A 144,179-nucleotide genomic window follows, 5' to 3' on the forward strand; every position below is an offset into this window, starting at 1 on the left:
GGCCGGCCTGGGGGAGGGGTCTAAGGGGAGGGGGTGATTTTTTTGCATTTCCAGGTGGCCTCAGATGCAATTTGGTGCAATATAGCACACTTTAACATCCCACTCCATTTTGTAAATAATTTTGCATTTTCACCTGGCTTTAGATGAAATGAGATTTTTTTCTCATTTGGAAATGAAAAAGGGGTTTTCTGACTTGCGGAGCGGGGGCGGAATGATACTTCCGCCCCCCATATTTTCAATGGGGGCTGGCGCCCCCCAGCCCCCCGGTTCCTACGCCCTTGTATATATATATATACTCATAACATTTTCAGTGGAGTGGAATTGTTAGCGCCAATATGTGCCTGATGAGTGCCTGATGAAAAGGAAGAAAATGTCTGTAAAACAAGAATAATCCGGTGAAAAAAAACAAGTTTTTTGGGGGGTTATATTATATTCCCAAACATAAACATGAAATCAGAGTGTACAAGCAGCTTTTCACTTACCTGCAGCTTACAACATTCATGTAGGCCTACAATAGCGCAGACAATATTCATGTATAGGCCTACAATAGCGCGGAAAACATTCATGTATACTCCTACAATATCGCGGAATACATTCATGTATTAGGCCTACAATAGCGCAGAAACAAAAAGTTACAGAATTTTCATGACACGTTCAACTTGTATTACCGGAATAGTACTTCAAAAATTATCATTTAATTTACACCATATATTGCGTATAAAGAGAAATAACGAATTAGACATACATTCATTGGAATTCATTAAAATATTAGATACATTGGAAACATTACTAATCACTCCCCGCGGGGGACACATTCTTAACAGTACCAAAGGTACAAAAATTAATTTCCGCAATCTACAATTTCGCCGAATTATTATGAATGAAACTGTAAAACTATATCTTTTTGTGATGTAATATATAATTATATATGGTCTGGACCTAGGCTAGAAGCTGCTCTTTACGGTAGCCTAGTTTGGCCACTGGAGTATTTGTGATATGTTGCAATCGGCACAGGACGGAGAGGAGGGTGGCGTGGGCACTGGGAGATGTAAAAGAGAATATAACAATTCTCAACCCTATAGTCACCCTATATGGTTTATAGAAGTAACGAAGCCAGTGGCGGAGCGTCCATACAGTCAGGGGGCGGATGCCCCCCTGACGGACTCAAATGGACTACTGGCGCCCTTTTCAGCTGTTTACCACTTTTTACTTATTCGCGATTATTGACTTTTTTATAGCGCTCTCATCTACATGTTGGCATTTGTCACAGTTTGTTGGCTGTGACACCTATTTATTCTTCGTTTATCTGCAAATTAGCAAGGCCTGGAAAGGGTACCAATTTCCGGCGATCTAGGGATTATCTTTACTCAAAAAAAAAATTCTGCGGCTCCGCGCCAACCTGTGGTGGCGCTCTGCTTAGATAGTGTCGAAAGCGCCCCTACAGACCATTCTCGACCCCCCCCCCCCCGACCAATACCGCTCCGCCACTGAACGAAGCTGCAAATGTAATGCATGTGTACGTACATGGGTTGTGTATACTGGATTCCCCGAGGAGTATGCAAAAGCTACTTAAAGGTATAAATAGACACCCCCGCCTCCACCCTTCCCCAAGGCCCAGTAATAGCCTATTTAACCAAGTTACTTGTAAACGGTCCAGTCTACTGAAAATTCGATGATCCGTAAGCCCGTCTATCATGTAATGACAAATTCTTCATATGCTGATGGCATAGCCTTCTCCACACTTAGTTGTTTACTTTTATACTCTGACCTTGTATTTATAGACTTTTTATATTCTTTGGTCTGCCGGTCGTCCGCATATTGACCGTTATAATCCCTGTATAATATCAGCGGTCTAGCTAATTCAAGATCAAGGTTGAAATTAATTGTAAAAGAAAGTAGCAATCTTTGTCATGGCTTCCGTTTCAAATTATTGCAGAATTATAATTAATATTTGACCTTTATGACGAAAATAACCCCAAGTTATTGTGTCTGTGTATTTACTTATTGTTTTACATAAAAGTATACATACAACACCTATTAGAGATCACTTTACAATGTATAGGTTGATAATTCAATAACTTTTGAAATTAATTTGAAAAGAGAATTCATTGTCGAGGCCTTCTTTTCTCACATTGACACTGCAAAGCCTATCATTGGTGATTTAAATTGATTTGTAAGAAATTGTTGATCACTTTCCCAAATCTCAACTCCTTGGTTTATGTTACCGAAGGCCTCTATTAATGTTTACGTCTTTCTAATTAATAAATTCAGGCGCGTATCCAGGGGGCGTTGGGGCGCGCGCCCCCCGAGTAAGAAAAAGAGGAGGGGGTTAAAGAGAGAAGAAAAAGGGAAAAAAGGGGGGAGAGGGGAGGAAGGAAGGGAAAAGAAAAAGAAGGAAGAGAGAAAAAGGAGAAAGGAGGGAGTAGAAGAAAAACGCCAAGACACCGGGAAAAAAGGAACAGTCATAAAGACAGCGCTGAGCCCTATTACATACACAGGGTAGCCAGTGACGGATCAAGGATTTCGGAGAGGCGTGCGCCTCACCCTACCCAGGGGCGTCGGAAGCTATTTGGGATTGGTACGGCAGATCAGAGTGTGGGCTTCTATCATAATTATCGGGGGGCAGTGGCGTAGCTACGGGGGGCCTGGGGGCCGGGGCCCCCTATGAAATCGGCTGGCCCCCCCACTGGCCCCCCACTGGGAATGGGGTAAAAAAAATTGTAAAAAAAAAAATTGTAAAAAAAAAAAAAAACTCATCAGTGGGATTCACTAATATTTTTTGTTCAATAATTTGGGAAATAGAGTTACACAATTTTCTCGTCTGCATCTGGCAGAATAAGAATAATACAATATCTGCAGTAATCATGAGAATGGTCATACAGCATGGCATGACAATGGTCGATGCGACGGTTGCGACCATACACCACGAACCTTGTGCATGTGCTGCGCGATATCGATATCTACCAATACATGTTATCGGTCATCGATTGGCAAAAAAACCCAGATTCTGATGACAGCTGCCTCAAGAAACCCAATAAATGGCCTAATTAGCACCGAGCCACCAATGTGGACCATTACCGAAACATCGATGCGTGTTAGTCTTCCATCCCCTTCCTCTAATGCTATTTAAGTCCACATGTGGGCATTTCCTGCAAACCTACCGGTAGCCCACAGGGGTTTGAGTTGGGAGAAAGGCCTTGACACCTTGAAACAACAAATGATGCCAACCATAGGCGTACGAGGCGGGGGTGCAGGGGGCAGACTGCCCCCTAAATTTCCAGAGGACAAGAAATTCGGGCAAAAGTCCTGAAAAATTCGGGCAGCCTAAGAGGAGAAAAAAAAAATATATATATATATATATATATATATATATATATATATATATATATGCAGTAGCTTGCCCGAATCTTTTTCAAATTTTCGCCCGACAATTCCATGATTTTCTTTATTTAGCATCATGATGCCCGAATATTTCCGTGTAACACCACCGTAAGCGCAGTTCATCTGGGCTACCACGCTTTTTGCACGATCATTTTTTTCTTCTAACTAGTCAATTGTATACCTGGACCAAGGGCGGCGGAACCGGGGGACACAGGGGGCACGTGCCCCTCCCCCACTTTTCCTCAGGTTAGAAATGTGCCTTTTTTCTACATAAAACTTGAGGTGCCTCAAGTTAGCAAGAGGCCAGGGAACCAGAATGAACACTCGGGAAGGGCCGTTTCCGGCCATCTGAGGGGTTTGTAAAACCAAAAATTTTCTAAAGCACGCTCCGCGCCAACCGATGGTGGCGCTCCACTCTGATAGCCGTGCATACAACTTTGCAAATCCTGGCTAAGCCCGTGACTTTTAACGAATTTCTGTGAGTCAAACTCAAAGCATTATCGAATGGAAAAATTTGTTAAGATATTAACAACAAAAAAACTCTAATTCGGAAGATTCCTAAATTAGCAACTAGCATGATTTCACCTCATTTTGTCTCAAAAGAAAACTTGTTCCTTGTTTCCCAATTTGCGCATTGGATTTTGCAGTGCTAGTATGCATATTTTGCTTGAGGGGGGGGGGGGGGGCGTTGATGGAGTGATGTGTATACACAAATAAGATAATACAATAAGAGTAATAAAGGGTACTGAATATAACGCTGCATCATTCCAATCGAATTTCTGCAAAGTGCCCTTTGATGTCGGTGCCCCCCCCCCCCCCAGATTAAAAGTGCTCCCGCCGCCCTTGACCTGGATATCCCCGACATGAGTGTATAAAAGAAACATTTTCTTTTTCATGGATGGTGGGTGGGGGGGGGGAGTGTCTATAAGCCTAGAAGTACAGGTTTATCATATTCTTTGTTATATTTTATACTTTTTGGTGAGACAAATTGCAGTCTCACCCGACACAGCGACATTATCCCGCCTACGTGTCGTTGAACAATGTTTTTCTGGAGGTAGCTGAGTACTGTGTTAAAATAATAAATAAGGTAACTAAATATAGCAGCTTAAAAAATATACTGTCCCATTTTTCCCCTTCAAAGTGATGTTACAATTTTTTCTTCTTCTAATTTACCAAATTTTTGGGGAACTGTAAATTTCTAAAACGTGAGATTATAAAATAAAGAATGTTTAGATGCAACTTGCAAGGCCTCAGAAGTGCCGTTTCCGGCAATCTGAGAGGCATTGTGTGCCAAAAATGTTCTTGTTCGCTACGCGCGGCTTAGATAGTGTCACGGGAACTTTCGGGCACAAAATGTTCTGCCCCCCAAACTGAAATGGTCCCGTACGCCTTTGATGTCAACTTCACTCAAGTTAAAAGTGCATGAAAGAGAAATTTTTTTTACATTTCTGTCACCAAAGTTGCACATCTTTTTGGATGCTATTTTGCCTCACAGGTGCCATCTCCTGCGATCTGGGGGGTGCTGAAATCTCAAATTTTCTCTGTACGCTCCGCGCCAACCAAGGTGGCGCTCCGCTCAGATAGTAACCTCCGGCCCCCCACAAGAAACAACAGCCCCCCATGGCCCCCCATTCAAAAAATCCTAGCTACGCCACTGGGGGGGGGGGGGGTTGGTAGGTGAAACTACGCTACGCGCCACCATGATTGGCGCCTAGCGTAATGAAGAAAATTTTGAAAAATGTCTCCCAGATTGCAGGAAATGGAACTTCCCGAGCTTGAAAACAAGACCCCTGCCACCCGACTAATCTTCTGAAACACATTTTGAAGTATGTTTCATTTTGGTTCTTTATTTTTTGCCATTTTTTTTTTAGTCCTACTTTTTTCTTCTTCTTTTTTTTGCGCCGTGAATATTGGTCCGGCGTTCGCCGGACCTGCCGTACCGACTCCGACGCCCTGCTACCCCTTAAACCGACGTCTCCATTTTTGAAGTTTTAATTTTCCCTCTCTCACTAATGTATATATATATATATATATATATATATATATATATATATATATATATATATATATATTTATATACTATATATGGTCTTACATAAGGCGTGTATGTGTATGGACGCCCTAGACAATTGTACAATTGTGCTATATATGAAACCAACTGTGGCTGGTCTCGAACTCGACCAAGTAGTCGGGGAACATAAAGCATTTCGGTATTAGACCAGGATCTATGCGAACTGCACTAGACCTATATCCTTCGATGCAACACTACCATCCAGAAATGAAATGTTATACACTCCGACCTGAGTGTTATACCCGGAAAAGGGGGCCCCGCTATACTGATGCACAGAAAAAGGGTACCGGTACCTCTTTGGATAGGGAGGGCCCGTTTTACTCATGCAAGACTGAACAAGACAATATACGTATTTTCACGTGATACGGAATACGGACATCATGATCATGGGCTCATAAGGTATTAATGTATGTATCGAGCTAGTTGTGTTATTTATTATTATAATGAAAACAAAGTATATAATTTAAAACCCAATTCTAGCCAAAGAGTACAACATCGGGACATATGATTTCTAAAACAATAACCCAACACCCAACAGAAAAAAAAACAGGGCTTTCATATAAATATAATAATAAAAGTAAGAATAAAGATGCCTTCGGTGTATCTGCATGGTAAGTAAAAAAGCACAGGAAACTAGGCTTAGATGGAGACAAAGTTTCAGCCGAAATTAGGCCTATGCTTAGGTTTGATTACTGTATTTGTACAGTAGTTTCAATTATACTCCATACAGTAGGGGGCACTTGCCCCCCCCCCCCCCACCCTGGAAAATTGAAAATTGAACAGAAAGGTTAAGCATTTGACATTTCAATGGTTTCACTCAACCAACAGTTATCTAGTTATGTTCATTGCATACGGACCCATAATGCATTACTGAAATTATTGAAAGTCAAAATCCTAAGACATGAGATCTCAAAATAACCGATGTGTAAATGCTACATGAACGGGAAGTGTCTTTCCCGACGATCTAGGAGTAGTTTTTGGCTCCGCGCCAACCGATCATGGCGCTCCGCTTAGATAGTATCACGTGTGTTACACCTATAATATGACCTACCGATCCCCCTCCCCCACCACCCCCTTGTAAACATTTCTGCGGACGCCCTTGCTTGGACCTCCTGATAAGAGGTTTTAATATTTGTACACCAATAAAATAACTGTGTTTGCATTTTCGAAAAATCCCTGACCAACTTATTCTTCATCATACCTCCCTCGTGAAATTTTGATCGGTCTGTTAGGGGTTGAAGGAGGTTTATCTATATTGGTTGTCCATTGATGAAATTGTGTGCAACATTGTGGGTATGTTTGAAGTGAATTTATTCACGGAAAATGTGAATTTCCAAATCCTTGAAAAGTGGGGCTCACGGGTATTGTGGGTCGCGACGTAGAATCACCTGAATCACCTACAAAAAGCAATGATCCATATGAGATGCGATGAGGTCGAACATGATGTGTGACTGGTGACAAAAAGGTTATGGATGAAAGAAAACTATTGGGAAATACTTGGTTTTCAGGCAAAAGTGTACATCTGGTTGGTCCGAGAAGTGCCATTTCCTGTGATCGGGGGGGGGGGGGTGGTATCATGTACGCTGCGTGCCAACCGATGGTGGGGCTCCGCTTAGCTAGTAATTCGCGCCCCCCGGGTTAGAAAATCCTGGATACGCGCCTGAAATTGTGTAGATTGTTCGTTTTTTCCCCTCTATCATTCCATTGATAATAGGCACACATTTTTCTTTCGATTCTGCCATGACATTTGAACTTCAAATGCGAGGAAGGGTTTCCGTTGCATTTCAATGAGACAAGAAAACTTTCATCGAATTTTGTGATTTTTATGTCAGAGCAGTTTACAGACTAAATTTTCTACAGAGCGCCATCTGTTTATGAACTGAAAGCGGAAGCAGTACTGTAGCTTGTCACCATGTGTTGAATGCTACAATCAAATATCTTCTGATTCGGCAAACTGGTAAATTAATTTCGGTATGTTTTTCATCATTGCAGCTTAAACTGCAAAGGGTATCTGCAACCAAATTCCAGAACCTTGGGAATAATAATATTATTCCATAGACTAAAGAATAACAAGATTGGCAAGCCAATATCTCAAGTAAACCTTGACTTCATGCTGCAATAACATTTGTCATTTGGGGACTCTGACCAAAATCCAAGCCGTCTTGGTGCAGGTATGTAACGCTACCTCCTAAACATTATTACGAAGGCATAGCGTCGGCAATGTGAACTGTTTGTTAATAATAGTATAAGACATTTTCCGTCACTTGTTAGGCCTTGCCATTCAATGACAAAAGGATAGGTTAGGCTGTGAGCTGGCATTAGTCAAAGGTAATGGCAATAACCTGTGCTAACGCTAGTCTTACATTTGTTTTGGAGACATCAACCTAGGCTATTTGTACTATAGTGTAGGCTACAGTAGACCTAAGTTAGGCCTATCCATACCAGTTTTAGGAATGTTAAAGAGATATCAGTTGGTTTCAGTTTGGTATCTCAGCCCAGTGAGCGTGAGAAAAGCAGTTCAACAGTTTTAGGCAAAGATCATTACCGTGAGAATCTAGAATACAGGGCCAGTCTTGGTAGACCCATCTTAGCATCCAGAATGACGAGATGCCTCTGTAACTAGTATTGCAATTTCAGCTGCATATTAATAAAAGAAAGATAAAAAAAACAAAATTGTAAATTTCAAAGTGTGTCATAATTGAACCCACCAAGCTAAAACCATGAAAATGATTGAATTCTTCTAATTTCTTCCCACCCCCAAAATAAAATGTAAACAACAAGGAAAGAATAAATTAAGAATAGGATGTCATTCCTTTAATATCTTTTCTTTATGTGAAGCATTCTTCTGGCTTGGATGCATGTAGTTTACATTTTCTCATCTCTTTCTGCAAACTGCACTCGGTGTATATACCCACTGTATAGACATCAACCATGTAGCTTTGGGGTTTGTTTGTAATAAACAGTCAAAGGTAAAACCTGCCAGTCCTAGCTAATTGACAAAACCACTGCCGATACTGCAGTACAGTACAGTATGTTGAAACTTGATTTCTACTCATATTGTAGAATTTTGCAAGTACGGGTACTGAAATTTTTTGTTTCGTTTGGTCAACTTAGAGATTCACAATCTTTTGAGATACTATTGTCCAAGTTTTGTACAGGTCCACTGTACTGTAGAGTAGAATCTCATCACTGTTTGTGCAGAAAAGATGCGTGTCAGACAGAGTGGTAACACCAACTCCCACCCCCCCCACCATCCCCACCCCCCCCGGTGAGTATTCCATTTTAGTTTCTGTTCATCTTTGCAGAGTTCCATTTTCTGCGAAATGACCTCGTTGCAACTAGATTTCCTTAAAGGGACAAATTTAAGCCCGTTTCGTAAAGCTAAGGATGGCAGCAAAGTCTGGCAGTACTTTGGATTCGAGAAGGACAAGGACAACCCGACCGAGGTGGCCGATAAAACGCGGGTAGTTTGCGCAATCTGCAGCAAGAAGCTGACGTTCCAGAAGTCGTCCACTTCCACAATGTGGAACCACTTGAGATACCTCCATTCGGAATATTTCATGCAGTTGAGCAAGGCAGGCGGCCCAAAGAAAGACCCTGCTGTATCACTGGTGAGTTGAAAAGACTTTAAAGAGCTCTGTGTCGTTTTGCATTTGGGACGTAAACTGCATCGTTCTTATATCCAAGACCACGTCATATTTATTCATCATCGTATACAGCTTGATCAAACCAACGTTTCAAGACTATTCTTTTTGTATAAATTCTGAAACGTAAGAACTACTGTAGTCTATAGGGATGGGCGGTGGGGTGAGGGGGGATGATGGTTACGTGTTAATCCCCCAGTAACTTTGCTGGCAATAATAATGATTCTTGAAAATTTAAAGCCAAAACGGCAGGAAATACTTGTAACTGTTGCAGCTTTGAAGCATCGGCACCCCTTACGTAGCCAGTGTAGTCCCAACACCCCTCCACTTCATCAGAAGTTTACCTTTCCATGCTGTTGATTGGGAGAGACATCACAAAAAGACAGGATAATTCTAGACCATTTGTTGTAATTTACAGTACTGTTCAAAATTTCATGTGGATGACCTACAGTACTACATGTAATTCTCAAAGCAAAATTGGGCATCATCTAGGACATCCTTCAAGCTATGTACTTCAAGCTATGTACTATGTAATTCTCAAAGCTATGTACTATGTAATTCTCAAAGCTATGTAATTCTCAAAGCAAACTTGGGAATTATCAAGGACATCCTTCAAGCTATGTACTTCAAGCTATGTACTATGTAATTCTCAAAGCTATGTACTATGTAATTCTCAAAGCTACAGTATGTACTATGTAATTCTCAAAGCAAACTTGGGAATTATCAAGGACATCCTTCAAGCTATGTACTTCAAGCTATGTACTATGTAATTCTCAAAGCTATGTACTATGTAATTCTCAAAGCTACAGTATGTACTATGTAATTCTCAAAGCAAACTTGGGAATGATCAAGGACATCCTTCAACTCAAAATTCATCAGCAAGTCATCAATCACTTTCAAATCGTTCCTTAGCATGTTGTCACCCAGCCATATTGCATATACTGTATGTATGCCCAAAAAAGTACATTGAAAAATTTCATAATTTATGGCTTCTAATGTTCTTCATAAATTTGACTGACCAAGAACCGACTGTAGTTAAATGACTTACAAGTACCATTGTTGTGGGAATGTTGATACTTTCACCAATATTTTACTCAAAAGCTGTTAAAGACTAATATAAGAAATGTTCCAGTACATTATATACTGTAGCCCTGGTACTTCCTGATCTTAGTGCGTTATACTGTAAGTGTACGACAGGAAGACAACCACATAAAACTTTTCATTTTTAAATTAGTTGCAATATCCCCGTGGTATGAGAGAGATTTAATCTCACAAACAAGGAAATTATTAGATTTCTAGGACAGATATTCAGTTCGGTATTAAAGGGAAAGACATCACACTTTGAAAAAATGCACGTAACCAGTTTGAACCATTTGAATGTCGTATGTGACTATTTTGTAAGTTGAATAATTTGCCTACATTATGTACAGTACCATGAACTTGGCCCAGGCTCTTTTCCTATTAAACATATGTACTGGTACGTTATATATTATTTTGTGCAATTTGTACAAAATCCAAAAAATTTAAGTAGAACTGGGATTTTGTAAACTTTATCCCGTCCTGAAACAAAAACCGAGAAAGGCCAAAAGAAAAAAAAAGGAAATGCAGGTACTGTAGAGATATTACATGTCTTGTTTTGTTAAGAATTTCCTGTTAATCAATCTTAGATGACTATGTATTTTTACCAAAACTTATCCAAGTTGAGGTTTTCTAAATAAAGTAGGAACAAATTAGTTATAGATCTGGGTACTAAAAAGAAAAACAGAGTCTTACGTTACATTTTAACTATATTTGGCAGGAATGTCAACTTTGCTTGAATTACTCGACAGTCTGAAAAAGGAATATTCGGGTTTTGTTGTACCAGCTACTGACTGTACCAGCATAATGACAAAGTTCTCAAACATCACCCTTGTGTAATTATAATGTGGACAGTAAGTCCTTTATCTGATTATCAGGGTTTTTAAATGAAAAGCTTAAAAACTTGAAAACTTTATGCTTCATAACTTTATGTACAGTACAGCACCCAAATGCCCAGGTGTAAGTGGTACATGCCAGTTGCTGTGCAGTAAAGTAATGTAGGTTTGACTTTAATACAGTTCATGGGCAGCATACTCTTTCAATGTACTTGTTGCTACTGTAGGTGAGGGTTTTTGTTTGGTGGGGGAGGGGGTTAGTGGAGGAGGTTTCCACTTTGGACTAGCAAAGGTAATGCAAGGTATTGTAACACAGTACCACCAACAAGATAGAATCCAAACAAGGATATAACTACTGTACAGTATGTAACCAAATTCTGAAACTATTATATATAATTAACCTGATGTAATGAGTACATTCGAGCTACATTACAATATGTGATTATCATGTGTGGCTTGTGATACATACAAATTGTACAATGAATTGAGGTGGTGGGTAGCTTTTACTTGACCCCTTTGACCATTTAGGAAGACTGAAGTACATGATTCTCTTTTGAGAATTTTGTAGTCCTGAGTAATAGTCATTTGTCCTCTTTATAACCCAAGAAAACTGAGTCTGAATGTGTATAGGAAATAACAACATTTTCCATCACTTCATACCATTTTGTCATGCACACAATTTGAAAGAAACCATGGGGATGAGAAATGTAATAACTTAATAATTATTTTGTAACAAAAGACAAGTTTGATTTGCTAATATTATTAAAGGTTGTTTTCATTTAATATAATTTTCGAGACTTAGTGTATAAGAGCTTTAAGTATCTTTTTTCTTTACTTTTGCCAGACAGTGAAACAAAACAAGGGCCCTTATCATGCAGGGCATCCAAGAGTGGACCAGCTTACGAAACACATCTCCCTCTATCTGGCCAAGAGCTTGCAGCCGGTATCAATATTGGAAGAACCCAGTTTCCGCAGGATGTTACAGGAGTTTGACGTAAAATACCAGATCCCGGCAACGGAGATGTTCTCCTTGATCCACCTCCCCGCCCTGTGCGAGGAGGTCAAGGTGCACCTCATCGGCGGTCCGCTCCTCAAGGCAGACTTCATCGCATTATCTACAGAGGTTTGGATGTCGAACACCGGTAAGCAATTTTTGAGCATCACCGCCCACATTCTAAGCGAAGATTGGAAGTTGCAGAAGTATCTCCTGGACAGTACTGACTGGCATCCTCCTTATGATGCCGACCATGTGAAAGCAGCGGTTCAGACCTGTCTCTCCGAGTCTGACATTCCAGTGAGTAAGCTTAGTGCTGTCACTATCGGCAGTGCGATGGACATCCTCAGAGCGGGCAACATCAGCGACCAGTGGTCGTCGATACCGTGTTTTAAATCCACCTTAAAGAGAGTGGTACAGGAAGGGCTGTCTGTGACAGAGATAGAGAACCTGGCCAAAAAGTGCTTCAGGCTCTCGGCGATTGTGAATCAGTCCACGAGTCTTCTCTCCCACCTTAGAGCTTGCGAAGAGGACAGAGACTCTGGTGGGTCGGAGTGGGAGACTGTAGCCACCATGTTTGCGCAGGTTCTAGCTCGTGAAGACTCAATTCTGGAAGTTCTCGCATCTTCTGGGGTCAAAGACTTGGAATTTTCCAAAGCCGACGTCCAAACTCTGGAGGGATTAGTCGAGATCCTCCAACCGATGATGGAACTCTCGGAGGAACTTGGCGAACAGGGTGCCACGTCTGCGGCCACCATCTGGCCATCGATAGCACTCATGAAGACTCTCCTGTGTCCGTACGAGATTGATGGATCCCCCATCAAAGAGGTCAAGAAGGTCATGTTTGCCAAAGTGAAGGAGTGCTTTAATGCACCATCACTTCAGACAGTGCTGTCTCAGATCTGCTTTCTGGATCCACGCTTCAAATCGTTGCCGTTCATGAACGACAACGAGAAGACGGAAGTGCGCAACACGATCGCCCAGGAAGCTTCGAGGCTTTTTCCACAGGGATGCAGCGCAGAGGCCGGACCTTCATCCAGTGAGCCGCAGAGGAAGAAACAGAAGCGATCTCTGGCCTCTTTATTCGAAGGGATCATCCCCCAGCAGCAATCCACTGAGACCACCAACGAGGACACCGCCATTCAGAGGGAACTCCAAAAGTATTGCACGGAGGAAGCGCTGCCTTTGACCTCCGACCCGTTGCAATGGTGGTCGGATAATTGCCATCGGTTCCCCATATTGCAGAAGCTCAGCAGGAAGTACCTCTGCATCCCAGCGAGCAGCGTGATCTACAGCGGCAATGCGACCCTGGATGCCAAGCGAGCCGCTCTCTCGACGTCCGATGTCAGACACGTGCTCTTCTTGCACGCAAACATGCCAGACGACTTCTTTGAAGATAAGCCACTAGATAACTCGGTGAAGATAGAACCAGAGAGTGTGGTTGATCAAGTAGGACCGTCAACCTGATTACAAACATTTGTGGGAACTTGAGGCTATAGATGTGAATCATGGGATCATTTTGAGCTCTAAAGTTGTGAGGTTTTTTTTTTTCCCTCTTTTCTTTCATAGTGAGAGAACTCGAGATGACGGTAGACGTGGTCGACTATTGAATTCAGTCATTTTGTTTTTTTTTCAGTGTGGGAGTGATTCAAAGAATTGAAATAGAGTGGAATTGATATTGGCAGATTCAATTCCACTCTATTTCAATTCTTTGAATCTTTGGCAGATTCCTCAATGCAACTGAAATTATTAAATAGAACAATGCCTTTGTGGGTAGTTTGAATGTAAAATGAGGAAGAATGCCAATGGGGTTTATATGATGGTCAACATTTTCTCACAAATTATCAGCATGTGAAATATATTGTGTGACTATATGTTTGCATGGATTCATCGATATGGTTGTTTTGAAAATGAAACATTGAATTGATAAAAATTGAGGACAAGGCTTTCAAAATATGTTAGCTTTGCAGCACAACAAGTAGACATACAGTACCTCTCCTGATTGAGTCCTGTTCATGTGCTTCTCCTTTCCATGGTGGGCTTTTAAACGAAATATGGTGTTTCTGACACTGTAAACAAATTATTGATGATATAAATGCAATTTTTATTGCTGCACAGTTCAACAATTCTGATTGTCTTAGTAGAAAGGACATTGGAATAGGATGTTTGTTAATTAAGAATCCTACTGAAGAAAAAGTGAAAAACCATCTTACCATCATGCTGGTACAAAATACCCATGTTTTTGCTTTTGTATTCAACAATTACTGAACTCTCGTAATTATTTAAATATATTATATTTAATCACTGTTAGGTCAAGGTTCAAAAGATTGAATATATTAAAGAGAAGGTGTTGTTTCCTCCTATGCAGGTATGCATGTAATTGCTTTTATTTAATTTTTTTATTTAAATATATTTGTTCAATATTTAAGTCTGTTTAGATTGTTTGTAGTTAATGTAATGAATCCGATTTCCCTCTCAGTAATACACCAAGTGCTGGTGAAATAATGTCAGATGGCTTGCCAAAACTTTGCCAAAAAAATGAACCTTACAGTAGGTATAACTGTATAAATTTGTTTGGTGCATTTTGTTTACGGCCTGCAAGTGAATGAGGCCACTGGTATTATAAATATATGTTGAATAAGTTTTCATCCAGAATCACATGGCAAAATGAACTAACTGCAAGATGGTCATATTGCTAGGTATAATTACCAAGATGGATAGCAATTGTTAAGCAAAAAGGAAGGTTTTTATAGACAAAATTCAGAGCCCATCAAAAGATCTACTGTACTACACAAAATGTGAACTCAGGGTTAAGTTATTCCCTGGTAATATATTCACTGATGTTGTACTTAGTCACCAGATCTGCATACAAGCCTGTATGGTACATACTGTATGTCTGGGAAACATATGTGCAACTTATCACAAAATGCTAGACAAAATGGTCAAGTTTGCTAAATTTCAAGTGTAAAGATGTTAATATGCGGTCTTCTATAGCACATTACTGTCGGTTCAATGACAGAAAAAAAATGAGAGCTTTTGAAAATGATATGCAAATGTGAACTCTTTTTATTATTCTTTGGTAGTACAGTCACAGGATCTGCATACAAGCCTGTACAGTAAATATATACTGTTCATCTGTGTGGCTGGTTTGTTTTAATACTAGTTAGTATCATGTCTGGTAACATTGTGCAGCCATGGCTGGCATGTGTCGGTACTGTATATAATACTAATTATAGTGTGTATGTTAATTCCCTGTCTGTGTTAAAATCTACACCAGCATATATGTATATACATATATCTATATTTATATATATATATATATATATCAGCTGCAGTTCAACAAAGTACTGTACATGTATAATGCTTGTGTTTGAAACTTTCTTAGTCTGATGTTCAGTGATTTTGTTACCTGTAGACTGCAGACCTGTTTAGACATGGATGGTGTTCATACAAGCAATGAAGACCTGTACATTCACTGCTGACATACTGTTAGCAATGCAGCAGTGCTGTTCTGTAAGTCGGCAAACATTGCATACATGTACAGTATGCTCACTGATGGTACAGTCTAAAGAAATTTGTTCAAATAGGTGGCAGACCAGTGTGTTCGTTCATTGTTGGAAAAGCTGACTGGGGCATTCACTTAGACTGGTAATAATTCAGCAATTCGACAGGCCTGCAAATGTTCAGTGCATTGATGTACACTGATGGTACAGTAATACAGTCTAAATAATGCAAATACAGTACTGTAGGTGGCCGATTAATGTGTTTTTTGTTGAAAATGCAGACTGGTACATTCACTGCTGGTCTTAATACAGCAATGCCAACAAGTCTGCCAACAGTGCATTTATGCTTAAGTGATGGTATTTTCGTCTTCGTATGGTGCATGTTCATTGGTGGATTTAATCTATCATCTGCATACCATAACTATAAGATAATGATAATGAAGTCTGTGTTGCGGTTGCAAATGAGATCTTTGTCTTCATTGTCAGACCACTGGCCAAGTTTAAACCATGAGCTTGAATTTTGTTTGTACTCTAAAAGTTTGCATTAATTAGTGTTCTTGTGCAGTATGTTTTTGTTTTATCACTCCTTAATATTATATGACTTGCTTGGAATTCATGAATAATATCAAAAGGGATTTGTCAATGACTTTTGTTTTGAGTTTAAAAGAAAAAAGAAATTAAGAAATGGGACAATTTTGGTATAAAGTTTTCAGTGTTAATATGTACAGAAGATCCAAAGGGACATAGAGCTGTCATTGTTTTCATTTAAAAAAATTCCATTAAAAATATAATAATTTCAACAAAAACATTCAACATTAGATTCATTGTTAAACTTAATTAACCCATACCTAAAGCTATAACTGTATTCATCCAGTTATTTTCTTATATTTGGTTTTGTTATTGTTGTCTGTGTTTAGCTTATTTAACTTGTAAATATGTTATGACAATAAACATTTGTTTGCATTATTTGAGGAAATTAGTTCTGTTTTGTGTTTTCATGTCGTCGACTGTACATATGGTATCTTTCCCCCCTTGTCACCATGGTGACACAGACCAGTGCTGTCTTACTGTAATGTAGGACTGTACTGCAGTGATACTGTTAGGATCGCTCACACATTTTTCGGTAGAAGACCAACAGTACAGTAGTGCATGGAGCTGTCTGCTGGGTATAGTAGACTTGAAAATTTCGCCATCAGCTGTTAAAGCAGTGTCGTACTCTTCAGAAATGAAGCCTTCAAAATCTTGTACTAGGTTGCCATGGGAACGGGTACAAAAGTCTGTCATAATGATTTTTCATCATGATACAAATTTAATGTAGTTTTAATAATTTCATAATTCTCCTGGACAGAAATCAATCCAGCTGTTACATACATGAAGAAAATTGATCGGCACTGTCAGTACTCTTTTTTGATCAATGCTTTCAAACAAATTCTGGGTTGTTTATTGACAGTGTTTGTTGTACAGTAAACATTATACGGGGGACGGAGATACAGTGATGTTAATTTCTCTTTAATTAAAGGCGGCTCTCAAAGCAGCAAGTAAAGTTGATTTGGATAATGCTCTTTTGTGCTATTTTGATACTGAAATCTAATTTAAACACTGTAGGTCATTCATCTGAAATTCTAATTTTTATTTCAAATGCTGAAACAACAACAGGTTAAACAAATGTTTTGAAAATGTTACAGTGTTGCATAAATTCAACTTTGTTATAAAGAATTAAGTCTGAGAAAATCTTGTAGGGTTATATAAAAAAAATTATAATAAAAAAACTGTTGAATAAAAATGATGTTAACTAGTCATTCCTGAAGCTACATTTGGTGGATTAATGTAGGAGAGTGTCAGGGAGTTTTGTCAACTGTAGTCTTATTTAAGTAAATTGGCCGACATCCAAAAGTTTTGAAAATAATCTGCCTTATTTTGTGCGTCACTGTATAAATAGGACAAAGATCTGACCATCATCTTTGGTTTATATGAAAGAGATCTTTGTGAAGAAAAACTCAGAAATATCTAGTTCCGTTTGGGAGATACTGTATCTTACTGTAGTTTAAAAGTTGCGTCTTGCAGCTTTCATATCGTTACTCTGTGCCATCATCGTGCTACTAGGATCGGAAAGCTTTTACTTTTTGTCGTGTCTGTTTCGCTTTTCATATTTTCAAGGTACAGTCAAATGTTAAACAGTGTTGACCCTGAAACCAATGCTGTCATTATAGTACATGTCACATTGAGAGGTTCAGTATTTGAAATTTCAGCATATTTTGTAAATCCCACCTCCATTACAGAAAATAAACATGGTAATATGCGAAGAAAAAAAAAACATAGAAACTGAAGCGCAAGAGGCTCGATGATGTCATATTTAGACTTGATCAAGTGGATTAACATTGTATGTGAAGGAACAGTACAGTAGATCTGTGATATTATCCAAATGGAATAAGATGTTACTTAGCTGTTTGTGGAAGTCTCATGACAGTGGAGGCTGGTTGGGGTGACGGGGGGGGGGGGGGGATTTAGTTGTTTAATACAGTTATCTCTATCTCATAGACCAAGGATGATGGTTGGGTTTGTACCTCATGGCAGTGGAGGGCTGGAGGCTGGTGGGATGAGAGGGGAGGGGGTAAAGTTGTTCATGACAGCTATCTCTATCTCATAGACCAATAATGGTGGTAGGGTACATGTGTCTCCTTTAATACACTAAGGTTAAGAATGGGACTGTAAAAAGTCAAACAAAAAGGGTACTGCAGGCTCCCAGCATTATGTTCCCTCTTTTGTCCTCATCTTTACAGGCTCTGAAATCTCAAGATGGCTCCCGGCAAAGGAAGGTCTCGGTGTTTCTTTGATGTCTCCATCAACGATGTGTCTGGTATGTATTTTATGATTTTGACAAAATTGAAATAGAAGTAAAGACAGAATGTGGATACTGTACATAAATTTGTAGACTTTATACACTACAGACTCTGGCAGCCGCACGCATGTAAGACAAGCTACTGTAGCTGGAGTACAACGTGTATGCAGTATGCAGTGCTATACTGTGCATGTGGGCATACCGCATGTTGTACATGCTGTATACCCAATGCTTACCCAGAGAATTCCCGCAACCCAACATGATTAATCATGAACAGTGTCATACACCACATAAAATGTCTATAATTCCACACTCATTATTGTTACCAGGATTTTAAAAGTTAAAAGGTCTTAACAATGTTTCTGTCTGCTCAGAAAGACTTGCGTCCCTTCAGTCCTCCATAGAAATGCACAATACTTAGTTATTATAGCAACAGAAGCCTATAGTGATACAGTATGTCTATAATGTGCACAAAATAGTCGAACGATGAAAACTGTAACTTGTATACAACAACAACATTATTGGCAAATTCTGAAGCGGGAAGTTTGCCGTAGACTAGTTACCATAGTTACAAGTAGTTGCATTTAAACAACATCGTTTGTGTTCATTGAGCACTACAGATGCAAAAATGTTTGTAGACAATGATAAGGTATATTAGTCAATCAATTCATAAGAAATTTGGAAACCACCATTGACTATTTTTAGCATGAAAATGTCTGTAATGGAAATGTTGTTAACTCTGTACTTGCGGTTGATTGTTAATGATATATATATTTGTTTTCAGACAAATTTAATCATCTGTACAAAGGATTTGAATTTTGGTTCATTTGAGAAGAAGTTGTGGTGGATTGAAAAGAAAGAAAGATATTCATTCAAAATATTGTTTCTCAACATAAAAAAGTTTGCGTCCGTGCTGGACACAAGCAATTCGAAGATTTTGCTCCTGGCCAAAACATTGCATCCCGGACGCAGAATCCTGCTGTATATATATTCTTTATATACTGTACATATATGCTTTTACTGTGTAAAAGCAGGAATCACAGTCCTTAAATGCAAGGCAGTGCAAAATGCGTGTACATACTGAACTTGTATTATGTCACAGAATTAACTAGAACCTTGGATATGTGAAACTGAAACCGTGAGGCACTTTTGCAAATTTAAAAAAGAAACAGTGTGTCCCCTTCCGCCTGCATTCTACTGTACTGTATGCTATGTTGAACATAAACATGGGATTTCCTGTGTTTTGTGATAGTTTACCAGTTTTGCTGTGCTAGTTTTGTAGGATACATAGAGTACTTTTGTTTAAATTGAATAGGTTTAATTTAAATACATGACCGCGAACTTTCCAGAATGGCCAACATATGGCCAGCTAGAATCAATGAAATATAATTATATTTAATGTGTGTAAAGTGTGCCATATTCCAAGAGGCGTGAGAATATAATAATACCTTGCCTGCAATCGAATGAAAATGTTGATGAATCAATTCTGGTGTTAACTGGTTATATTGATTCTGTATTTAAAATTAGGTCAATCCAGTGAGCTCTCATTTTTGGTGTCAAGAAATGTGGACAAAAGATAAAGTCTAGCGTTTCGGTAGTTCAGGCGTCACATTATGGATCTGTGTTGTTGAGTATTCAAGATAACCTTAACAAATAGAAATTGTGGTTTGTATCAATTGGCAAGAATCAAACTCTAGGAGAACTTCTGTACAGTAGGGTGGGTGATGGTAAAGGTTTACTAGCCATTTGTTGAGTTGAATGATTGTGATATTTGCGAAGCAGTAATTGAAATGGTAAAATTTATGCCTGACATCCCAGCTCATGAAGTTTCCTGTGAAAGTAGTGTATTTATGTGCATACCGTCTATATATATACTGGAAGAATGCCATGTTTTGGATACACTCCAATTAAATCATTTGAAACAAGTCTCTACCAATCACAAGCCCAACTTTTGCAGAATTTTGCTGTGCTCCCAATTATAATATAAACAGGACAGTAGTCACAATCAAAGCGGTGATTAATGTCTGTTTGTTGTTAATTACACAGGCCTGTTGTCATTGCTAAAGTATTTACCAAGTTTGTAAGGTTAGGTAGATGAGAAATTTCATTAAAGCAGGTTGCAGACAGACACGTTGTCGTTATTGGTATATATTCGTAAACCATTTGGAGTGGGGCAGACTTTCCGTTGTTTATTTCCCTCTTTTGGGCCTGTCATTTTGTGGTCATACGCTGTAGACAGGTATTGCAGTTTAGGTGTACTGTGCCTGATTAATGGGTTGCCATCAAATACGAAATATTAAAATGATACACATTCGTTCAGTATTAATAATCATAGACGTTCATACTTTGAGGTGTACAAACATAATTCTTAGCCATTCAGGTACAGGGGAGATGACTGTTCTGTACAGTATTGCTACTGTACACAATAGAACCGTTCTTTCACAATCCCATAGATTTGCATAATTTATTCGTACCTTTGGACTCCAAGAAATACTGCACAGTAAGTAATTGTTCCGTTAATGGCTGGGCACAATTGCAAAGTGAAACTAAAAGCCATACCCATATCTTTTGTCTGTGGGTGCAATGTACAGTTTGTACTGAGAGTTGGGACTCGCAGGAGCATACAGTAGTCTAACCATTGTGTGCGATACACACTGTGATTTGTATGTTAATTTGTACAGTACAGTGTTACAGAACTACAGTACTGTAGCATTGCTGGACAACTACAGCAACATGTGCACAGTATATATAGTTAATGTGCCATGTCATGTGTTGTAAATACTGTGTCATACAGTTCTTTATTGCATTAAAACTGAATTTTTGCTAGATTGTATCTTTTTGTTTCTTTGGCAAGCCAATTAGCATATTTACATGCAATAATTGATTTAACATTTACATATATTCTGATGATCTTATCATTTTAACTAATCTGGATCTATGTGGTCACAACCATTCAGGAAAGGTGTAATGATTTAATAACTTGGTAGGCCTGCAAAAGGCCACTTGAGGATCAGATGGGTCTGCCCCCCCCCCCCACTCCACCTGCTCAACACCCTGGTATTGGGCCTCTGGCATTTGGTTGATGAGAGGTCTAATTTGAAGTAAAGCTGTGTCCCACAAGTTTAATGTCTTGTCTTAGTTTTCATATTTACTAATATACCTAAGTATAAGTTATGCTTATGAATTCAATAGTTCATGGTCTGATTTTACTGGACTAGACTAAAATGTTATGTTTTTCTCAGATTTCAAATCAGATTCATTCTGGCAAAAGCCTCTATCGCTGTATTATCACCTTACACTAAGTTACAGTTACTAGCATCCAATTGACAAATTGATCTCAATTCCTAGTTTGCAATACTGCCCTCTTTTATTATGAGTTTTCATAGTCCCAGACAGTTGTATTGTATACATATTGAAGTAGGGAACTGCAAAGTACCAATTCCCTGATATACCATTTGAGTACTATTGCAATTACCATACTGCTGATCCAACCTAAAAATGATTTTCAAAATGTAATCATATTTGTCATGTACAGTGTGACAAAATGAGTAAAGAACATTAATCTTATTTACTAGCAACCAGCAAGTGATGGATGACTCTATCATTTAAACTTAGACTAAAGTAAATGTTTGTTATTACTAATTATGATATTTTGAAATTTTAATATTAAAAAAACCTATAAGAGCTGTCCCTAGGTCTAATTGCCACATGTATATATCTTTCTTTTCTGGACCACAATTATTGGTGTTATAATGCGTACAAGTACATACATACCTACATCACATAATGATCCCCAACGTGCCTCAAGACAACATTTTGCATTTACTTTGGCAAATATACATGTACTAAACTCACCCAAAAACTTAGTAAAGTATATACTTCATAAATTTAACTACAGTATCCTACATAGTTATTGCTCTTTTAATAAGTATGTATGATAACAACTAATTAATACAGTGTGTGTGTGTGTGTGGAAGGGAGCCGGGGGGGGGGGGAGTTTGTTTCTGAACAGAAAAAAGTTATTAATTAGTCACTAACTACTTAAGTGCTCGTTCATTTGGTGACGGTATCCACAAATTTGACCTTTTTATTTCTCCACCCAATCACGATCTTATTAATTAACTAATTGTATAATTTGAGGATATACTGCATGAATTCAAATGGTGAACTTGGAAAATTGTTTGTCCAAAGTTGCATTTGCCTACATTTGTGTTGTAACTCTCCCTCTCCCCCACCCATGCCCCCATTCTTCCCCCTTCACCCTGACATCCCTACTGTACCATGCTGTCAACTTTCCTTTATCATTTTGATTTTGGTGTCCTTGTAAATCAGGCTTGAATGAGGTAAGTATTAACTCCATTGATAAACAGTACAGAGACTGTTGTCAAAAAGAGTTGTACCTTGTTGGTCTCTATAAAAAGCTCCCAGGGTGTCAGTTTAAGGTCAGTCTGAGGTCAGACAGTGACTTGCTAGCTGGTGTGTTGAGTGCTGTACTACTCTCCTGGAATTCAAAGTCAGACCCCAGGATGTGCTTAGTCAGTTGTTATTTAATATCAATCTTTGCCTTTTTAACCAGGTAAAAAATAGAAAAATACGGTACCCAGGAGAATCATCATCATCATTTTTTTTTTCAGAGGTTAAAGTGAAAAAAGAAAAGAAAAGCTCATTGAGAATTGTTAGGAAGGCCTTACCTACAGGTTACCTTTGATCCTATCTCACATTGCTTCTTCAGTGAATAATTGAGGTCAAAGAGTTTTTAAAAATGATTTTTTAACTGGTTTGTAATCTTATTCTATATCGCTTTGTGATACATCAAAGGCCTGAGATGCTGGTTCTCTGAGTGAAATTTATCAATGGACTGGCACCCTATGGTGCCCACGACCTTGATTGTGGTTTTATGGAGTTATTCCTGATAATTTCAACTGACTAAGTTGCAATAGACTCAGGGAGGATTAGATTCTGGGGGTGTTCCTGTCTAATTGGACAAGATTGGAAACACACCCCAACCTGTTTCATCTACATGATTTTTGTCATCAGAGATCTGAAGGCAAGGTCTTTTGCTTCTTCTTCTTTTTGTTTTCTGAGGGTCAAGTTGTTTTTTGAGATCAGGAGAGGCAGCCAGCAGGGAGGTCAGGTGGTTAGAGCAGGTGTAGCAGTCATCCCATGTGTCTCTCCAAACATGGACCTCCATGCTCCAAACAACCTCTCACGTCTTTCTCTGAAAAATATGGGATTTTTTATTAAAAAACAGTTTACTTTTCGATTGGAAATTGACGGATTGTGTGGAGTTACAGTACATTAATATACAGGAATGCAGTTCATATTTTCTCTGTATAAATTTGTGAATAGAGGACTTTTCTTTTAATATCACTTTATACATCATATTATTCATTTTTAATTACCAGTATCGCCTATATAGCAGAGTATGCCTAAAAGTAAAATTAACATTGGTCATGTCGTTGTGTTTTACTTTTGTTTTAATTGTTTATAGTTGGTTACTTCTTTGAATCAGTTTTAATTAATTTTTTTTTTTTACTTCTGGTTATGTGTTTTATATGGATAGTCAGTAGTTACAGACTTACAGTATACCGTAAGATCAATGACAAAACAGTTCCTTTCCAGTGAAAGTTTGGTATTTAAAAGTGAATGAACATTTCTTTAAATAATTAGTTTCACAAGACCAAGATCTACAAATGTCATCAAAGATGTAAGATAATTGTAAGTCATGTCTCGACACGGACAAGCTAAGTTCTGCAGAATACTGGCATTGTCTAGTTAAACGATTCTCCTCGTTTTGGGATTTTTGTAAAGGGTGAGAAACCTGCCACACCTTTGAGATTGTACTGTAACGACTACAGTTTCAAGTTTGGAGCATATAATTTGCATATAATTACAGTAGCATATAATTTGCCATGTCTTTCAAAAGCTGCTTTACTAGAGATTGATTATGAAGACAAGAGTACAATCTTGAGTGTTAAACTAAGACATCCTCCATTTTCTTAAAATTTTTTTTTATAGAATTCAAGATTCCATTAAAAAACAGTTTATCAGGAAAATGTTGGTTTTATTAATCATACCTTTACTGCATACCATAGTAATAGTACTAACTTAGAGGTTTTCAATTCAATTCAATTTCTGGCTGGTGTCAGAAAAAGAAATTCTCACTATGGTCAGAAAAAGTTAGCAATGTTCAAGTTGGACAGGTACTGTAGGTCCCTGAGCTTAAGACCTCCTCAAGGTTATACAGTATTGTTTGGTTAATTTTTTTTTATCAAGGGTCAGACTGAACTCTTTTGCACACTGGATTTGGTGTGTGTTCTGCCTATGGAAAACCACTGCGCTATAATCCAACCATAGAGTACGGTACATTTAACTTATTATGCTGTTATTATGTTAAATATATATATCTAATGTGTACATACTCATTATCTTATCTTTACAGTCGGCCGCATTGTTTTTGAACTATTTTCCGAAATAGCGCCCCTCACCACCGAGAATTTTCGTGCATTGTGTACAGGTGAGTTTTTTGTTTTATTGAAACAGTATCTAGCATGTATGTGCAGGCATGTAAGCCGTAGACAATAGTCATTTGAAGTTTTTATAATGAACAGTTGGACTTTGTAAGTTTGGGAGCAGGGGGGGGGGGTGTGGGATGGCAGCAGTCGGACCAATATTCAGTGGTGTTGGAAACGCATGAAAATAAATAGTGGGGAAGCCTCATCCTCAAACAATACTGAGTTTGGTGTGAATTCTTCCTCTCACATTATAGCCATCTTGCTTGTCCTGTGTTTGTTAGAATTTGTCGTGAATTAGTGTTTAAATATGTAACTAGACAGGATGACGGCATATTTTTAGAGGTCAGCCAGTCAGAGGAGGGAAACCAAAGTTATGTTCGGACAACCAAACTCGGCATTGGAAGCCAGCTTACATCAGATTCAGATTGTATTGTAACTAACTACTCTGTCATAGGTCAGATGTTAAATTGGTTAGGTAAGCTGGTGTTCTATTCACCAAACCGACAAATATCTCTTACAGTGGTGATGTTTGATATTGTTTGCGGTAGACGTTTTTTCCCCGAACTAGTACCTTAGCAAATTTGCCGTTTGGACAACCAAGAAGTACCGCCTGCTTGTCCGAGGGACAACCAGAAAAAGTTCTTAAAAAACTTGATCTGAAAGAATGTACAGACTTACTAGTAGATAGACAGAATCATGCCGGTGATTAAATTATAACCTAGCCTGCAAATGGAAGAGCCCGTCTAGGTTGGATTAACTACACGTAGTACTTTCCGCACAATTTCGATATAATTTTCACCACGGTACATGCCAGCTGCATGATATACCATTTGTTCACCAAATGATTGCAAAATTGAATGATAAAAAAAAACGGAAGATAATGTGGTGAACATTCGGCTGGGTCAGACAGGTCAAATTACCTACATACATGTAATAATGTTTATCATGTTCAAACAATCAAAACCAGATGATGATTTCTATAATATTAGAAAAAAAATTAAAAACATGCCAAAAACTAGGTAACTCCTTAATATTACTGATTATTGGCGGATGAATTATTGCTAAACAGATGAGTTGTAAATGAAAACACAGCAGCAGCGGGAGAAATCTGTAAATCTATGAGAGTGCCTTCTAGCTACTACTACACCACCTGGTGATACCTAATGACTTCCTCATTGTGTCGTCCACATCTTTGAGCTATTCAGGTGGTGATTGAACAAGGGCGGATGGTCACACACAATCTGTCCATTTTATTATAAAGGGTCATTTTCTTTTGTTCTCTTTTGTTTTTTTATTGTGTTTTTTTTTCTTATCTTTTTGTTTTTTTAGGTCAGTTCACAAATATACAGTTATCTACTGTTTTATGGAACAGATTTTCCGTTCCTTTTTTTAAAAATTTTTTTTTTTAGGTCAGTTTTGAAATGCATTTAATACTGGTATTTACTTTCTTATGGAATGCAAAATGGGACAAAAATGTGGCACCAAGTCATGTATTGTTCTGAGGCATCTAGATTTCTCCACATTGTGTATAAGATGAAAGACCGAATTCATGGCACATCTGTTTCGTCAAAGCAGCCATTCAATGAACTCAAGTTGTCATTTATGTCAGTAAAAAAACAGAAAACATTTATTTCCATTTTAGTGACTGACAATTGCCGCAAGAAGAACTGCCCTTTGGGTCAAAGTTGTAAATAATGTCTTTTTTACCTGTACAGTACAGTTCAAAATAGACCACAAGCATGATGTTGAACTCCTGCACTCATCGTTAAATTTATATCGCAAATGCAGTTGGTGTAGACCCTAGGATAAGTGGTGACCTTTAACTTAAATGGCTATTTGCTACCCGGCTATTAAATTTGACATGATAGTAGTAGGCATCTACAGTAATAGTTAAATAGTAGCAGCGCTGGACATCACACAGCTTATGGATCCACGCCATTTCTTCAAGTAAATAAACCTCAACTTCCTATTTGGGGATCATTAGCGCAGGGTCTAATGTACAGTAAAGGTGTTCAGAATCAATCGAATGTTGAACACAGAGTGCAGGGTTTGATCCGTGATGTAAAGGCCGCCTATGTTGGTGTGAATTAAGGACTAGATGAATAACAGTTATAAATAACACATTACATTTGAAAGATATCCTATGAAAATTTAAAAAAAATGAATCATGTCGCCCACAAATCATTATGTTAGTTTGTAAAGGATGTGCTAGTTTCTGAATATCTTTTAGTTTATCAAAGTCGGGATCATGGACACATATTTTCAAGTCTTTTGGGTGGACAGAAATCACTTTAAGCCCTTCATGAATGGACTGTCATTATCATGGGGATTATTGATTATAGCAGATTACCCAATGCTTTCTTCAGAGACCTGTCAAAATTTGAAATCGCACTCCTTCGGAAAGCTCTGGTGGTTTTGTCCGCAAACGTGGCGTCTTTCGGGGACTGTAACCTTGAGGAAGTACAACAGACTGTACACCTGCTAAGAGAACCCTTAGCAGAGTCCCTCCTACTGTATCAGAGCAAAAGTCTGTCAACTAATTCATCTAGGTGGGTAACAATGTGCAGCTCATCATTCAAACACTACTACTAACTACAGTACATGGTTTCATTCATCCCGGAGAACATACAGTAGTGTATGTTTATGTTACCTGTCACAGTTTTGAATCTATATTTTTGACCCCATCTTTGTGCTTGTTTCAGTTTCTTGTGTGCTCGTAGATTATTCACAGAAGGGAATAATTGTCATCAGTGATGACTTCCTTAACTATTCCAAAAGGATTTAATTTGTTCAAACCTGGGCTTAATTCTCCCCATATTGGCAGAAAAAGCCAACAAAAATAGGTCACCGAAAGGTACCCTCTTCCACTCTTCTTCTTCGCCAGACCATATACTGCTTGCTGGGCCGAGATCCATGCTGACATTGCATTCGGTGGGAGACGATTTTAAATCGTCTGGGTAAATCTCTCTCTAAATTCATTCTGTCTACTGTTCATACAGGTGTGCTTTAACCAACAGTAGGTTAGGTTAGGTTAGGTCTTTTGTCTGACAGACCTGTACAGGGGTTGGAAGAGGTATTGGATGGGAATGTTGATGGCCAGTACTAGCTCATCAGAGGTGAATGAAGAAAGAAAAATAGGGGGAGAAAAAATAAAGAAAGAAGCAACCTAGGATCCAAAAGGTGTCAGCTAGAAAAATTACTGAACTTCAACCAGCTACGTATGCACACAAGATTAATGGCATTTGACTTATATTTTCCTGTAGTGTCAGTTGTACATAGCAAAGAGAAGGATAGCACTTGCACTAAACCATAATTACGAAATTTTGGCAATTTAACTGAAGTATTTTTGGGGAAAAAAAGGAAAATTATTTTCTTGAACTTGACTTTATAAGTTACAAGTTAAAAAAAGTTACAAGGTAAAAAGAATAGGTCAGACTACAGTCAGATATTCTGGGAAAGAAATATTTTACAGTTTTTTCATCTTTTTTGTCATTCCTATTTTAGAGACGTATAGTAGGGAGACTTGTAATAAACCATACATGTGATATTTGAGAGAGGAAGCATATAACATTTTGTGGATGTAGTAAATGGTGGTGTGGTATACAGCCCCCATGGTGTAAAAATATCCTTTCAACAATAGTTTGCAGGGTTTGCAGGGCTATTGAAGCTTCCTATAATGGGCCCAGGGCTGTTATCTCAACCCATAATTGTATACAATACTGTTTATAAAGTGAACCTACAGGATGCCGAGATGTAACTCAAACATGCCGCGAGACTTTATTGTAAGTTGCGCTACATAAGAATTAAGAACTGTTTATTATTATTATGATGCTGAACCAACAAATAAAAATCTACAAAAGCCCATTTACCTTGCCATCCCAGTCAGGGTCTCCAGTATATACAGACATACATACAGCCTGAACTGTTGGAAATTTGTTGTAATGTTCAATTTGGATTTGTTGAGATGTCATATTTATAGACTTAAAATCAACCGAGGACAAAAATTTATGTATACAGTATTAGAATAGATCTTAGGTAAACCTCAAAGGAGACTGAACCCGGAATGATCTCCAATATATATACGTATCAGATCTGTGTAGATCAGTGCATCATCCAATTTATCGACCTAGGCCAGGACACCATATGGTGTATTTTGATGAAAAGTTCCAATTTGTAATAAGCAAACATAGATGTTGGAATGTCAAGACTTCGGCAGATTGTCAAACTTAGTCAGACATTTGGTTGATGGCAGATAATTTGTTAATGTTTGACAGGCTTGGTAAATGAAAAGATCATCTTACAACTTAGAGACACTCATGCTTATGGCCATTTTGAAAAGATGTACTTTCTGTATGTACTTCTGATTTATAGAGAAACAATGAAGCTACAGTACTGTGGCTTTCAAATTAACAGAAAGATATTAATTTGGTATATATAGCATTTCCATGTTTTGCATTTAGTAACTGGTACTGTATAATTTGATGATTAGAGATTTCCATCCTAATTTAAAATAACGCTATTCCGTATCATATCATACCGATATGAAAAAATCAGTCACAATTACAATACTGTACTAGTTATATTTCTTTCTTTTATCCCCTTCCCCTTCACCTGCACCCCCCTCTCCCCCTCACCTCTATAGTATAGTACTTGTCGTGAATGAAATCTTTACTTTTTACTAGTGTACTTCAGATGATCTAATGGGTTTATATTTAAGTTACTTAAAGTACATCTGAAATGAGTATTCATTTTTCTTCTTTTTTTTGGAGAACTGCCAGGAGGGCTAGATCCCGTTCAGTTGATTCAAGTTCACAGGGGAATGTTGCTCATTATATTCCGGTTTTTCTACTCTCAGTTAATTTACCACTTTGTGTGAACGTTGTGCATTCTCGTACGTGACTCGTGAATACGTGAGGTACATTTCCATTTAAATAACAAAGACTTCTCTAACTTTGTCCTGACAACCCGGTTTGGAGAACTCAAAAGGAAGTTTGGATTCTTAATTGCTTTGCTGTAACATGTTAATATTTCCATCTGGCCCTTACAGGTCTTGACAACATGTTGGTAAAAATTCTTTTTTACAAAAATAAAATTGCTGATATTTGCATTCCAGCGATCAGATATTCTGCTTCTAGAACAGCAAAAGGAAACTATTTACCTCACTCGTTCCTTCCTTCCTCCTCTCTTCACCACAACTGCACTCTTACTTTACAGCGTTTAAAGCGTAGGTCTGGTACCCTTTCAGCCCTGTCATCTCCCTGTGACCCGCCCATTCTAGTCTACCGTGCCCCCCTCCTCATTCGACCCTCCAAATTGTCTGGAGTATGTGCATAATGAGGTCTGAGGAGTAGCAATTTCCATCATAAAATTTTTGCGACTTTGTTATTTAAAGTAAATCATTGAATCCGTTTTCAAGGGTTTGTTGATCAGGAGTATTATTTGTACCAGAAGCACTTTTCTACAAATCAAAAAGAGAGGTGAAATCAATTAACCAGATCATACATAATATATTATCATAGCCATGGGGAAGCTGGAAGGTTCCTTAATTGTTGAAGTATATAGTACACGGACCTGTGATAGGCATCAAGTACCCACTAAACAACATCAACAAAAGTATTAACTATGTTCATGTATATGCAATTTGAGCAAGTAGAATGAAAAGAATTAATCCTTGAAACAATGAAAAGGACTAATTGGCCATTATAACATCCCTTAGTGGGGACCTAGTCAAAAGTTCAAAGCAATCCAAACATTTACTGGTGATTTCCTATTGTTTGATGTTTTCTCATCTCTGTCTTTTGTTTATCTTTCCTACTACAGGTGAGAAGGGTGCCGGGGAAGTGACCGGAAAACCTCTCCATTATAAAGGAACCAAGATACATAGAGTAGTCAAGGATTTCATCATTCAAGGTGGTGACTTTAGTGCAGGTTTGTACAGGACATAGCATACATGTGATGAAGAATGAATGCGTGAACCATTGCCGTCAAGAACTAAAATCATGTGAAGCAGTTACACACAATTTGCATAAAAGATCCCAAAACGTGGCCATATTCGATTAATTATAATAATAATGATAATCTGAGCATTCTGATTCTCTTCACTTCCCACAATCAAAGTATTCTAGCCTGTTAATGTATCTTGCAGTATATGTTGTTCTACCAGTGTTGTTGCTGGTCTGTATAGTAACCTATATACACTAGTTAAAGTGTCTTTACTAGTTTGCAAAGAACTTGAACCTTCCCCTACAAGTCCCCCCCCCCCATATTTGAGCCTAATATATAACCATATGCATCATGCAAATGTCAAAATATTAAGATTTACAGTTTAGGCACAGGTAAGCATATCTGGTATATATTGGAAGTCAATTTTGAAAAGAAAAAAAATTGTCACCTGTTGGCCCAAGTTTCCATGGCAACAGACCGTGCAGCCAATCAGTGTGCTGGTGTTGAGAGGCCATCATACAGTATATTCTGCCCAGTTTATAGGGAATTAGAATTGTAGCTAAATATATTAATCATGATTTGTGGACAGAAATTTGACAGAGGAAGCATTTTGACAGTCTTGTTGTACATGTGGTAGTTCAAACATATTCATAGCTTCTACTACAGGTTACCTCAGGGGGTTTACCTTGTGCAAGTGTACAAACGATATCGCACCCTTTCCCTGTTCCTGTCCAGTGTACCTGTACTGTAAAATGAACTTTCAGCTCTAGTGTTTCTGGAGCCCTTGCCAATGTAGGTAGTTTTTCTGGTCCCCTCCTTGGTTGTTTCACAACTCTTTTGTTAGGTAATGCTTTCATATTCCTCTCCTCCTCCCCCCCCCATCCTTCTCACCCAATTTATGTCATACAAGCTAGCTTAAAGATTTGAAAATGATTAAACTATTCCTCTGCACTGGACCAGTAATTATAATGTTGCAAACTTTGAAGATTAGTTTCCAAGTTTCAATGGATGGTGGAAATACTGTACAGATCTACTGTATCTCCCTTTCATGTTTTTCTATGCTCAAATATCATCCACTGCTGCACAAGCACATGCAGTGTTTCAGGTTTCATCGGTCCCATCAGGGGAGTTGTTAGAGCTGCACACTCAGGTTAAATCAATGGGCATTGTCATAGACCTACCTCCTTGACAAATTGTTTTTTATGTGTTTTTGCAAACGGTGTGCCATATGTTATAAGCCTGCCTGCTGTTTAAAGGTAGCATGATACAAAAAGAACGTCCTGCATGTGACATGTCATCAGAGAAGAGAGTTTTCATTCAGCATCGCACGAATCAACAGTTTTTGGGAAACCAGGAATCTAAAGACATGTACGGAGCTTTATTACAGTATGTGGCATAATTGTTGACCCCCCTGTTCCTGATATTAAGATCCCTTGGCCTATTTTACATGCCATCATCCACAGTAGCACATGAGCCTCAGGTACACAGATTCTGTGGTGATGTACCCAGATTTATCATTATCACCAGTTAGCTTTAATAGCAACATACAGTATCATAAAAGAGATTGTAAATAAAGCTCTTCCGATCACAACGCAATTATTCCTGCCTTTGCAGACGTACAGTACTGTGACTGTTGAAGCAAGGTGACGCTTGTAAATAAATACGTTGCTAAAAACTTTTCATCTATATATGCAACTTGTCATCTATATGCAACTATCCACCTTTTAGTTGGTGGTGGACCCCATAAAGCCAAAGCTTTATATAGGCCTAGTCATATGCTCACCACCAACTGAGGGCTGGATGGCCGCCCAGTTGGTAGAGTGCTGGACTTGCGACCCAGAGGTCAAGTTATTGGAATCCTGTTCCAACCATAGATTTTCTTTGCATTTTCTCTCCAAGTCTAAAATTCCCAAGTCAGTTTCCCTTTATTCATTTACTTAATAATATATCATAAAATTACAGTATAATAAAAAAAATTGGTAATTTGTATTCATTGATTAAATTAGAAATAGCTGCAAGCCGTATTACATTACTTCTGTTACATTAATAATTGTATCTCCCTTCTTATCAGATTCTGTAATGGTATACATACATGGTACCAGCACAAAAAAACTTTTAAAAAGGTTTTATAATTACAGCATATATGGTACAGTAGAAGTTTAATGATACGGTAAAATATATTATTAGAATACTTTGCAAAAGATCAGATTGGCATCAAAAAATTGGTTACAACTTTTAATAGCTTGGCTTGGATCCAAACCATACAGTAGTACATACTCAGTTCTGTTTGCCCGTCAGTTATATATACTAGTTAATTTGATCAGAGCCTATGAAATCTGTTTGAAGGATAAAGTCACAAGAACCTTCACAAAGCGTGTCCCTTTTCTATTTTTAAAGCAATGCCAAACCTTATCTTAGACCAAGCACACTGACCATCATTTTCTAATCTTGGCTACTTTGCATACAAGAATTGGGGCTAAAGGGATTTGTAACCTTTTCTCATTAGTCTCTGTTGAGGCTAACTGAATATAGCTAATTGGGGTCTATTTTTGGTTTAAGAAAGGGAAAAACTTGATGCAGAACATGCTCTGAAGTAATTTGATCTAATTTGGTTCAGAGAGGTGGTATATGGATATGACAGGCAAGCAGGGGCTGTAAGAGCCAGATCCATTTCTGTTTACAGAATTCTGACTCCATGTACTGTCCTCAGTTGAAACTGTTCCCAGAAATGTCTGCAGATTGTATCTACTACCTCTCCCCCCCCCCCTCTCCTCTCCCAATGACTACAAAGTTCAAGTGTCCCCGGAACTGGTTCCTGAATTTGTAAAATAATTGTGTTGAGACACCTTGAATATAAGCTGTGATTATTCACAACTAAAACCATAAAGTTCATTCACACTCACAGTTAAAGGAACCTGTATCATTCAATAATATCACCACCTGTAACTTTGGACATTTGACCATGGTCCTTAAAAACATTGCATCATCAAATAATCCTGAAGATGTGCTTGAATATTGAGCATTCGCTAAATACCACCTAACATCCACATGAAGTAGTCAACAGTCAGTACCATGTTCCCAGCTTTTCCCAAATTCAAAAAAAATATGGTTGCCTCAAACATACTGTAACTGGTATTGGAAAGAATTGCTGTGTCAAACATTTCTAGTCCCCAGTAATGGACAGGTCATTGATATTGTACAGATTTGTTTGCACAACACCCCTGTCAAAATAGTTGGTCATTTACCGTGAGAAACTGGTCGGAAAAGATAACATGGCCAAAAAAAAAAAAAAGAGAGTGGAAAAATTGTATATATATGTTAAAGTATATCAGAAATTGAACTCATTGACCATGGCTACAGGACCTTATCGAGCCACTATTAAATGGATGGCAGAGTGAATATGGCACATGAATATTTCCTGTACAGTCTTACGGTGAGCTTTCCTGTAATGGTCTGGAGCAGTTTAATTGGTGGTATGATTGGCACAGAGATGAGTTAAACAGACACCAAGGGGACGAGATAGGTCAGACTGACATTGCTAAAATAGGTGAAATGAAAAGCGACATAGTAGGAGAGCTTAACCAGTGGGGGTGACAGTCGGGGAAAGGAATTTCCAAAAATCTCTACTTGGACCACAAACAAAAATTGAGGTTTCCCTCCTATTGAGAGGATAATCTTGTAGCCGATAAAAATTCTTTTAGTGTCTGTTAAACTTTTACGCTGCATTTTTTGGAAGACGGTAAGTTTCATGCTGTTGGCTGGTTTACAAATATATGAACTGTACGTTTCATGTTTATTGAAGAGGAAAATTTTGCATATTTATTCAATTAATTTGAACTGCAGTTTTTAAGAAGAAGAGAAAATTTAGAATAACATGTGTTTCTTTTTTAACCGGTTAATATGTTTTCACTTTGTATTTTGTTTTTTTATTATAGGTTACCAGTTCAAGTATTCTGGTGAGGTGTATTTAGCTGTCTGTCTCTGTGTGTGTGTGTGTGTGTCACACATATAAATACCGGCTGTTTTTATAGTCGTAGAACATCTATGCATTTTTTATCTCATTGTTGACCCAGTTAGCTACCATCGTTTGTGAACAATTTTTGCTGAGACACAGCAGAAAAAAATACCAAAAAAAAAAAAAGGAATTAAAAAAAAAAACAAGTGGTCTGTTCATTTCTTTGGCAGGAAATGGCACCGGAGGGGAATCAATCTACGGAGGCACCTTCCCTGGTAAGAACTTCTGGAGACAGATTGAGTATAAATACGTAACTAAGTACTTTTTTGAATTTAAATAGTTGTCACACCAAAGAAAGGGTTTAGAGCAAGAAATAAAATGATGACCAAAATTAGTTCCAAAGGCTGACTTTTATTAATATACTCTGAAATTGATTTTTTACAGCTGATATATCATAATTATCAGAGAAAATTAAAAACTGTTTAAAAGTATGGGTCACCTTTGTGATTCAAGCATTTTACTTAGACTTTTGATAAATATGCACCTCCTTGATATGTATTCGTGAGAGTATAGTGTACTCCTTCTACAGTATTTAAGGCATTGTTGATGACAAAAGTGCTCTGCTTACTGTTTAATATGCAGATGTTATTCCACTACTTTGCCAAAAAATTCTAAAATAACTTTGTCACAAAATATTCTGATCAACTTTGTGTCTGTCAACAACGAGACAATAAAGAAGAAGAAAAGGGGGGGGTTCTTTTTAGTCCCTCTTTTAATAGACAGCTGTGCAACATCTTAGCCCATGAGCTACATAGTTGAAAGTCTTTATATTGACCCAGCAAATGTCATCTGTGTGTCTGGGATCACTGTGGACGACCCTAGCTATCCCAGAGGCATCCTGTGCGGAATCAATAAAAAATCGATATAAAAAAAAAACTGGTATAAAATATAATAATTATAGAAACATTAGGGTCATAAGATCTGCCAGGTGGTGGTTTGGTTTATTCAGAGATGATTCATTTTGCATAGCCTGCATGTATCGAGTCTTTTTCCATTATAGAATTAAAAAAAGTTATATTCTTTGGTGACTGGTCAGCTATCACACTTCGTTTAGTTATTTGTTTATCTATTTTTTTATTGCAATGTGTTCATTCATCAACTTTTCTTTCCTTTTCCAAGGTTTTAAATCAACGCAAAGGTAGGAGTATATTGATTTGTGTTGTAAGAGGGCCGACATTTTGTATAAGTGGCAGCTCTTGTGATGTAGGGTAGAGAGAGTACCCACCTTTTGGCTCATTCTCTTACCCCCCTCCAAATCCCCCTGGGGAACCCACCCCTTCCTGAACTCTAAAAACTACCAGATATAAGAAATTATCTTCTTAAAAAACCGCTCTCGAAGTGGTTTTCAGGCCAGTAGTTCTATCATGCTTTTTTTTTTATTTCATGAATTAGTTGCATATTAGTAATATTCTCAGTTGGTCAGCTAGGTGCTATTGCAATTTACGCATGCTCTTGTAGTTGACTGTAGAGATTGGATGGTAGTTCGATCATCCATACATCTCTCTTACTCTTTTCTTTTTCTTTTGGGGCTCAGAAAGTAGTGAAAAGTTCGGCTCCTCCAGAAACCAAAAATTGTCGCTATTCTCTACCGGACAAGGTCCAAATATTTTTGAAGTTGCAGTTACTTTTCATTTCCTGCTAAAGAAATTCAGCATTTAACAAGGTCTAGGAGTAACCTTCTGTTAAGTTTCAAAATATTCTGGTCGAAATTAGAACAAGTTTGATTGCAGAAAAGCGGCAAAAATACCTTTGGATACACAATTTTAAAATCTAAAAATATAGAGGACATTTGCGACTTTTTTTGGGCTAGTATGAAGCTGTTTTGATATGAAGTTACTGCCTTAGAAATTTTGCTCTTGATATTTGAGTAGCCCCAGGGGTTCTAAACGATGGTGATTCCATGTTATCAAAACCTGTCTGTGATCATTCAACAACTTTTCTCGACTGGAGTTCTGCACTTGTTAAATATTTCTTCACCCACAGATGAAAACTTTGACATGAAGCACGACCAACCGTTTCTCTTATCGATGGCTAATCGTGGCAAAGATACCAATGGATCCCAATTCTTTTTGTGAGTAAAATGTGATCAGGTTTGAATCTCACCAAATTTCATACTTCACTATCGCAAGGCTTTCAAGCTTTCTTTTCTGAAATGCTGCCATCATTTATTTTTGTCTATGGGTATTTATATTGGCTCTCATTAAAATGCCTCTGCAAAGACCATACTCCGTATTGAACTGGTAGTGCTGTTAGTTTTGATCATGTTTTTATTTATCAGTATTTAGCTTCATGTTAAAACGTTGGCAGCCAACAAATGTCGTCTGTTAATATTGCAAACTCAGTCAAAAATTGTCTGACATTGTTGTAAAAGTGAAAATTCAGTGTCTTACACGGTTTGGAGAGTTAAGTCGAGAGGCGTAATTTACAACCATGGGCAGTGACGAATATGTCCGTATTCGCTATTTGGAACTCGGGCAGTGTTTTCAAGATGTGTGGATCGTCAAGAGATAAATTTAGGTGGTACGTAACCATCTTTGTACCGTGCTGGTTCTGCTCAATTTAAAGGAAGCCAGCAAAACATTGGAAAGAAAGCAATGCAGGAGATGGAATTTTGTGTATATTTCCAGAGTAGATCAAGCACAAGACAATTATGTTAGGAAGGGAACCAGCGAGATCCTAGAATTTCCGGATGAATGGTTGGATAATATTATACATTTATGACGCCTTATCTTCTATAGTTGTTCCCTCACAGTTCGACCAATCATAACGCACATGCAGATGACACATAAAATGCCAAAGCACCGCAAAGTTCTTGCTATATAAAGCACATTTTTACCGCCCATAGCAACAAAAGCAAACTACACTTTAGGTTAGGTAATTTGATCTTGATCTGGATCTCTGTCATATCTGGATGATCTCCAGTCCCAACATGTCTCAGGAATGCAGATCCTGCTGTTCTACGCCTACCGTTGTGGCATGAAATGTAAATCCCCCTAAAATATTCCAGACCGCCATCTTGGATCATTACTTACGTAAAAAAGTGTCAGCTATGGTAGTTTCTGTGATAACGCAAGTTATCTGTATGTGTCAGCTAACAGTTGGTCTGATCAATGTCTGGATAATGCGGTGTCCTGATGTACTGCTAGTACTTTTGAGTTATGGCAATAGCCCCTTCCCATTCTCCCACCCCTTATCCCTTTCCCCAATATTCCAAAAAGCCATCTTGTACCATTATTAAATGTCTTCTTGCAGTATTACGTCCATGTGAATTGCAACGGCCAGCTACTGCTTGCCTTAATCATCTCATACAGTCACCGCTTCAAATAGATGCATAGAACAAATAGAACCAACCATCTGCTGGTGAGGAGAATAAAATCTAGGCATGCAGAGAAGCTCTCGTTAACTCAATATTCAAAAGCTTAGATACCGTAGAACATCGCCCCACTGTGAGAATGTTCATCAAATTTCATCGCTGTACTGTAGGTGCCTGAGTGACGGCAGATTGTTAAGGCTAATCAAGTTACCGAATCCACCCGGCTTTTCAGCAGCCAAACTAAAACCATTCTGCCTTTCATTATGCTTGTTTCAGTATTAAATATTTATCAGTTTTTTTAATTAATAATTTCTTTTTCTTTGTCTGGGACATTCCTTGCACTGGTTTTATACTGTAGTTGTACTTCTTTAGGGGATTTAAAATAACTATTAGTTATTTGTTTTTCCTTCCTTTTTTTGGCTTTACTTTCGGTTGATGACCCAATATTCTGAAAGATTAGCAATTTATGGCTGCACACCTGGCAACTGGTATAGGTTATTCTCATTCCTACACTGCTCTTTCTCAGACAAAAACTCAACAGAAGAAACATGATACTTTCATTGCCTAACTATTTTTTTACAAAGCGTGGACGAATGGTGCCGAAAGTCATCCAAGGTTTCTCTATTGCTTAATATGAAATTTAACAAAGAACAAGAGTTATTTGAGTTATTAGAAATTTGTACTTTTTTTAAATGGATTACCATTAACATTATACAGGCATGCACTGAGAAACAGATGCCATCGTCAATTTAGCCTTAAAGGAGCATTCGAGAGATTTAGCATATACAGTAGTTACAGTCTGAATGTCATGAAAACCGGAATACAGTAGCTATGGAAAAATACTGTAACATACTAGAACTATAAATATCAAGACTTAAATGTTGATTAAAACTCATCGTTTGAAATTCATTTAAATCTGCTCCAATTCTGTATAAAGTATATGTTATATCCTTCTTGAATTTCATGTTATTTGTCAAAAAGGCACATGTTTGACCTATTCATCAGTAAGAAAAGATGTTTTTTTTCCAGAGACAGCTTCATGAATATAAAGAAGGATTTGTAGCCAATTTGTAACAATCGTCATAAATTAAAGTTACTACTGTACTTCAACCTGCAGCTGTATCTGCTTAGCTTGTCATGCTTGTGAAGCAAGAGGGGAGAGATTATAGAAAGGTGTGATTCAAATCATTCAACCAAATGGAAGCTTAAATTTCAGTAAATTAAATACTTGGTTAGTTTGGTAAAATTATCAGTAAGGAAACAAAAAAGCCCCAAAAATAAAAGAAAATCTGCTTTGAAGTTCTGGATTTTTATTTCTTTCCCAAATCATAGATTTATCAGACAAAATATACTGAGAAAACTCTCTCAAGTGTTAAACATTTTTCGTGCTTATAAAAGCCCTTGCTCTAGTATTTGCAGGACGGTACAGTAGGTGGAGTTGTTACCATCTGGACTCTGCCACTGAAAGAAAACAACTTATCGTCTCTCAGCTTCCTGAACTACTAATAAACAACTTGCCATTATTATTCTAGGAAGTTTTCTACCAAATAATAATATACAGGGTTTTGTTTACGGATCCTGTATGGCTTCCTATGTAATTTTTGTTTATCATTTTCTAAAAATAACCATTAAAAAAAAAACACACATAGCTGGTTTTAGTCCCATTGGAAGAAGCCAAAGAAGTCCCACCAGTCTGGTATATAAGTCTGATTTTACATTTCTACAGTTTTTGGAAGTGTTTGACATTTCTCTGCACACATGCCATGCCTTTTTTTGTTTTTAAAAGAAAGAAAAAAGAATAAAGAATTCCTTAAATTACCTCCAAAAGAAAAGGGGGAAAAGAGGGGCATAGAAATTTGAAAACAACAAAGGCAGGGATCCCGGGTGGAATGGTGCAAACCAGATGGTTACGCAAAGGATGATGATGATGATGATGATGATGATGATGATGATGATGATGATGATGATGATGATGATGATGATGATGATGATGATGATGATGATGATGATGATGATGATGATGATGATGATGATGATGATGATGATGATGATGATGATGATGATGATGTTTTGGTTGGCTGCACAGCTCCAGTTTAGTGCTGATAGATAACATTATGAGGTTTATTTTCACTTTTACTCACGTAGAACTTGCCAAGATTTCTTTTGTTTTTCCATTTGCTGTCTTCTCATATTTTCAGTTGTGTTTTCCTTTTTTTTTCTTTCTCTTGCTTAAATATGCCTCTTTCAAATGTCATACATTGCTTTACCTTTTCTTCAAAGTGCCAGTGAATGTGGTGAGTTTTATTTATGTAAATGAGAAAGAATGTGAATTATGGAAATTACTTATTCGTCTTTTTCTTGGCAGTATTTCTTAGAAAATTTTGAAAAAGAGATCGTAAGTTTACTAGATGTACATGGAAAATATCTGTATGGAAATGTCAAGAAATCTCAATTTGTTTTTATATTCATATTAAACCGTCAATTTCAATAAGGTGTCCTCTCACTAGCTTTATATGACAGTTTAACTTGCTAGTTTATAGTGAACTTTTTATTATGAATGTTTATAATGGAACCTCTTACTAGTTTATAATGAAATCCTTACAGTGTAGGCATATGAAAGATGTTGATTTATGGAATATAATTCTATATCTGACTTTGGTATAGTTGGTTGTAGAAATGGAATGATATGTGTCATATATATAATGATAAATATTTACCTTTCATGGACAATTTTCTCCTTCTATATAGCAACTATTGTGAAGAAAATCCTGCTTGGTAAAAAGCAACACACAGGATAAAATACAACTTCATGGACAATTGCATTTTGAGGGTCTTACCATGTGTTTTTGAAAAAAAAATTAATTCATACCAATTAACAAGTTTTACGATTTGGTTTTGAAATGAGGACCGTATAAAATATTGGACGGTTTCTCTTGTAGAACAAGGACGAATGTTATCATATTATCATCTTACACAGACTAAGTAGGAAAACTGAATTCTTGTTTGTCAATTTGATGTTTCTCTGTTGAAGTGGTTTGTTTTAATTTTTATACAATTCACAGTAATTATTAGTCTTCATTGAGTTTTAATCTTTGAGCCATTTTGTGAAATGGTACATGGTACATGTTTTATGTTTTTCCAGTGGTCAAAAACTTTTTAATTGTTCGTCACATCACATTGTTTTGCTTGGGTGGGGGGGTCCTTCAATGGGTTTGTTTAACTACTTTTGAGAGTGATTCTGGATAGCTTTGACCTTGACTTCCAGACAGACATTTGCTGATATTTAGGGGCAAATACAAATTTTTGGAGAACATGTTGACCAGTTAACCTTTGACCTAGAAGTCTCTTTAATCTCTGTTTTGTCTAAGATTGGCAATAAAACGGAAGTCATCATTTCGAATTGGTTTGTAATAAAGCTTGTCCACCTGTAGGGTCATTGATTACAGGTGACGCTTGCCAGATTAATGTCCAGGGTTAAAGAGTAAATGTACTTGCCTCACTACCAGGGTGTTCTAGCCCAGCTGTCTATTGTTCAATTATTACTATGCAGTGTTTGTAATTGTAAGGTGATAGATAACCAAAGTTCATCAAATCAGATTTGATTTTCAGATCGATCTGCAAATTAAAGAAATCAAAATGTCCAGGGTTTTTTTTTTCTAAATCCTCTGACTTTCGTTTCTGGTTCACAGACATGTTTGAGCCCTAAAAAAGTTTCCTATAGTTATGAAAAGAACCCCTAGTTTGTGAATATTCAACATATGTTTGAAAATAAGGGGAGACAAGTTAACAGACAGAGAGAAATGAATAAAACAGTAAAATTTGATAATAGGTATTACCTTTTTCTCTGTGATTTAAAGTAGGTTTGATCCTCAGCAGTAAGTTTTATGACAGAAGGGAGATATATGAACATGGCAATGAATCTGAATGTATAACTCGGTATCATTAATGTATTCAAGTTTGTTCAATTCATTGACCATCTGTCATCTTTCTCTCTGTGAAACAGGACCACGAAACCAGCTCCTCATCTCGATGGGTGAGTCAGTTTGGACCATTTATTGCAATCTCTGTAGGTAAACCTGTCATTGCTGGACTTGCGATCAAGCTTTTAGCTATTCAAACAAATTGAGAACAGCGAAATGATCTTTAGTCCAAAGTGATGAAATTGGTAGTTTACGAATATGCAGGCCCGTCGAGATACTTTGATATGCCAAAATATTACCTCCTAAGTTGCGGATAGAATTTTTAAAATTCCCACAAGTTTTTGTCGAATGATTTGAAATGCTTTAATTTTCACTACCTTGTCTTCCACCATATGGTGATAGTTCTTCTGTAACGTACTCTTATCATATCGAGAGTTAATGTACACTATTTAGTTACTGTTTAATCCTGTGACTGCTCCCATCGTAAGTTTCCTCCGATCCCCCATCCTCCCCCCCCTCCCCGCCCTTGTCTCACCTGCTCCCTCATTTGGACATTTCTCCGTTTAATCTGTTCAGTGTCTTACTTTCTCTCTAGATTGCACGTTGTGTTCGGACACGTCATAGATGGAGAAGACGTGGTGACCAAGATTGAGAGCCAGCGTACCGACGCCAAAAATCGTCCTCTGGTGGAGGTCACGATCACCAACTGTGGAGAGCTGGTCCTCAAAGTCATAGCCAAAGGTAGGTGGCTTATTGACAGCACGGTGATGAGCTACATTTTGAGGTCACTGGTGCTAACTTTGTGTAAAGCTGACCAGTCACATACTGTAGTATTATGCTTAAAAGCCAGACCTATGGCACAAAAATTTATTTGATTTAACAAAAGAACTATTTCTATTTGGATTGAACTTTTTGGAAAAATTGCCCTTTAAACAGCTGAAGGTTCACCAATTAAGGTGACTGGATTGTTTAGTCTAATACAGTCTAATATGCAGTCTAATATACAGACCACTATCTGTTCAGCCTTAAAGGATCGTTCCAGAGATTTAAACGTACTGTAGTTATAAAGGTGAATATTCTGGAAACATTTATACTACCACTCAAATGTTTCGTTCGATTTTTCAATTTGACATATCAAGACTAAGAAAGGATACCCCCCCTCCAATTTTTTTCCCATTAAGGAATAAAGAGATCTATATAGTTTTAATGATTTAATATCTAATAACTAACAGGTTACTAATTTTGTTACTCCCAATACAGAAAATTGTGTGTCCCACAAAATTTTACTGAGCTACCTCTTTGTTTCATTTGTTGGCCCACCACTTTTGTGGTTCGTGGTGATCATTTGATGAAGTTAATCAATAACAGACTAGGTTCAGGTAGCTACAGGTCTGTCTCTATAATCAATGTAAAAAATATGGCACGATAGGAGATTACAACAATAATTAAGAAATGAAATTATTATAATTAGAAAAAATCTGTGAGATATCTGTGAATTTATGAATTTTAAAGCAGCCTTTCCAGTTGAACTGGATACTAAAAATTCCATTCAGCAATGTGGTTTATTAACTGCACTAGTCTTGGTTTCAAGTTTGGTTTCAAGTAAATGATAGTTAAAGCAGGTTTTTTTTTTTTTTCAACTTCTTTATTTTTGTCTTTTTATTTTGTAAATTTGCCGTTTGCTTTTTTTATGTGTGATTAATAGTAACACTCGGCCTTTAACCTCCATTTTCTGGTAATACAAATCTGATAAGTTAGGGTCAAGTCACAGTTCTGACTTTCAGAGGTCACTTTAAATCAAGATTGCACCAAGCACAAGAACTCGAACCAGTAGAACAGCTGACAAGGTGATATTTGATTGACAGATGGGTAGGAAATCATTAGTTGTTGGAATGTATCTTTTGAATGGTATCATGATTATTCCTGAAATATCAATCATGAATCCTGGATAGGAAAAGAAAAATACATTCGGAGTAGTCAATCCCCACACAAAAATTTCTGGCATTTCGTAATTGTTTGATGATCGGAAATGCTGTTATGATCATCAGGAAGTTTTGAAAGAAATTAAAGTTGATGATTCCCCCCCCCCCCCCAAACAAATGTCAAGTTGTCTTTATTCTCCAAAAACCGTGATATTTTGTATAGTCTATTTCGGGATGTAACCTTTGATATTAATCACAGTAGTCAAATCCGACACAAAATTTCTTGCATTTCACCATATTTTGATGATCAAAAATGCTGTTATGGTCATCAGGAAGTTTTGAGAGAATTTAAAGTTGTATATGTATTTAAGATCCTCCTGCAAGCAGGAACTTGCAATGCCCCTCCCCTAAACAAATGTCAAGTTTTCTTTATTCTCCAAAAACTGATATTTTGTATAGTCCATGTCGGGGTGTAACCTTTGATATTAATCATAGTAGTCAATTCCGACACAAATTTTCTGGCATTTCATCATTTTTTTTGATGATCGGAAATGCTGGTATGGTCATCAGAAATTTTTGAAAGAATTTAAAGTTGATGATCCCTTCCCCCCCACCCCTAAACAAACGTCAAGTTTTCTTTATTCTCCAAAATCCGTGATATTTTGTATAGTCCATGTGGGGGATTTAACCTTTGATATTAATCTTGAAAAGTGGAACAGATTTTTAAAATAGTATTTTGCGTTCTTTTCTATGGTTTTTCTCAACCTCACTGATTCCACAATGCCATAACGACATACATAACTAGCTTATCTATTCAAATCTTACTTCAAATGGTGGCATAAAAGTCGAAAAATGTACAACTTTCAACTTTGTTTTTCTCCAAGATATTTTCCTTTGGGATCCAAATAAACCTCGCCCATAATATGGATATTTAAAAGCTACGAACGTCATTGGCCAATACGTAATACAACACCATGATTGATTTGTGTAGATTGTCTATGGCAGTTGTACCAGGGAGCTGTTAGAGTCCAGCTCGCTGGTTGTACCAAGTTACCAACTCGACGTTTTGAATCAATTTTTAGCAATGGCTCATAACTAAACCTGCATCTCTGATTGGTTGAATTCAAACTAGTGGGTTTGGGAAACTGTGTGCGATTAATATTAAATGTGTAATTTGCCGGACGACACTTTTCTCATTATCTGCAAATGTCCTTAATTACTCGCCAATTAACGCTTTTGGCAGGGAAAAAACTTGGCTAATATCTTAGTTTGCTGTTTTGTGATTGAAATATGTAAAAAACTTGATGGACTTGTAAAATATGGAAAACGGCGACTAAAAGCAAAATGCTGCTTTAAGTAACCTACATGTGTGCAATATCTCTGAAGTACTTCCATGGTTTATTCTTTACTTTGCGTGTGAAGGATGGAGGAGAGTGATCTCGTAAGGTAAGTCACTCAAATCGAACAAACAAGGAAGCAATTTAGAAATGTTTGCGTAAAAGGGAACATTCAGGATTTGACACAGATGTCATACGTTGTGATTCTGAAGTTATATAAAATAATGAAATCTTAACTTTGACTGGTACTCAGGAAGCACAGATATTCTCTTTATTAGAACAGAGTAATGTCAAAATGTCTTGCTGTGACCCTTCTCTCGAAAGAAGAAGTGTTACTCTCAAAAATGTAATAAATGGAATGTCTTTTTGTCCTTTCAAGACTTACCTCAATAGCAGTCATAAAATTAGGAAGATGGAGCTATTCCCTTCCCCTTCCCTCCCCTCTCCTCCCCTCCCCTCTCCTCCCCTCCCCTTCTTTTATATTTTCTTCTTTTTCTCTTCTTTTCTATTTCCTTGTCTCTTCCATCTTTCCCTCTTCCTCCTCCTCCTCCTTCTCCTCCTTTACTTTTTCTTGTATTGGCAATAATATGGATGTAGTAATATTTGTAAAAACCTGGATAAAGAACTGGATTGCAAACAGTGATAACATTTGTTTTCATCTCTTATTCCTCAAAAGAACCCAAGAAAAAGAAGAAAAAAGTCGTCAGTAGCAGCTCATCCTCGGACTCGGACAGCACCAGTTCCACCGTCTCCGAGAGCTCGGATCTGACGCCCAGCTCCCAGGTGGAGACGGAGACGACGGACAGCGAGGAGGAACGGAGACGAAAGAGGAAGAAGAAAAAGAAGATCAGGATGAAGATACGCAAGAAGAGGCAGAGAGAGAAGAGGAAACTGAAGAAGAAACAGAAACAGGAAAAAGAAGAAGAGTAGGATAAAATCATTTCCTGTTTTCTTGTTCTTGGGGTGGGGGCAGGGTGGGGGATGGGGGTCCAGACTGGTTGTTGTGATTGTATTTGTAGTTTGCACCTTTTTTTTTAGTAAACTGGTTTCTTTCCAAGTTTTCTTCTCTCCCTTTCTCCATCTCTCTTTCTTGTCTCTCTTTTAGTTTTTTTTAGTCTTGCTTCCAGTACAGAAAATATCGTGCTTCACAAATTTGTGATATCACAAACTTGATTTAATTTCGTACACCTCTTAAAATTTATGTCCAATAAGTCTGTCCTTCATGGTAAGCTATTGGTGGCATAAAGGAAACATCATCATGTTTTGTCTTGGTTTTTGTCTTCCTTGTAAAAGTATGTATTTCAAAATTCCAATGCTAAATGCATCTTTGGAACCAGAACCTACTAAATTTGGTAATCATTATTAATTTTGTTGGGTTAAGTTCTGAACAGTTAAGGAGAAGGAGAAGCATTTCAGTAGAAAGGTCGTCTAAGTAGTGTGGAAGTTGAATGTGCGACATTACATGCTTGGTCAGTTCTATGAAACCAAGGAAGAATCATTCTATTGTTGGGCCTTGTTGCTAAGGAACATTTTACAGCTTGACTGTGTCATATAAGAGGAGGAGTGGATATAAGTATTAACATTTGTTCCCTTCTTGTTTTTTGAAGATAATTCAGATAACTGGATTCTAACTCTAACTCTGTTTTAATGACCCTAATCTTTTAAGTCAACGATAGAAATTGTTATTATTATGATTGTTGCAGTTTCTTCACTGAAAATGTTATGATATGTCAAGTAGGGTTTGTATAACGTGAATTTTAAATAAATGGAAGTCTTTTCTTCAATTCTGCAGGAGTGCAGAGGGTAAGTCATCCCAGTGTGAGGTTGCTCCAAATGTCACCATTAACCCAGATATGATATGTTAATAAGATGTCAAGTAGGGTTTGTATAACGTGAATTTTTAATTATCGGATGTGTTTTTCTTCATTTCTGCAGAAGTGTAGAGGGTAAGCCGTTCCAGTGTGAGGTCGCTCCGAATGTCACCATTGATCCTGAGGAGATCCCAGATATCCCAGCTCACAACTTCCTCACCAGAGTACCCATAGAGTAAGAGAACAACTAGTTGTTTAGAAGTTTGTCCAAGCATTTCTTCAATCCTCCTCATTCCTCTCCCCCACCCCAAGAATGGTCTCCAGGCTCTTTATATTTCCTGTAAGGAACACATAACCCCAAGAAATGATCTCAGGCTCTATATTTCCTGTAGGGAACACCTTATCTCAAGAATGGACTCCAGGCTCTATATTTCCTGCGGGGAACATGTAACCCTGAAAATGGACTCCAGGCTCTATATTCCCTGTAGGGAAGACATAACCCCGAGAATGGACTCTAGATTCTATATATTTCATGTAGGGAACACCTTACCCCAAGAATGAACTCCAGGCTCTATATTGTTTATATATTGTTTATGCATTTCTTCAATCCTCCTTATTCCTCTCCCCCAACCCCAAGAAATGACCTCAGGCTCTATTGTCCTGTAGGGAACACATAACCCCAAGAATGGACTCTAGGTTCTATATATTTCCTGTAGGGAACACCTTACCCAAAGAATGGACTCCAGGCTCTATATTTCCTGTAGGGAATACGTACCACACTGATTTGTATGATTTTAATTATAGCAAATTGACTACTTTAATCATTTGAACAATGGTTATTATAGAGAAGTAACACCCTTCTGACTGGTTCCAATTTGCTTTCATATCAATCAGGAAAAAGGAAGAACCAGCGAACAGTGGCGAGTATCGTCCACCTATGTCAAGATCAGGTAGAAAAGTCAAGGGACGAGGAAACGTGGTAAGCAGTCCAGAATTCTACCCCCCCCCCGAGGGGTCTCTCAAATTCATGTTTCATACCCAACAGATGACGACATTCACATGAAACTTTAGTCATTTATGTAATAAAATTCAATCAGAGTGATGCATCATTGCTAGGGAGGGGGGGGGTGGCAGCTCATATGACACCATCATGGAAGAGGACACATCCAGAGACACTGAGAACCAGATTGGGCCTCAAGGACAATTATGCTCCTATTATTTTTTAACATTTTACTTTCATATCAAGTTGACATTTTAAGTTTATTGAATTTATGTTTTGAGCCAAGGAAACAGTTAGTGCCACATACATTAGCAAATCTTGTAATCTTGTAACGCACAGAGGTACAGAACACCGACGCGATCCCACTCTCGCAGTCCCACCCCTCAGTACTGGAAGGCAGAGGCCAATCGAGAGGCGGAACGTCAAAGAGGATGGGACATCGATGCCAAGAGACGGTACATCATCACCGGAAAGACCGGGGAAGATGATAAATGGGAGAAAGGAACAGCTCTCAAAGATGAAAAATGGACCAGGTAAACTTACCAGCCGTTGTCTCTTTCTAAGGAAGATGGTTCTCAAATAAAGTGTTTAATGGAGTACTTTTGGTGTTATTTGCCCGAGTGGGAGGTCAGACATTGTTTTTGTGAGCGAAGGGTATTTGCTATGGGCTGAGATAAACTGTAATCTCGACAAAATTTTGAGGAACATAAGCATTAGCCCAACCCACTACTCACTACTAAATAGTTACGTATGGTTTATTTCCCTTCCTTTGTAGATACGATGACAGAAGACACGAACATTCATCTCCAGAGGAATCAAGAGGTTGGCGACACGAGAGAAGAGACAAGTACTACGACGAGGAGGAGGAATACGAGGATTATCAGGAGCAACCAGAGAAGGGCGACAGAAAGAGAAGGAAGAAGAATAAAGAAAAGTGAGTCATCAAGGAATGTAGAATGGAAACTTACTTCTGTACCACCTAGAGAATGTGTTATGATGTATCAGACTTATTACGTTCAGAGGTCTGCAATGTCAGCAGTTTTCAGAATTTAGCATTTAATTGCAAAATACCAAAATTTAAAGGACCCGCCTTTATACGATGCTGGTCTCGGCAGCAGTTTGCTCCGCTAAATTTTGACAACAAAAAATCATGTCATAAATATTTGTATTTATGAAGCAATACTACTACTATATCATGTGTATTGAAAAGTTGGTTGGAATTGCAACGAAACCAAAGTATAATATCTCGGAGGGAGAACAATTTGGGGGGGGGGGGAATACAAAATATGGAGATGGATATTTTTGCCATTGTAATACAAAAAAAGTGCAGATTTTCATTTTTCATATGCTTTGATATTTGATCCTAGAACTTTGACTTGTCTTAGTTATCGGCCATTACAGTAATATCTCTAGCATCTTCAAGAAACATACTAGAATTTATGCATGAAAACAGTATGTGAGTTTATCCTAGCAGTCCTTAATTAAAATCCCATAAAGTTTGAGGGTGAGAGTTAACACTCTAAGGCTTGCTGCTGTTGTGCCTAAGATGTTGATATCTGTTTGGCTTTCTCCCTGTGAGTGTTTTTAAGTTTCATTACGTTTTGATTGATCGTTGTAGCGATAGTGAAAGATGGCTGTGGAAAATGAGCAAACATGTAAGAGTTACTACAGGGTTTGTATATGTGTATTGCAGTGGTTGTATTTATATTTATTGCCATGAAAAACATTCCTTTGTATACTTTGTTTCATGTTTCAAATGACACCCACCCTAGTCACTATTAAATGACATGCTAGAAAAGCATAGAAAGGTGGTATGGGTGGCGTAGGGGGTGGATGGTGGTGGGACAGATTACTGTTTCATTTGTAGTGGTGGTATGTTTTTACAGTGCTCAATATTTACCTAATTGTGCATAATTTCTTCAATTTGTGCTGTCTTGTTATCATTTCTCAGGTGACAAGCTGATCATACACAAATTAGCCAAATTTTATAAATAGGAAGGTCTGTAGCTTGTTTTTATTGTTTCAACACTTTAATCGTCATTTAAATTTACAAACTTTGATGTAACAGACTAAAACACATGAGTTTAAATGTTGTCTAGGTGGAAGTATCTGCATGAAACATGTTTGTTTTCTCCCACCATTCCCCGCACAAAGGTCTAAGGAGAGAAAGAGTGGCAGGAAGAGGAAACGCAGATCTCGCAATAAATCAGATTCATTGGATCACCGTGACGCCGCATCAGATGGAGAGGCGGGCAATAAACCGGAGGGGGAGAACGGCAAGAGAGGAGGAATAGGTCAAAGGTTAGATTGAGTCCCTAGCTTTTTCCTGTTTGCTTTAATTGATAGAGGATGAAATGATATATCAACGATATCGAAGCAACAAAGGATTGCATTTAGTATCAAACTATCTGTCTGTCCAAATCAGTTCAGTCCAGTGGAAAGGCTATGCCACTCATCTTATCTCGTGAATATTCATGAACAAGTTTTTCCAAGTTGTTAATGCTTGTTAATGTCTATGCATAAATTAGGTCAAAGATCAATTGGAATGCCTCTCCTGCTAGGGACTTGATGCCTTCCTTAGTCACGGCACTTCAAGGTTTTTGGCTGAATATTGGACAATTGTGTTAAGAATAATGTGACCTTGAGAAATGAGTTCACTGGTAATTTAATTTCCAAACAGAGCCACTTTTGGGTTTCTGTTCAAGTGACTGGTGAGCTTTCACAATATATGTTTCCTTCTGATAAACTGTCATCATCATAAGACTTGACAAAGAATCTCATTCGTGTCTGAAACAGGAACGATGACCATGACGACAGCCCACCACCAACCCACTGGAAACGAGCACAGAAACCTTGGAAGGGAAACGAAAGAGAGACCAAGTGAGATATTATCTTCATCTTCTGATTTTAGATCTCTGAATAGATTTAGTCTGCAAGAAAAAAATCATTTTCTGCAATCGTTGGTGTCGTTTCATCGCAAAAAGAAATATGTATCAAACTGCCAAGTCCTGGATAGCAACCGAGAGAGGCACAATGCTACAGGAATTGTCACGCTTGGACAGAGGTACTGTCCATGAAAAACACTAAAATTGCAAATGTCGAATGTAATTACCAAGAAATGTCAATAAAAATATGTAAGTTTGTAAATAACGGAACATGGGAAATTTTAGACAATGAAAAGTTTGAGTAAAGAAATAGAAATGGGATTCGAAGCTGTGATTTCTTGGTCACAAGCCCAGCACTCTACCAACAGAGCTATCCAGCCCCTGGTTGGTCGCGATCCCTGTATACAGCCATTTCTGATCCCTCCTCGAGCTGAGGATGTTATTGAGTCAATTCGATAGTTTTGCATTTTTAAAGTAAACATTTTTTTCAAAAACCTTCGCTTGCAATATTCATTGCCGTTAGAAATTGTGATGTCGTGTCTTCTTGTTCTAGCGATCTGTACAAGGACCTCGATCCACCTGCCACGAAGATTAGACATTCCGACGACATCTTCCCCGACGGGAGCAGAAGTCCCTCCATGGAGAGACAAAGAGGCAGGAGTCATTCGTCATCTCCCGAGGATCGGGCCCTGAGAAACCTCTCGGCATCCAAAAAGCGATTGTTGGAGAAGGAGAAGAAGAAAACCAAGAGAGCCACATGGAAACCGCCCGAGGAGGACGAAAATATCCAAAAGATTGGAGGCGCTCCCCGATCTCCCGATGGAGAAGGAGACGGTATCCAGCGCCGGGAGAGTTTTGGCACAGTCAACAACGGAAGGTTGGTAGCTTACCAAGTCCTCAGGGAAGGCGGGAGTGTGCACGCGGCGACAGATCCAACTCGAGAGACGATGGACCCACAGATGAGCCCAAAACCAGCCAGGCAACACCGAACAGAGAACAAGGAGGAGCAGGAGAATGGAGGTGGTTCGAAGAAGTCGAGTCCTAAAAAGCCAAACTTGGAGGCGGTCTTCGATAAGACGAAGCTCTCCGTACCTTCCAAGACCATCGAGATCGTCATCGAGAAGAGCCGTTGGGAGAAGGATGAAGAGATGAGCCCGGGAGATGAACCGGAGGACATTCCTCCGAAGGAACCGTCAAAGTTTATACCGTTGAAGGAGGTGGAAGCAGTTAAAGTCACCAGTAGTTTAGCTGCACCGTTCGCTGCACCCACGATTCCAGCACCAGCGCCTCCTCCTCCTGTCAAATCGACGGTCGAAAACCTGCCAACGGCCATCGCCACAGTGACCAAGCAAACTCCTCCTGCGGTGATCCCAGGCTCGGCGGGGTCCAAGTTGGAATCCCAGCGTATCGCTCTCGCGAAGTCCAGCCTTGGAAGCGAGATTACCAGCCAGGTGAAGAGAACGGAAAGGAGAACACGAAGGAGAAGCTACAGCCGTAGCACGTCGAGAACGCCAAAGTAAGTAAACACATTTCCGTGTTTGGTTTAATGGCACCACCATTGAATCATGGAAGAGTCGACTTAACTGTATTATTGACACAATTTACCGTGAGAGATAATCTCATGAGCGCTATGAATCCTGCTCCATGTTAACTAAAATGTTAACCTTATGTCAAATTCGGTTTGTGTACTTCTGAAGTAGAATCAATGGTGCAGAGTTCTTGGCACCAAGGGCAAGCATTGCTACCCAGTGGTTTTGTTGTTCCTTTTGCATCAAACGGGAATTGATAGTTGCTCAATTTATTGTTGCTGTTATTTGAATTGATATTTGCTCAATTAATAGTGGCTGTTTGTATTAATTTGAATCGCTAGTTGCTCCATTTATAGTTGCTGTTTGTATTTATTTGCCATTTGTCACTGCCAATGTGGCCCATCTCAGGTAAGAATTTAGTGTTCAAATTTTGTGTGGCAGCTTTGATATCTGACTTTATTCTCTTATCAAATACTAGTATGGTGCATGTTTTAATTCTTTCTGTTCTTTGTGAACAAGTGAATTGTTTTCCATAGTCTGACATTTTGTGTCTATCTATCTCATAGACACGGAATGAAAAATTGTCTCTCGTCATGTTATTCTTGAATTGTTTTTACTCACAACTACCAAAAATATGTAAGAAACCTTTACCTCATGTGGAAGGTCTACTTTTGCAGTCGTAAAAAAACTTTCTGGTTGTTATACCGGGTCTCACAAGAAGGTTAGCAAAGAACGCATCCAATTGGTTCTTTTTGAGTGTGCCAGCCTAGGCTGGACCAGGGCACCAACATTTCTAAAGAAAATAAACTGTGGTAACTTGCTGCCATATTGGCTAGTAAATCTTGGTGTTTGTGGTTGCAAACACAGAGAGGTTCTAGAACAGCTTGCCATGGTTGTTGTTGGTAATGTTCCATCTGTGCAATCTTTGCTTAAGTTCCCTTTATTTACTTACAGGCAGTACTCGGTTAGCAGTTCCCGAAGTCGTTCTCGCAGCCCTGGTTCACGCCATCGAGATTACCATCGGAGTGACCGCAGGGAGCACAGGTCAAGGTAAAACAAGTCATCCTGTCTATGTCAGGTTCATTCTTATTGGTCGGTTCCTCCTCATGTGCGACAAACAGAGTATTGTTATAGCCCCCTCTAGCTGGGCAGATTGGCATATAATACTGCCCTCATTCCTCTTGATAATCTAGAGCTGATAGGAGTACATTGTCTTCAAAGGCAAGGCCACTTCCAGTGAAACTTCTTCTCCTGGTGGGTGGTTGCTCATGTAATGCTGTCAAAGTTTTGTAATTTCTTCCCCTTTTTTACGAAATTTTAATAGGTAGCAAAAAAAATAAAAAAAGAGAAAACAACTAAGCGTGCAATACAGGTATAAGTTTCTTTCATTCTCAGTGCGACTAGTCAAAGGGCACATTCCAAGAGAAACCATCCAAGGTTGGTTAATACTTGGATGCTTAAGGCATCCAACTGTATAATTAGACACTCTCTTTAACTTTTAAAGAAATTGGCAAAGACAAGTTTTCATGAAACTTGAACGAATGCAAAACTTTGAATCTCAATTTTATCTTGTAGTTACAGACGTTTCAGCAGTTGTAAGTTTATGTAGTATGTATATATGTATGTATGGGTGTATGTATCTATGTAAAATTGTAAATCCTAAAGTGTGAATTTTCACACGGTACTTTGTGTCAATAGAAGCGTCAACAGGTGTCATTTTAATACTGTAGATTAAATCACTCCGATACTATATCCGAACATTTTCGTTAATGCTTTTATTTAAGTATAACGCGATCTCAACGAACCGTTCACGTGAAGGACAGAGTCGAGTTCCGGCACTATTTGTTACCATTCTGACACAGCTATTTAAGATTTTAATAATAAAATATATATATGATATGACATTACTGCAGAAGGTTTCAGTAATCTCGAGATGTCAAATCTTATCTCTTGATGTGGCTTCTCTGCAGGTCTTACTCTCCTTATTATCGAAAAAGAGCGTCGTCACGGTCTAGACACAGGAGGTACAGCAGGTAGCCGACTTGTTCTACTTGATTTGGAAATTACAGACACAATTCAGTGCTTCTGTTTTAATAAGCAGCCACCAAAATCTTTTGGCCAATTGCCAACTTTTTCTACTGTGTGTAAACGACCCTTTTTTCTCTTCCGGTGACGGTTATACGATGTTATAGTCTTCGTCCTTCTGGATGTAAGATGCGAGAAATGGCAGAAGTTAAAACCTTTTCCAGGAGTTAAAACCGTTGCCAGTAGTACGATTAAATTGAAAGCCAGTTGCTTGTTAACTTCCTGTTTTAGATTTATTCTGTTGCCAATGAGTGGCGCATTAGATCAATCGTATCAGAAAAATAATCTGCCCTTCCCCCCCCCCGTGCCTTCCCCCTCTCCGGTGGTTCCAAAATGCAACTGAAATAGAGGGAAAGTTTCTTGCCATATCAACCTCTGGAATCACCAGTCTCCTCTTTTCTTTCATGTCCATCATAAAGTTGCATGTTGCATCGAGTAGTCGAGTTATGAAATATGAATTGAATAGTAACCCTTTCTGTTGTAACTATTAGTGGTGTTAAAACATTTGAGAGTTTACCTTTTAATTCAAAATAAACATGAAAAAAATTACAATAAATTTTGTTTTCACAAATTTAACTACAAGTTTAGTTTGCTTCATTTGGAACAGCATGCCCTTAATTTTATTCTTCTTGATAATGTGTTTTGGGTGGAGTAGTGTAATACCCATTCCTTTGTTTTGTCAGTTATCAGGTGTTTTTTAAACCGGTGATGTTGGTCTCTGTTTATTTTGGTTCTGGTTGTTGTCTTAATGGTCAATAGCCTGTTAACAGTATTACTGTTTTCTAGTATCGTTCCTATTTTGCTATTTTTCTGCTGTACTGAGTGTTATGTCTTTGTTTGTTGTATGATATTAAATATGAGAAGGATAATTGAATTGAAGTGAACAGATAATCAAATTTATACCACCAAGATTGTAAACAATTTCAACTCAAAATGGAGCTTTAATGGATAGTAAAAGCTAAAAAGTGTTTCCTCTCTTTCTCCTCTGATAGACATCGAGATGGACGTCGTTCTCGAAGTCCAAGGTCGAGATCTCGAAGTTACGACTCTAGATCCAGGTCCAGATCACACCATAGAGGCAGATCCAGGTCCTACCATAGAGAGTAAGAACTGTTTGTCTGAATAAATACTTGCTGGACAGACATAAATACTAATGTAGACATGGACAGACATTGAGATGGACGGCATTAACATAGACATTAACATAGACATGGACAGACATAGATATTAACATAGACATTAACATAGACATGAACATAGACATTAACATAGACATGAACATAGACATTAACATGGACATGATCATAGACATTCACATAGACATTAACATGGACATTAACATACATGGACAGACATAGACATAAACATAGACATGGACAGACATAGATATTAACATATACATAGACATTAACATAGACATTGACAGACAAAGATATTAACATAGACATTAACATAGACATGGACAGACATGAACATAGACATTAACATAGACATGGACAGACATTGACATGGACAGAGACATGGACATAGACATTAACATAGACATGAACATAAACATGCACATAGACATGAACATAGACATTAACATAGACATTAACGTAGACATGGACAGACATTAACGTAGACATGGACAGACATTAACATTGACATGGACAGACATGGACATTAACATCATTAATGAAGAGTTGTTGGATTAGATTCTGAACCAGTCTTCCTGGAACCCCAAATTTCTCATTTTTTCTCTCAATATAATAAGGTTGTAATAACAAATAATACCCCTAAACTCCACAATTAATGTTACTTCAAGAGTTAAACCTCATGTAGGCTTACTGCCTATTAAACCCCATAGCCAGCATGAGGGTTAAAGTTAACCGAAGGTCTAATTTTAGAGAGAGAGAGAGAGACTGAGTGAAGAGTCAAACTAATGGAATGTTTGTTGAATGGATGTAGTGGTTACATTTGTTGTCCACAGAACATTGAAATTGTGTGAACTTACACAGGAGCTAAATATTTCTCCAGAATGCCTGAACTTCGTTCCTCGTTTACAATGTCAATTATGACTTTACCTCTGAACTGTATCCTCGTTTAGGCGTGAGTTCTATTTGTTAATAGGATCATGGATAATATTTATGAAAAGTATCTCTCTAACTTCTGGCAATGATATTTACCTTCTCTCTTTGCAGTTACAGCAGATCACCAAGGCACCGAAGGTCTCATCATCACTCTAGGTCACGCTCAAAGAGCTACCAGTCACGGTCACGTTCACGGTCACGTGACAGTTACTCCTCCCGCGGGTCTCGCAGCAGCAGATCGAGAAGTTACTCTCGGAGTCGCTCGCGAAGCCACAGCAGGAGTTGATAGGCAGAGGCCTTGATTTTGTTATTTTTTAATCACATTTTACTTTCAGAGAATATTTGATCCTTGTTGATGTTTGCCATCTGTTGGGAAAGACTCCACCTCGTCCGAATAGTTTCAGGTAGAATTGTAAAATTGGAATAAAGAAGATTAACCAATGTCATGAAATGTACCACCTGTTTTAGTTAAATTTATGCAAAGATTTTTTTTTCAACTTGCCAATTGGATCTGTTGTCATATGGGAGGTATGTAAAATTCTATACGAAAGTGATATTTGCTAGTTATTTTAAATCTAATAGACTTAGAAAAATCAAGTCGTCAAATCCAAAATTAAACATTTGAGAAACTTCACTCAAAAGCACTCTTCTATGGGAATGAGGGCGGTTTTGAAGAACTTTGGCTTCGAGTACAACGTTTATGTATCTGATAATAACCATCGTTTGTAGTCATTGCCGACTTTGCAATCCACGGTCCCTCTCACAAGTGCGCTGGGTTGAAAAGAGTGACTCCATAGTTTTCCCTTTCAGGGGAAACCAAAAAGGAGGACTAAGTAAATGTTATTTCTTGGACTTTTTGTATTGTCAGTTTAAAGATCCATTTAAAGTATCATTCTCACATTTAAGTGTCTTATCTGTTGTATATGATCTTTTTATTTTGCTTGTTTCCTTCTTTCATTCTACAGGTTAATTAAAGCATGATAAAAAAAAACCACTCATTATCCAGAAAGCCACAACTTTTGAATTTTTCTTAATTATATAACTGTTATAGAATTGTAATGTACAGCAAGATTTTGAAACTAGAATCACTCTAAAGATGGTATGGGTTAATTAATACAAAAGATGTCTTAATGTACAAGAAATAATGTTGGGGTTTTTTTTTTTCAATTTTTTTTTTTCATGACTTTTAAGAAGGGATGTGGTGCATTTAACATGCCAAAGATTTGTTAAACTGGATTTCATGGACCATGAAGCAGTGTTGGCAATAGATCTATGCAAGTAACGGGATGTACCAATATGATAGTAATAGTGTATCGTTGTGAGAGAGGGCTGTGTACTAACCACGTAAGGCCTTACGTGACAGGGTATATCATGCTTGCTCCCCAAGTAAAATGGCAGGGAGGAGAGGTGGTGGGGTGGGGGTTCCAATTTTGAGTGATCCAGTTGACTTTGAACTTTTTGACTCAAGACTTTTTGAACTCACAAAGACTATCGGGTTGGAAGGCTATCTGGAAATACAGAAAAGTGCATAGAGAGGGTGTGCTGTACCAATGTACTAATGTAGTGATGGTAAACTGGTCAAATTAACAATACAACAAGTTGCTGTTCCTATGAAGACGTCATCTTGTTTTCTGAAATATTTACACGAGGCAAGTCAAACGCCTTTTGATATCATCTGTTTTATATGCATTTCATGACGAGTGGTTTGACAGATTATTACAATAGTTTATACACAATGTGGACGATTTAGATACTATATTTTATTCTGGTTATACCGAAGTGACATAAATATTTCTCCAACTGCTGTTTATGATTGGGTTTCTGGCCATGATAAGAAGTTCCTGCTATCCCTGCAGCTGATGGTGGTGAGAGATGAGGGGGGGGGTGCCACTGGGGAGCCAATGATTTGATAATACTTGAAGATCTTAATGTCATTTTATGACCTCCATCAATTTTGTATTATTTCCTATTTTCCTTTTGAAATCATTCACTGATTATTCACGATCGGGTCCATCAACACTTCCGATGCTTATCAAATCCTTTTTTCGCATCAGTGTTCTGATAGTTTTGTTGATCATTTTCACCGTTTCCTTGTTTTTGTATTCGTTATCCTCATTTTCTTGTCCCTCCAGACAGAGGGGGCGTGTGTCATGCAACCAAAAAAAAAAAAGCTTTTAAAATCAAATAAAAAATTTCGACAATAAATAACTGAGAAAAATAAAGAATTGCTGTAGTTCTCTTTTTGTTTACTATTTTCCAATTCAAATATGTGAGCCTTGACATGAAAAATGTTAACATGAGACAAAGATGACTGGCAGAGGGAGGTCTCATCTAAGACCAAAAGTAATATTACTGCAGTTTGATAACTAGTGGTGCTGTTAGGGGTTGGTGGGGGGGGGGGGGTTCTCTATCCCCAAGTGATCAACGTACAGGTCATGAACCACACTTATGAAAGGGCTTCCTGCAGCATACCATAATAATATGAAGTTTGCGGTTATTGTGTGTACAGAGATACGCCTACGGTAGGAAATTATTCTGATGAAGAATTTATTTAACTGATACATGTTAATTCTTAATTTCACTCTTGTTAAAGATTTTCAACCAGAATGCAAAAATGCATTGAAGATTCGATTACTTCATTGCAATAGACTTCTGCTCATTCACCAGAAACAGCTATTATAATATAAATGTCCTGATTTCTACCATGAGATACGCTATCATGTTTAAATGGCTTCCAGAGTTTGAATACTGGTGACCCAGATGACCTCTATTAAAAGTACATGTAACCTCCACGTTAAACAATAAACTTCTTCTCTATATGATTCATGCACATGCCAACAAGATTTCCAAACTTGGACCCCTGGTAATGCCAAATGACCTTTGATCTCCACCAAAAATAATAATGGTCTTGATCTCAACGTTTCACAACTAGGTACTAATTATGAGATGAGTCCAAGCTTTCCTTCATGAGATATCGTGTTTACATGTTTCACAATTTGACCTAGCTCTGGTGACCCAAAATGACATTTGACCTCCCAGAAAACAATGATAGGGTTCTTCTACTCAATGTGGTATTCCTACACACCAATTATTAAATTGGTCAAATTTTCCCTTCTTGAGATATCGTATTTATACAAGCAATCAGTGGCGGAGAAACAGGGGGGGTTGGGGGGTTTTAACCCCCCACTTTTTGAAGAGGGGGGTGGTTGGCCCACACAATCAACCCCCCTAGTTTTTGCCAGTAATTATCTGTTATAGCCTATGTTATGTGCTCCAAATGGCATAATAAATCAAATTATTAAATTTGAAATTGTTAAAGTCATTTCAACCTTTTACCTGGTAGGCTACATCAACAATTAACGATCGAAAAACGAGTTAGAATTGACCCACACATTATTTCTAGCCCCTTTCCCCCACCTTACGCATTGGAACTTTAGCTCACTAAGGCGCTAACTTCACCCCACAACAGACATACATAAAATAACGTTTTGTTGCTGTTGAATAGCTTTGGAACTGTTTGGAACTGGAATAGCTTTGGAACACTTGCCAACTTCAACGAGGTGAAGGAAGGAAAAGAAAAAGAAGAAAGAGAGAAAAGGATGGAGTAGAAAATACGGCAAGAAAACGGGAAGAGAAAGAGGAACAGCGACAAAATTATTCGAATTTGTAAAGCAAACAGCAGATATCACATCATATCAGTGAGCATGAAAATGGCGTTCCACGATAAACAGCCTCCAAACCATGGGCACAGATCCTGGTGAATACAGCGGGCCCGACGCGTCCCCACCAACTTTTTCAGTAGTGGGGACATGATATACCGTGTCCCCACCAATTTGTCTTGACCAATAGCTGCATTTCAAGTTTCATTTGAACTTTGGAGCAGTTTGATCCAGCATTGTGCAAATGACATGCAGCAGTTCTCATTTTATTGTATTTTATCCACAGTTGACAGTTGTTAAATATAGGACGGTAATCGCATTTGCGGCAGTCTACAGTATATTTGTTTTATGGGAGAGGACCCCAGACCCATTGTATATACAAACGTCTACTTGGATTATTTGTCCCCTGATTTTCTTTCTGCAGACGCCCATGTATTTCTCCAAACTAAATTTCTAAGCCATGAGATCTAAACCTTAAGGAGGTTTAGGAGCATCATTAGGTCTGGGAAGTGTTATTTCCGGCGATCTGGGAGGAATATTTGCCCAAAAAAAATCGTACGCTACGCCCGAACCCATGGTTGCGCTCCGCTTAGAAAGTATCAGAGAGCATACACGCGTCCCCACCATTATCCAAGACTGATCTGCGCCCATGCTCAAAACTGTCGATGTGTATAGTGTTCGGTTTCGGATATATCTGGTATATTTTTATTTCCTTCAACGAAATTTTTAGTAGCCGTCTGAATTTTCGAAAATTCCCTAACCAACATTCTTCATCATACTTCATGATACTCGTGCAATTTTGACCTGTCTGTTTTTCTATAACGGTTGTCCATAGATGATATTTTGTGCAACATTATGGGTATGTTTTGAAGTGAATTTATTCACGAGAATTGTGAATTTTCAAATTCTGAACAGTGGGGCTGACGGATACTGTGGGCCGCGATGAAGAATCACCTACAAAAGCAATGATCCACAGGATATGTGATGAAGTCGAACATGATGTGTGACTGGTGACAATCATCAAAAAGGTTATAGATGAGAAAAAAAGTATTTGAAAATACTTGGTTCTCAGGCAAAAGTGTACATATGGTTGGTCAGTTTCAAGCCCGAGAAGTGCCATTTCCGGTGATCTGGGGGTACCAAAACCAGAAAATTGCTTGTACGCTGCGCGCCAACCAATGGTGGCGCTCCGCTTAGATAGTAATACGCGTCCCCCGGGTTAGAAAATCCTGCATACGCCCCTGGTAGTGCAGCTTTTCAAGGCCTGGGCAATGCCATTTACTGCAATCTGGGAGGCAATATTTGCCAAAAGATTCTTGTGCACTACGCGCCAACTTATGGTGGCGCTCCACGTAGATAGTGAGCCAGCAGTTATGACTTTTTATTTCATCAATGGCCTGCAACCCCCCCCCCCCCCCACTTCTGACAAGAAATCTCCGCCACTGCAAGCAATGCATCACACACACACCCACCTGTATGACTACAAAGGTTACCATTATCACAAAACCAAAACGAAGGATCAATAACATTCTTGTCCTGCAAAACTGGTGTGATGAAGTCTTTCCTGGTTCTCCTCACAAATCGTATCCAGAGTTTCCAATACTCTCACTACTTTTTCGCTTGGAAAAATTACCTCACTTATTTGAATTTTGAGCAAAGTAGGCCTATATGGCAAGGAATCACAAAGCCAACTGGCTCTTTCTATAGTTTTTATAAGTCTCCTTACATTGTTAGGTTCAAATATTAGAAATGAGCATTATTTCTCAACAGTTAAAGTGGTGCAGTTAGTGCATGGGCGCAGATCAGTCTTGGATAATGGTGGGGACGCGTGTCTGTTCTCTGATAGGCCTACTATCAAAGCGGAGCGCAACTATAGGTTCGCGCGTAGCGTACAATACATTTTGGGCAAATATACCTCCCAGATCGCCGGATATAATACTTCCCAGACCCAATGATGCTCCCAAACCTCCTTAAGTTTTAGATCTCATGGCTTAGAAATTTAGTTTGGGGAAAAACATGGGCGTCTGAAGACAAAAAATCAGGGGACATATAATCAAAGTAGACTTTTGTATACTCTCCCAGAAAACAATTATAGACTGCCGCAAATGCCATTTCCGTCCTATTTTTAACAACTGTGGTTACATACAATAAAATGAGAACTAGTGATAACTTAAGTTACACCGAATAATATGAATGCTGCTCCTGCATGCTCGTATTCATCTTAGAAAGCTCATACGTCTCACAGTACTATGTGAAAGTGTACCAGGTGTAGCAGGTTGTAAGGCCCAGTTTATTCTTACTTCAGAGACATATAATTTGAAACATCCAAATACTTTCCTTCCAAACTTTTATCTTCTCAAAATATTACCCGAAATTGACCAAAACTTCAGGTAATTCAACTGAAAGTAGAAATGGGTGCTGGGAATCCGTTAAACGTATCCCGACAGGAATTTGAAAACTTTCATTTTTGGCCCAAATTCGACAATTTTGTAAGGCTATACACCCTTATGATTTTGTTCGATTTTGGCCAAAATCACGACTTTTTAAATTCTTCCCAAAGTTGTACCTGTGGTGTATGGCGCCCTTTTGATTCCTTTCCAGGTGTTCAGAGTAGTATAAACACTCATATTTTGGTGTAAAAATGGAATTTATCTTGACGTGTTGACGTCATATCTTGACGTCATTTCATATCGGATTTAAATGACTAAAACTTCGTCGAATGCCACTTTTGTTCTCGGCAGTAGCGTGTACTGGGTGCTGGGAATCCGTTAAACGTATCCCGACAGGAATTTGAAAACTTTCATTTTTGGCCCAAATTCGACAACTTTATGATTTTGTTCGATTTTGGCCAAAATCACGACTTTTTTAATTCTTCCCAAAGTTGTACCTGCGGTGTATGGCGCCCTTTTGATTCCTTTCCAGGTGTTCAGAGTAGTATAAACACTCATATTTTGGTGTAAAAATGGAATTTATCTTGACGTCTTGACGTCATATCTTGACGTCATTTCATATCGGATTTAAATGACTAAAACTTCGTCGAATGCCACTTTTGTTCTCGGGAGAAGCGTGTACTGGGTGCTGGGAATCCGTTAAACGTATCCCGACAGGAATTTGAAAACTTTCATTTTTGGCCCAAATTCGACAATTTTGTAAGGCTATACCCTTATGATTTTGTTCGATTTTGGCCAAAATCACGACCTTTTAAATTCTTCCCAAAGTTGTACCTGCGGTGTATGGCGCCCTTTTGATTCCTTTCCAGGTGTTCAGAGTAGTATAAACACTCATATTTTGGTGTAAAAATGGAATTTATCTTGACGTCTTGACGTCATATCTTGACGTCATTTCATATCGGACTTAAATGACTAAAACTTCGTCGAATGCCACTTTTGTTCTCGGGAGAAGCGTATACTGGGTGCTGGGAATCCGTTAAACGTATCCCGACAGGAATTTGAAAACTTTCATTTTTGGCCCAAATTCGACAATTTTATGATTTTGGCCAAAATCACGACTTTTTAAATTCTTCCCAAAGTTGTACCTGCGGTGTATGGCGCCCTTTTGATTCCTTTCCAGGTGATCAGAGTAGTATAAACACTCATATTTTGGTGTAAAAATGGAATTTATCTTGACGTCTTGACGTCATATCTTGACGTCATTTCATATCGGATTTAAATGACTAAAACTTCGTCGAATGCCACTTTTGTTCTCGGGAGAAGCGTGTACTGGGTGCTGGGAATCCGTTAAACGTATCCCGACAGGAATTTGAAAACTTTCATTTTTGGCCCAAATTCGACAATTTTGTAAGGCTATACCCTTATGATTTTGGTCAAAATCACGACTTTTTAAATTCTTCCCAAAGTTGTACTTGCGGTGTATGGCGCCCTTTTGATTCCTTTCCAGGTGTTCAGAGTAGTATAAACACTCATATTTTGGTGTAAAAATGGAATTTATCTTGACGTCTTGACGTCATATCTTGACGTCATTTCATATCGGACTTAAATGACTAAAACTTCGTCGAATGCCACTTTTGTTCTCGGGAGAAGCGTATACTGGGTGCTGGGAATCCATTAAACGTATCCCGACAGGAATTTGAAAACTTTCATTTTTGGCCCAAATTCGACAATTTTATGATTTTGGCCAAAATCACGACTTTTTAAATTCTTCCCAAAGTTGTACCTGCGGTGTATGGCGCCCTTTTGATTCCTTTCCAGGTGTTCAGAGTAGTATAAACACTCATATTTTGGTGTAAAAATGGAATTTATCTTGACGTCTTGACGTCATATCTTGACGTCATTTCATATCGGACTTAAATGACTAAAACTTCGTCGAATGCCACTTTTGTTCTCGGGAGAAGCGTATACTGGGTGCTGGGAATCCGTTAAACGTATCCCGACAGGAATTTGAAAACTTTCATTTTTGGCCCAAATTCGACAATTTTGTAAGGCTATACCCTTATGATTTTGGTCAAAATCACGACTTTTTAAATTCTTCCCAAAGTTGTACCTGCGGTGTATGGCGCCCTTTTGATTCCTTTCTAGGTGGTCAGAGTAATATTTTAATACTCATATTTTGGTGTAAAAATGGAATTTATCTTGACGTGTTGACGTCATATTTTGACGTCATTTCATATCGGATTTAAATGACTAAAACTTCGTCGAATGCCACTTTTGTTCTCGGGAGAAGCGTATACTGGGTGCTGGAAATCCGTTAAACGTATCCCGACAGGAATTTGAAAACTTTCATTTTTGGCCCAAATTCGACAATTTTATGATTTTGGCCAAAATCACGACTTTTTAAATTCTTCCCAAAGTTGTACCTGCGGTGTATGGCGCCCTTTTGATTCCTTTCCAGGTGTTCAGAGTAGTATAAACACTCATATTTTGGTGTAAAAATGGAATTTATCTTGACGTCTTGACGTCATATCTTGACGTCATTTCATATCGGACTTAAATGACTAAAACTTCGTCGAATGCCACTTTTGTTCTCGGGAGAAGCGTGTACTGGGTGCTGGGAATCCGTTAAACGTATCCCGACAGGAATTTGAAAACTTTCATTTTTGGCCCAAATTCGACAATTTTATGATTTTGGCCAAAATCACGACTTTTTAAATTCTTCCCAAAGTTGTACCTGCGGTGTATGGCGCCCTTTTGATTCCTTTCCAGGTGTTCAGAGTAGTATAAACACTCATATTTTGGTGTAAAAATGGAATTTATCTTGACGTCTTGACGTCATATCTTGACGTCATTTCATATCGGATTTAAATGACTAAAACTTCGTCGAATGCCACTTTTGTTCTCGGGAGAAGCGTGTACTGGGTGCTGGGAATCCGTTAAACGTATCCCGACAGGAATTTGAAAACTTTCATTGTTGGCCCAAATTCGACAATTTTGTAAGGCTATACCCTTATGATTTTGGTCAAAATCACGACTTTTTAAATTCTTCCCAAAGTTGTACCTGTGGTGTATGGCGCCCTTTTGATTCCTTTCTAGGTGGTCAGAGTAATATTTTAATACTCATATTTTGGTGTAAAAATGGAATTTATCTTGACGTGTTGACGTCATATTTTGACGTCATTTCATATCGGATTTAAATGACTAAAACTTCGTCGAATGCCACTTTTGTTCTCGGGAGAAGCGTGTACTGGGTGCTGGAAATCCGTTAAACGTATCCCGACAGGAATTTGAAAACTTTCATTGTTGCCCCAAATTCGACAATTTTATGATTTTGTTCGATTTTGGCCAAAATCACGACTTTTTTAATTCTTCCCAAAGTTGTACCTGCGGTGTATGGCGCCCTTTTGATTCCTTTCCAGGTGTTCAGAGTAGTATAAACACTCATATTTTGGTGTAAAAATGGAATTTATCTTGACGTGTTGACGTCATATCTTGACGTCATTTCATATCGGATTTAAATGACTAAAACTTCGTCGAATGCCACTTTCGTTCTCGGGAGAAGCGTGTACTGGGTGCTGGGAATCCGTTAAACGTATCCCGACAGGAATTTGAAAACTTTCATTGTTGGCCCATATTCGACAATTTTGTAAGGCTATATACCCTTATGATTTTGTTCGATTTTGGCCAAAATCACGACTTTTTAAATTCTTCCCAAAGTTGAACCTGCGGTGTATGGCGCCCTTTTGATTCCTTTCCAGGTGGTCAGAGTAGTATAAACACTCATATTTTTGGTGTAAAAATGGAATTTGTCTTGACGTCTTGACGTCATATCTTGACGTCATTTCATATCGGATTTAAATGACTAAAACTTCGTCGAATGCCACTTTTGTTCTCGGGAGAAGCGTGTACTGGGTGCTGGGAATCCGTTAAACGTATCCCGACAGGAATTTGAAAACTTTCATTTTTGGCCCAAATTCGACAATTTTGTAAGGCTATACCCTTATGCTTTTGTTCGATTTTGGCCAAAATCACGACTTTTTAAATTCTTCCCAAAGTTGTACCTGTGGTGTATGGCGCCCTTTTGATTCCTTTCCAGGTGATCAGAGTAGTATAAACACTCATATTTTGGTGTAAAAATGGAATTTATCTTGACGTGTTGACGTCATGTCTTGACGTCATTTCATATCGGATTTAAATGACTAAAACTTCGTCGAATGCCACTTTTGTTCTCGGGAGAAGCGTGTACTGGGTGCTGGGAATCCGTTAAACGTATCCCGACAGGAATTTGAAAACTTTCATTGTGGCCCCAAATTCGACAATTTTGTAAGGCTATACCCTTATGATTTTGTTCGATTTTGGCCAAAATCACGACTTTTTAAATTCTTCCCAAAGTTGTACCTGTGGTGTATGGCGCCCTTTTGATTCCTTTCTAGGTGGTCAGAGTAATATTTTAATACTCATATTTTGGTGTAAAAATGGAATTTATCTTGACGTGTTGACGTCATATTTTGACGTCATTTCATATCGCATTTAAATGACTAAAACTTCGTCGAATGCCACTTTTGTTCTCGGGAGAAGCGTGTACTGGGTGCTGGAAATCCGTTAAACGTATCCCGACAGGAATTTGAAAACTTTCATTTTTGGCCCAAATTCGACAATTTTATGATTTTGTTCGATTTTGGCCAAGATCACGACTTTTTTAATTCTTCCCAAAGTTGTACCTGCGGTGTATGGCGCCCTTTTGATTCCTTTCCAGGTGTTCAGAGTAGTATAAACACTCATATTTTGGTGTAAAAATGGAACTTATCTTGACGTGTTGACGTCATATCTTGACGTCATTTCATATCGGATTTAAATGACTAAAACTTCGTCGAATGCCACTTTTGTTCTCGGGAGAAGCGTGTACTGGGTGCTGGGAATCCGTTAAACGTATCCCGACAGGAATTTGAAAACTTTCATTTTTGGCCCAAATTCGACAATTTTGTAAGGCTATACCCTTATGATTTTGTTCGATTTTGGCCAAAATCACGACTTTTTAAATTCTTCCCAAAGTTGTACCTGTGGTGTATGGCGCCCTTTTGATTCCTTTCCAGGTGATCAGAGTAGTATAAACACTCATATTTTGGTGTAAAAATGGAATTTATCTTGACGTGTTGACGTCATATCTTGACGTCATTTCATATCGGATTTAAATGACTAAAACTTCGTTGAATGCCACTTTTGTTCTCGGGAGAAGCATGTACTGGGTGCTGGGAATCCGTTAAACGTATCCCGACCGGAATTTTGGCCCAAATTCGACAATTTTGTAAGGCCTTATGATTTTGTTCGATTTTGGCCAAAATCACGACTTTTTAAATTCTTCCCAAAGTTGTACCTGTGGTGTATGGCATCCTTATTTTATATTTTGGTGTAAAAATGGAATTTAATAACCATATCTTGACGTCATTTCATATCGGATTTAAATGACTAAAACTTCGTCGAAAGCCACTTTTGTTCTCGGGAGAAGCTTCCCAATGCTTCGCAACGTCAAGCGCCTGCGGTGTATGGCGCCCGTTTGATTCCTTTCGTATAAACACTCATATCTTGGTGTAAAAATGGAATTTAATAAAGTGGCGTCGACGCCACTTTTTGTTCACGGAGAGGCGAGTACTGGGTGCTGGATTTTGAGAACTTTCAGTTTGGCCCAAATTCGACAATTCTGTAAGGCCTAGCGGTATATATAATTATATATAATTAATACTTATGAAATTTGAATAATTTCCCGACTTAACTCTCCCCTCCCCCCCCCATAGGACTGACAATGGAGGTGTGGGAGTGAGTGGCATCGAACCCGGCTACCTATGTACACGCCACATTATTTGTTTGTTTTTTATTTCAATAATACAAGTGTTAAAATTTCGATAATCAAAATAAAAGCGACAAATAATGTAATAAATAAATTAAAGAGAATGCGTTTGATTAGTTTGAAACATAATCAGAACCCTTTCTCTATCATTACTCTTTTCAAACTAGGTAAAGTTTGATTCCATGACCTTACCTAATAACGTTAGTACACTTTTACGTACAAATATCACGGGGTGTATCCGTCCTAATATTCGTGCAATGTTTTAGGAAGCAATCTTTTACCTTTTACCAATTTTTCATCTTTATAAATTGCCTTGAAGATTTGACCAGATCCGACTACTATTTTGTAAATAAATAACTTTAGATCGTGTATACAGATGCCGTGTGCCCTTTTCAGTACACACACACACAGGGGCGGCGATTTGTTTCAAAAATTGGGGGGGGGACATTTGCTTGGGTACCGGAGGGTATCCAGGATTTTCCAACCCGGGCGCGAATTACTATCAAAGCGGAGCGCCATTGGCTGGCGTGCAGTGTACAAGAAAATTTCTGGTTTTGATAGCCCCCCCCCCCCCCAGATTACTGGAAATGGCACTTCTCGGGCTTGAAAATAACCAACCAGATGTACCCTTTTGCCCGAGAACCAAGTTTCTCCCAATAGTTTTTTTTTTCATCCATAACCTTTTCCAAGAGTGCCACCAGTCACACATCATGTTCGACCTCATCGCATCTCCTGTGGATCATTGCTTTTGTAGGTAATACTACGTAACGGCCCGCAATACCCGTCAGCCCCACTTTTCAAGGTTTTCAGCCAATTATTTGTTCAGAATTTGAATAATAAATTCACTTCAAAACATACCCATTATGTTGCACAAAATTTCATCCATGGAAAACCAATATAGATAAAACCCCTTCAACCCCTAACAGACCGGTCAAAATTGCACGAGTATAGGGAAGTATAATTAAGTTAATTTATTGGTGTACATATATTAAAACCTCTTATAAAGGCTACTATAAAACTTCGATAAAATAAAAAAAATGCTCTAGGGGAGGGGGAGGTATTCCCCTTCGCCCCCCCCCCTATGCGCCTGCGGTTAGAAATCTTGTAGGAAACAGGCCAAATGGAAACCCAGTGAACCCATATCGATGTGGATCATATGTATGATTGTACGTACTTACACTCATACACAAGAGATGTACAGACATTATGATAATAATCATGAGTGACATGCTACACGGTCACAGGTCACAGAAACGACCACGAAGAGTCATTTACCTCATGCAGCATGTGTTGGATGAAGTTTTAGCCACCGCCAAATATGATTTGGAAAAATAATCTCACGCCTTTTTTCCTATTTATAGCAAAACAAACAATACTATGCCACCAAATATTGGGGGGATATTAGATACTATATTCCCCTACCTAAAATATTGGGGGGACATGTCCCCCCTTCCTCCCCATGATCGCCGCCCATGCACACACACATATCTATCTGTCTTCAACTCCTCCCCCCCCCCCCCCCACAGACACACACAGACACATATGCATTACTCCATTAACTTAGCAAGAGTATAAATACACATGCCTGTGCACTTTGGAGCATTTTGAAACAAAAGATGCTCATATGATGGGCTTGAGGATTTACTTCAATGCATTTTTATTTACTCATATTTGAGTCAAAAACTCAACAAATGTTGCAATTTCATCATGATGAATGTCAAAATTACATCAATGTAGACATTTTGACTTGAAAGCCACTTCCATGTATGATTCTGCATCACTTTGCTGATCCGAAACAAAATGCAAAGAATTAAATGATTGCAGAAAATATATCAAAAGATTGACAAAAATGGATGTATGTCCATCGTACAAATGACTGGATTTGTTTCTCCTTCTAGCAACTCCCTGGTACGTATAACGCAGTGAAAAATGGGGGGGGGAAAACAAAATTCAAAATGCATTGCGGCCTCGATGATGTAACATGAGCAATTTTCTTCATGAATCTGAAGAAATTTATAGTGAGGGTGTACAACATATTTGATCTTAGTAATACAGTGAAAAGCAGTTTGATGTAACAAACAATACAATCACAATGACACAGGCTGTCCTAAATTGACCATTGACCTCAACAACAGCTTTTTGTTCTAAATGTGATAGATACATCAACAAACTAAATATGACATGGTTTTCATAATTTGACCCCTGGTGAACTCATACGACCATTGACCCACAACATTAGGCTTTTGTACTCAATGTAATATTATTACATACCAAATCTGCGATCTGTCCAAGCTTGCTTTGCGATATTACGGTTAGGTAGGAGTGTTAGTTTAAAGAGACAGGTAAGTGGGGAGTGAAGTAAATGTTTCGCATGTGTTGACTTCAAATGACCTTTGACCTCCACCAACAGCAATAATAGGCTCCTTCAATTTGATATGGTACATCTACAAACCAAATATGAGATCTGTCCAATATCTTGTTTACAACTTTACAAGGCTTTACGATTTGACCGGTTGTCCCCAAATGACCTCTGACCTCCACCAAAATCAATAGGCTTCTTTATTTATTGCTATACACCTTCATACCAAATATGAGATCTGCCCATGCTTCCCATCTTGAGATATTGTTTAGAAAGTTTTCAATTTGACCCCAAAGCCTTAGATCTGCACCAGAAATTGCAGTATTTCAGAGATGTCAACTCACCTCTGAGAAAATCTTGTTCATATTAGAGGGATTCAGACATAAGAAAAAAAGTTATCATAATTTTTATTCTAACCTTGCTTTAGTTTTGATTTAATACACCCAGAAGTCGACCAACGTGGGGCACCCCAAGTCTCGCCTCCCCCTTGCATCCGTCATTGCCTCTGTGCTGTAAATACATTCAACATATCCAGCATATTATACCATGGTTAATTATTAATCTTTTGCCATTTTTTGGGGGGCCAATCCCATTTAGTCACTGAAATTACTATGGCGGCACTATCGTATGTAAGGTAAGATCATTGTCAGCCTGTCACATGGTTTTCTCATACAATTTTTTCTTAATTAAAATAAAACAAAACTGCTTATCCACTGAAGAGCCTGTTTAAGACCCTGTGTAAAAGTAAGAGGGCCTCACGTTTCGATCCTAGCAGGATAATAATACATAAATGGCCTTCATAGATGATATGAATGTTACGGAACATCGCACCGAGAATGACAAAACATGCGATCAATGTGATAGATTTAGAAACCAATCATGATACGTGACATGAAAAATTTGTTGGACATTGGATGAAATATGTTAGCTCACTAATTTGCAGTATGTGTTTTCAGCAATGAAAATCTCTCATTAATGTATACACCTATATGTGAGAATATTACATTTCTTGGTCCCTTAAAATGCAGCTCTTGTGAAGTGAACAAAAACCTTATATAAGTAGCCTTTGCTGGCATTTCGTTCTTTCAATGTTCTTATTAAACCAGAATGCAAAAATGCATTGTGGTTTCAATGATGTAACATGAGCAATTTTCTTCATGAATCTGACGTAATGTATAGTGAGGGTGCACATGTTTACGAGGTTTTCACAATTTGAACCCCAGTGACCCCAAATGACCTTTGACCTCCACCAAAAGCAATAGGCTTCCTGTAATTAATGTGGTGCTTTTACACACAAAATATGAAATTGGTCTGACCTGACCTTCTTGAGATATCGTGTTTACAAGTAAGGCGTCACACACGCCATCATGAATGCAATGGTTACCATTATCATCGAAACCAAAAATGTACTGAGAATGCAGTACAGTTCTTGGGTGGGGGGGTTGGGTACCAGGACCGCCGCTACATCAATGGGGTCCACAATCAAAATATTTTCTGAAAGTACAAATCTGGTTTTGCTTGGAGTGAATGTTGGACTAAAGGTTTTAAGTCTGCCTGTAGCCATAAAAGAAATCGAATTTTCCAACATCATAATTAGTTGCTTTCTTGCTTCTGTTAAGATCATTCAATTTTTCAAACAGTGCTGCAAATGTCAGTCTCTAAATTTAAAGAATAAAAGGACCTAGTTTGGTCTTTCAAGATGTACACTTGAATTTATAACTGGCATTTTTTTTTTATGAACCGTTTTTATTCTGCTTTGCCCTGGACTACTTAGCCCTTGGGAAAGATACGCTGGAATGAATGGCCTGCCTACATAAAGCAACCGAATTTGCTCTTGAAGAAAACTTCCCGATGCTTCTTGGTTATTTGGTTTAATACAAAAGAAGCCGATACTTTACGGCAAGATCGAAGTCAGGCACCGTCCGGCTCTCAACCTTCTGTGTTGGCTGCTGCTGCAGCCTGCTCGTTCTTTTGTTGAAGTCCTCTGATCGATATGTCATACACAACCTCCTCTACTTTCTTAACATCATACTTCAAACCGTCGTATCTTTTCCGGAGACTGTCGTTCTTGAGGTTTAGGAGACGGAAGCCGGAGTCTACTTCGTTCAGGAACGCAGCTATCTTGAGCGGTCGTGAGAAGTCACCAGAGGTTACACTGTTGACGGCGAGTCGGCTCTGAAAGTGAGGGGAAAGAAATCGCATAAAATATATGAAAAGCCAAGGTACCTGCGATGAAATTTCTGAACTGCGGTGTTCACATGCACCCACAAAGTATTACAAAATAACAAGTAGAAGAAATGTAACTGCTGTAATGTCCCAGGTTGATTCATAAATTTGCTGTTTTATTACTTGAAATTTCCCAAATTGATCTGTTTTTGATTATACAAACCTCCAAAGCTACTAGTCAATCTCCCATTCCTCTTCAAACATTCAGTAACATTTGAATCAAAAATATTCAGGACTGTTTCAGGTCATGTGAAAGTCATCTCATAGTTAATCAAGTTCTTGAAATAAACTAAAGCACTTAATGGAAACAATTCCTGATTTAGGGCTGAAAGATGTCGTCGCTCTCCCCACCCCCTTCCCACCAAAAAAAAAAAGGCTCATTATTATTTAAAGCAAATTTGAAGCCCATTTTAATCGTGCCTAGACTTATATCCCTTGTAATCAATGCTCATTTTTTCATACCCTTAAATCTGCTATATTTCAAGTTGCAAAAATCTAAATCTAAACAGATTTAAAGTGCTGCTGCTTAAATATTTTCCATCACTGTGCGAAGACGACACTACTTGCCCTTGATTTCTTCCCTAAACGTCAGCCCTGATAAAATAGGTGAAGACTAAATAATAATTTTAATTTGACTCACCAATTCATTGGCTAGAGTGAGTAACCCATGCAAGAAATCTTCCAGGTCAATGTGAAAGCCATCTTCTTTCTTAACAGCAACTGAGAGCAAAATCATAATAACCACATATGCTCATTCGATAAATTTAAATTACAAAGGATGGATGGATAGATAGATGATGACACCATGCATCCATCTTTTAATAAGTGAAGGAACTACAATATCATACATCTCAACAACAGAAATGCCTATAAATGGTGCAATGGATTTTGTTTCACATTGTCTGTTTTATACATTTTCTTTTTTAAATCTTTGTAAACTACAAATTTGTTGAAAAAATGGCCCCAGATTATAAAGGCCTATTTACAACAGTCCTGTAAATTATTCTGCTGAAGAGAGGGGGAGGGGTGGGTTGGTCAGGGGGTGTTTACAATGATAAAATGGCCCCAGATTATAAAGGCCTATTTACAACAGTCCTGTAAATTATTCTGCTGAAGAGAGGGGGAGGGGTGGGTTGGTCAGGGGGTGTTTCCATGGTCAGTGCATGATCACAAGATTCTATACGTTTTTGACGAGATTGTTTGCAATGATTTATTCTCTATATGAACCTTACCTCACATTCCAGATAGTAAATGCTACTAAGTTATGATATTAAGTAGGTAGCTGGTGTTTCATGCATGTAGAGATACACTGCAGTCTTAGTATAATTAGATTGTTTTTGGATTATTCCAATTCACACTGCACGGGTCATTTGACCATTTTCACATCACACCAAATGACTTTACACCCTACACATGCCCCCTCCCCACCCCAATATTGGTATTGCTTACAACAATGTACAAATACTTAATATGAAAGATGCAGATGGTGCTTGCATTAACAACGTCTGATATAGCAGGGATGTGCCCACGCTTGGCGGCCCCGCCCAGCACTAAACATTACCGCCCAGCACTGTCTTAAAAATCGTGAATCCCGCCCAGCACTATTTTCATCTAAAATCCCGACATTCCTAACAATTTATTTCTAAAAAAAAAAATGTAAATTGTTAGCAAAACTAGTGTATGTGCTTAAAATGCTACACAAGTGCCATCATTTGGCATCTGAGCACCTTCAAAAATCTAAAAATTTCTCAAAGGGGAGGGGGACACCTCCTCCCCCTTAGACCCCTCCCCAGGACGGCGATCAGTATACCCGGCACTCAGGAAATCTTGGGCACATCCCTGTATAGGTTTAATGATAGTTCAGTAGCACCACAGTACTAACCTCCAAGAAGCTGAGCTACCTCTTCCCTGCTTGCCAGTTTCTCTCCCTCCAAGTAAATTATAAGAGATGCTAAGAAGGCTAATCTTTGGATACCAAATTTCCAGTGGTCGCTGTACCTGCAAGGTAAAGGAGGACATTACCATAATTACAAAGACCTTCATATCTTAACTGTAAGCTGCCCTCTTAGTTTCTGGGACTGCTGTGAAACAATTACCCCTTAATTGTTGGTTCTGCTCCTGAAAGATTTTCTGCAACTTTAGCAGTTTATTCCTGCTTGAACAAGTGAATGGCAATATTAACACAAGAATCTGGGACCAATGAAGTAAGAAACTGGTGAAATATTTTCACAGCTGACATTTACAAAAAAGACAAGGAAGCAAACATGAAATGAACATATCAACTGTAAGACAGGCCCCAAGGTACTGTATGGTGCAAATATCATCTATCATATTTTGGTTGTTTCCTTAACCAGTAACAATACAAACTTATAAAAAACCCACACACAATTAAATAAGAAAAGTACAGTATTTCAAATTTTATTATTATTTATTATTTTAAGGTTTACATTCTTGTTCAAGGCCAAGGCCCTCTCACACCACTTTACAACTTAACCCTGGTCATTGGTAACTTGTCACACGTACACACCAAAGTGTGCACAATTCAAACAATCTCTCAGGGGGCACCACAGTGCACCACAACCATGTGTCCCCCGGGGACAGCCACAAACCGGCGCACGCAACTATATTTACAAATTACGTCGCAAGTCTCCATTTATACACCTGGGTGAAGAGAGGCAATAGAGATGAAGTGCCTTGACCAGGGACACAACGCAATGATCTGGCCAGGACTCGAACCTGTAATCCTTGGATCACAAGTCCGATGCCTTAGCCAATTGGTCCTCACGCTCCCTGTTATGAGGATCATGGTGAAATACAAAGGTAGGCTTTTTCGAGTTCCATTCTCCCTGAAAAGTGGTATTGTCTGGCGTGGATCATGTACGTCAAAGTAAAAATCTGTTATTAAATAAAGTGGTCTGATGTCTCGATCCTAGCAGGATCTTCTTTAAAAGCTAAATGACAAGTAACAGAAACAGAAGGGACAAAAACACGCACAGACGAAAGACAGTAGAACCAGCTTGAAGTACAGGGCTTGAAGTGCCACTCACATTAAAACATAAAAAAAATGGATTGAAGATCAAACCTGTAATACTGCTCTGCTGGAAACGTTTCTTGTAAGGCCTTAAACTGAGCCTGGATGCTTACAAACATATCTCTGGCCTTTTTACAAACAGATAAAACTGCAAAAGAAAGAATATTTTTACGAAAATTTATACATACTGTAACAAGGCTAAGGGTGCACCATCTTTTAACTTCTACATTTGTTTAAGTTATGCACTCTCAAATGCACTCTCAAATCTTACAGAACTACACTTTTATGACAAGCATACTTGTTTTAAGATATGGTTTGACTTGTGCAAGTACAGAAATCCATGTTGCCATGTTTGAGACAAATTAAAAAAAAAGGAGATATTAACATCTGACATCAAAGCCCAGCATTGCCATACTGTACCTTGTATTAAGCTTGGCAAATGAATGTTATCTGAAATTTAATATTTAGCAAAAGAAGTCCGAGAAATTATGAATAGTCATGCAAAATAAATACAGTCCAACTTTCTATAACCCTTAAGTGAAGAGTATGTAGCGCTGATAGTCGTAATCGATCAATCGCCAATAGTCACAATCACACTTTGGAAGTTCGTTTATTCACGCTCGAACCCTAAATTTCTATTACTTGACTACAGCTCTAGCACTGACCATAATCAGCTTTTGAAAAATAGCCTAACCTATCAAAAACAACACTCAAGCAGTTTATCAGCAAATATCGCAGAAGTATACAGGTTCTCACAATGCTACACTAGTACTGTGCTGTATCTAAAATCGGCAAGCACCTGCTCTGGTTAGATTCATGCATTTGCTTGTCAGTTATACACTTGTTCTGCAGTGCAACATTCAGTTCTCGGTAGCAAGGTTTAATCATTGCGCATATCACAAATTTGTAACTCGTTAATCTTTTACAATTGCAAAAGTATTTGTCATTTCTTCAAACATGTTTACTTCATTAGTGGCCTGGTTATCATTTATCGGATGTCTGACAGAGTGTGCCACGGATGTAGTTCATTTCAATGTGCAAAATATGTGCCTGCTACTGTGCTAGGCTAGAGCCTAGCCTAGAACTTTCAACCTCCTTCTACAGACAACTCTTGCATACTAATCATCACACCACAACAAGGTGTTACACCTATTCATTGTTTGCTTTTACGAGTGCTAGCAGTTGTACTAACCTCGTAGCTTCATTCAAAAATTTACTATGAATGATTTAAGAAACTACAAAAGAAAGAGTCGACTATCAGCACTAATAGTTAGGCACAAGGGCTTTATCTGTTCTGACAATGACTAAACTTAAAATGGAATATACCCTTTGCTAAAGGAACTATCAAAACATACCATCACTAAGACCAGACTTCTGATGAATAGCTTGCAAGGTTGTCATAATCTCTCTTGCTGTTTGTTCCAATGTTCGGACAGCATCTCTGATTTTCTGTCACAGAAAAAAATTGTTAAGCAACTTTAACCCATCATGTTTAAAGCAAAGTTCACTCACTGTATTCTTTCCATCAATAAATTCAGAGGAAAACGTGTAAAGCCATCTTGAACTCAATACATTGTAAAAGCTGTTCAAAATTAATTTGAACAACAGCCAAAAGTACTTAGTACACATTTACAGTGCTCATCAAAATGTGTGTTGTTCAACATGGAGAATTTGCAAAGAACTTGATTCCCCAATGCATGACAATGATAAACTGTGACAGAGACAATTATGCTGCAGAATACTTTTTCGCTGGGTGTATCTGAAATATATCTTTATGTAAGGATGTCTGCAAAGGCTTTCGTTGTATTAAAGGGGACACTACTACTATTATCATCTTTGGTTCAGATGATAGCAATATATATAGTTGTGTAAAAGAACTCCCTCAAACAGCCAAGAAAAATGATGCTTCGTTTGGGAGATATCGTAGTTCAAAAGTCATGTATGGGAGCTGTCATAGTGAAATGCCACTATGATCTCAAACTTCTTATTTTCTCTTTCATATTTTCAAAGTAGAATTTAAACAACAATTGTTGACACTGAAACCAATGCCATTATTGGGTCATATAAACAGCTTCGATATGTTAGGAAACAGCATCACAGAAAATAAACGTCACATTAAATGAAAAAAACAAAGAAATGATGAAGACCATGTGGCTATATGATATTAATCAACTTGATCAAGTCTTCAACTTGTGTTTCAAGGAACATTAAACCTGTGCTCTCCCTGTGTGGGGAAGTTAATAATGGCATATACCTATGTCACACAAACCAATATCATGTTTGGGTAAGTCTCATTTAAAATGGCAATGGCATGTATACACAAACTTGCTAAGCGTAGGTTCAGTACTGTGAGTACTTTACATTACAGAGCAATTTGGGCCGTGTGCTTAAAAACTTGAAAAATGAACGTGGTTGAGTTTTGCGACACTTGATAACAAAGTAATGAAAATGTGGTGTTGGCTACCTCTCTTGTGTCTTGATCATTCACAAGGAAAGTATTAAACTCGTTGAAAATCTTGGATATTACTTCAGAAGTATCTGCCATGACTATCTCAAGGTAACCTGAACGGTAGAAAACGTATAAATAACTTCGCTTTGTTTTTAACTCAGGCTGTCGGTGTCATGTGCGTGGATGAGTTTTAAATGTTCAGCACACCGATGTGAAGTTAGTTACTTATTCCGCGTTCCTCGTTCGACATTCGCGAATAAGTAACTGTAAAGTACACATGATAAACACCTATGAAAAGCCAAATGCTTCAGTACGAGATTATCAAGATTTTTTCGTCGAAAAGTACATTTTAGTGTAATTTTTCCACAGATAATTAGGGTTTAATAATGGGTCATATGAACTCTGAAGACGATGTAGAAAATTACCACAATGCGTCTTCCCGGTCCAAACAGTGCTTGACCAATTCAGGCCACTTCACCATCACTTATTAAATAGATGTAACGGAGGCACGAAAAACTTTGGGCCCAAAGTAAGTGTTAAACAAAGTAAAACATGTCGCAGAATCATAAATTATCAGCTAGGCCTATTGTTGTGTCTCAAATGATTAAATATAAAACATCTGCAAGAATACCTACGAAGATAGCTTAGCTTATGTTACATTAGTGCTCCTCGATTACTAGGCATGTACTATTCAGTAGCTAGGTATGCGGGACTCCTAAGCCTATACAGTACCTCGATGCTACTTTGAACCGCTACTCAGTAGATGAGCGCGACTTCGTACATTTTCCCAATTATTTACCTTATCTTTTCTGCAGATTGGTGCACGTAAAATAACGCTATTACTCCATTACACGCCTCAATCAAAGCGATCTTTTACGCAATCAAAATCTAAGGTTGAAAGCCTGCATCTATCTTCAACCTTCAACTGGTGTTGAGTGCGGAAAATCTTTGCAAAACATCCATATAGCAGCAATAACAAGAAACTTGTCTGAAAACTCCTTAAATTGTTATGTTAAATTGTTATATTTGGCGAATTATTACTGATGGCATGAAGGAAATGCCTTAAGAAATAATTTATGAGATTTTTGTCCACCTTAAGTGTATTGGTATTCTGACACGAAACATTTTAACAATGCTTACTACTATACCTGCATATCTGTGCAGGGATTGCCTGCGCATAACCAAGTCGTCGTAATATCGACAGTTATTTCTTTGTTTAATTGGTTGAGAAAAAATCTTCGCACATGAAAACTTCCCGTACATAATGCAAGTGCAGATAGCGAACCATTTTACACAGTTAATTCGCCTGAGATCGGTCATTGTTAGAAATCTAACTAGGCGACAGTTAATTTTCGTAAACGGCGCCTAGCCATTTCCCCAACGTAACTATACATCCAAACCTGAAGTTTTTATTTGACCCTGAATCACGGCAATTGCGAACTTGAATACGACGGAAATTTCAGCAACGGAAGCAAATATATAATACCGATGATTCAGTGATATCGTTCGTTCCAATAGCAAAGCTGTAAGTACAAAGAGTACACCTTTTTGCACACAATTTGAACACTAGTGATCCCAAATGATCTTTGACCTCCACAAAAACAATAGGCTTCTTGAGCTTAACGTGTCACAACTACATACTAAATATGAGATGACTTCTTTAAAAGGTCCAGAGGAGGGCTACTAAGATGGTTAGTTCCTTAAAGAGTGTTCCTTACTATAGGCGGCTACAACTGTTGAATCTCACCACACTGGAGCTTAGGAGGTTACGTGGGGACTTGATTCAGGTTTTCAAGATTGTGTATGGTTTTGACAATTTATCCTTTACCGACTTTTTCATGTTTGCTAATAGTAGTTGTACCAGAGGTCATTTTCTTAAACTCCAAAAGTCACAAAGTAGGATTAATATTCGGCATAACTTTTTTTTTCTGATAGGGTTGTAAATGAGTGGAACGGTTTGCCTGAGAAAGTTGTACTTGCAAGTAGTGTCAATGGGTTTAAGAATGCTTTGGACACGCACTTTAAGCATTGTAATCGGGTCTGAGTGTTTGTGTCTTCAGTTTTTTTGTCTCCTGTAGGGTCCTTGATGGGGACTTTGGTGTCCCTCCTGATCCTTTTTATCTACTAAACTAAACTAAATTATTTCAACCGATACGCGGCGGAAGTTTCCTGCTCTACCTTTGAAGTGTGAAAAAGTTTTTATTTCACGCATGCGTATTTGCATTCTACTGTAAAAAGTAAACTGTACTCAGTTAAGATGCGCCGTCTACATCGCATAATATCGTAGTTGCATATTTGCACGCACGGTTTTAGCCTAGAAGGTTGAGACCGTTAAATGACTTAGCCCAATCTGATATTAAAAGATGACTTCTCCTTAGCTGGATACTGATGATTTGATGAAGAGCACAGTATCAATCAAATGCAATGTAAAATATCTTTCGTCAGGACTGTACCATGAAAAAGCTACGTTAAATCTAAACAGATCGATAAGGAGAAGATTAAAGAGTTTTAGACTAACGGGAGATGCCACGAATATTCTAGACCCGTAATCACGGGTGAAGTGGCCAAAGCCCACAACATCAAAAGCTTCCACGAAGGATTTGAGGGTAAGTGTGTTAAGTGTTTGTTTGTATCAAACTTGAAGGAATTATTTCCAATGAAAACTTTGATTCCACTAATACGCATATAAGTGCATAGCCCAATTGGGCATTGTAGCCAAGGTCTAGGCTATATGTTATTATTTGTTATCACCTAAAAGTAACCGTGACTGAAAAGTCTTAAACTATAACTGTTACTAGTGTTACTGTTAGTGTTAGAGCTACGTAATGCATAATTAGGCAAGACACGAGTATTATTACTACTAGTATTATGCTAGTATAACTGGAGCCTATAGGGCTTCGAGTTCGACAATACCAATCGAAGTGCCAAATGAGAGTTAACCCTATTTGCGACCCCCAAATGATTTTCTTTATTCAAATTCAAGCCACTCAAATTGGCAATCTCTGAAATTAAGCCTACTGTAATTTCTGATACTATAGTTGGTAGCTTCCAAAACTTCCAGCTCGACTGTCAATGACTCGTACGTCAGCTAGATCAGTGTGTACCCAAGGCCATAGGCTATATGCCACCATATGAGTATACAAGCTATTAATTTCATTGTTTGAAATGGTAAGGAGTGTATGTGCCAGGCAGGTCAGGATTTTTGAAATTTTACAATACTAGAAAAGATGACCTGGGATTAGGTGCCTTACCAGTGTGAGTTACCGTCAATAAAAACAACAATAAACAATTGAATGTTTAGCATATTTCTGAACAGTTCTATTATGAAATACTCCATGTTTTAAAACTCCATGTCACCCAAGTTTGTATTGTTCAACCCCCCCTCCCACCTAGCATTACCATACCTCTGGACAAAGCACAATTCTGTCTCACCACTGCTCTGTAACAATTTTTCCATTTAAGAGAAACTTGGTAGTTGAATCAAGGACAAACTGGCTACCTATGCTAGTGGACCTTATTCATCTTCAAATTTTACCGTTGTAATAATAGGAATGTATTTTGTTAAGTTTAATTGGACTGTCAATTTATGTTGAATTCACAATAATTTATTCACAGGCGGTCACTTTGGTCATGACAAAATCCTAGAAAAGGTGACAAGCAGATATTACTGGCGTGGTAGTGCGAATGACGTATTAGAGTATGTGAAGCAATGTGAGCCATGCCATAAGAGTAACAACACCTTCGACAAAAGGTGGCCAAACTTCATCCAATACCAGTGACTATAGAGTATATGGAACCAAGTAAGTCCATTGCCAATAGATTTTGCTGTTGCATCTCTTTTTTTATTCCTGCTTGTTTCTTCCATCTTTCACTAAGTTGGTGACTTGTAGGGATGCACAGTCTGGGATTGAATTTATCAACTGCACTTGGCTGCATACAGTGAATTAATTAATATATACAAAGTATTTTTAAAATCTGAAACAAATTGTGTTGTAACCTTTTATAAAAGAATGTGTCTGCTTCTTGTGCATGAATGAGTAGCGAGTACAATTTGCAAGGTAGACTAGTCTGTAGCCAAGATTCAACAGAGCATTCAATAATGTATTATCAAACTTGTAAGTTCTATTCTTGTTTGGAAAACTCATAAAAATCATACAAGCAAATCATTGCAGAGTTTTCCAGTACACTTTTATTTCACTTATATATTCTGGTACACTTTCGTTCTACCCAAGTTTATGTTCACTATTACTTGTGAGGGAATGAGCAGCTTACTTTAATTACTGCCATAACAGGTCACTTCAATTCAACATTAGAAATGTAAATTAATTCCATACTTTAGAAGAATCAATTGGTGACTTACTGGCATATTAGATTAATAACATAGGGCTTCATTGATGGTTGCCAGTTATTTCAGTCCAAGAAGCTACACTCTAAAAACAACCTGGTGAAAATTTCCTGGTTAACAATTTGCAAACATTATGCTGGTTACTGTCTACGTTAGTTAACATAATCCTGGTTAAGCTCCTTCCGTGCTGGTTAATCACATTGTGGTAAATCTGATCTTAACGTAACTCTAGTGAATGAACTAAAACAGCTGACTAGCAGTGGCGGAGCGTCCATATACAGTCAGGGGGGGCGGATGCCCCCCCTGACGGACTCAAATGGAATGCCGGCGCCCTTTTCAGCTTTGTACCACGTTTTACTTATTCGCGATTATTGACTTTTTTTTATTGCGCTCTCATCTACCTATTGACAAATTTGTCACATTTTGTTGGTGTAATTTTCTGACAAAATGCTCTAACGTACGGCGGTCTTTTATTTATCGGCACTTAATTCCGGCACGAAACTATTTCCAAGAACTGTACAGGGTTTTGATCTATTTTTTCGAAAACATGAGCACTCACAAAGATACCACAGGGATTGTGATGAAGCGCATGTACTTTCAACACCCATATAAACTTCCGAGTTGTCACAAATGGCGATGACACCTATTTATTCTTTGTTTATCTGCAAATTAGCAAGGCCCGGAAAGGGTCATTTCCGGCGATCTAGGTAGTATCTTTACTCAACCAACCTGTGGTGGCGCTCCACTTAGATAGTGTCAAAAGCGCCCCTACAGGCCATTCTCACCCCCCCTGACCAATACCCCTAGCTCCGCCACTGCTGACCAGCCTATTGCAATCCTCGCCTCTGATTGGTTGGTTGGTCGCGACGTTCGTGCGAAATTCATCCAACTAGAAAACTTTAGTAGTACCATACAGTACACATGGGCGTCCAGTCAATCACCGAGCGGTAACCAAGCATAAGCCAGTCTTGATACATCTATAGAAAATGGATGATTTTGTATCAACCAAGCTTGAGGAGTGGAAGCTTACAACATTAAAAGACATTTTTGAAGGTAAGAATGGAAATCCTTTTGTTTTGAATACAGTTAGCTATGCCTGTTAACGTACAGGGTTATATGCTCAGTGACAACTGTCATGTAATATTAATAAGAAGTGTTGCTGTTAGTGTTGTTACGGTAGTATTAGGCCTAGGCCTATAATTACTTGTGTTAGAATTAAGGATGCACCGGATCCAAATTTTTGGATCCGGCCGGAACCGGATTTTGCCGGATAGTACATGAAATCCGGCTGGAACCGGATTTTTTCATTTTCATTACACAAAAGAAAATCATGAATAAGAAGTAGAAGTATGAAACAAGGAGCAAATCTTAGGTGACGTATACGCATATTATAAAGAAGGTGAAATTAAGACCCCATTTATGAGATTAAATATGACTTGAAAAGGTGTAATCTACATTCTTTAATAAAATAACTACAATATAATTGTTGACAAGCTTGATACAGTATGTAAATTTGTTTGCTGGAAAAATACTGCATACTACCTATAAGATAATTGTCTCTGTATGTGATAACTGTAGAAAGGTTACTATTGAAATTGTTTTCATTGTCAGCTCTGGAATTAATCTTTTTTGATGAGAATTAAAGTTATTCTAAGGTTTAAGAATGAATTTTAAGATGAAGTGGTTTTTGTGGAATTAAAAAATATTCAGAAGTATTTAACCATATACGTAAGAGATTGTTCCACACATAAAAAATCACAGAAAACATGAATGCCAACAATAATGGGAAAGTAAAGATTCAATGGAACAGTATTTTGAATGAAAAGTATATAAATGGTCCATTTTAACTGCACAATATTAAACTGATGAAGGCTGCAAGAAATGATTTCACTGCAAACTGTATTTGTTGTATATAGCTTCATATTATTACAGTAGTTGTATTATTTTGGTTGATCTTTAGAAACAGTGAGTCAGACCATTGAGAAAATTAAATTAAACATGTTAAACCTAATTTTCCTTACTTTGAATGTTTTATTAATTTTTGGAATTAGTTTACATTGATTTAAGTTAATACCAACACCTTTTTAAGGAATAATTCAGGCCAGATTTTGAAAAAGATCCGGCCAGATTTTGAAAAAGATCCGGCCAGATTTTGAAAAATATCCGGCCGGAACCGGAACCGGATAATTGCTCACTATCCGGCCGGATAGTCTGGCCGGACCGGATATCCAGTGCATCCCTAGTTAGAATTATGGCTAACGATGCAAGTGCACTACAAATATAGTCTCTACAGGTCTCCTCTCATATAAATATATATTTATTTGAAAATTATAAACAATTGTTAAATTACTTAAAGTAGGTAGGGCTATACTATAGTATGATTAATAAAATACTTGGTCGTACTTCAATCAATACTCCAATTGATAATATTAAAGATAATGATTTGTTAATTACAAATAAATTTGACATGGCCGAGATATTTAATGACTTTTTTGCTAATATAGGCTAATATAGGTAACCTTGCAAGTTCTATTCCCACTTGTCACTCAAAATTTACAGATTTTCCTACTGATAGTACCCCATCATCTCTATTTCTCTCACCAACCAACTCCTCTGAAATAATCAATTTAATAATGCAATTGAAAAAAAGGTTCTTGTGGTCTTGATAATATTTCTGTTCAGTTTCTCCAAGAAAATCGTTTTATTATAGCTGCCTCTCTTACATATATTTTTAATTTATCAATTTCTACAGGTGTTGTTCCAACTCGTACTAAAGAAGCTAAAGTTACTCCAATTTTCAAAAGTGGTGATAAGCTATCTATTAACAATTACAGGCCCATCTCAGTTCTTTCATCTTGATCTAAACTTTTAGAACTTATAACATATAACCGTACTGTACACTTTTTAGACAAGAACAACATTATTACTGATAGACAATTTGGATTTCGTAGGGGGCGTTCTACAGCTATGGCAGCTTTGGATGTATCACACTATATCATTAATGGCTTTAAAAATGTGAAGGAATATTCTTTGGGTGTATTTTTAGATTTATCTAATGCCTTTGATACTGTCAATCATGGAATTCTCTTCAACAAATTGTATCATTATGGCATAAAAGGGGTTGCATTTAATTGGTTTGTTAATTATCTATCTGGCAGACGCCAATGTGTACATATTGATAATCATTATTCTAATTTCAGTAAAATATATGTGGAGTACCACAAGGGTCAATTTTAGGTCCACTGCTTTTCTCTTTGTACATAAATGATATTATGAATTGTTCAAACACCTTGTATTTTACACTTTTCGCAGATGACACCAGTATACTATATAAACACAAAGATATAAATCATGCTGCATCTACTATAAATTTTGAATTAGCTAAAGTCTCTACTTGGTGTCAAGTAAATAAATTATCTTTGAATATAAACAAAACCCACTTTATGATTTTTCACCCACTCTCATACTACCTCATCTTAATTATTGTAATATTGTTTGGGGTAATGCATATTCTACCTACCTAAAGCAATTGCTTTTATTACAAAAAAAGGCTGTCCGTGTTATTACACAGTCTGATTTCTTAGCACATACCCCACCACTATTTAGCTCACTGAAATTACTTGATATTTTTGATTTACATAGATACCCTTGTGCAGTTTTTATTTTTTAAGTCTATTAATAATAAATTACCAGTCAATTTTAATGATTACTTTCATTTCAATTATAATATACATAACTACTACACCAGATCCTCTGGACATTTATTTTCATTGCCCATAAATACCAATGTCTTTAAACGTTCCATCGTCTGTTATGGTGTTAATTTCTGGAATAGCTTAAGTCATGCATTAAGAAATATTAAGTACCTTAATTCATTTTCATTCAAGTTGAAAATCATCTTTTATCCAAATGTCAACATCTATAGATCTACATTTGTCTCTGACTTTAAGTATTTCCCACATTTTCAAAATGCCTTTTTTGTTTAGTTTAGGGGTGGGCGGGGGGGGGTGGTATAGGTCGTCTTGGTAAGGGGCTTTATTATCATGCCCATATCCTTAAAACTTGTTATCTTTATTTTTGGTGGGCTTCTTGTACAAGCTACGGCTTCCAAGCCCTTCCACCATTTTCTCTTCGTAATTTCCATCATTTTTCTTTTATATGATTTATTACTTATTTTCTTTGCATGGTATTGTCTTCACCGTCTTTTTATGACATAAACATTGTGAGGAAATGGAAAAAATAAATGAAATGAAATGAATTCTGCTGTGGGCGAAGCATTACCCATTGCCAAATTCATAAGCGATGTGTGCTGTTATTCTGAAACCGATAACATATGCAAACTTCTAGTTCAATCGTATCGAGGATGTTAAACTCTACAAGAAAAATACAAATGCAAATAAACAAGCAAATGAACGTTCGCCAAAAAATAGCCCCCTGAATTTATCGGAAAACAAAATGTGACATTCTTGTGTACTAAGGAAGGGTCCTGCGCAAACTCAGCAGTGGCTGCATTGAAGTACAATGCAAAACGCATTGTGGTTTCGATGTTGTGACATGAATAATCAAAAATAAATAAATATATGCATTTATATCTATATATTTATATGCATTTAAGATGTCGCAAACAATATTCACAATGACAGCTGATGATCAAAATGTACACTTATAGTCTAAACCTGTAATCAGATTTTCTACATTGGATATAATGTTTTAACAAAGATTTCCTCGATTACCTTGAGCTGATGCTGACCCCAAATGACCCTAAAACACCGACTTCTGTTCACTTTCTCCTAAATAAGACATTCAATTGTTTATAGGATGACCATGATCAATTTAGTCCTTGGAGAGTAAGAAACTTTCAGAAATAACCAGGAAATACCAGCATGCAACACTTTGGCAGGACCTTTACAGTAAACAACCACTGAACCTTGTAACTTTCTGGTTTACAGTATTTCAACATTGTTGCAGAGGAAAATGAGGTTGGACCTCCACTGACAAACAATGAGCCTTGTGCTTGTGTAAAAGCAAACTTTGCTTTGTGAATAGCAAACAATGTTTGTTAAAAATAAATGCGGCTTTTTAAAAAACAGACCCTTGTTAATGATATATTTATTGCCAAGTTTTACCGGTTATAAATTTGTAAGCAGTTGTATTGTTAATGAACAATGAACAGATGTAAAAAAAATTTACTCGATCAGCTAAAGGATTGGTTCAGTTGTCATACATGTTTATGTTATATGAAAGAGGACAATAAAAGAAACACAATGGTGAAAAAACTGTTCAAATATCTTTTTTGGTTAAAGAGATATTCAAGTGTAAAGTTTTATCAGATTGTGTAGAAACTGCTGAAATCTGACTAGCTGTGATGTTACATCCTCACATTCCTGAAAAGTCTTTGTTTTTTTCTCTAAATATTTTGTGAGATTTCATGACTTTCAACCAAAAGATATGTCAGGAGCATAGGCGTAGGAGGCGGGGGGGCTGGGGGGGCTGCAGCCCCCCCAACCAAACATTTTTGTGAAAATTCGGGCAATATGCTGAGAATTTTTCGGGCACCTACTGAAAGAAAAATAATTTGCATTGTGTTTTTCAATGGTTAAACTGATATTATTATGATCATTATTATTGTAACAACTTCCTAAAATATGTAAGGGTAATAACACGCATAGGCGTACAAGGCGGGGGGGGGGGGGGCAGGGAGAGCGTTTTGTGTTATTTGTTTTGTGATATTAATATTAATATAGGCCTAAAATTTTCTTATTTAGCATCATGAGGCCCGAATATTTCCGTGTAACACCACCGATTATCGACATCTTTGGCCACAGAAAAAAACCGCAGTAAACCTTTTTTCTTTTTCTAACTAGTCAATTGTATACCTGGACATCCCCGACATGAGTGTATATAAGAACCATTTTCTTTTTCATGGATGGTGGGGGGGGGGGGGAGTGCCAACAAGCCTAGAGGTACAGGTTTATCATATTCTTTGTTATTTTTTATATTTTTTTGTGAGACAAATTGCAGTCTCAACCGACACAGTGACATTATCCCGCCTACATGTGGTTGAACAATGTATGCTTTTCTGGAGGTAGCTGAGTACTGTGTTAAAATAATAAATACTTAAACTAAATAGGAGCTTAAAAATTATACTGTCCTATTTTTTCACCTTCAAAGTGATGTTTCCATTTTTTCTTCTCTAATTTACCAAATTTTTGGGGAAGTATAAATTTCTAAAACGTGAGATTATAAAATAAAGAATCTTTAGATGCAACTTGCAAGGCCTCAAAAGTGCCATTTCCGGCAATCTGAGAGGCATTTTTTGCCCAAAAATGTCTTGAACGCTACGCGCCAACCGATGGTGGCGCTCCGCTTAGATAGTGTCACAGGAACTTTCGGGCACAAAAGTTTCTGCCCCAAAACTGAAATGGTCCCATACGCCTATGATAACACGCCAAATGATTGTACGTTATTGGCATACGGTGTAATAACCGATGCATGCCTATATGGACATTAAGTTGTTGAACGCGCGCGGAGCGCACGAAAAATTTGGGTTATATTTTTGGGCAAGACGTTACAGCCCCCCCAAATCAAATTGGGCTCCTACGCCTATGGTCAGGAGATCTCATATTTGTCAAAGGAAGTATTAGAGATTAAACATCTGAAGAATTTTTGATTATATTATTTTCAAATGTGTTAAAAAATGTAAATAATTTTTAAAGAAATATATTCACAAATGTTAAGGAAGTGAGGATGTGACGTCACACCCTCACAGTAAGTCTTTCTACACCAGTCATTTTCAAAGAAATTTTGATATCTGCAAAGTGTCATATCTCCTTAACAGAGCATGCTATCATGGTAGTTTCTTCAGTTCTTTATGTCTTTTTGTGCTCTTTCATACAAAATAGACATGTCAAACACCTGAACCAATCCTTTAATAAACAGATAGAAGAATATTGTACTAGAACAGTACACTACTGTATAACAGTGGTTCAACATGCAGCTTTAGGGTGCAATTGTTTCCTCATAAACTAAGTCATGTCTTTCCTTGACTTAGGATTGAAAATTTGGGAGCTCGTTAAGGGGTACAGGAGGGATATCAGATATAATAATCCCTGTTTTGATTTAACCCAATATGCACTTGTGTTTTTGATTGAATCCCTTTCACAGAGAATTTTATCGATGAACAGGCATTCATGCTACTTGATGTTGATGTGATCAGAGTCGATCAGATCTCACTCTAAGCTTGGCCTTGATATAATACATAGGAATGTGTACAGCATATCAATTCCCTAGCGCTCTTCCTTATGCAGCGGCGGAAAGTCACAACAGTTACTTCCCACACCTCCCGTTGACTACCTGTTAGGCCATGTTTTTCTTCACCGATAACAGTTCTTTCCTCATTTCATTACACTTAGTCTAAAACATCTTTAGAAAGGTGGAATCTCTTCATATCTCAGTTGTTTTCTAGTTTCTATTTAGGACGGCACAATCGGACTTTGGGGGTTAAAAATGTAGAGCTACGTAACTTTTGAAAACCAAAAGTCACGTAAAACACACATGGCAACATGTAGCGTCGTCTGGCTTTTGAAACTCCCATTATTGAAATTCCTCCTCTTTGTCTAAATTGAATATGTATTATGAGTGACGATTCTGTACATATAAAAATTATTGTGATTGGTTAAAATTCTCCTAGAGGTAACAAATGAGAGTCATCGTTAGAAAATATCGACCTTCTTGCCCAACCCTCGAGAGACGCTATTGTAAACGCCCGCGTGGTAGCGCTAGTATAGTGTACTGTAACTACGCACTACAGGCACGCACACACAATTTCTGTTTATTACCAACCGTTTCTGACATCTATTTTTACCTTTTCACGCTGCAATTTGTCCCTGAAGAAGAGTATTTTCTTTAATTTAAAGGTAAGATGTCTTATCTGTTAAAGATTTATACATATTGTGTCAAGGTCATAATTTTTGTAAGTTTTTATGGCATAGCGAAGCAACTCTAGTGTTCGCTGTGTCGCCGAGTTACACACAGGCTAAACAATTTTAGCCACAGGTAGTGCGTATCTCTTGCAAAGGGTAGTGTTATCTTGGCCTAGGTTGCCACTAGTGCTAGGGAGTAAGCAAATAATATATGTTATTAGCTCAGATTAATTTAATTTAATCATTTAGCAATCCTATTTACGATATGGGGTTTAGATACCTTCAGCACGCATTGCTGTCCATGTTCTCTATTTTTGGCGTGTTACTGCAAAGCTTACAGTACAGGTGTCCTTGAGATAAACGTAGGCCAGTGTCTGTGTGTTCCCCTAAAAGAAATAACCTCAAGTAGGCCTAGCCTATGTTGCTATGCATGCACTGTGGGTGTCCAAGCACTTTTCAGTATACCTGAAAATGATTCCCGATGTATTGAAGTTATGTAGAGAACACCCATTAAAAACAGTAATCAAGTGCTTAAACCTGCTCTACTTCTCAAAAAATTACAGCGTTTATCTGCAGTGGCGTAGGAAGGTACTTTTGAGTTGGGGCCTGAAGACTGATGGCCGGCCTGGGGGAGGGGTCTAAGGGGAGGGGGTGTCCCCTTCCCCTTTGGATTTTTTTTGCATTTCCAGGTGGCCTCAGATGCAAGTTGGTGCAATATAGCACACTTCAACACCACTCCATTTTGTAAATAATATTGCATTTTCACCTGGCCTTAGTTGCAATTTGGTGCTCATTTTCTCATTTGGAAATGAAAAAGGGGTTTCCTGACTTGCGGAGCGGGGGGAATGATACTTCCGCCCCCCATATTTTTCACTGGGGGGCTGGCACCCCCCCAGCCCCCCGGTTCCTACGCCCTTGTTTATATGCGTCTCTAACTTTCACAGATTAAATATGAAGTTTTGGTTCCGGGAGAAGCGTGTAGACTACTTAAAGCTTCATAGTGGTGAGCCAGTGGGAAGGTTATTTCCAGTGTCTTCGAGGAAGAACAGATCATGCAAATGGTCAACTAAGAAACTTTTCAAATCGAAGTTCTGGACACTAGGCTGATTGGTTCTGAAAAGGAAGTGAAGTTACACTATACTGGGTTACACTATACTCATCACACAATTTGATGAGTGGCGTTGCGAGAAGGATATTCTTGATACTCCTTCTTCAGCAATTGATGGTGATACTCGTGACTTTTTTCAATTCCATTTGTTGTCAGCTGTCAAAGAAAGGCTTAGTTGCTGCAGGAAAATAGACAGTGAAGTGACATTAACCATTCCTGTGCGAAGGGAAGTGTTCACTGACTTTGTGGAAAGAATTGGCTTGAGGATTTCAAGTCAGAAAGGACACACCATCTATGGATTCCAGAGTGTTTCTTGTGCCAAAGAATGTTTCATCAAAGGGTGGTGGTACAGGATTGTGAATGTGGTTGGAGATTTTTGCTGCATTGAACTAGAAACCTTCCAAATATGGCTGAGGAAGACCTTGCTTGGAAGAATATGACTTTGATGGAAAACTAATTTTAAGTCACCGTGGTTTTCAAGCGACAGTAAGATTTGTTACGCTGAAAGGTACGTAACAAGTGCGATCATTCCATCGATCCTTACCAAAGTTGATAGCGAGCCTGAAGTTTCATCATTGAGCTTGCCTTAGACATTTGCTTCGGAACAAGGTGATTGACTACCATGGCCAAAATGAATCGGTTCATGTTCTTTTCTACTTTACATTGTTACAGGTAGCTCTGGTAGTTGCCCACCCAAAACATGATGGTTCATGGAAATTAAAAGTGAATGTGTACATTATTTATGGGTTGGTTGAAGAAAGTGGGTCTGCATACTATAATATTGAAGGAACAAAAGCAGTTTTGCAAAAGATTTGTTCACTGAATGGGATCAAAATACAAGTATGTCGAGGATACTGGAGTGCTAGACTTCACAGTAAAGGCTTAAAGGAACTTCGAGGTCATGCAGTCAAAGAAAGGGGGTAAATCTAAAAACCTTCTATTGACACATTGGAAATCAAAATGATGTTGATATACAGAGAAAGAGGCGTAAAGTAGCTGTTAAAAAATATAGGGATGTACAGGAACAAATTATGGAGCCGAAAAGAAAACAGAAATAGTTAACACACATTTTCATTCCAAGTTGATCACGTGCTAAGTCTGTTAGGAAAACACTCTGTAAGTCATGGTTAAAGGATTGATTCAGGTGTTTGACATGTCTATTTTGTATGAAAGAGCACAAAAAGAGAAAAAGAACAGTGAAGAAACTACCATGAGAGCATATAAATACTGTAAATACAAAAACACTGTAAAAATACTGTAAATACATAAAAATACATATAAATATACTACTCGGTTTAAAGGGATGCAGTGCTAAATACTCTTGTGCTTGGTGTAAATGTCCTTCAGAAAAACGATGGGATACTTCCCAGGTCTGGTCATTAATTGAAACACAGCATGGTGCTAGAACAATTGCTGACATTAAACGGTGTAGCAAAATGAAAAATAAATAACTTTGTGTGTGAAGGAGCCAATATTTCCATCAATTTCAGTACAAAATTGCACACCAGATGTCCTACATCTTTACCTTAGAATCTCAGACCAGTTGGTCAATCATGTGATTGCTGAGCTTATACACAGGGATAACATTACCCAAAATTTAAAAGAACTGTGTCGGGAAAAATCTGCTAATATTGTGCGATTTGAAAAGTTTGTTCAAAGCTTGAATATCAAGTGGAACTTTTATGTTGACAAGGCATCCAGCTCAATTTGATGCAGAGATTTCAATGGAACAGAACACTTGACTATGCAAAAGGCAATCAAACTTGAGGAAATGATTCCTGGTCCTCCAAAGTTGCCAGAATTGTGGCAAAGTTTTGGGCAAATAATCACAGCTGTGAAAGGTGCAGACACCAATGATGTAACTTCATTAGCCAAAAAATGCAAGGATTGGGTTAATTTATTTTGTAAGGTTTACCAAGCTAAGGATGTGACACCATATATGCATATTTTAATGTTTCACATTCCAGAGGCAATCCAAATTCATGGAAATATAAATGTTTTCTCACAGCAAGATATGGAAAAGATTAATGATTTTATAACCTCATGGTATTTTCGGTCAACAAACCACAACAAAATGGATACCCTGGAGCAGGTCGAATACCTTGGATTTACCTGTGAACGTGGTCCTAAATTTAGTGTTACATGTGGTATATGCCAAGAGAAAGGCCATAATAAAAGGTCATTTAAATTTGTAAGGTGATTGGCTTTGAAGATACCAATGTTCATTATCTCATTAATTGTTGTCACAAATTTATTATGTAACCTTGGTTGTTGTGAGAGAGGTTCATTGAGCTCAAGTTTTATCTAGTATTCAGTAGTTATTCAGACATAGATGGGATTCCCCCCTACCCCCCCATTTTCTTATATTGTCTTGTTATGAATGCAGCTCTTTTGATGTGTTGCATCAGCTTAAAATATTTTAGTCATTTAGGATTAGTTTACATTAAGACAGAATAATTTATTTTATCCGAGGATTGTTGGAACATGTCGTTTGCTCAGGTATTTGTTAGGAATTAATCCAAAAAAGGAAGGAAGTATTCCAAACTTTGATATGTCTTCTTTATAATGTATTCCTTTTGGTGGGTTGCATCAAGATCAATTAATCTAATCAGAGTTTTTATTTTATTTTCCAAACACAGGGTACCCTTAAGTTAAACTGTAATGTACTATGTTAAATAACATGTTTTAATTTAAAGTTGTAATCTATCACACCTTATACACATTTTCACTATGTTTATGTTCTAACTAACTTGATTGCTTGTTCTTGTTCCTGGATAACTCTATAAAAAAAGCTTTACCAAAGTATTCTTGTTTAATCGTTTGTGTTTAATTTTTTTGAATTTTGTTGCAGTACTGTTTAGAACTCACACTCAGTTTAAAAGCACATTAATTGGTAGTTTAACCCACCCAAATTCCCATATACATTGAGAATGCAATAGTTTGCGTCACAGCAATATAAAGAAAACCCCTGCAACAGAATGGATCAGTGCAATCTTCCTGACTGCGTTTATCCACAGCGATCAAGTTTGGGAGCGATGAGTCACACTTCAACCTTCAAAGAGCTTATATTGCAGTACTTTTTAGTGACGTTTTTGGGGGTGAAGGAAAAAAGGATATGACAAGAGGCCTTTGTTATTGTGGAGACCAACAGTGGTAAAATATTGTTAACTTTTAAAACATGATATCTCAAGATGAGGAAGCTGAAAGAGATCTCATATTTACTGTAGTATGTTCATGTATCACATTGAGTACAAGCAGGCTATTAGTGGTCATTTGTGTCAGCAGCTGTCATTGTGAATGTACGTACTATTTGTCACTACTTGCTGTATTATTAAGATCAAGTGTGTCAGTATGTCCCATTCATATGAGGTTATACTCATATTGGATCATATAAACCAGTCTGGTTTATGCATACGGGCTACTTCAAACGATCATACACAGTAAGTCAATGGCGCTTCTCCATTACAAGTGGGAGAAATCACACACTAAAGTCGAATTGACTTTGTCACGCATGTCGCTGGAAATCAGACTTGCTTTTAGTCGGTTGCAGTAAGGAGTTTAGTTACTGTAAGGTGTTATTTTAGCACGTATGGTACATGCAGTCAGGGAAAAAAAGTTGCTTCGGGTTTTTCGCAAAAATATGCGTAAGAATGTTTGCCTAGTCACAAAATACTGTAATGCAGTAGAACTACTGAGGATAGCCGCCAAACATGTTTGGGGATTTTAAGGAGTATTTGGCGCCTTGATTTCATTGTTTTATGCCATTTGTAAAATCTTGGGCGCAATTTCAAACTGAACAGTTATGAAGCTCAACCGTTCTTCAGCCAGACTAGCCTAATGTACGTAGAACTCACAATGAACAAAGCCTAATGTAATTGTTTTCACTTTCCAGTTTTCACCTACGGTAAAAGGGCCAAAGTGGTTCAAATGTATTGATTTGGCTTTTATATTTCGTCGAGAGAATTAATCATTCTTATCAATCGTTAAACATGATAATGGGAGGATTTCAGTGGTGTCCATACAGTCAGGGCGGGGCAGAGCCCCCCCCCTGACGGACTCAAATGGACTGCTGGCGCCCTTTTCAGCTTTTTACTTATTCGCAATTATTGACTTTTTTTATTGCGCTCTCATCTACTTATTGACATTTGTCACATTTGTTGGTGTAATTTTCTGACAAAATGCTCTTACGGCGGTCTTATAACCCTAATTTTCAACACCCATATAAACTTCCGAGTTGTCACAAATGGCGATGACACCTATTTATTCTTCGTTTATCTGCAAATAAGCAAGGCCCAGTAAGGGTCATTTCCGGCGATCCAGGGAGTATCTTTACCCCAAAATATTCTGTACGCTCTGTGCCAACCTGTGGTTGCGCTCCGCTTAAATAGTGTCGAAAACGCCCCTTCAGGCCTCCGTCTGCTTCGTAGTGCATCTTCGCTATGGGTCGTAGTCCCGCTTCATCATCCATCTTCCGATGTCATCCATCTCCCTGCTATCAAACCTGAAAGAATTCTAAAAGAAACAGTTAATACATATCAAATATATTGCATAATTCACCAACCCACCCAGGGCCCCCCCTTTCGTCTGCTTCGGGCCTCCTCCAGAGTCGTGGTGGTCCTTCATCTTAATTCGTCGCAGTCCACCTTCAAGATCTGAAAAAAACCAGTCTGCAAACAGTTAAAACATATCAAATACATAACCCACCCACCAACCCGGAGGCCTCCGTCTGCTTCGTAGTGCATCTTCGCTATGGGTCGTAGTCCAGGTTCATCATCCATCTTCCGATGTCATCCATCTCCCTGCTATCAAACCTGAAAGAATAATTCTAAGAAAAACAGTTAATACATATCAAATATATTGCATAATTCATCCACCCGGCGCCCCCCCTTCCGTCTGCTGCGGGCCTCCTCCAGAGTCGTGGTGGTCCTTCATCTTAATTCATCTTCGTCCACCTTCCGGATCTGAAAATAACTAGTCTGAAAAACAGTTAAAACATATCAAATACATAACCCACCCACCAACCCGGAGGCCTCCGTCTGCTTCGTAGTGCATCTTCGCTATGGGTCGTAGTCCAGCTTCATCATCCATCTTCCGATGTCATCCATCTCCCTGCTATCAAACCTGAAAGAACAATTCTAAGAAAAACAGTTAATACATATCAAATATATTGCATAATTCACCCACCCACCCGGGGCCCCCCCTTCCGTCTGCTTCGGGCCTCCTCCAGAGTCTTGGTGGTCCTTCGGGCCTCCTCAAGAGTCTTGGTGGTCCTTCGGATCTGAAAATAACTAGTCTGAAAAACAGTTAAAACATATCAAATACATAACCCACCCACCAACCCGGAGGCCTCCGTCTGCTTCGTAGTGCATCTTCGCTATGGGTCGTAGTCCCGCTTCATCATCCATCTTCCGATGTCATCCATCTCCCTGCTATCAAACCTGAAAGAATTCTAAAAGAAACAGTTAATACATATCAAATATATTGCATAATTCACCAACCCACCCGCGGCCCCCCCTTTCGTCTGCTTCGGGCCTCCTCCAGAGTCGTGGTGGTCCTTCATCTTAATTCGTCGCAGTCCACCTTCAAGATCTGAAAAAAACCAGTCTGCAAACAGTTAAAACATATCAAATACATAACCCACTCACCAACCCGGAGGCCTCCGTCTGCTTCGTAGTGCATCTTCGCTATGGGTCGTAGTCCAGCTTCATCCATCTTCCGATGTCATCCATCTCCCTGCTATCAAACCTGAAAGAATAATTCTAAGAAAAACCGTTAATACATATCAAATATATTGCATAATTCACCCACCCAGGGCCCCCCCTTCCGTCTGCTGCGGGCCTCCTCCAGAGTCGTGGTGGTCCTTCATCTTAATTCATCTTCGTCCACCTTCCGGATCTGAAAATAACTAGTCTGAAAAACAGTTAAAACATATCAAATACATAACCCACCCACCAACCCGGAAGCCTCCGTCTGCTTCGTAGCGCATCTTCGCTATGGGTCGTAGTCCCTCTGCATTATCCATCTTCCGATGTCATCCATCTCCCTGCTATCAAACCTGAAAGAACAATTCTAAGAAAAACAGTTAATACATATCAAATATATTGCATAATTCACCCACCCACCAGGGGCCCCCCCCTTCCGTCTGCTTCGGGCCTCCTCCAGAGTCTTGGTGGTCCTTCGGGCCTCCTCCAGAGTCTTGGTGGTCCTTCGGATCTGAAAATAACTAGTCTGAAAAACAGTTAAAACATATCAAATACATAACCCACCCACCAACCCGGAGGCCTCCGTCTGCTTCGTAGTGCATCTTCGCTATGGGTCGTAGTCCAGCTTCATCATCCATCTTCCGATGTCATCCATCTCCCTGCTATCAAACCTGAAAGAACAATTCTAAGAAAAACAGTTAATACATATCAAATATATTGCATAATTCACCCACCCACCCGGGGGCCCCCCTTACGTCTGCTGCGGGCCTCCTCCAGAGTCGTGGTGGTCCTTCATCTTAATTCATCTTCGTCCACCTTCCGGATCTGAAAATAACTAGTCTGAAAAACAGTTAAAACATATCAAATACATAACCCACTCACCAACCCGGAGGCCTCCGTCTGCTTCGTAGTGCATCTTCGCTATGGGTCGTAGTCCAGCTTCATCCATCTTCCGATGTCATCCATCTCCCTGCTATCAAACCTGAAAGAATAATTCTAAGAAAAACCGTTAATACATATCAAATATATTGCATAATTCACCCACCCAGGGCCCCCCCTTCCGTCTGCTGCGGGCCTCCTCCAGAGTCGTGGTGGTCCTTCATCTTAATTCATCTTCGTCCACCTTCCGGATCTGAAAATAACTAGTCTGAAAAACAGTTAAAACATATCAAATACATAACCCACCCACCAACCCGGAGGCCTCCGTCTGCTTCGTAGCGCATCTTCGCTATGGGTCGTAGTCCCTCTGCATTATCCATCTTCCGATGTCATCCATCTCCCTGCTATCAAACCTGAAAGAACGATTCTAAGAAAAACAGTTAATACATATCAAATATATTGCATAATTCACCCACCCACCAGGGGCCCCCCCTTTCGTCTGCTTCGGGCCTCCTCCAGAGTCTTGGTGGTCCTTCGGGCCTCCTCCAGAGTCTTGGTGGTCCTTCGGATCTGAAAATAACTAGTCTGAAAAACAGTTAAAATATATCAAATACATAACCCACCCACCAACCCGGAGGCCTCCGTCTGCTTCGTAGTGCATCTTCGCTATGGGTCGTAGTCCAGCTTCATCATCCATCTTCCGATGTCATCCATCTCCCTGCTATCAAACCTGAAAGAACAATTCTAAGAAAAACAGTTAATACATATCAAATATATTGCATAATTCACCCACCCACCAGGGCCCCCCCTTCCGTCTGCTTCGGGCCTCCTCCAGAGTCTTGGTGGTCCTTTGGGCCTCCTCAAGAGTCTTGGTGGTCCTTCGGATCTGAAAATAACTAGTCTGAAAAACAGTTAAAACATATCAAATTTATACATAACCCACCCACCAACCCGGAGGCCTCCGTCTGCTTCGTAGTGCATCTTCGCTATGGGTCGTAGTCCAGCTTCATCCATCTTCCGATGTCATCCATCTCCCTGCTATCAAACCTGAAAGAACAATTCTAAGAAAAACAGTTAATACATATCAAATATATTGCATAATTCACCCACCCACCAGGGGCCCCCCCTTCCGTCTGCTTCGGGCCTCCTCCAGAGTCGTGGTGGTCCTTCGGGCCTCCTCAAGAGTCTTGGTGGTCCTTCGGATCTGAAAATAACTAGTCTGAAAAACAGTTAAAACATATCAAATACATAACCCACCCACCAACCCGGAGGCCTCCGTCTGCTTCGTAGTGCATCTTCGCTATGGGTCGTAGTCCAGCTTCATCCATCTTCTGATGTCATCCATATCCCTGCTATCAAACCTGAAAGAACAATTCTAAGAAAAGCAGTTAATACATATCAAATATATTGCATAATTCACCCACCCACCAGGGGCCCCCCCTTCCGTCTGCTTCGGGGGTCCTCCAGAGTCGTGGTGGTCCTTCATCTTAATTCGTCGCAGTCCACCTTCAAGATCTGAAAAAAACCAGTCTGCAAACAGTTAAAACATATCAAATACATAACCCACTCACCAACCCGGAGGCCTCCGTCTGCTTCGTAGTGCATCTTCGCTATGGGTCGTAGTCCAGCTTCATCCATCTTCCGATGTCATCCATCTCCCTGCTATCAAACCTGAAAGAATAATTCTAAGAAAAACCGTTAATACATATCAAATATATTGCATAATTCACCCACCCAGGGCCCCCCCTTCCGTCTGCTGCGGGCCTCCTCCAGAGTCGTGGTGGTCCTTCATCTTAATTCCACTTCGTCCACCTTCCGGATCTGAAAATAACTAGTCTGAAAAACAGTTAAAACATATCAAATACATAACCCACCCACCAACCCGGAGGCCTCCGTCTGCTTCGTAGCGCATCTTCGCTATGGGTCGTAGTCCCTCTGCATTATCCATCTTCCGATGTCATCCATCTCCCTGCTATCAAACCTGAAAGAACAATTCTAAGAAAAACAGTTAATACATATCAAATATATTGCATAATTCACCCACCCACCAGGGGCCCCCCTTCCGTCTGCTTCGGGCCTCCTCCAGAGTCTTGGTGGTCCTTCGGGCCTCCTCCAGAGTCTTGGTGGTCCTTCGGATCTGAAAATAACTAGTCTGAAAAACAGTTAAAACATATCAAATACATAACCCACCCACCAACCCGGAGGCCTCCGTCTGCTTCGTAGTGCATCTTCGCTATGGGTCGTAGTCCAGCTTCATCATCCATCTTCCGATGTCATCCATCTCCCTGCTATCAAACCTGAAAGAACAATTCTAAGAAAAACAGTTAATACATATCAAATATATTGCATAATTCACCCACCCACCCGGGGGCCCCCCTTACGTCTGCTGCGGGCCTCCTCCAGAGTCGTGGTGGTCCTTCATCTTAATTCATCTTCGTCCACCTTCCGGATCTGAAAATAACTAGTCTGAAAAACAGTTAAAACATCAAATACATAACCCACTCACCAACCCGGAGGCCTCCGTCTGCTTCGTAGTGCATCTTCGCTATGGGTCGTAGTCCAGCTTCATCCATCTTCCGATGTCATCCATCTCCCTGCTATCAAACCTGAAAGAATAATTCTAAGAAAAACCGTTAATACATATCAAATATATTGCATAATTCACCCACCCAGGGCCCCCCCTTCCGTCTGCTGCGGGCCTCCTCCAGAGTCGTGGTGGTCCTTCATCTTAATTCATCTTCGTCCACCTTCCGGATCTGAAAATAACTAGTCTGAAAAACAGTTAAAACATATCAAATACATAACCCACCCACCAACCCGGAGGCCTCCGTCTGCTTCGTAGCGCATCTTCGCTATGGGTCGTAGTCCCTCTGCATTATCCATCTTCCGATGTCATCCATCTCCCTGCTATCAAACCTGAAAGAACAATTCTAAGAAAAACAGTTAATACATATCAAATATATTGCATAATTCACCCACCCACCAGGGGCCCCCCCTTCCGTCTGCTTCGGGCCTCCTCCAGAGTCTTGGTGGTCCTTCGGGCCTCCTCCAGAGTCTTGGTGGTCCTTCGGATCTGAAAATAACTAGTCTGAAAAACAGTTAAAACATATCAAATACATAACCCACCCACCAACCCGGAGGCCTCCGTCTGCTTCGTAGTGCATCTTCGCTATGGGTCGTAGTCCAGCTTCATCATCCATCTTCCGATGTCATCCATCTCCCTGCTATCAAACCTGAAAGAACAATTCTAAGAAAAACAGTTAATACATATCAAATATATTGCATAATTCACCCACCCACCCGGGGGCCCCCCTTCCGTCTGCTGCGGGCCTCCTCCAGAGTCGTGGTGGTCCTTCATCTTAATTCATCTTCGTCCACCTTCCGGATCTGAAAATAACTAGTCTGAAAAACAGTTAAAACATATCAAATACATAACCCACCCACCAACCCGGAGGCCTCCGTCTGCTTCGTAGTGCATCTTCGCTATGGGTCGTAGTCCCGCTTCATCATCCATCTTCCGCTGTCATCCATCTCCCTGCTATCAAACCTGAAAGAACAATTCTAAGAAAAACAGTTAATACATATCAAATATATTGCATAATTCACCCACCCACCAGGGGCCCCCCCATCCGTCTGCTTCGGGCCTCCTCCAGAGTCTTGGTGGTCCTTTGGGCCTCCTCAAGAGTCTTGGTGGTCCTTCGGATCTGAAAATAACTAGTCTGAAAAACAGTTAAAACATATCAAATTTATACATAACCCACCCACCAACCCGGAGGCCTCCGTCTGCTTCGTAGTGCATCTTCGCTATGGGTCGTAGTCCAGCTTCATCCATCTTCCGATGTCATCCATCTCCCTGCTATCAAACCTGAAAGAACAATTCTAAGAAAAACCGTTAATACATATCAAATATATTGCATAATTCACCCACCCACCAGGGGCCCCCCCCTTCCGTCTGCTTCGGGCCTCCTCCAGAGTCGTGGTGGTCCTTCGGGCCTCCTCAAGAGTCTTGGTGGTCCTTCGGATCTGAAAATAACTAGTCTGAAAAACAGTTAAAACATATCAAATACATAACCCACCCACCAACCCGGAGGCCTCCGTCTGCTTCGTAGTGCATCTTCGCTATGGGTCGTAGTCCAGCTTCATCCATCTTCTGATGTCATCCATATCCCTGCTATCAAACCTGAAAGAACAATTCTAAGAAAAGCAGTTAATACATATCAAATATATTGCATAATTCACCCACCCACCAGGGGCCCCCCTTCCGTCTGCTTCGGGGGTCCTCCAGAGTCGTGGTGGTCCTTCATCTTAATTCGTCGCAGTCCACCTTCAAGATCTGAAAAAAACCAGTCTGCAAACAGTTAAAACATATCAAATACATAACCCACTCACCAACCCGGAGGCCTCCGTCTGCTTCGTAGTGCATCTTCGCTATGGGTCGTAGTCCAGCTTCATCCATCTTCCGATGTCATCCATCTCCCTGCTATCAAACCTGAAAGAATAATTCTAAGAAAAACCGTTAATACATATCAAATATATTGCATAATTCACCCACCCAGGGCCCCCCCTTCCGTCTGCTGCGGGCCTCCTCCAGAGTCGTGGTGGTCCTTCATCTTAATTCATCTTCGTCCACCTTCCGGATCTGAAAATAACTAGTCTGAAAAACAGTTAAAACATATCAAATACATAACCCACCCACCAACCCGGAGGCCTCCGTCTGCTTCGTAGTGCATCTTCGCTATGGGTCGTAGTCCCTCTGCATTATCCATCTTCCGATGTCATCCATCTCCCTGCTATCAAACCTGAAAGAACAATTCTAAGAAAAACAGTTAATACATATCAAATATATTGCATAATTCACCCACCCACCAGGGGCCCCCCTTCCGTCTGCTTCGGGCCTCCTCCAGAGTCTTGGTGGTCCTTCGGGCCTCCTCCAGAGTCTTGGTGGTCCTTCGGATCTGAAAATAACTAGTCTGAAAAACAGTTAAAACATATCAAATACATAACCCACCCACCAACCCGGAGGCCTCCGTCTGCTTCGTAGTGCATCTTCGCTATGGGTCGTAGTCCCGCTTCATCATCCATCTTCCGATGTCATCCATCTCCCTGCTATCAAACCTGAAAGAATTCTAAAAGAAACAGTTAATACATATCAAATATATTGCATAATTCACCAACCCACCCGCGGCCCCCCCTTTCGTCTGCTTCGGGCCTCCTCCAGAGTCGTGGTGGTCCTTCATCTTAATTCGTCGCAGTCCACCTTCAAGATCTGAAAAAAACCAGTCTGCAAACAGTTAAAACATATCAAATACATAACCCACTCACCAACCCGGAGGCCTCCGTCTGCTTCGTAGTGCATCTTCGCTATGGGTCGTAGTCCAGCTTCATCCATCTTCCGATGTCATCCATCTCCCTGCTATCAAACCTGAAAGAATAATTCTAAGAAAAACCGTTAATACATATCAAATATATTGCATAATTCACCCACCCAGGGCCCCCCCTTCCGTCTGCTGCGGGCCTCCTCCAGAGTCGTGGTGGTCCTTCATCTTAATTCATCTTCGTCCACCTTCCGGATCTGAAAATAACTAGTCTGAAAAACAGTTAAAACATATCAAATACATAACCCACCCACAAACCCGGAGGCCTCTGTCTGCTTCGTAGCGCATCTTCGCTATGGGTCGTAGTCCCTCTGCATTATCCATCTTCCGATGTCATCCATCTCCCTGCTATCAAACCTGAAAGAACAATTCTAAGAAAAACAGTTAATACATATCAAATATATTGCATAATTCACCCACCCACCAGGGGCCCCCCCTTCCGTCTGCTTCGGGCCTCCTCCAGAGTCTTGGTGGTCCTTCGGGCCTCCTCCAGAGTCTTGGTGGTCCTTCGGATCTGAAAATAACTAGTCTGAAAAACAGTTAAAACATATCAAATACATAACCCACCCACCAACCCGGAGGCCTCCGTCTGCTTCGTAGTGCATCTTCGCTATGGGACGTAGTCCAGCTTCATCCATCTTCCGATGTCATCCATCTCCCTGCTATCAAACCTGAAAGAATAATTCTAAGAAAAACCGTTAATACATATCAAATATATTGCATAATTCACCCACCCAGGGCCCCCCTTTCCGTCTGCTGCGGGCCTCCTCCAGAGTCGTGGTGGTCCTTCATCTTAATTCATCTTCGTCCACCTTCCGGATCTGAAAATAACTAGTCTGAAAAACAGTTAAAACATATCAAATACATAACCCACCCACCAACCCGGAGGCCTCCGTCTGCTTCGTAGCGCATCTTCGCTATGGGTCGTAGTCCCTCTGCATTATCCATCTTCCGATGTCATCCATCTCCCTGCTATCAAACCTGAAAGAATAATTCTAAGAAAAACCGTTAATACATATCAAATATATTGCATAATTCACCCACCCAGGGCCCCCCCTTCCGTCTGCTGCGGGCCTCCTCCAGAGTCGTGGTGGTCCTTCATCTTAATTCATCTTCGTCCACCTTCCAGATCTGAAAATAACTAGTCTGAAAAACAGTTAAAACATATCAAATACATAACCAACCCACCAACCCGGAGGCCTCCGTCTGCTTCGTAGTGCATCTTCGCTATGGGTCGTAGTCCCTCTGCATTATCCATCTTCCGATGTCATCCATCTCCCTGCTATCAAACCTGAAAGAACAATTCTAAGAAAAACAGATAATACATATCAAATGTATTGCATAATTCACCCACCCGCCAGGGGCCCCCCTTCCGTCTGCTTCGGGCCTCCTCCAGAGTCTTGGTGGTCCTTCGGGCCTCCTCAAGAGTCTTGGTGGTCCTTCGGATCTGAAAATAACTAGTCTGAAAAACAGTTAAAACATATCAAATACATAACCCACCCACCAACCCGGAGGCCTCCGTCTGCTTCGTAGTGCATCTTCGCTATGGGTCGTAGTCCAGCTTCATCCATCTTCCGATGTCATCCATCTCCCTGCTATCAAACCTGAAAGAACAATTCTAAGAAAAACAGTTAATACATATCAAATATATTGCATAATTCACCCACCCACCCGGGGCCCCCCCTTCCGTCTGCTTCGGGTCTCCTCCAGAGTCTTGGTGGTCCTTCGGGCCTCCTCCAGAGTCTTGGTGGTCCTTCGGATCTGAAAATAACTAGTCTGAAAAACAGTTAAAACATATCAAATACATAACCCACCCACCAACCCGGAGGCCTCCGTCTGCTTCGTAGTGCATCTTCGCTATGGGTCGTAGTCCAGCTTCATCATCCATCTTCCGATGTCATCCATCTCCCTGCTATCAAACCTGAAAGAACAATTCTAAGAAAAACAGTTAATACATATCAAATATATTGCATAATTCACCCACCCACCCGGGGGCCCCCCTTCCGTCTGCTGCGGGCCTCCTCCAGAGTCTTGGTGGTCCTTCATCTTAATTCATCTTCGTCCACCTTCCGGATCTGAAAATAACTAGTCCGAAAAACAGTTAAAACATATCAAATACATAACCCACCCACCAACCCGGAGGCCTCCGTCTGCTTCGTAGTGCATCTTCGCTATGGGTCGTAGTCCAGCTTCATCATCCATCTCCCTGCTATCAAACCTGAAAGGACAATTCTAAGAAAAACAGTTAATACATATCAAATATATTGCATAATTCACCCACCCACCTGGGGCCCCCCCTTGCGTCTGCTTCGGGCCTCCAGAGTCGTGGTGGTCCTTCATCTTAATTCATCTTCGTCCACCTTCCGGATCTGAAAAAACTAGTCTGAAAAACAGTTAATACATATCAAATATATTGCATAATTCACCCACCCACCATGGGCCCCCCCTTCCGTCTGCTTCGGGCCTCCTCCAGAGTCGTGGTGGTCCTTCGGGCCTTCTCCAGATTCTTGGTGTTCTTTCGGATCTGAAAATAACTAGTCTGAAAAACAGTTAAAACATATCAAATACATAACCCACCCACCAACCCGGAGGCCTCCGTCTGCTTCGTAGTGCATCTTCGCTATGGGTCGTAGTCCAGCTTCGTCATCCATCTTCCGATGTCATCCATCTCCCTGCTATTAAACCTGAAAGAACAATTCTAAGAAAAACAGTTAATACATATCAAATATATTGCATAATTCACCCACCCACCAGGGGCCCCCACTTCTGTCTGCTTCGGGCCTCCTCCAGAGTCTTGGTGGTCCTTCGGGCCTCCTCCAGAGTCTTGGTGGTCCTTCGGATCTGAAAATAACTAGTCTGAAAAACAGTTAAAACATATTAAATACATAACCCACCCACCAACCCGGAGGCCTCCGTCTGCTTCGTAGTGCATCTTCGCTATGGGTCGTAGTCCAGCTTCATCCATCTTCCGATGTCATCCATCTCCCTGCTATCAAACCTAAAAGAATAATTCTAAGAAAAACCGTTAATACATATCAAATATATTGCATAATTCACCCACCCACCAGGGGGCCCCCCTTCCGTCTGCTGCGGGCCTCCTCCAGAGTCGTGGTGGTCCTTCATCTTAATTCATCTTCGTCCACCTTCCGGATCTGAAAATAACTAGTCTGAAAAACAGTTAAAACATATCAAATACATAACCCACCCACCAACCCGGAGGCCTCCGTCTGCTTCGTAGTGCATCTTCGCTATGGGTCGTAGTCCCTCTGCATTATCCATCTTCCGATGTCATCCATCTCCCTGCTATCAAACCTGAAAGAACAATTCTAAGAAAAACAGATAATACATATCAAATATATTGCATAATTCACCCACCCGCCAGGGGCCCCCCTTCCGTCTGCTTCGGGCCTCCTCCAGAGTCTTGGTGGTCCTTCGGGCCTCCTCAAGAGTCTTGGTGGTCCTTCGGATCTGAAAATAACTAGTCTGAAAAACAGTTAAAACATATCAAATACATAACCCACCCACCAACCCGGAGGCCTCCGTCTGCTTCGTAGTGCATCTTCGCTATGGGTCGTAGTCCCTCTGCATTATCCATCTTCCGATGTCATCCATCTCCCTGCTATCAAACCTGAAAGAACAATTCTAAGAAAAACAGTTAATACATATCAAATATATTGCATAATTCACCCACCCACCAGGGGCCCCCCCTTCCGTCTGCTTCGGGTCTCCTCCAGAGTCTTGGTGGTCCTTCGGGCCTCCTCCAGAGTCTTGGTGGTCCTTCGGATCTGAAAATAACTAGTCTGAAAAACAGTTAAAACATATCAAATACATAACCCACCCACCAACCCGGAGGCCTCCGTCTGCTTCGTAGTGCATCTTCGCTATGGGTCGTAGTCCAGCTTCATCATCCATCTTCCGATGTCATCCATCTCCCTGCTATCAAACCTGAAAGAACAATTCTAAGAAAAACAGTTAATACATATCAAATATATTGCATAATTCACATACCCACCCGGGGGCCCCCCTTCCGTCTGCTGCGGGCCTCCTCCAGAGTCTTGGTGGTCCTTCATCTTAATTCATCTTCGTCCACCTTCCGGATCTGAAAATAACTAGTCCGAAAAACAGTTAAAACATATCAAATACATAACCCACCCACCAACCCGGAGGCCTCCGTCTGCTTCGTAGTGCATCTTCGCTATGGGTCGTAGTCCCTCTGCATGATCCATCTTCCAATGTCATCCATCTCCCTGCTATCAAACCTGAAAGAACAATTATTAAAAAAACAGTTAATACATATCAAATATATTGCATAGTTCACCCACCCACCAGGGGCCCCCCCCTTCCGTCTGCTTCGGGCCTCCTCCAGAGTCTTGGTGGTCCTTCGGGCTTTCTCCAGATTCTTGGGGGTCTTTCGGATCTGAAAAAACTAGTCTGAAAAAACAGTTAATACATATCAAATATATTGCATAATTCACCCACCCACCAGGGGCCCCCCTTCCGTCTACTTCGGGCCTCCTCCAGAGTCTTGGTGGTCCTTCGGGCCTTCTCCAGATTCTTGGTGGTCTTTCGGATCTGAAAATAACTAGTCTGAAAAACAGTTAAAACATATCAAATACATAACCCACCCACCAACCCGGAGGCCTCCGTCTGCTTCGTAGTGCATCTTCGCTATGGGTCGTAGTCCGCCCTCTTCATCATCCATCTCCCTGCTATCAAACCTGAAAGAACAATTCTAAGAAAAACAGTTAATACATATCAAATATATTGCATAATTCACCCACCCACCACGGGCCCCCACTTCCGTCTGCTTCGGGCCTCCTCCAGAGTCTTGGTGGTCCTTCGGGCCTCCTCCAGAGTCTTGGTGGTCCTTCGGATCTGAAAATAACTAGTCTGAAAAACAGTTAAAACATATCAAATACATAACCCACCCACCAACCCGGAGGCCTCCGTCTGCTTCGTAGTGCATCTTCGCTATGTTTCGTAGTCCAGCTTCATCCATCTTCCGATGTCATCCATCTCCCTGCTATCAAACCTGAAAGAATAATTCTAAGAAAAACAGTTAATACATATCAAATATATTGCATAATTCACCCACCCACCCGGGGCCCCCCCTTCCGTCTGCTGCGGGCCTCCTCCAGAGTCGTGGTGGTCCTTCATCTTAATTCATCTTCGTCCACCTTCCGGATCTGAAAATAAATTGTCTGAAAAACAGTTAAAACATATCAAATACATAACCCACCCACCAACCCGGAGGCCTCCGTCTGCTTCGTAGTGCATCTTCGCTATGGGTCGTAGTCCAGCTTCATCATCCATCTTCCAATGTCATCCATCTCCCTGCTATCAAACCTGAAAGAACAATTCTAAGAAAAACAGTTAATACATATCAAATATATTGCATAATTCACCCACCCACCAGGGGCCCCCCCTTCCGTCTGCTTCGGGCCTCCTCCAGAGTCTTGGTGGTCCTTCGGGTCTCCTCAAGAGTCTTGGTGGTCCTTCGGATCTGAAAATAACTAGTCTGAAAAACAGTTAAAACATATCAAATACATAACCCACCCACCAACCCGGAGGCCTCCGCCTGCTTCGTAGTGCATCTTCGCTATGGGTCGTAGTCCAGCTTCATCCATCTTCCGATGTCATCCATCTCCCTGCTATCAAACCTGAAAGAACAATTCTAAGAAAAACAGTTAATACATATCAAATATATTGCATAATTCACCCAACCACCCAGGGCCCCCCCCCTTCCGTCTGCTGCGGGCCTCCTCCAGAGTCGTGGTGGTCCTTCATCTTAATTCATCTTCGTCCACCTTCCGGATCTGAATATAAATTGTCTGAAAAACAGTTAAAACATATCAAATACATAACCCACCCACCAACCCGGAGGCCTCCGTCTGCTTCGTAGTGCATCTTCGCTATGGGTCGTAGTCCAGCTTCATCATCCATCTTCCGATGTCATCCATCTCCCTGCTATCAAACCTGAAAGAACAATTCTAAGAAAAACAGTTAATACATATCAAATATATTGTATAATTCACCCACCCACCAGGGGCCCCCCCTTCCGTCTGCTTCGGGTCTCCTCCAGAGTCTTGGTGGTCCTTCGGGCCTCCTCCAGAGTCTTGGTGGTCCTTCGGATCTGAAAATAACTAGTCTGAAAAACAGTTAAAACATATCAAATACATAACCCACCCACCAACCCGGAGGCCTCCGTCTGCTTCGTAGTGCATCTTCGCTATGGGTCGTAGTCCAGCTTCATCCATCTTCCGATGTCATCCATCTCCCTGCTATCAAACCTGAAAGAACAATTCTAAGAAAAACAGTTAATACATATCAAATATATTGCATAATTCACCCACCCACCCGGGGGCCTCCCCTTCCGTCTGCTGCGGGCCTCCTCCAGAGTCGTGGTGGTCCTTCATCTTAATTCATCTTCGTCCACCTTCCGGATCTGAAAATAACTAGTCTGAAAAACAGTTAAAACATATCAAATACATAACCCACCCACCAACCCGGAGGCCTCCGTCTGCTTCGTAGTGCATCTTCGCTATGGGACGTAGTCCAGCTTCATCCATCTTCCGATGTCATCCATCTCCCTGCTATCAAACCTGAAAGAATAATTCTAAGAAAAACCGTTAATACATATCAAATATATTGCATAATTCACCCACCCAGGGCCCCCCTTTCCGTCTGCTGCGGGCCTCCTCCAGAGTCGTGGTGGTCCTTCATCTTAATTCATCTTCGTCCACCTTCCGGATCTGAAAATAACTAGTCTGAAAAACAGTTAAAACATATCAAATACATAACCCACCCACCAACCCGGAGGCCTCCGTCTGCTTCGTAGCGCATCTTCGCTATGGGTCGTAGTCCCTCTGCATTATCCATCTTCCGATGTCATCCATCTCCCTGCTATCAAACCTGAAAGAATAATTCTAAGAAAAACCGTTAATACATATCAAATATATTGCATAATTCACCCACCCAGGGCCCCCCCTTCCGTCTGCTGCGGGCCTCCTCCAGAGTCGTGGTGGTCCTTCATCTTAATTCATCTTCGTCCACCTTCCAGATCTGAAAATAACTAGTCTGAAAAACAGTTAAAACATATCAAATACATAACCAACCCACCAACCCGGAGGCCTCCGTCTGCTTCGTAGTGCATCTTCGCTATGGGTCGTAGTCCCTCTGCATTATCCATCTTCCGATGTCATCCATCTCCCTGCTATCAAACCTGAAAGAACAATTCTAAGAAAAACAGATAATACATATCAAATGTATTGCATAATTCACCCACCCGCCAGGGGCCCCCCTTCCGTCTGCTTCGGGCCTCCTCCAGAGTCTTGGTGGTCCTTCGGGCCTCCTCAAGAGTCTTGGTGGTCCTTCGGATCTGAAAATAACTAGTCTGAAAAACAGTTAAAACATATCAAATACATAACCCACCCACCAACCCGGAGGCCTCCGTCTGCTTCGTAGTGCATCTTCGCTATGGGTCGTAGTCCAGCTTCATCCATCTTCCGATGTCATCCATCTCCCTGCTATCAAACCTGAAAGAACAATTCTAAGAAAAACAGTTAATACATATCAAATATATTGCATAATTCACCCACCCACCCGGGGCCCCCCCTTCCGTCTGCTTCGGGTCTCCTCCAGAGTCTTGGTGGTCCTTCGGGCCTCCTCCAGAGTCTTGGTGGTCCTTCGGATCTGAAAATAACTAGTCTGAAAAACAGTTAAAACATATCAAATACATAACCCACCCACCAACCCGGAGGCCTCCGTCTGCTTCGTAGTGCATCTTCGCTATGGGTCGTAGTCCAGCTTCTTCATCCATCTTCCGATGTCATCCATCTCCCTGCTATCAAACCTGAAAGAACAATTCTAAGAAAAACAGTTAATACATATCAAATATATTGCATAATTCACCCACCCACCCGGGGGCCCCCCTTCCGTCTGCTGCGGGCCTCCTCCAGAGTCTTGGTGGTCCTTCATCTTAATTCATCTTCGTCCACCTTCCGGATCTGAAAATAACTAGTCCGAAAAACAGTTAAAACATATCAAATACATAACCCACCCACCAACCCGGAGGCCTCCGTCTGCTTCGTAGTGCATCTTCGCTATGGGTCGTAGTCCAGCTTCATCATCCATCTCCCTGCTATCAAACCTGAAAGGACAATTCTAAGAAAAACAGTTAATACATATCAAATATATTGCATAATTCACCCACCCACCTGGGGCCCCCCCTTGCGTCTGCTTCGGGCCTCCAGAGTCGTGGTGGTCCTTCATCTTAATTCATCTTCGTCCACCTTCCGGATCTGAAAAAACTAGTCTGAAAAACAGTTAATACATATCAAATATATTGCATAATTCACCCACCCACCATGGGCCCCCCCTTCCGTCTGCTTCGGGCCTCCTCCAGAGTCGTGGTGGTCCTTCGGGCCTTCTCCAGATTCTTGGTGTTCTTTCGGATCTGAAAATAACTAGTCTGAAAAACAGTTAAAACATATCAAATACATAACCCACCCACCAACCCGGAGGCCTCCGTCTGCTTCGTAGTGCATCTTCTCTATGGGTCGTAGTCCGCCCTCTTCATCATCCATCTTCCGATGTCATCCATCTCCCTGCTATCAAACCTGAAAGAACAATTCTAAGAAAAACAGTTAATACATATCAAATATATTGCATAATTCACCCACCCACCAGGGGCCCCCACTTCTGTCTGCTTCGGGCCTCCTCCAGAGTCTTGGTGGTCCTTCGGGCCTCCTCCAGAGTCTTGGTGGTCCTTCGGATCTAAAAATAACTAGTCTGAAAAACAGTTAAAACATATCAAATACATAACCCACCCGCCAACCCGGAGGCCTCCGTCTGCTTCGTAGTGCATCTTCGCTATGGGTCGTAGTCCAGCTTCATCCATCTTCCGATGTCATCCATCTCCCTGCTATCAAACCTGAAAGAACAATTCTAAGAAAAACAGTTAATACATATCAAATATATTGCATAATTCACCCACCCACCCAGGGCCCCCCCTTCCGTCTGCTGCGGGCCTCCTCTAGAGTCGTGGTGGTCCTTCATCTTAATTCATCTTCGTCCACCTTCCGGATCTGAAAATAACTAGTCTGAAAAACAGTTAAAACATATCAAATACATAACCCACCCACCAACCCGGAGGCCTCCGTCTGCTTCGTAGTGCATCTTCGCTATGGGTCGTAGTCCCTCTGCATTATCCATCTTCCGATGTCATCCATCTCCCTGCTATCAAACCTGAAAGAACAATTCTAAGAAAAACAGTTAATACATATCAAATATATTGCATAATTCACCCACCCACCAGGGGCCCCCCTTCCGTCTGCTTCGGGCCTCCTCCAGAGTCGTGGTGGTCCTTCGGGCCTCCTCCAGAGTCTTGGTGGTCCTTCGGATCTGAAAATAACTAGTCTGAAAAACAGTTAAAACATATCAAATACATAACCCACCCACCAACCCGGAGGCCTCCGTCTGCTTCGTAGTGCATCTTCGCTATGGGTCGTAGTCCCTCTGCATTATCCATCTTCCGATGTCATCCATCTCCCTGCTATCAAACCTGAAAGAACAATTCTAAGAAAAACAGTTAATACATATCAAATATATTGCATAATTCACCCAGGGCCCCCCCCCCTTCCGTCTGCTGCGGGCCTCCTCCAGAGTCGTGGTGGTCCTTCATCTTAATTCATCTTCGTCCACCTTCCGGATCTGAATATAAATTGTCTGAAAAACAGTTAAAACATATCAAATACATAACCCACCCACCAACCCGGAGGCCTCCGTCTGCTTCGTAGTGCATCTTCGCTATGGGTCGTAGTCCAGCTTCATCATCCATCTTCCGATGTCATCCATCTCCCTGCTATCAAACCTGAAAGAACAATTCTAAGAAAAACAGTTAATACATATCAAATATATTGTATAATTCACCCACCCACCAGGGCCCCCCCTTCCGTCTGCTTCGGGCCTCCTTCAGAGTCTTGGTGGTCCTTCGGGCCTCCAGAGTCTTGGTGGTCCTTCCGGATCTGAAAATAACTAGTCTGAATAACAGTTAAAACATATCAAATACATAACCCACCCACCAACCCGGAGGCCTCCGTCTGCTTCGTAGTGCATCTTCGCTATTGGTCGTAGTCCAGCTTCATCATCCATCTTCCGATGTCATCCATCTCCCTGCTATCAAACCTGAAAGGACAATTCTAAGAAAAACAGTTAATACATATCAAATATATTGCATAATTCACCCACCCACCTGGGGCCCCCCCTTGCGTCTGCTTCGGGCCTCCAGAGTCGTGGTGGTCCTTCATCTTAATTCATCTTCGTCCACCTTCCGGATCTGAAAAAACTAGTCTGAAAAACAGTTAATACATATCAAATATATTGCATAATTCACCCACCCACCATGGGCCCCCCCTTCCGTCTGCTTCGGGCCTCCTCCAGAGTCGTGGTGGTCCTTCGGGCCTTCTCCAGATTCTTGGTGTTCTTTCGGATCTGAAAATAACTAGTCTGAAAAACAGTTAAAACATATCAAATACATAACCCACCCACCAACCCGGAGGCCTCCGTCTGCTTCGTAGTGCATCTTCTCTATGGGTCGTAGTCCGCCCTCTTCATCATCCATCTTCCGATGTCATCCATCTCCCTGCTATCAAACCTGAAAGAACAATTCTAAGAAAAACAGTTAATACATATCAAATATATTGCATAATTCACCCACCCACCAGGGGCCCCCACTTCTGTCTGCTTCGGGCCTCCTCCAGAGTCTTGGTGGTCCTTCGGGCCTCCTCCAGAGTCTTGGTGGTCCTTCGGATCTAAAAATAACTAGTCTGAAAAACAGTTAAAACATATCAAATACATAACCCACCCGCCAACCCGGAGGCCTCCGTCTGCTTCGTAGTGCATCTTCGCTATGGGTCGTAGTCCAGCTTCATCCATCTTCCGATGTCATCCATCTCCCTGCTATCAAACCTGAAAGAACAATTCTAAGAAAAACAGTTAATACATATCAAATATATTGCATAATTCACCCACCCACCCAGGGCCCCCCCTTCCGTCTGCTGCGGGCCTCCTCTAGAGTCGTGGTGGTCCTTCATCTTAATTCATCTTCGTCCACCTTCCGGATCTGAAAATAACTAGTCTGAAAAACAGTTAAAACATATCAAATACATAACCCACCCACCAACCCGGAGGCCTCCGTCTGCTTCGTAGTGCATCTTCGCTATGGGTCGTAGTCCCTCTGCATTATCCATCTTCCGATGTCATCCATCTCCCTGCTATCAAACCTGAAAGAACAATTCTAAGAAAAACAGTTAATACATATCAAATATATTGCATAATTCACCCACCCACCAGGGGCCCCCCTTCCGTCTGCTTCGGGCCTCCTCCAGAGTCGTGGTGGTCCTTCGGGCCTCCTCCAGAGTCTTGGTGGTCCTTCGGATCTGAAAATAACTAGTCTGAAAAACAGTTAAAACATATCAAATACATAACCCACCCACCAACCCGGAGGCCTCCGTCTGCTTCGTAGTGCATCTTCGCTATGGGTCGTAGTCCCTCTGCATTATCCATCTTCCGATGTCATCCATCTCCCTGCTATCAAACCTGAAAGAACAATTCTAAGAAAAACAGTTAATACATATCAAATATATTGCATAATTCACCCAGGGCCCCCCCCCCTTCCGTCTGCTGCGGGCCTCCTCCAGAGTCGTGGTGGTCCTTCATCTTAATTCATCTTCGTCCACCTTCCGGATCTGAATATAAATTGTCTGAAAAACAGTTAAAACATATCAAATACATAACCCACCCACCAACCCGGAGGCCTCCGTCTGCTTCGTAGTGCATCTTCGCTATGGGTCGTAGTCCAGCTTCATCATCCATCTTCCGATGTCATCCATCTCCCTGCTATCAAACCTGAAAGAACAATTCTAAGAAAAACAGTTAATACATATCAAATATATTGTATAATTCACCCACCCACCAGGGCCCCCCCTTCCGTCTGCTTCGGGCCTCCTTCAGAGTCTTGGTGGTCCTTCGGGCCTCCAGAGTCTTGGTGGTCCTTCCGGATCTGAAAATAACTAGTCTGAAAAACAGTTAAAACATATCAAATACATAACCCACCCACCAACCCGGAGGCCTCCGTCTGCTTCGTAGTGCATCTTCGCTATTGGTCGTAGTCCAGCTTCATCATCCATCTTCCGATGTCATCCATCTCCCTGCTATCAAACCTGAAAGAACAATTCTAAGAAAAACAGTTAATACTTATCAAATATATTGCATAATTCACCCACCCACCAGGGGCCCCCCCTTCCGTCTGCTTCGGGCCTCTTCCAGAGTCTTGGTGGTCCTTCGGGCCTCCTCAAGAGTCTTGGTGGTCCTTCAGATCTGAAAATAACTAGTCTGAAAAACAGTTAAAACATATCAAATACATAACCCACCCACCAACCCGGAGGCCTCCGTCTGCTTCGTAGTGCATCTTCGCTATTGGTCGTAGTCCAGCTTCATCATCCATCTTCCGATGTCATCCATCTCCCTGCTATCAAACCTGAAAGAACAATTCTAAGAAAAACAGTTAATACTTATCAAATATATTGCATAATTCACCCACCCACCAGGGGCCCCCCCTTCCGTCTGCTTCGGGCCTCTTCCAGAGTCTTGGTGGTCCTTCGGGCCTCCTCAAGAGTCTTGGTGGTCCTTCGGATCTGAAAATAACTAGTCTGAAAAACAGTTAAAACATATCAAATACATAACCCACCCACCAACCCGGAGGCCTCCGCCTGCTTCGTAGTGCATCTTGGCTATGGGTCGTAGTCCAGCTTCATCCATCTTCCAATGTCATCCATCTCCCTGCTATCAAACCTGAAAGAACAATTCTAAGAAAAACAGTTAATACATATCAAATATATTGCATAATTCACCAACCCACCCAGGGCCCCCCCTTCCGTCTGCTGCGGGCCTCCTCCAGAGTCTTGGTGGTCCTTCATCTTAATTCATCTTCGTCCACCTTCCGGATCTGAAAATAACTAGTCTGAAAAACAGTTAAAACATATCAAATACATAACCCACCCACCAACCCGGAGGCCTCCGTCTGCTTCGTAGTGCATCTTCGCTATTGGTCGTAGTCCAGCTTCATCATCCATCTTCCGATGTCATCCATCTCCCTGCTACCAAACCTGAAAGAACAATTCTAAGAAAAACAGTTAATACATATCAAATATATTGCATAATTCACCAACCCACCCAGGGCCCCCCCTTCCGTCTGCTGCGGGCCTCCTCCAGAGTCTTGGTGGTCCTTCATCTTAATTCATCTTCGTCCACCTTCCGGATCTGAAAATAACTAGTCTGAAAAACAGTTAAAACATATCAAATACATAACCCACCCACCAACCCGGAGGCCTCCGTCTGCTTTGTAGTGCATCTTCGCTATGGGTCGTAGTCCAGCTTCATTTTCCATCTTCCGATGTCATCCATCTCCCTGCTATCAAACCTGAAAGAACAATTCTAAGAAAAACAGTTAATACATATCAAATATATTGTATAATTCACCCACCCACCCGGGGGCCCCCCCTTCCGTCTGCTTCGGGCCTCCTCCAGAGTCTTGGTGGTCCTTCGGGCCTCCTCCAGAGTCTTGGTGGTCCTTCGGGCCTCCTCCAGAGTCTTGGTGGTCCTTCGGATCTGAAAATAACTAGTCTGAAAAACAGTTAAAACATATCAAATACATAACCCACCCACCAACCCGGAGGCCTCCGTCTGCTTCGTAGTGCATCTTCGCTATGGGTCGTAGTCCAGCTTCATCATCCATCTTCCGATGTCATCCATCTCCCTGCTATCAAACCTGAAAGAACAATTCTAAGAAAAACAGTTAATACATATCAAATATATTGCATAATTCACCCACCCACCCGGGGCCCCCCCTTCCGTCTGCTTCGGGCCTCCTCCAGAGTCGTGGTGGTCGTCATCTTAATTCATCTTCGTCCACCTTCCGGATCTGAAAATAACTAGTCTGAAAAACAGTTAAAACATATCAAATACATAACCCACCCACCAACCCGGAGGCCTCCGTCTGCTTCGTAGTGCATCTTGGCTATGGGTCGTAGTCCAGCTTCATCATCCATCTCCCGATGTCATCCATCTACCTGCTATCAAACCTGAAAGGACAATTCTTAGAAAAACAGTTAATACATATCAAATATATTGCATAATTCACCCACCCACCTGGGGCCCCCCCTTCCGTCTGCTTCGGGCCTCCAGAGTCTTGGTGGTCCTTCATCTTAATTCATCTTCGTCCACCTTCCGGATCTGAAAAAAGTAGTCTGAAAAACAGTTAAAACATATCAAATACATAACCCACCCACCAACCCGGAGGCCTCCGTCTGCTTCGTAGTGCATCTTCGCTATGGGTCGTAGTCCAGCTTCATCATCCATCTTCCGATGTCATCCATCTCCCTGCTATCAAACCTGAAAGAACAATTCTAAGAAAAACAGTTAATACATATCAAATATATTGCAAAATTCACCCACCCACCAGGGGCCCCCCCTTCCGTCTGCTTCGGGCCTCCTCCAGAGTCGTGGTGGTCCTTCGGGCCTCCTCCAGATTCTTGGTGGTCCTTCGGATCTGAAAATAACTAGTCTGAAAAACAGTTAAAACATATCAAATACATAACCCACCCACCAACCCGGAGGCCTCCGTCTGCTTCGTAGTGCATCTTTGCTATGGGTCGTAGTCCAGCTTCATCATCCATCTTCCGATGTCATCCATCTCCCTGCTATCAAACCTGAAAGAACAATTCTAAGAAAAACAGTTAATACATATCAAATATATTGCATAATTCACCCACCCAGCCGGGGCCCCCCCTTCCGTCTGCTGCGGGCCTCCTCCAGAATCGTGGTGGTCCTTCATCTTAATTCATCTTCGTCCACCTTCCGGATCTGAAAATAACTAGTCTGAAAAACAGTTAAAACATATCAAATACATAACCCACCCACCAACCCGGAGGCCTCCGTCTGCTTCGAAGTGCATCTTCGCTATGGGTCGTAGTCCCTCTGCATTATCCAACTTCCGATGTCATCCATCTCCCTGCTATCAAACCTGAAAGAACAATTCTAAGAAAAACAGTTAATACATATCAAATATATTGCATAATTCACCCACCCACCAGGGGCCCCCCCACCGTCTGCTTCGGGCCTCCTCCAGAGTCGTGGTGGTCCTTCGGGCCTCCTCCAGAGTCTTGGTGGTCCTTCGGATCTGAAAATAACTAGTCTGAAAAACAGTTAAAACATATCAAATACATAACCCACCCACCAACCCGGAGGCCTCCGTCTGCTTCGAAGTGCATCTTCGCTATGGGTCGTAGTCCCTCTGCATTATCCAACTTCCGATGTCATCCATCTCCCTGCTATCAAACCTGAAAGAACAATTCTAAGAAAAACAGTTAATACATATCAAATATATTGCATAATTCACCCACCCACCAGGGGCCCCCCCACCGTCTGCTTCGGGCCTCCTCCAGAGTCGTGGTGGTCCTTCGGGCCTCCTCCAGAGTCTTGGTGGTCCTTCGGATCTGAAAATAACTAGTCTGAAAAACAGTTAAAACATATCAAATACATAACCCACCCACCAACCCGGAGGCCTCCGTCTGCTTCGTAGTGCATCTTGGCTATGGGTCGTAGTCCAGCTTCATCATCCATCTTCCGATGTCATCCAGCTCCCTGCTATCAAACCTGAAAGAACAATTCTAAGAAAAACAGTTAATACATATCAAATATATTGCATAATTCACCCAGCACCCACCCAGGGCCATCCCCTTCCGTCTGCTGCGGGCCTCCTCTAGAGTCGTGGTGGTCCTTCATCTTAATTCATCTTCGTCCACCTTCCGGATCTGAATATAAATTGTCAAAAAAACAGTTAAAACATATCAAATACATAACCCACCCACCAACCCGGAGGCCTCCGTCTGCTTCGTAGTGCATCTTCGCTATGGGTCGTAGTCCAGCTTCATCATCCATCTTCCGATGTCATCCATCTCCCTGCTATCAAACCTGAAAGAACAATTCTAAGAAAAACAGTTAATACATATCAAATATATTGTATAATTCACCCACCCACCAGGGCCCCCCCCTTCCGTCTGCTTCGGGCCTCCTCCAGAGTGTTGGTGGTCCTTCGGGCCTCCTCCAGAGTCTTGGTGGTCCTTCCGGATCTGAAAATAACTAGTCTGAAAAACAGTTAAAACATATCAAATACATAACCCACCCACCAACCCGGAGGCCTCCGTCTGCTTCGTAGTGCATCTTCGCTATTGGTCGTAGTCCAGCTTCATCATCCATCTTCCGATGTCATCCATCTCCCTGCTATCAAACCTGAAAGAACAATTCTAAGAAAAACAGTTAATACATATCAAATATATTGCATAATTCACCCACCCACCAGGGGCCCCCACTTCCGTCTGCTTCGGGCCTCTTCCAGAGTCTTGGTGGTCCTTCGGGCCTCCTCAAGAGTCTTGGTGGTCCTTCGGATCTGAAAATAACTAGTCTGAAAAACAGTTAAAACATATCAAATACATAACCCACCCACCAACCCGGAGGCCTCCGCCTGCTTCGTAGTGCATCTTCGCTATGGGTCGTAGTCCAGCTTCATCCATCTTCCGATGTCATCCATCTCCCTGCTATCAAACCTGAAAGAACAATTCTAAGAAAAACAGTTAATACATATCAAATATATTGCATAATTCACCCACCCACCAGGGGCCCCCCCTTCCGTCTGCTGCGGGCCTCCTCCAGAGTCTTGGTGGTCCTTCGGGCCTCCTCCAGAGTCTTGGTGGTCCTTCGGATCTGAAAATAACTAGTCTGAAAAACAGTTAAAACATATCAAATACATAACCCACCCACCAACCCGGAGGCCTCCGCCTGCTTCGTAGTGCATCTTCGCTATGGGTCGTAGTCCAGCTTCATCCATCTTCCGATGTCATCCATCTCCCTGCTATCAAACCTGAAAGAACAATTCTAAGAAAACCAGTTAATACATATCAAATATATTGCATAATTCACCCACCCACCCAGGGCCCCTCCCTTCCGTCTGCTGCGGGCCTCCTCCAGAGTCGTGGTGGTCCTTCATCTTAATTCATCTTCGTCCACCTTCCGGATCTGAAAATAACTAGTCTGAAAAACAGTTAAAACATATCAAATACATAACCCACCCACCAACCCGGAGGCCTCCGTCTGCTTCGTAGTGCATCTTCGCTATGGGTCGTAGTCCCTCTGCATTATCCATCTTCCGATGTCATCCATCTCCCTGCTATCAAACCTGAAAGAACAATTCTAAGAAAAACAGTTAATACATATCAAATATATTGCATAATTCACCCACCCACCAGGGGCCCCCCCTTCCGTCTGCTGCGGGCCTCCTCCAGAGTCTTGGTGGTCCTTCGGGCCTCCTCCAGAGTCTTGGTGGTCCTTCGGATCTGAAAATAACTAGTCTGAAAAACAGTTAAAACATATCAAATACATAACCCACCCACCAACCCGGAGGCCTCCGCCTGCTTCGTAGTGCATCTTCGCTATGGGTCGTAGTCCAGCTTCATCCATCTTCCGATGTCATCCATCTCCCTGCTATCAAACCTGAAAGAACAATTCTAAGAAAAACAGTTAATACATATCAAATATATTGCATAATTCACCCACCCACCCAGGGCCCCTCCCTTCCGTCTGCTGCGGGCCTCCTCCAGAGTCGTGGTGGTCCTTCATCTTAATTCATCTTCGTCCACCTTCCGGATCTGAAAATAACTAGTCTGAAAAACAGTTAAAACATATCAAATACATAACCCACCCACCAACCCGGAGGCCTCCGTCTGCTTCGTAGTGCATCTTCGCTATGGGTCGTAGTCCCTCTGCATTATCCATCTTCCGATGTCATCCATCTCCCTGCTATCAAACCTGAAAGAACAATTCTAAGAAAAACAGTTAATACATATCAAATATATTGCATAATTCACCCACCCACCAGGGGCCCCCCTTCCGTCTGCTTCGGGCCTCCTCCAGAGTCGTGGTGGTCCTTCGGGCCTCCTCCAGAGTCTTGGTGGTCCTTCGGATCTGAAAATAACTAGTCTGAAAAACAGTTAAAACATATCAAATACATAACCCACCCACCAACCCGGAGGCCTCCGTCTGCTTCGTAGTGCATCTTCGCTATGGGTCGTAGTCCCTCTGCATTATCCATCTTCCTATGTCATCCATCTCCCTGCTATCAAACCTGAAAGAACAATTCTAAGAAAAACAGTTAATACATATCAAATATATTGCATAATTCACCCAAGGCCCCCCCCCCTTCCGTCTGCTGCGGGCCTCCTCCAGAGTCGTGGTGGTCCTTCATCTTAATTCATCTTCGTCCACCTTCCGGATCTGAATATAAATTGTCTGAAAAACAGTTAAAACATATCAAATACATAACCCACCCACCAACCCGGAGGCCTCCGTCTGCTTCGTAGTGCATCTTCGCTATGGGTCGTAGTCCAGCTTCATCATCCATCTTCCGATGTCATCCATCTCCCTGCTATCAAACCTGAAAGAACAATTCTAAGAAAAACAGTTAATACATATCAAATATATTGTATAATTCACCCACCCACCAGGGCCCCCCCTTCCGTCTGCTTCGGGCCTCCTCCAGAGTCTTGGTGGTCCTTCGGGCCTCCAGAGTCTTGGTGGTCCTTCCGGATCTGAAAATAACTAGTCTGAAAAACAGTTAAAACATATCAAATACATAACCCACCCACCAACCCGGAGGCCTCCGTCTGCTTCGTAGTGCATCTTCGCTATTGGTCGTAGTCCAGCTTCATCATCCATCTTCCGATGTCATCCATCTCCCTGCTATCAAACCTGAAAGAACAATTCTAAGAAAAACAGTTAATACTTATCAAATATATTGCATAATTCACCCACCCACCAGGGGCCCCCCCTTCCGTCTGCTTCGGGCCTCTTCCAGAGTCTTGGTGGTCCTTCGGGCCTCCTCAAGAGTCTTGGTGGTCCTTCGGATCTGAAAATAACTAGTCTGAAAAACAGTTAAAACATATCAAATACATAACCCACCCACCAACCCGGAGGCCTCCGCCTGCTTCGTAGTGCATCTTGGCTATGGGTCGTAGTCCAGCTTCATCCATCTTCCAATGTCATCCATCTCCCTGCTATCAAACCTGAAAGAACAATTCTAAGAAAAACAGTTAATACATATCAAATATATTGCATAATTCACCAACCCACCCAGGGCCCCCCCTTCCGTCTGCTGCGGGCCTCCTCCAGAGTCTTGGTGGTCCTTCATCTTAATTCATCTTCGTCCACCTTCCGGATCTGAAAATAACTAGTCTGAAAAACAGTTAAAACATATCAAATACATAACCCACCCACCAACCCGGAGGCCTCCGTCTGCTTCGTAGTGCATCTTCGCTATGGGTCGTAGTCCAGCTTCATTTTCCATCTTCCGATGTCATCCATCTCCCTGCTATCAAACCTGAAAGAACAATTCTAAGAAAAACAGTTAATACATATCAAATATATTGTATAATTCACCCACCCACCCGGGGGCCCCCCTTCCGTCTGCTTCGGGCCTCCTCCAGAGTCTTGGTGGTCCTTCGGGCCTCCTCCAGAGTCTTGGTGGTCCTTCGGGCCTCCTCCAGAGTCTTGGTGGTCCTTCGGATCTGAAAATAACTAGTCTGAAAAACAGTTAAAACATATCAAATACATAACCCACCCACCAACCCGGAGGCCTCCGTCTGCTTCGTAGTGCATCTTCGCTATGGGTCGTAGTCCAGCTTCATCATCCATCTTCCGATGTCATCCATCTCCCTGCTATCAAACCTGAAAGAACAATTCTAAGAAAAACAGTTAATACATATCAAATATATTGCATAATTCACCCACCCACCCGGGGCCCCCCCTTCCGTCTGCTTCGGGCCTCCTCCAGAGTCGTGGTGGTCGTCATCTTAATTCATCTTCGTCCACCTTCCGGATCTGAAAATAACTAGTCTGAAAAACAGTTAAAACATATCAAATACATAACCCACCCACCAACCCGGAGGCCTCCGTCTGCTTCGAAGTGCATCTTCGCTATGGGTCGTAGTCCCTCTGCATTATCCATCTTCCGATGTCATCCATCTCCCTGCTATCAAACCTGAAAGAACAATTCTAAGAAAAACAGTTAATACATATCAAATATATTGCATAATTCACCCACCCACCAGGGGCCCCCCCACCGTCTGCTTCGGGCCTCCTCCAGAGTCGTGGTGGTCCTTCGGGCCTCCTCCAGAGTCTTGGTGGTCCTTCGGATCTGAAAATAACTAGTCTGAAAAACAGTTAAAACATATCAAATACATAACCCACCCACCAACCCGGAGGCCTCCGTCTGCTTCGTAGTGCATCTTGGCTATGGGTCGTAGTCCAGCTTCATCATCCATCTTCCGATGTCATCCAGCTCCCTGCTATCAAACCTGAAAGAACAATTCTAAGAAAAACAGTTAATACATATCAAATATATTGCATAATTCACCCACCCACCCGGGGCCCCCCCCTTCCGTCTGCTGCGGGCCTCCTCCAGAGTCGTGGTGGTCCTCCATCTTAATTCATCTTCGTCCACCTTCCGGATCTGAAAATAACTAGTCTGAAAAACAGTTAAAACATATCAAATACTTAACCCACCCACCAACCCGGAGGCCTCCGTCTGCTTCGTAGTGCATCTTTGCTATGGGTCGTAGTCCAGCTTCATCCATCTTCCGATGTCATCCATCTCCCTGCTATCAAACCTGAAAGAACAATTCTAAGAAAAAAAGTTAATACATATCAAATATATTGCATAATTCACCCACCCACCCGGGGGCCCCCCTTCCGTCTGCTGCGGGCTCCTCCAGAGTCGTGGTGGTCCTTCATCTTAATTCATCTTCGTCCACCTTCCGGATCTGAAAATAACTAGTCTGAAAAACAGTTAAAACATATCAAATACATAACCCACCCACCAACCCGGAGGCCTCCGTCTGCTTCGTAGTGCATCTTCGCTATGGGTCGTAGTCCAGCTTCATCATCCATCTTCCGATGTCATCCATCTCCCTGCTATCAAACCTGAAAGAACAATTCTAAGAAAAACAGTTAATACATATCAAATATATTGCATAATTCACCCACCCACCCGGGGCCCCCCCTTCCGTCTGCTGCGGGCCTCCTCCAGAATTGTGGTGGTCCTTCATCATAATTCATCTTCGTCCACCTTCCGGATCTGAAAATAACTAGTCTGAAAAACAGTTAAAACATATCAAATACATAACACACCCACCAACCCGGAGGCCTCCGTCTGCTTCGTAGTGCATCTTCGCTATGGGTCGTAGTCCAGCTTCATCATCCTTCTTCCGATGTCATCCATCTCCCTGCTATCAAACCTGAAAGAACAATTCTAAGAAAAACAGTTAATACATATCAAATACATTGCATAATTCACCCACCCATCTGGGGCCCCCCCTTCCGTCTGCTGCGGGCCTCCTCCAGAGTCGTGGTGGTCCTTCATCTTAATTCATCTTCGTCCACCTTCCGGATCTGAAAATAACTAGTCTGAAAAACAGTTAAAACATATCAAATACATAACCCACCCACCAACCCGGAGGCCTCCGTCTGCTTCGTAGTGCATCTTCGCTATGGGTCGTAGTCCCTCTGCATTATCCATCTTCCGATGTCATCCATCTCCCTGCTATCAAACCTGAAAGAACAATTCTAAGAAAAACAGTTAATACATATCAAATATATTGCATAATTCACCCACCCACCAGGGGCCCCCCCTTCCGTCTGCTTCGGGCCTCCTCCAGAGTCGTGGTGGTCTTTCGGGCCTCCTCCAGAGTCTTGGTGGTCCTTCGGATCTGAAAATAACTAGTCTGAAAAACAGTTAAAACATATCAAATACATAACCCACCCACCAACCCGGAGGCCTCCGTCTGCTTCGTAGTGCATCTTCGCTATGGGTCGTAGTCCAGCTTCATCATTCATCTCCTGATGTCATCCATCTCCCTGCTATCAAACCTGAAAGGACAATTCTAAGAAAAACAGTTAATACATATCAAATATATTGCATAATTCACCCACCCACCCACCCCCCCTTCCGTCTGCTTCGGGCCTCCAGAGTCGTGGTGGTCCTTCATCTTAATTCATCTTCGTCCACCTTCCGGATCTGAAAAAACTAGTCTGAAAAACAGTTAAAACATATCAAATACATAACCCACCCACCAACCCGGAGGCCTCCGTCTGCTTCTTAGTGTATCTTCGCTATGGGTCGTAGTCCAGCTTCATCATCCATCTTCTGATGTCATCCATCAACCTGCTATCAAACCTGAAAGAACAATTCTAAGAAAAACAGTTAATACATATCAAATATATTGCATAATTCACCCAACCACCAGGGGCCCCCCCTTCCGTCTGCTTCGGGCCTCCTCCAGAGTCTTGGTGGTCCTTCGGGCCTCCTCCAGAGTCTTGGTGGTCCTTCGGATCTGAAAATAACTAGTCTGAAAAACAGTTAAAACATATCAAATACATAACCCACCCACCAACCGGTAGGCCTCCGTCTGCTTCGTAGTGCATCTTCGCTATGGGTCGTAGTCCAGCTTCATCATCCATCTTCCGATGTCATCCAGCTCCCTGCTATCAAACCTGAAAGAACAATTCTAAGAAAAACAGTTAATACATATCAAATATATTGCATAATTCACCCACCCAGCCGGGGCCCCCCCTTCCGTCTGCTGCGGGCCTCCTCCAGAATTGTGGTGGTCCTTCATCATAATTCATCTTCGTCCACCTTCCGGATCTGAAAATAACTAGTCTGAAAAACAGTTAAAACATATCAAATACATAACCCACCCACCAACCCGGAGGCCTCCGTCTGCTTCGTAGTGCATCTTCGCTATGGGTCGTAGTCCAGCTTCATCGTCCATCTTCCGATGTCATCCATCTCCCTGCTATCAAACCTGAAAGAACAATTCTAAGAAAAACAGTTAATACATATCAAATACATTGCATAATTCACCCACCCATCTGGGGCCCCCCCTTCCGTCTGCTGCGGGCCTCCTCCAGAGTCGTGGTGGTCCTTCATCTTAATTCATCTTCGTCCACCTTCCGGATCTGAAAATAACTAGTCTGAAAAACAGTTAAAACATATCAAATACATAACCCACCCACCAACCCGGAGGCCTCCGTCTGCTTCGTAGTGCATCTTCGCTATGGGTCGTAGTCCCTCTGCATTATCCATCTTCCGATGTCATCCATCTCCCTGCTATCAAACCTGAAAGAACAATTCTAAGAAAAACAGTTAATACATATCAAATATATTGCATAATTCACCCACCCACCAGGGGCCCCCCCTTCCGTCTGCTTCGGGCCTCCTCCAGAGTCGTGGTGGTCTTTCGGGCCTCCTCCAGAGTCTTGGTGGTCCTTCGGATCTGAAAATAACTAGTCTGAAAAACAGTTAAAACATATCAAATACATAACCCACCCACCAACCCGGAGGCCTCCGTCTGCTTCGTAGTGCATCTTCGCTATGGGTCGTAGTCCAGCTTCATCATTCATCTCCTGATGTCATCCATCTCCCTGCTATCAAACCTGAAAGGACAATTCTAAGAAAAACAGTTAATACATATCAAATATATTGCATAATTCACCCACCCACCCACCCCCCCTTCCGTCTGCTTCGGGCCTCCAGAGTCGTGGTGGTCCTTCATCTTAATTCATCTTCGTCCACCTTCCGGATCTGAAAAAACTAGTCTGAAAAACAGTTAAAACATATCAAATACATAACCCACCCACCAACCCGGAGGCCTCCGTCTGCTTCTTAGTGTATCTTCGCTATGGGTCGTAGTCCAGCTTCATCATCCATCTTCTGATGTCATCCATCAACCTGCTATCAAACCTGAAAGAACAATTCTAAGAAAAACAGTTAATACATATCAAATATATTGCATAATTCACCCAACCACCAGGGGCCCCCCCTTCCGTCTGCTTCGGGCCTCCTCCAGAGTCTTGGTGGTCCTTCGGGCCTCCTCCAGAGTCTTGGTGGTCCTTCGGATCTGAAAATAACTAGTCTGAAAAACAGTTAAAACATATCAAATACATAACCCACCCACCAACCGGTAGGCCTCCGTCTGCTTCGTAGTGCATCTTCGCTATGGGTCGTAGTCCAGCTTCATCATCCATCTTCCGATGTCATCCAGCTCCCTGCTATCAAACCTGAAAGAACAATTCTAAGAAAAACAGTTAATACATTTCAAATATATTGCATAATTCACCCACCCACCCGGGGCCCCCCCTTCCGTCTGCTGCGGGCCTCCTCCAGAGTCGTGGTGGTCCTTCATCTTAATTCATCTTCGTCCACCTTCCGGATCTGAAAATAACTAGTCTGAAAAACAGTTAAAACATATCAAATACATAACCCACCCACCAACCCGGAGGCCTCCGTCTGATTCGTAGTGCATCTTCGCTATGGGTCGTAGTCCAGCTTCATCATCCATCGTCCGATGTCATCTAGCTCCCTGCTATCAAACCTGAAAGAACAATTCTAAGAAAAACAGTTAATACATATCAAATATATTGCATAATTCACCCACCCACCCGGGGCCCCCCCTTCCGTCTGCTGCGGGCCTCCTCCAGAGTCGTGGTGGTCCTCCATCTTAATTCATCTTCGTCCACCTTCCGGATCTGAAAATAACTAGTCTGAAAAACAGTTAAAACATATCAAATACTTAACCCACCCACCAACCCGGAGGCCTCCGTCTGCTTCGTAGTGCATCTTTGCTATGGGTCGTAGTCCAGCTTCATCCATCTTCCGATGTCATCCATCTCCCTGCTATCAAACCTGAAAGAACAATTCTAAGAAAAACAGTTAATACATATCAAATATATTGCATAATTCACCCACCCACCCGGGGGCCCCCCTTCCGTCTGCTGCGGGCTCCTCCAGAGTCGGGGTGGTCCTTCATCTTAATTCATCTTCGTCCACCTTCCGGATCTGAAAATAACTAGTCTGAAAAACAGTTAAAACATATCAAATACATAACCCACCCACCAACCCGGAGGCCTCCGTCTGCTTCGTAGTGCATCTTCGCTATGGGTCGTAGTCCAGCTTCATCATCCATCTTCCGATGTCATCCATCTCCCTGCTATCAAACCTGAAAGAACAATTCTAAGAAAAACAGTTAATACATATCAAATATATTGCATAATTCACCCACCCAGCCGGGGCCCCCCCTTCCGTCTGCTGCGGGCCTCCTCCAGAATTGTGGTGGTCCTTCATCATAATTCATCTTCGTCCACCTTCCGGATCTGAAAATAACTAGTCTGAAAAACAGTTAAAACATATCAAATACATAACCCACCCACCAACCCGGAGGCCTCCGTCTGCTTCGTAGTGCATCTTCGCTATGGGTCGTAGTCCAGCTTCATCGTCCATCTTCCGATGTCATCCATCTCCCTGCTATCAAACCTGAAAGAACAATTCTAAGAAAAACAGTTAATACATATCAAATACATTGCATAATTCACCCACCCATCTGGGGCCCCCCCTTCCGTCTGCTGCGGGCCTCCTCCAGAGTCGTGGTGGTCCTTCATCTTAATTCATCTTCGTCCACCTTCCGGATCTGAAAATAACTAGTCTGAAAAACAGTTAAAACATATCAAATACATAACCCACCCACCAACCCGGAGGCCTCCGTCTGCTTCGTAGTGCATCTTCGCTATGGGTCGTAGTCCCTCTGCATTATCCATCTTCCGATGTCATCCATCTCCCTGCTATCAAACCTGAAAGAACAATTCTAAGAAAAACAGTTAATACATATCAAATATATTGCATAATTCACCCACCCACCAGGGGCCCCCCCTTCCGTCTGCTTCGGGCCTCCTCCAGAGTCGTGGTGGTCTTTCGGGCCTCCTCCAGAGTCTTGGTGGTCCTTCGGATCTGAAAATAACTAGTCTGAAAAACAGTTAAAACATATCAAATACATAACCCACCCACCAACCCGGAGGCCTCCGTCTGCTTCGTAGTGCATCTTCGCTATGGGTCGTAGTCCAGCTTCATCATTCATCTCCTGATGTCATCCATCTCCCTGCTATCAAACCTGAAAGGACAATTCGAAGAAAAACAGTTAATACATATCAAATATATTGCATAATTCACCCACCCACCCACCCCCCCCTTCCGTCTGCTTCGGGCCTCCAGAGTCGTGGTGGTCCTTCATCTTAATTCATCTTCGTCCACCTTCCGGATCTGAAAAAACTAGTCTGAAAAACAGTTAAAACATATCAAATACATAACCCACCCACCAACCCGGAGGCCTCCGTCTGCTTCTTAGTGTATCTTCGCTATGGGTCGTAGTCCAGCTTCATCATCCATCTTCTGATGTCATCCATCAACCTGCTATCAAACCTGAAAGAACAATTCTAAGAAAAACAGTTAATACATATCAAATATATTGCATAATTCACCCAACCACCAGGGGCCCCCCCTTCCGTCTGCTTCGGGCCTCCTCCAGAGTCTTGGTGGTCCTTCGGGCCTCCTCCAGAGTCTTGGTGGTCCTTCGGATCTGAAAATAACTAGTCTGAAAAACAGTTAAAACATATCAAATACATAACCCACCCACCAACCGGTAGGCCTCCGTCTGCTTCGTAGTGCATCTTCGCTATGGGTCGTAGTCCAGCTTCATCATCCATCTTCCGATGTCATCCAGCTCCCTGCTATCAAACCTGAAAGAACAATTCTAAGAAAAACAGTTAATACATATCAAATATATTGCATAATTCACCCACCCAGCCGGGGCCCCCCCTTCCGTCTGCTGCGGGCCTCCTCCAGAATTGTGGTGGTCCTTCATCATAATTCATCTTCGTCCACCTTCCGGATCTGAAAATAACTAGTCTGAAAAACAGTTAAAACATATCAAATACATAACCCACCCACCAACCCGGAGGCCTCCGTCTGCTTCGTAGTGCATCTTCGCTATGGGTCGTAGTCCAGCTTCATCGTCCATCTTCCGATGTCATCCATCTCCCTGCTATCAAACCTGAAAGAACAATTCTAAGAAAAACAGTTAATACATATCAAATACATTGCATAATTCACCCACCCATCTGGGGCCCCCCTTCCGTCTGCTGCGGGCCTCCTCCAGAGTCGTGGTGGTCCTTCATCTTAATTCATCTTCGTCCACCTTCCGGATCTGAAAATAACTAGTCTGAAAAACAGTTAAAACATATCAAATACATAACCCACCCACCAACCCGGAGGCCTCCGTCTGCTTCGTAGTGCATCTTCGCTATGGGTCGTAGTCCCTCTGCATTATCCATCTTCCGATGTCATCCATCTCCCTGCTATCAAACCTGAAAGAACAATTCTAAGAAAAACAGTTAATACATATCAAATATATTGCATAATTCACCCACCCACCCGGGGCCCCCCCTTCCGTCTGCTTCGGGCCTCCTCCAGAGTCGTGGTGGTCTTTCGGGCCTCCTCCAGAGTCTTGGTGGTCCTTCGGATCTGAAAATAACTAGTCTGAAAAACAGTTAAAACATATCAAATACATAACCCACCCACCAACCCGGAGGCCTCCGTCTGCTTCGTAGTGCATCTTCGCTATGGGTCGTAGTCCAGCTTCATCATTCATCTCCTGATGTCATCCATCTCCCTGCTATCAAACCTGAAAGGACAATTCTAAGAAAAACAGTTAATACATATCAAATATATTGCATAATTCACCCACCCACCCACCCCCCCTTCCGTCTGCTTCGGGCCTCCAGAGTCGTGGTGGTCCTTCATCTTAATTCATCTTCGTCCACCTTCCGGATCTGAAAAAACTAGTCTGAAAAACAGTTAAAACATATCAAATACATAACCCACCCACCAACCCGGAGGCCTCCGTCTGCTTCTTAGTGTATCTTCGCTATGGGTCGTAGTCCAGCTTCATCATCCATCTTCTGATGTCATCCATCAACCTGCTATCAAACCTGAAAGAACAATTCTAAGAAAAACAGTTAATACATATCAAATATATTGCATAATTCACCCAACCACCAGGGGCCCCCCCTTCCGTCTGCTTCGGGCCTCCTCCAGAGTCTTGGTGGTCCTTCGGGCCTCCTCCAGAGTCTTGGTGGTCCTTCGGATCTGAAAATAACTAGTCTGAAAAACAGTTAAAACATATCAAATACATAACCCACCCACCAACCGGTAGGCCTCCGTCTGCTTCGTAGTGCATCTTCGCTATGGGTCGTAGTCCAGCTTCATCATCCATCTTCCGATGTCATCCAGCTCCCTGCTATCAAACCTGAAAGAACAATTCTAAGAAAAACAGTTAATACATTTCAAATATATTGCATAATTCACCCACCCACCCGGGGCCCCCCCTTCCGTCTGCTGCGGGCCTCCTCCAGAGTCGTGGTGGTCCTTCATCTTAATTCATCTTCGTCCACCTTCCGGATCTGAAAATAACTAGTCTGAAAAACAGTTAAAACATATCAAATACATAACCCACCCACCAACCCGGAGGCCTCCGTCTGCTTCGTAGTGCATCTTCGCTATGGGTCGTAGTCCAGCTTCATCATCCATCGTCCGATGTCATCTAGCTCCCTGCTATCAAACCTGAAAGAACAATTCTAAGAAAAACAGTTAATACATATCAAATATATTGCATAATTCACCCACCCACCAGGGGCCCCCCCTTCCGTCTGCTTCGGGCCTCCTCCAGAGTCTTGGTGGTCCTTCATCTTAATTCATCTTCGTCAACCTTCCGGATCTGAAAAAAGTAGTTTGAAAAACAGTTAAAACATATCAAATACATAACCCACCCACCAACCCGGAGGCCTCCGTCTGCTTCGTAGTGCATCTTCGCTATGGGTCGTAGTCCAGCTTCATCATCCATCTTCCGATGTCATCCATCTCCCTGCTATCAAACCTGAAAGAACAATTCTAAGAAAAACAGTTAATACATATCAAATATATTGCATAATTCACCCACCCAGGGCCCCCCCTTCCGTCTGCTGCGGGCCTCCTCCAGAGTCGTGGTGGTCCTTCATCTTAATTCATCTTCGTCCACCTTCCAGATCTGAAAATAACTAGTCTGAAAAACAGTTAAAAAATACATAACCAACCCACCAACCCGGAGGCCTCCGTCTGCTTCGTAGTGCATCTTCGCTATGGGTCGTAGTCCCTCTGCATTATCCATCTTCCGATGTCATCCATCTCCCTGCTATCAAACCTGAAAGAACAATTCTAAGAAAAACAGATAATACATATCAAATGTATTGCATAATTCACCCACCCGCCAGGGGCCCCCCTTCCGTCTGCTTCGGGCCTCCTCCAGAGTCTTGGTGGTCCTTCGGGCCTCCTCAAGAGTCTTGGTGGTCCTTCGGATCTGAAAATAACTAGTCTGAAAAACAGTTAAAACATATCAAATACATAACCCACCCACCAACCCGGAGGCCTCCGTCTGCTTCGTAGTGCATCTTCGCTATGGGTCGTAGTCCCTCTTCATCATCCATCGTCCGATGTCATCTAGCTCCCTGCTATCAAACCTGAAAGAACAATTCTAAGAAAAACAGTTAATACATATCAACTATATTGCATAATTCACCCACCCACCCGGGGGCCCCCCCTTCCGTCTGCTGCGGGCCTCCTCCAGAGTCGTGGCGGTCCTTCATCTTAATTCATCTTCGTCCACCTTCCGGATGTGAAAATAACTAGTCTGAAAAACAGTTAAAACATATCAAATACATAACCCACCCACCAACCCGGAGGCCTCCGTCTGCTTCGTAGTGCATCTTTGCTATTGGTCGTAGTCCAGCTTCATCCATCTTCCGATGTCATCCATCTCCCTGCTATCAAACCTGAAAGAACAATTCTAAGAAAAACAGTTAATACATATCAAATATATTGCATAATTCACCCACCCACCAGGGGCCTCCCCTTCCGTCTGCTTCAGGCCTCCTCCAGAGTCTTGGTGGTCCTTCGGGCCTCCTCAAGAGTCTTGGTGGTCCTTCGGATCTGAAAATAACTAGTCTGAAAAACAGTTAAAACATATCAAATACATAACCCACCCACCAACCCGGAGGCCTCCGTCTGCTTCGTAGTGCATCTTCGCTATGGGTCGTAGTCCAGCTTCATCGTCCATCTTCCGATGTCATCCATCTCCCTGCTATCAAACCTGAAAGAACAATTCTAAGAAAAACAGTTAATACATATCAAATATATTGCATAATTCACCCACCCACCTGGGGCCCCCTTCCGTCTGCTTCGGGCCTCATCCAGAGTCGTGGTGGTCCTTCATCTGAATTCATCTTCGTCCACCTTCCGGATCTGCAAAAACTAGTCTGAAAAACAGTTAAAACATATCAAATACATAACCCACCCACCAACCCAGAGGCCTCCGTCTGCTTCGTAGTGCATCTTCGCTATGGGTCGTAGTCCAGCTTCATCCATCTTCCGATGTCATCCATCTCCCTGCTATCAAACCTGAAAGAATAATTCTAAGAAAAACCGTTAATACATATCAAATATATTGCATAATTTACCCACCCACCCGGGGCCCCCCTTCCGTCTGCTGCGGGCCTCCTCCAGAGTCGTGGTGGTCCTTCATCTTCGTCCACCTTCCGGATCTGAATAAACTAGTCTGAAAAACAGTTAAAACATATCAAATACATAACCCACCCACCAACCCGGAGGCCTCCGTCTGCTTCGTAGTGCATCTTCGCTATGGGTCGTAGTCCAGCTTCATCATCCATCTTCCGATGTCATCCATCTCCCTGCTATCAAACCTGAAAGAACAATTCTAAGAAAAACAGTTAATACATATCAAATATATTGCATAATTCACCCACCCACCAGGGCCCCCCCTTCTGTCTGCTTCGGGCCTCCTGCAGAGTCGTGGTGGTCCTTCGGCTTAATTCATCTCTGTCTACCTTCCGGATCTGAAAAAAAGTAGTCTGAAAAACAGTTAAAACATATCAAATACATAACCCACCCACCAACCCGGAGGCCTCCGTCTGCTTCGTAGTGCATCTTCGCTATGGGTCGTAGTCCCGCTTCATCATCCACTCCCGATGTCATCCATCTCCCTGCTATCAAACCTGAAAGAACAATTCTAAGAACAGTTAATACATATCAAATATATTGCATAATTCACCCACCCACCAGGGGCCCCCCCCTTTCCGTCTGCTGCGGGCCTCCTCGAGATTGGTGGTGGTCCTTCATCTTAATTCATCTTCGTCCACCTTCCAGATCTGAAAATAACTAGTCTGAAAAACGGTTCAAACATATCAAATGCATAACCCACCCACCAACCCGGAGGCCTCCGTCTGCTTCGTAGTGCATCTTCGCTATGGGTCGTAGTCCAGCTTCATCATCCATCTTCCGATGTCATCCATCTCCCTGCTATCAAACCTGAAAGGACAATTCTAAGAAAAACAGTTAATACATATCAAATATATTGCATAATTCACCCACCCACCAGGGGCCCCCCCTTCCGTCTGCTTCGGGCCTCCTCCAGATTTTTGGTGGTCCTTCGGGCCTCCTCCAGAGTCTTGGTGGTCCTTCGGATCTGAAAATAACTAGTCTGAAAAACAGTTAAAACATATCAAATACATAACCCACCCCCCAACCCGGAGGCCTCCGTCTGCTTCGTAGTGCATCTTCGCTATGGGTCGTAGTCCAGCTTCATCATCCATCTTGCGATGTCAACCATCTCCCTGCTATCAAACCTGAAAGAACAATTCTAAGAAAAACAGTTAATACATATCAAATATATTGCATAATTCACCCACCCACCCGGGGCCCCCCCTTCCGTCTGCTTCGGGCCTCCAGAGTCGTAGTGGTCCTTCATCTTAATTCATCTTCGTCCACCTTCCGGATCTGAAAAAACTAGTCTGAAAAACAGTTAAAACATATCAAATACATAACCCACCCACCAACCCGGAGGCCTCCGTCTGCTTCGTAGTGCATCTTCGCTATGGGTCGTAGTCCAGCTTCATCATCCATCTTCCGATGTCATCCATCTCCCTGCTATCAAACCTGAAAGAACAATTCTAAGAAAAACAGTTAATACATATCAAATATATTGCATAATTCACCCACCCATCCGGGGGCCCCCCCTTCCGTCTGCTGCGGGCCTCCTCCAGAGTCGTGGTGGTCCTTCATCTTAATTCATCTTCGTCCACCTTCCGGATCTGAAAATAACTAGTCTAAAAAACAGTTAAAACATATCAAATACGTAACCCACCCACCAACCCGGAGGCCTCCGTCTGCTTCGTAGTGCATCTTCGCTATGGGTCGTAGTCCCTCTGCATTATCCATCTTCCGATGTCATCCATCTCCCTGCTATCAAACCTGAAAGAACAATTCCAAGAAAAACAGTTCATACATATCAAATATATTGCATAATTCACCCACCCACCAGGGGCCCCCCCTTCCGTCTGCTTCGGGCCTCCTCCAGAGTCGTGGTGGTCTTTCGGGCCTCCTCCAGAGTCTTGGTGGTCCTTCGGATCTGAAAATAACTAGTCTGAAAAACAGTTAAAACATATCAAATACATAACCCACCCACCAACCCGGAGGCCTCCGTCTGCTTCGTAGTGCATCTTCGCTATGAGTCGTAGTCCAGCTTCATCATTCATCTCCCGATGTCATCCATCTCCCTGCTATCAAACCTGAAAGGACAATTCTAAGAAAAACAGTTAATACATATCAAATATATTGCATAATTCACCCACCCACCCACCCCCCCTTCCGTCTGCTTCGGGCCTCCAGAGTCGTGGTGGTCCTTCATCTTAATTCATCTTCGTCCACCTTCCGGATCTGAAAAAACTAGTCTGAAAAACAGTTAAAACATATCAAATACATAACCCACCCACCAACCCGGAGGCCTCCGTCTGCTTCGTAGTGTATCTTCGCTATGGGTCGTAGTCCAGCTTCATCATCCATCTTCTGATGTCATCCATCAACCTGCTATCAAACCTGAAAGAACAATTCTAAGAAAAACAGTTAATACATATCAAATATATTGCATAATTCACCCAACCACCAGGGGCCCCCCCTTCCGTCTGCTTCGGGCCTCCTCCAGAGTCTTGGTGGTCCTTCGGGCCTCCTCCAGAGTCTTGGTGGTCCTTCGGATCTGAAAATAACTAGTCTGAAAAACAGTTAAAACATATCAAATACATAACCCACCCACCAACCCGGAGGCCTCCGTCTGCTTCGTAGTGCATCTTCGCTATGGGTCGTAGTCCAGCTTCATCATCCATCTTCCGATGTCATCCATCTCCCTGCTATCAAACCTGAAAGAACAATTCTAAGAAAAACAGTTAATACATATCAAATATATTGCATAATTCACCCACCCACCAGGGCCCCCCCCCCTTCTGTCTGCTTCGGGCCTCCTGCAGAGTCGTGGTGGTCCTTCGGCTTAATTCATCTCTGTCTACCTTCCGGATCTGAAAAAAAGTAGTCTGAAAAACAGTTAAAACATATCAAATACATAACCCACCCACCAACCCGGAGGCCTCCGTCTGCTTCGTAGTGCATCTTCGCTATGGGTCGTAGTCCCGCTTCATCATCCACTCCCGATGTCATCCATCTCCCTGCTATCAAACCTGAAAGAACAATTCTAAGAAAAAACAGTTAATACATATCAAATATATTGCATAATTCACCCACCCACCTGGGGCCCCCCCCTTCCGTCTGCTGCGGGCCTCCTCGAGATTGGTGGTGGTCCTTCATCTTAATTCATCTTCGTCCACCTTCCGGATCTGAAAATAACTAGTCTGAAAAACCGTTCAAACATATCAAATGCATAACCCACCCACCAACCCGGAGGCCTCCGTCTGCTTCGTAGTGCATCTTCGCTATGGGTCGTAGTCCAGCTTCATCATCCATCTTCCGATGTCATCCATCTCCCTGCTATCAAACCTGAAAGGACAATTCTAAGAAAAACAGTTAATACATATCAAATATATTGCATAATTCACCCACCCACCAGGGCCCCCCCTTCCGTCTGCTTCGGGCCTCCTCCAGATTTTTGGTGGTCCTTCGGGCCTCCTCCAGAGTCTTGGTGGTCCTTCGGATCTGGAAATAACTAGTCTGAAAAACAGTTAAAACATATCAAATACATAACCCACCCCCCAACCCGGAGGCCTCCGTCTGCTTCGTAGTGCATCTTCGCTATGGGTCGTAGTCCAGCTTCATCATCCATCTTGCGATGTCAACCATCTCCCTGCTATCAAACCTGAAAGAACAATTCTAAGAAAAACAGTTAATACATATCAAATATATTGCATAATTCACCCACCCACCCGGGGCCCCCCCTTCCGTCTGCTTCGGGCCTCCAGAGTCGTAGTGGTCCTTCATCTTAATTCATCTTCGTCCACCTTCCGGATCTGAAAAAACTAGTCTGAAAAACAGTTAAAACATATCAAATACATAACCCACCCACCAACCCGGAGGCCTCCGTCTGCTTCGTAGTGCATCTTCGCTATGGGTCGTAGTCCAGCTTCATCATCCATCTTCCGATGTCATCCATCTCCCTGCTATCAAACCTGAAAGAACAATTCTAAGAAAAACAGTTAATACATATCAAATATATTGCATAATTCACCCACCCATCCGGGGGCCCCCCCTTCCGTCTGCTGCGGGCCTCCTCCAGAGTCGTGGTGGTCCTTCATCTTAATTCATCTTCGTCCACCTTCCGGATCTGAAAATAACTAGTCTAAAAAACAGTTAAAACATATCAAATACGTAACCCACCCACCAACCCGGAGGCCTCCGTCTGCTTCGTAGTGCATCTTCGCTATGGGTCGTAGTCCAGCTTCATCGTCCATCTTCCGATGTCATCCATCTCCCTGCTATCAAACCTGAAAGAACAATTCTAAGAAAAACAGTTAATACATATCAAATATATTGCATAATTCACCCACCCACCTGGGGCCCCCTTCCGTCTGCTTCGGGCCTCATCCAGAGTCGTGGTGGTCCTTCATCTGAATTCATCTTCGTCCACCTTCCGGATCTGCAAAAACTAGTCTGAAAAACAGTTAAAACATATCAAATACATAACCCACCCACCAACCCAGAGGCCTCCGTCTGCTTCGTAGTGCATCTTCGCTATGGGTCGTAGTCCAGCTTCATCCATCTTCCGATGTCTGATCCATCTCCCTGCTATCAAACCTGAAAGAATAATTCTAAGAAAAACCGTTAATACATATCAAATATATTGCATAATTTACCCACCCACCCGGGGCCCCCCTTCCGTCTGCTGCGGGCCTCCTCCAGAGTCGTGGTGGTCCTTCATCTTCGTCCACCTTCCGGATCTGAATAAACTAGTCTGAAAAACAGTTAAAACATATCAAATACATAACCCACCCACCAACCCGGAGGCCTCCGTCTGCTTCGTAGTGCATCTTCGCTATGGGTCGTAGTCCAGCTTCATCATCCATCTTCCGATGTCATCCATCTCCCTGCTATCAAACCTGAAAGAACAATTCTAAGAAAAACAGTTAATACATATCAAATATATTGCATAATTCACCCACCCACCAGGGCCCCCCCTTCTGTCTGCTTCGGGCCTCCTGCAGAGTCGTGGTGGTCCTTCGGCTTAATTCATCTCTGTCTACCTTCCGGATCTGAAAAAAAGTAGTCTGAAAAACAGTTAAAACATATCAAATACATAACCCACCCACAAACCCGGAGGCCTCCGTCTGCTTCGTAGTGCATCTTCGCTATGGGTCGTAGTCCCGCTTCATCATCCACTCCCGATGTCATCCATCTCCCTGCTATCAAACCTGAAAGAACAATTCTAAGAACAGTTAATACATATCAAATATATTGCATAATTCACCCACCCGCCAGGGGCCCCCCTTCCGTCTGCTTCGGGCCTCCTCCAGAGTCTTGGTGGTCCTTCGGGCCTCCTCAAGAGTCTTGGTGGTCCTTCGGATCTGAAAATAACTAGTCTGAAAAACAGTTAAAACATATCAAATACATAACCCACCCACCAACCCGGAGGCCTCCGTCTGCTTCGTAGTGCATCTTCGCTATGGGTCGTAGTCCCTCTTCATCATCCATCGTCCGATGTCATCTAGCTCCCTGCTATCAAACCTGAAAGAACAATTCTAAGAAAAACAGTTAATACATATCAACTATATTGCATAATTCACCCACCCACCCGGGGGCCCCCCCTTCCGTCTGCTGCGGGCCTCCTCCAGAGTCGTGGCGGTCCTTCATCTTAATTCATCTTCGTCCACCTTCCGGATGTGAAAATAACTAGTCTGAAAAACAGTTAAAACATATCAAATACATAACCCACCCACCAACCCGGAGGCCTCCGTCTGCTTCGTAGTGCATCTTTGCTATTGGTCGTAGTCCAGCTTCATCCATCTTCCGATGTCATCCATCTCCCTGCTATCAAACCTGAAAGAACAATTCTAAGAAAAACAGTTAATACATATCAAATATATTGCATAATTCACCCACCCACCAGGGGCCTCCCCTTCCGTCTGCTTCAGGCCTCCTCCAGAGTCTTGGTGGTCCTTCGGGCCTCCTCAAGAGTCTTGGTGGTCCTTCGGATCTGAAAATAACTAGTCTGAAAAACAGTTAAAACATATCAAATACATAACCCACCCACCAACCCGGAGGCCTCCGTCTGCTTCGTAGTGCATCTTCGCTATGGGTCGTAGTCCAGCTTCATCGTCCATCTTCCGATGTCATCCATCTCCCTGCTATCAAACCTGAAAGAACAATTCTAAGAAAAACAGTTAATACATATCAAATATATTGCATAATTCACCCACCCACCTGGGGCCCCCTTCCGTCTGCTTCGGGCCTCATCCAGAGTCGTGGTGGTCCTTCATCTGAATTCATCTTCGTCCACCTTCCGGATCTGCAAAAACTAGTCTGAAAAACAGTTAAAACATATCAAATACATAACCCACCCACCAACCCAGAGGCCTCCGTCTGCTTCGTAGTGCATCTTCGCTATGGGTCGTAGTCCAGCTTCATCCATCTTCCGATGTCATCCATCTCCCTGCTATCAAACCTGAAAGAATAATTCTAAGAAAAACCGTTAATACATATCAAATATATTGCATAATTTACCCACCCACCCGGGGCCCCCCTTCCGTCTGCTGCGGGCCTCCTCCAGAGTCGTGGTGGTCCTTCATCTTCGTCCACCTTCCGGATCTGAATAAACTAGTCTGAAAAACAGTTAAAACATATCAAATACATAACCCACCCACCAACCCGGAGGCCTCCGTCTGCTTCGTAGTGCATCTTCGCTATGGGTCGTAGTCCAGCTTCATCATCCATCTTCCGATGTCATCCATCTCCCTGCTATCAAACCTGAAAGAACAATTCTAAGAAAAACAGTTAATACATATCAAATATATTGCATAATTCACCCACCCACCAGGGCCCCCCCTTCTGTCTGCTTCGGGCCTCCTGCAGAGTCGTGGTGGTCCTTCGGCTTAATTCATCTCTGTCTACCTTCCGGATCTGAAAAAAAGTAGTCTGAAAAACAGTTAAAACATATCAAATACATAACCCACCCACCAACCCGGAGGCCTCCGTCTGCTTCGTAGTGCATCTTCGCTATGGGTCGTAGTCCCGCTTCATCATCCACTCCCGATGTCATCCATCTCCCTGCTATCAAACCTGAAAGAACAATTCTAAGAACAGTTAATACATATCAAATATATTGCATAATTCACCCACCCACCAGGGGCCCCCCCCTTTCCGTCTGCTGCGGGCCTCCTCGAGATTGGTGGTGGTCCTTCATCTTAATTCATCTTCGTCCACCTTCCAGATCTGAAAATAACTAGTCTGAAAAACGGTTCAAACATATCAAATGCATAACCCACCCACCAACCCGGAGGCCTCCGTCTGCTTCGTAGTGCATCTTCGCTATGGGTCGTAGTCCAGCTTCATCATCCATCTTCCGATGTCATCCATCTCCCTGCTATCAAACCTGAAAGGACAATTCTAAGAAAAACAGTTAATACATATCAAATATATTGCATAATTCACCCACCCACCAGGGGCCCCCCCTTCCGTCTGCTTCGGGCCTCCTCCAGATTTTTGGTGGTCCTTCGGGCCTCCTCCAGAGTCTTGGTGGTCCTTCGGATCTGAAAATAACTAGTCTGAAAAACAGTTAAAACATATCAAATACATAACCCACCCCCCAACCCGGAGGCCTCCGTCTGCTTCGTAGTGCATCTTCGCTATGGGTCGTAGTCCAGCTTCATCATCCATCTTGCGATGTCAACCATCTCCCTGCTATCAAACCTGAAAGAACAATTCTAAGAAAAACAGTTAATACATATCAAATATATTGCATAATTCACCCACCCACCCGGGGCCCCCCCTTCCGTCTGCTTCGGGCCTCCAGAGTCGTAGTGGTCCTTCATCTTAATTCATCTTCGTCCACCTTCCGGATCTGAAAAAACTAGTCTGAAAAACAGTTAAAACATATCAAATACATAACCCACCCACCAACCCGGAGGCCTCCGTCTGCTTCGTAGTGCATCTTCGCTATGGGTCGTAGTCCAGCTTCATCATCCATCTTCCGATGTCATCCATCTCCCTGCTATCAAACCTGAAAGAACAATTCTAAGAAAAACAGTTAATACATATCAAATATATTGCATAATTCACCCACCCATCCGGGGGCCCCCCCTTCCGTCTGCTGCGGGCCTCCTCCAGAGTCGTGGTGGTCCTTCATCTTAATTCATCTTCGTCCACCTTCCGGATCTGAAAATAACTAGTCTAAAAAACAGTTAAAACATATCAAATACGTAACCCACCCACCAACCCGGAGGCCTCCGTCTGCTTCGTAGTGCATCTTCGCTATGGGTCGTAGTCCCTCTGCATTATCCATCTTCCGATGTCATCCATCTCCCTGCTATCAAACCTGAAAGAACAATTCCAAGAAAAACAGTTCATACATATCAAATATATTGCATAATTCACCCACCCACCAGGGGCCCCCCCTTCCGTCTGCTTCGGGCCTCCTCCAGAGTCGTGGTGGTCTTTCGGGCCTCCTCCAGAGTCTTGGTGGTCCTTCGGATCTGAAAATAACTAGTCTGAAAAACAGTTAAAACATATCAAATACATAACCCACCCACCAACCCGGAGGCCTCCGTCTGCTTCGTAGTGCATCTTCGCTATGAGTCGTAGTCCAGCTTCATCATTCATCTCCCGATGTCATCCATCTCCCTGCTATCAAACCTGAAAGGACAATTCTAAGAAAAACAGTTAATACATATCAAATATATTGCATAATTCACCCACCCACCCACCCCCCCTTCCGTCTGCTTCGGGCCTCCAGAGTCGTGGTGGTCCTTCATCTTAATTCATCTTCGTCCACCTTCCGGATCTGAAAAAACTAGTCTGAAAAACAGTTAAAACATATCAAATACATAACCCACCCACCAACCCGGAGGCCTCCGTCTGCTTCGTAGTGTATCTTCGCTATGGGTCGTAGTCCAGCTTCATCATCCATCTTCTGATGTCATCCATCAACCTGCTATCAAACCTGAAAGAACAATTCTAAGAAAAACAGTTAATACATATCAAATATATTGCATAATTCACCCAACCACCAGGGGCCCCCCCTTCCGTCTGCTTCGGGCCTCCTCCAGAGTCTTGGTGGTCCTTCGGGCCTCCTCCAGAGTCTTGGTGGTCCTTCGGATCTGAAAATAACTAGTCTGAAAAACAGTTAAAACATATCAAATACATAACCCACCCACCAACCCGGAGGCCTCCGTCTGCTTCGTAGTGCATCTTCGCTATGGGTCGTAGTCCAGCTTCATCATCCATCTTCCGATGTCATCCATCTCCCTGCTATCAAACCTGAAAGAACAATTCTAAGAAAAACAGTTAATACATATCAAATATATTGCATAATTCACCCACCCACCAGGGCCCCCCCCCCTTCTGTCTGCTTCGGGCCTCCTGCAGAGTCGTGGTGGTCCTTCGGCTTAATTCATCTCTGTCTACCTTCCGGATCTGAAAAAAAGTAGTCTGAAAAACAGTTAAAACATATCAAATACATAACCCACCCACCAACCCGGAGGCCTCCGTCTGCTTCGTAGTGCATCTTCGCTATGGGTCGTAGTCCCGCTTCATCATCCACTCCCGATGTCATCCATCTCCCTGCTATCAAACCTGAAAGAACAATTCTAAGAAAAAACAGT

The 144,179-nt window shown here is 40.9% G+C and overlaps 3 protein-coding genes across 7 annotated transcripts; 2 read left to right on the forward strand and 1 right to left on the reverse strand.

The window, feature by feature from the left end:
* The first annotated feature begins 7,364 nt into the window (after nucleotides 1-7,364).
* On the forward strand, nucleotides 7,365-58,914 carry LOC139966716 (uncharacterized). 5 transcript variants are annotated; one of them, XM_071970017.1, is made up of 21 exons: nucleotides 7,365-7,623; nucleotides 18,287-18,363; nucleotides 24,788-24,862; nucleotides 30,681-30,788; nucleotides 34,989-35,033; nucleotides 36,802-36,889; nucleotides 42,135-42,164; nucleotides 42,647-42,792; nucleotides 45,987-46,236; nucleotides 47,246-47,356; nucleotides 48,016-48,100; nucleotides 48,461-48,654; nucleotides 48,897-49,055; nucleotides 50,276-50,422; nucleotides 50,918-51,001; nucleotides 51,560-52,522; nucleotides 53,490-53,585; nucleotides 53,931-53,972; nucleotides 54,506-54,568; nucleotides 55,613-55,723; nucleotides 56,804-58,914. In XM_071970017.1, the coding sequence occupies exons 2-21, from the start codon at nucleotides 18,303-18,305 to the stop codon at nucleotides 56,976-56,978; spliced, it is 3,033 nt and encodes a 1,010-aa protein (XP_071826118.1). In that variant the 5' UTR covers nucleotides 7,365-7,623; nucleotides 18,287-18,302; the 3' UTR covers nucleotides 56,979-58,914. The 5 variants fall into 5 exon arrangements, with proteins under 5 accessions (XP_071826118.1, XP_071826119.1, XP_071826120.1 ...); XM_071970018.1 differs by lacking the exon at nucleotides 53,931-53,972; XM_071970020.1 differs by lacking the exons at nucleotides 7,365-7,623; nucleotides 18,287-18,363 and adding an exon at nucleotides 35,938-35,956 and having other exon boundaries at nucleotides 24,816-24,862.
* On the forward strand, nucleotides 7,638-16,472 carry LOC139966717 (E3 SUMO-protein ligase ZBED1-like). Its single transcript, XM_071970022.1, has 3 exons — nucleotides 7,638-7,780; nucleotides 8,758-9,063; nucleotides 11,854-16,472. The coding sequence occupies exons 2-3, from the start codon at nucleotides 8,776-8,778 to the stop codon at nucleotides 13,468-13,470; spliced, it is 1,905 nt and encodes a 634-aa protein (XP_071826123.1). The 5' UTR covers nucleotides 7,638-7,780; nucleotides 8,758-8,775; the 3' UTR covers nucleotides 13,471-16,472.
* A 13,457-nt stretch (nucleotides 58,915-72,371) lies between the features above and the next one.
* On the reverse strand, nucleotides 72,372-78,862 carry LOC139966718 (translin-like). The gene is made up of 6 exons (XM_071970023.1): nucleotides 78,667-78,862; nucleotides 77,558-77,651; nucleotides 76,254-76,350; nucleotides 75,054-75,169; nucleotides 73,812-73,891; nucleotides 72,372-73,120 (listed from the first exon to the last, which is right to left on the reverse strand). Exons 1-6 carry the CDS (start codon nucleotides 78,745-78,747, stop codon nucleotides 72,875-72,877), a joined length of 714 nt encoding a protein of 237 aa, XP_071826124.1. The 5' UTR covers nucleotides 78,748-78,862; the 3' UTR covers nucleotides 72,372-72,874.
* Nucleotides 78,863-144,179: the final 65,317 nt, after the last annotated feature.

This window comes from Apostichopus japonicus, chromosome 4 (genome assembly GCF_037975245.1).
Source record: "Apostichopus japonicus isolate 1M-3 chromosome 4, ASM3797524v1, whole genome shotgun sequence".
In the NCBI taxonomy this organism is placed as follows: Eukaryota; Metazoa; Echinodermata; class Holothuroidea; order Aspidochirotida; family Stichopodidae; genus Apostichopus; species Apostichopus japonicus.

Excerpts from the sequence above, each read along its gene's own strand:
- LOC139966716 (XM_071970017.1), top strand. The coding sequence starts at position 18,303 with ATGGCTCCCGGCAAAGGAAGGTCTCGGTGTTTCTTTGATGTCTCCATC. Across the intron at positions 46,237-47,245 it reads AAACAGGAAAAAGAAGAAGA|AAGTGTAGAGGGTAAGCCGT; the intron begins GTAGGATAAAAT and ends TCATTTCTGCAG. Across the intron at positions 48,655-48,896 it reads AAAGATGAAAAATGGACCAG|ATACGATGACAGAAGACACG; the intron begins GTAAACTTACCA and ends CTTCCTTTGTAG.
- LOC139966717 (XM_071970022.1), top strand. The coding sequence starts at position 8,776 with ATGACCTCGTTGCAACTAGATTTCCTTAAAGGGACAAATTTAAGCCCG. Across the intron at positions 9,064-11,853 it reads AAGACCCTGCTGTATCACTG|ACAGTGAAACAAAACAAGGG; the intron begins GTGAGTTGAAAA and ends TACTTTTGCCAG.
- LOC139966718 (XM_071970023.1), bottom strand. The coding sequence starts at position 78,747 with ATGGCAGATACTTCTGAAGTAATATCCAAGATTTTCAACGAGTTTAAT. Across the intron at positions 76,351-77,557 it reads GAAGTCTGGTCTTAGTGATG|TTTTATCTGTTTGTAAAAAG; the intron begins GTATGTTTTGAT and ends TTTCTTTTGCAG. Across the intron at positions 73,121-73,811 it reads TCACTCTAGCCAATGAATTG|AGCCGACTCGCCGTCAACAG; the intron begins GTGAGTCAAATT and ends CCTCACTTTCAG.